The sequence below is a fragment of the Pyrgilauda ruficollis genome, unplaced genomic scaffold (assembly GCF_017590135.1).
Source record: "Pyrgilauda ruficollis isolate IOZ18807 unplaced genomic scaffold, ASM1759013v1 scaffold102, whole genome shotgun sequence".
NCBI classification, from domain to species: Eukaryota; Metazoa; Chordata; class Aves; order Passeriformes; family Passeridae; genus Pyrgilauda; species Pyrgilauda ruficollis.
The window spans coordinates 153,303-297,481 of record NW_024508324.1 but is presented as its reverse complement, the minus strand read 5'-3'; the positions used below and the strand labels follow the sequence as shown (position 1 = coordinate 297,481).

The 144,179-nt window shown below is 37.0% G+C and overlaps 2 protein-coding genes across 2 annotated transcripts; one reads left to right on the top strand and one right to left on the bottom strand.

The window, feature by feature from the left end:
* Positions 1-53,724: 53,724 nt before the first annotated feature.
* Positions 53,725-106,271, top strand: TMPRSS15 (transmembrane serine protease 15). The gene is made up of 27 exons (XM_041469255.1): positions 53,725-53,869; positions 56,499-56,629; positions 56,920-56,987; positions 57,774-57,815; positions 60,035-60,177; positions 61,899-61,943; positions 64,605-64,646; positions 66,572-66,691; positions 73,054-73,162; positions 75,846-75,955; positions 76,836-76,973; positions 78,016-78,165; positions 80,343-80,445; positions 80,899-81,049; positions 82,239-82,380; positions 85,961-86,050; positions 87,267-87,392; positions 87,859-87,990; positions 90,401-90,511; positions 93,435-93,567; positions 97,298-97,393; positions 100,624-100,673; positions 101,116-101,290; positions 102,887-103,068; positions 103,285-103,380; positions 104,284-104,423; positions 106,116-106,271. Exons 1-27 carry the CDS (start codon positions 53,725-53,727, stop codon positions 106,269-106,271), a joined length of 3,126 nt encoding a protein of 1,041 aa, XP_041325189.1.
* Positions 106,272-110,229: 3,958 nt separating this feature from the next.
* Positions 110,230-136,185, bottom strand: CHODL (chondrolectin). Its single transcript, XM_041469241.1, has 7 exons — positions 135,717-136,185; positions 121,019-121,331; positions 120,168-120,325; positions 116,577-116,624; positions 116,124-116,207; positions 114,688-114,790; positions 110,230-110,594 (listed from the first exon to the last, which is right to left on the bottom strand). Exons 1-7 carry the CDS (start codon positions 136,183-136,185, stop codon positions 110,510-110,512), a joined length of 1,260 nt encoding a protein of 419 aa, XP_041325175.1. The 3' UTR covers positions 110,230-110,509.
* Positions 136,186-144,179: the final 7,994 nt, after the last annotated feature.

The following is a 144,179-nucleotide window of genomic DNA, read 5'->3' as shown; positions in this document are numbered from 1 at the left end:
TACCCCTTTTTATAGGTGCAATTTGAACTTAAAACTCTAGAGAGAGCACAAGTAGTAAACCACCATTATAGTCGATTTTGCCATCTGCAGCTTAAAACTGGGGCTGTGGAACCAGCAGAAGAATACACACAGCACTGAGATTCCCTACAAAAATTTGGGGGTTGTTGTAGGGAAGATTTTCAGCAGAAAGTGATAATTCAGACATATTTTCTGAATCCCTGTACAGATACTTTATTTAAATGAATGCATATTCCATTGAATCCATCATTAGTACTTAACTGAAGCTCACTCATCTAAGGACGATATATTAATATTTTTGTGAATTTAATGAACCCATGTATTAATACATTTTTTGCTTAAGCTATGTGAAGAAAGAGGCCTTAGGTTATTCCTCCAGCAAGAATGGCAACCATCACTTTTCTAAGCCTAGAACTTATTCCAGTATGCTTGTTTTCTTCTGATGTTTAATATTGGGGTTTTTTCCATGAACAGGCAGGATCTGCTACCATCAATATAGTTCCTCAAGCTTAATACTTTTTATTACTTCTGTTTTACTGCTAAGTTGCAAGGTTCTATAACTTTCATTATCTTCATAGTTGTTTACATAAATGAGAAGTTATTAAATTTGAGGTTGATTTCTTAAATATGTATTTTGGTAGTCTGGAGTTTTCAGAAAAAAATACGTCTTCTGATTAGCAGCTGAAGGCTGTCCACTTTCACCATATGGTAACTCTTTCTAACCCTTTGCCACAGATTTTCAAGTCTTGAACTCTGCATTCATCATTTTCAAAACTTTTTACTCTCACTCACGGATTTTGCTGTGCTTTTGACTATTAATAGCCACCTCACTAAAATTCTCAGAATTGATGCACTCTTCCACAGCACATGGTGTGGTTGTGGCCCTTTGACTGTATAGATATCCTCTTGAATTGTCTTGTGTCTAGAAGTTCTTTATGTCCTGACTCTGAATGGCTTAAGAAACAGAAAAAAACTTATTTTGGGTCAGTATTTTTCCCAAGTTTGGTTGGTTTTAAGTTATTTTCTCTTCTTCCATGCTTTCCTGAAATAAAGAACTATAACAGAAGAGAACAGTCAGAGGTTGTCACCATTTTCCTTGATATAACCTCGGGCTTTTGAGGAAGAGACTTGTTTTGCTTTTGGGTGTGGTTTTGGGAGCTTTATTTAGTGAAGAATCATTGAAGTTTCAGGGAAAAAAGTATGAGCAGTAGTTGTAATATTGCAGAGGATAAAAATTATCCACCACCTTCAAAGAAATCAGCTTTCCTTTCTCTGGAAGTATGTGGATGACACTATTTTGTTCTATTAATTAACATAATATCATGACTGAGAAATGCTGAACTCTGTGGTTTTTTTAGGTATGACTTGAAACAAAATTAGGTTTCAAAGAGGTTTTAGCTCCACTTGATAGTAGCCTGGAAATTGAAAGATGGGCTCTTGTTTTTTGAGACACAAACAAAAGATTCAAGGCAATTTTGTCGAAGAGGCAGAGAATAATATGAATTTATTGCAGGGTAAACTTTGGACAAGACAAAGTGCAACTTGATTTTGAGCCACTTCTGCAAAGCTTTTGGGGAAAGAGAGGACTTATTAGTACTCCATGAAGTCATATATTTGCATGTGTATCTGTTGCTGTCCATAAAGTTGATTCAGCCATGAATGTCCTTAATTCATATTGAAAAAAGTTTATATAATAATGTATAGGGTAGTCTTAGGCCATTTTAAAACAATATTTGACAATTTTCAGTTTACTCAAATCCCTCTACCATACATATGCAAGAATTAATCTCCATTTTTTGAGAAGATGTCTCACTGTCCTTCCTCTAATGATCATTTAAACCTGAGTAGAGCTTGAAGTCTTTTTTGACTTAAAGTCTAACTTAAGTCACTAGACCAGTCAGCTTAACTACACAGTGTCAAAGGATCTCTTAAAAATGAAAGGAAAAAAGATCTTTCATAAATTTGCTAAGTGCTTGAGGAACTTATTTAAAATACTATTTTGTTAGAATAACACCTTTAGATTTCTTTCTTCTACTCACTATTATTGCTTTCTATAATTGCTTAGTTAAACAAAATAGACACAAAAGTAGAAAATATGCCGTTTTGTTTACAAAAAAAAAAAATTGATCCATTATCCATTGTCTGTGACTTTACCACGATTTATAAGTTCTGACAATGTCTGATTGGGACTGATGGCCATGTCAAAATTTGTTAGAGAACAAGTTGTCTAACAATAAGATAGATTTGTGAACATTAAAAGAAGATGATAACAGGAAATCTTTGCAAAGTTGTATGAATTAAGTGAGGACTGAATTGTGTAGAAATGCCTTTAGATAATGAGATAAAGACCATTCTTTTTAAATTCATTTGAAAGAAATCAAAATGTGAAACCTGGTATAACTCTATTTTTTATCTGGAGAGTGTATGAAAAATTGTCAGAAATCTTTTTTTTTTTTTATAGGGTATTTTCAAAAGACACCACAGATCTTCCCAAACCAGAAGGCAAAAGCTTTGTAAAGTCAGAAAGAAAATAAACAACCAAGGAAAATATAACTCCTTAAATCAGTATTTTTCGTCAGATTTTGGCAGAGCTGGGGGCAATAAATGACAAACAGCAGAAATCGTTGCACAGGATCTAAAATATTGAAGATGATAAATTTTCCAGGCCCAGCAATGTTCTTTCCCTCTTTTCTGTTGCATCCCCAGACCTTCCAGTTTATTCCTAATATCTGTCCTGAGACAAAGCTGTTTCTGTTGATTTACACTGCCTCAGAGCAGTCTGCTTGCCAGTCCTATTGGCTGATGCTGTCCACCACGAGCTGGAGTTGCAATATGAGGATATGTTAAGAGACAGGAAAAGGAAATTGAGAACCTAGATAAAGAAAGGGCTGATTGGTCAGAAACTTTACCCTGAACTCTGATTTTCTCCTCCCACACATGCACAATTTGTACACAGAGAGATTCTCTTATGCATAAATTTCACGACACAGAAGGAGGCTAGTGTAATACTTCACTTTGCTGAATATTTATCTTGAGGGTTTGGATCTGCAAGAGCAAGTGTGAGCGGAAATTGCAGCCATCTCAGCTGGAGATTGGACTTATTGTGTGTGCGAACCTAAGATTCCCCTCTAGTCAAACACGCAGATGCAATGGCATAGCCCCAAGCTGCCTAATGTTCTCTGTGGTGCCTCTCATTTGTCCAACCACCACTGGGCTGGCTCAGCAGGAAGGCTTTGCCTCTGCAAATTCATGGTCAGGGACAGGGGGAATGCAATGATCCTTTATAATAGTTGTTTTTGTGAACTGTCTGGTTTGGCCTGGCAGAGGTCGAGGAGGTACCTGGTTTATCTAAGATGTCTGTTGTGGTGGCAGAGGAGGGTCCTGGGACTGCTGTCACAGGGAAAACTCTCGCAATTTCTCCACTGATACAGGAATGGACTGAACTATCTAGAGATTAAGAAATCAGCTGACTGAGAACAAAATTAAAAATGTACTTTGAATTTATTGGTGCCTAACGAGAGAGGCAATTATCTCACTCTACTTTGTGCTAGTGCGGTCTCACCACAAGTCTTGTGTGCACCACCATTTAAGAAAGATATAAAGATATTAGGGACTGTCCAAAGGAAGGCCACAAGGATGGTGAAGGGTCAGGAGAGAAAACCGTATGAGGAGCTGTCATGGATTGACTCCGGCACAGTGCCAGTGCCCCCATGAGAGGTGTATTCCCCAAAATGGTTACTGTGAGATGTGACCCAGGAACAGAACAAAGCAGGCTCTAACTTGGGAATGGAGGGCTTATCCTTCTCTCCGGGGGGGCTGCCCAAACCATCCCAGGACTCCTCCACCTCTGCATCTTGCAGCGGCTCCGGCTTCCCTTCCTCAGGCCGCAGGCCTTTCCCCCTCCCCCCCCAGACACAGCTGGGCAGGGGAGAGGATCCGATCCGCTCACCTGCCGGACTCCAAAGAGGAAGTCTCTCTGGGAGTGCTCTGCTTTTAACCCCTGTGTGTTCTCAGAGGCGTATCCGAGTCCCCAGTGGCCACACCAGGTGCCAATCTGAAATTTGGCCACTGATTGGTTTGACCATAACTTCCCAAAACCTTACTTCCGGGTCAAACCATGACAGGAGCAGTTGAGAGCACTTGGTCTGTTCAGCCTGGACAAGAAGGTACTGCGGGGAGACATTGCAGTTGCAACTTCCTCATGAAGGGAAGAGAAGGGGCAGGTACCAATCTCTTTAGTCCCTTGACCAGTGGCAGGACCCAAGGCAATGGCCTGAAGCTGTGTCAGGGAAGGTTTAGAATGTATATCAGGAAAAGATTCTTCACCCAGAGGGTGGTTGGGCACTGGAAGAGGCTCCCCAGGGCAGTGGTCACAGCATCAAACCTGACAGAGCTCAAGAAGAGTTTGGCCAACACTCTCAGGCTCATAGTGGGATTCTTGTGGCTGTCCCATGCAAAGCAAGAAATTGGACTTTGATGATCCTTCTGGTCCCTTACAACTCAGGATATTTTATTTTTTTTATAATTCTAATAAAATAGTAGCTGTAATTGAGCTTTTCCCACAGTTGACACAGGGTGTCTGACTCATAATAAGAGGAAAGCCAATGACGTGGGTTTTCTTGTGGTAGAAACTAAGACAGACCCTCTGCAGGGCACAGTCAAGCCCTTCAGGCAATGGCAGCACCTCAGGAAAAGTCTGTGTAAGGAAGTGCAAAACCTGCCTGGCAGTGAAGGGTGGGGGGAGCAGCAGGAACCTGAGCAGGGGTCCCCGGCAGCCCCTGGAAAGACCATGGTGTAGCAGAAGAAATAAGTGAGAAGGAGCAAGACTGGTCACAACCCCATTCCTGCAGTGTAGGGACTGGGTGTAACCCATGGTGATAACAAGGTGAGGAGAGACTTGCTTGGCGTGAAGCTCACCCAGGCAGTTTTCATCTTATCCCCCACCCTGGCCTGCTGAGTTGGGGGAGATAATGGCTGAGTGAGTTTCTGGCAGGCGGCCAAGGTTAACCTGTTACGAGGTAAAACACCATTTTCACATTATCTGGGATGAAACCACTGTTTTTCACGGAGGTGAATATAACCTTCCTAGTCAAGAGTGACATTCAGAGTCTGTAATTTGTTGTTGTTATTATTAATTTATGTAGTAGAAATCTGTGTTGCATTGTTTCATCTGAAAGTTTGCACTGTTATATCAGGTCATAAAAGAAAACAGTGCATCTGTTTCTTGGTTTAAAATTTAAAAAGTAATCTAGAACAAAGGTAATCTCTTCCCAAAACCAAAACACAATAGATATATGTACATAAACATAGGCCTACATAAGATAAAATGAAAAGATCATAAATCACACCAAAATATGGCAGAAATATAAGAAAAATGTACAGATGGAATATGTTCTGTGTTTTTCTTCAAGGAACATCATATGCAAATAATAAGAACAACCTACAGATTCTTGAGACAACCTATGGCCATCAGAAAATAAATTATTTGATTCTCTAATAATATTATTTCATAGATATGTATATTAAATTAAGGGATATAATTCTGTACGCAGTAATTTTCAGTGTGATTGCACAGTAACTTACCTCATGCTCAAAAAATTTTCATGCTGTACAAGAAAATCTGTGATAATCCATGGTGTTACAGGACACTTGCTAGAAATTCCTGTAAGATTCTGAGTAACATGCTGAAAGATTTATTTTCCATAATAATGATCTAGCACATGAGTGTAATCAATTATTAGCTCTATTATTTCTTATTTTTTGTCTGGTGGTGGAAGCATTGCTGCAGGTTTAATGGTGTGAGAATTTTCATATCCTAGAAACAGGACATCTGGGTTTCGGGAGGGATGTTTTTGGTCAGTAATTGCCATTTTATATAACCTAATTAATTAACAACCTTAACTGTAGTCATCCAGAAATAAAATTAAATTACACTCACATCTATCAAAATGGTTCCAAGAGGTTTCTTTGTATCTCATTCCACTGACAAGCTGTCTATTTGTTGATACAGCATCATAACTGGGGCCCTGTATTTAAGGTAATGTTTTCATTTCACACTCTTTTCAGGATTTACGTACCTTTATAGCTGTACCCAGATGCCCAAAGGTTTTGCTCAGATTCAGTTTTCTCTATCTTGACACAGCATTTTATGGTATTGCATTTTGAAGTTGTTGTTTAACAGGTTAAAGTATTTTGTACTTTTGAATAGTTATGTTTTGAAGGATCATGTTTTTATGATGAAAATTTAATCCATTTATGTTTTCATTTTACTTCTACTACCTTCACATGATTGCTAGGATCATGTATATGGGAAGCAGTTTTGACTTCTAAGAGTTTAAGAAGCCGAGATTTTAATGTGTTAAAAATACAGATAAAGGCAGAAGTCTAAGATTCCTCAAGTATGAATAAGGCTTTAAAGTCTCTGAAAGATTCAGATAAAAATATTGGTAAGAATAAAATAAATCTGCTTTTGTAGTACAGCCACACTGAGAGGCTTAAGGTGATACATATATTTCTGGATGGATAACTGAGGGCTGTGTCTCAGAATTAGTGGCTGTTGGTTTTCTTTGAGGATGTCACAGCTGATCATAGCTTCAGCCACATCTCCCTTCTGTAAGGAAGAGCCTAAAAGAGTGAAGATGGAATAGTTGCACTTGGTTTTCTTACAGAAATTTAAAATATTTACAGACATTTAAAATGTTGACCAGGATACTCTATGTGTGCAAAGAAAACTGAGTGATACACAAGGTGAGAAGTGAGACAATGGTTTAAACGCATCATTTCTCCCATCTTTTCTTTTTAAATCTGTTACAGGAGAAAGTTTGCAGGGATGTGAGAAGGAGTGTCTGTAAGTGGAAAGAGGTTGTTGACGAGAGGTGCTAAATAGCAACTACAGGGAAGACACAAACAGCTCAGCAGCTTATTTACTCGTGTGCTAACAGTGATATTGCAAACCCATGACCAAAAACCCTTCCTGAATGGCAACACTTCCCCCTTCCCACAGCTGTGTGGTAGGGTCGTACATCTGGAGAGTTCCTGGAATGTGCACTGTGTTTATTGTCCCAGGACATTCTAACACATGTAAACGCCTTAGACAAGGATATAATCTACAGCTATACAAACCAAAGGAAAGCACCAGGAGAAATAAAGAGCAGTATCCACTGTGCCAAATGCCTGCTGAGTCAGGAAATATATTGAGCAGTGATAACCATCCAAGGAAGAAGGCCACCATCTCTTATGCTATAAGAGATGGGAGGAGATGGGAAACCATCAATAAACCCCAAAATCTTTTCCAAACCAACGTTAAGACACATCCTATCCTGATCTTTAATGACCAGTAAAAATAGTAAAGGGATGGATTGAAAGAGATCGTATTTCCATGCTGTGTAATTGATGTTAGAGAGGAGAAAGCTCCCTTTTTCTAGGGTTTTGTTGAGCAGAGAAGACTCTACTGATATTGCTAAATGAGTGGGAATTATGGTTTGTTTCTTGTTGTTTTTTGGGGTTTTTTTTAATTTTTATTTTTATACACCAATTCTTAACTGTAATGGAGTTAGCTTTTAGGTAGGGGTTCTGGAGCACAGAAATTAAGGGAAAAAAAGCCCTCCTCTCTATTGGTTTGCTTATAAATATTTGCCGTATTTCAGGATGATGCAGGGATTTAACTTCCCCCTTCATTCTTTCACCTGATTAACTTCCACAGCTGACAGTGAAAGGCAGATGGGAAGTCTTGTCCGCCACTTCAATACTGTTTAAATTCCAAAATAGAGGCAAGCCATTCCCCCTGCCTGAACTCTGCCCCAGGGCTCTGCTGATTCTTCAGTGAGGGCATTACCAGTCTAAACAGGAGACTAATTAGCCTGGACTGTGTGTTCATTTGGAATATATGCCTTGGTATTGCAGACCCCAGCGTAAATATCTGTCGAGCATCTCAGTACTTACCATCTGTCTCTCAGGGCTGTGCTGGTTGACATTGTTCCCATTCAGGCACATACCCGAAGTTCACAGCCAGGTAAATATGTGTTTAATGTGTGCTGGGAAAGTCACTGTAATGAGGATTCTCAAAGGTACTGCAACAGCTCCGGGTGTGGTAGGAACTTCTGGATGTACAGTCCCTTTGCAGTTTCATTAGCATAATTGGAACTGGAACTTACTTTAGTGCTACTCAGATTTGGATTGACTGTATAATTGGATGATAATAGTAATGCTTAGCACTTTAGCAGTACTTTACATGGTCAGAAAGCTGTGCAAACATTAACTAAATAATCTTCACAGTGCCCCTGTGAGGTAGTAATTAGAGATAGAAAAGGCCCATTACTGCATCATAAAATCCCATTCTCTTGCCACAGTAACATACATTCACCCAGCAGAGGACATAGAAGACACTAAACTACTGTTATGTTCAATCTCTGATCCCCTTGTGACTTTATTTCAGTCTGGGAGTTCCCTGAGACTGTAAAGGGACTTTACAAAGTTTTTAAATAGAGAAGGAACTGCAGTGCTCCTTTTTGATGAAGGTAAAGCAGGTTTTTACTGTCCTTCTCCTTGCCTACTTTTCAATGTCAACAGAGAGAAGTGCATTTGATGCTCCTCAAAAGGAACAGGGAAAAGGATGAAACTGTTTAAAGATGGGTTCACAGTTTCTTGCTTAGAATAGAAAGAGACAGGAAAGACTCCTGCCTCTCCAAAATAAACATTCCTAATACTAGCTATCTGCCAACTGTTCAACACTGATGGTGTAAAAGCGAGACATTTCATCAGTAACTATATAAAATCTCTTTCCATTACCAGTTGCCTTGATAGAAGCACCACTCAATGTTTATAGCCTACATTTCATCAGGTTTCCAAGGTTGCAAAGCTCTTTGAATGTAAAATATCTGCTCAAAATACAACAATCAGTGCAACAATAACATTCACCACTTTCAATCTTTGTCTTTTTAATGTTATTTTGACCAATTGTTTCCCTTGACAGTTCCTATACTTTGACAATAATAGTGACAAAACAATTATATCCTCTGAATAAGCCCTAAAACTATACCTATGAAATAACTTTCAGAGTGTTCAAGGCCATTTTATTTCATTTGCATGAATATTCCTGCATGTATATCCATGGAAAGTGCAAGTCTAGGGATCACACGTGCTCTAGTTCTGATTCTTGTGGCATTAGCAATGTCTGTACAGGGAGGTGAGCCGCAGAAAATAGAAGGGGCTGTTAGTCTGGGGCAGACCAGTTCCCTGACCAGAGTTTTTTCCTTTACACCTGAGCAGAAGATACATTTCATACAAGCTTGGCAGTTTTTCGTAATAGAATCCTAATTTCACAGAAATTTCTTTATTTGTTTTTAAGATGAAGAGGTTTGGATGATTTAAATTCATCTGTGTCCATATCCATAAGGACTTTTTTTCTTTGTTTTTGCTTTTTACTCCTATAAAAAGGTGGTTTTAAGTCTAAATAAGATATGTTGTACACAGTATATAAATTTATCCTTGAGCTTTCTACATTAAGAGTTTTAGGTTTTGACCAATATTATCAACTCTAAAACTCTAGGCAGCCAGCAGTAGAACTTGGATTGGATAACTAAGGCTCTTGGTTCATAATTTTCCAGAAAGACCGATTGGAAGGTGAGACAAGTAGAAGCCAGAAAATTTCAGGCACTTACCTGAGATATTGTTGTGCTGGTAAACATAAAAGCCTTGAGTACTTAGTTATTTTGGCTTGTAATTTTCAAGTAATATACATTATAGAACCAACAGAAATCATTATCTTCCAGTGGAATAGAACTCTTGTAAAAAAAAAGGTTTGATTTTTTTTAATTATCAGACTATTGCTGTGGTTTTGTCATCAGTCTGAAATGTTACTTCCAATCTACTTTGCTGTAACAATGGAAACGTGAACTATTAAGAATCACAGGGAAAAAGACCTACTTGAGTCATACTTACTGCAATATTAGCTTTTATTTTAGCATGAAGTTCTTTTTTCTCAAACACGTTTGAGACCAAGAGTTTATTTCTATCCATCAAATTTTATTGAGCTAATAATAACTGCAACTATCCATTTTCAATGTTAACAGCTGTCTTAGTGTCCTGATTATTGCTGAGTAGCTTTGAATAGGATCCAGTCATATCCATGGCATAATGGTGGTTATTTTTCATTTTAACATTAATTAGTAATTTTAGAGAGCATATATTATTTAAAAAAGGGGGGAAATATAAGTTACTTGGTTGGTGAACTGAGTGCCTGCTTCTGAACATTTCCTTGTTTGTATAACATTGTAAAGATACTGAAAAAAGATCTATTTGCTTCAAAGAACATCAATGGCAACAAAATATGGGGTTTATTTCTTTTAATAGATCTGTCTTTCATTTAGCTACAGATAAACCTAACTTTAGGTTGTTTTAGCTTGAAAAGACCATTTATATACTATTTTTGTATTTTTACCCTGATTTTAGGCAGCACATTTTTAAAGTACTAAACAAAATGTCTCAAAGCCTTGACTAAAGTTAGAACACCACCGTGAAAAGTACAAGTCAAATACAGCAAGACAAGTGGCATGATTTGAAGAGCCTAAGATTTTAGTATTTTTAATTTTGAATGCTTAAAATGCACTAGCAAAATAAAAGGATCATGGAGAAATTAAAAAACATTTTAAATTAATTTAAAGATCTTTTATTATCTGGTCTTGTTTATTTTAGAAGGCACATTTTGGAACTTTTTTTACACCTCAGTAAAAACTTATAAAATAACAAAACAAATTGGAGTCATGAGAACTGTCCTGCTTTAGGGCAGATTTGGGAGGAAACTTTTAAATGGGTCCCACTAGAAAGCAGATTCAAGTGGCCCCTCCACCAACTGGTTTGGGAAAATATTTCCTTGGAGAAAAGTGGAAAAAAACTGTATTTAACAAGCCAAGTGTTCACAAGCATAAGAAACTAATAATATTAAACAATAAAACCTCTCGCTGTTCTGAAGAGATGGCAAATTCAGAAAGAAAGTTCTTTTCATGGGGTGTAGCTCAGCTCATTCAGGCTCTTATCAATCCCTCCAGCGCTGGAAATGCCAAGTCCTGGGCCCCAATGGGCCAAGAAGAAGAAAAACCACAGTCCAGGGAACTTTTCTGCTTCAGCTAGTTAAAAACTAACTAAAAGCAAAGGAGAGCTCCTTCCCCCTGTCTGTGCTGTAGTCTGTGAGAAGGAAAGTTGAAGCTCTTATGTTTTGAATACAGCTGCCTCAGACATTGCAACACTTCTCCTTCTCCCCACCTTCACTCTCAGATCTAGTTTTAAAGGTGCAAAACTTATTTCTGAGCTAAACAGATGAGTGGGGATACAATTAGCATCATAAAGTCACCCGAGGAAAGAACTTTGGATCAGATTCATGGAAATGGTGTGTGAGAACTGGCAATTAAATGAAATAACAAAATGAGGTGATGCCTTAATTCCCCAAGTACTTCACTGATAAACCCTTGAGTAAAAGTCAGGCCACCAAGCTGTCACTCTGGTGCCACATGCACCAGACTGCCTTGGCCAAAAGTAACATTTCGGGGTAGACCTTTGCCAGTTTAGATGCCTCCTTTCTTCAGTGTATCAGAGGCACTTGAGGCTAGAAATCTCCTTCTTAAACTGTTCTAGTAGAGATTAAAGGCAAAGAGAAGTTGGGATGTAATGGACCATGACAGTATTTTTGTATTGGAGTAAGAAATTGCATTTGTTTTACTGTGAGTTTTGAGATAGCTAACTTGATAATAATAATAACATGCAGGACAAACCTGGCGCTGCACGTCAAGGGCAAAGTCTTTCTGTGGGACTGAATTTATACATCAGTGATGCAAGAAATTAAAAACTTGAATAATTTTTTAGAGACAAGAATAAAATAAACATTGTTGGAATTGGACCTTGATACATACAGGCTACTATGTTTTATAAAAGCACAAAATGGTGATGCCTTGGTCATTCCTTTTGTTCTGAACTTAAATTGTTCTCTAAACTAGACTGGTCTAATTCAAAGCATTTTTAAAAATAATTATTTACATTTTTTTATATTTTCAGTACATATAATATGTTTGTCATACCTGATTAATGAATTTAACTGATGTTAAATTCTGTGCCACCTGTTATCAAATTATATTTAATGTGCGGTACATCGTGTAATCTGCGACAAGAGAAAGACTAAGGACCTTGGTTTCTGTTTTTTGAAAAATTCAAATACTGAAAAAATTTTCCACTTATTTCTTCTTTTATTGACTTTCATACTTCAGAGCATTATATTCTGCTATTTTTTCTAAATTGTTGGCTGAATGAGAATGGATGCAAATTTGAATGGGTCTGTTCAGGTGTCTTAGGCAAGCGTCACAACTGCAAGACATAACACAAAGGATGTTTAGTTTTAAAGGATCCATGGAATCCACTCTATTGGCAGAACTTTTTCTAGCTATATAAAAAAGATGAAATCTGAGCATACCACATCTGATAGACTGACTACTGTAAGAGTTTTTATTTTCACCTGTACTTGAGGACATACATTGGCTGGCAAAACTTCTGAATCCCCTTTGTCACAGTAGTAAAAGTGTTGATCTCAGAGGGCTGTATAGTAACTGAACGTCCTACAAAGGATAAAGCTGGTCCTATGTGTAAACCTTGACTGGGAAATCATGATAGCTATGCATGACACCAGAAATCTAACAATTATACTGCTTCTTTATGCCCTGAACATAAGCCTTTGACCCAGATCTACTGTCTTAAACTTTCCTCCTTGCTGTACCTCAGTTGTGTTGCAGCGCTGACGAAAATCAAATCAAGTTTGGGCCCATTAGTGAAAAGGGCTTCAGTTCTCTGACAGCAGAAGCATCTTTAAAGAAAAAATGGTCTTGATAAGGCTTGAGAAAGTGCAGTTTATTTTTGGAGGATTCAATTCTCTCCTGTAGGAGTTAATTAATGAGGATCTGTCTTCAGTCTTGTTAAAATTTCTCTTTGGGTTGTGATCTGGACTTGAGAAATAAATGAGGGAAAACAAGGAATGACTGAAGACACAGTGACTTTCCAACATCTTTCTTGTAGCTAAGGAAAAGGTTTTATTGGTTCATCTGGATAACTGCCCTGTCTGCTGTTTGATTATTTTTTTTTTTTTTGGGTTATCCATAGGATGTCTTTTCTTCCAAAGAACAGCTCTGGAAGTGATGCCCTCTAATGAGATTTCTCTGCTTGCACAGAGCACAGGATCAAACCTGGTGTGGTGTAGCCTATGCTGTGGTTTAAAAGATGAAAAAAAAAGCGCCCAATAAGTGCATAAAAATAAGAAATAAAAAAAATGTTTACTACCTTAAATTTTTATATCAGTTAAATTGGAATGACAAGGGTGATGATTGTTTCTTACTGTAACCTCTGATTTAGAAATCTTTAATCCTTCTAAGATAAGTTCATACTAAAAAATGCTGGTTTTAATTGAAAATTTCTATTCCCTCAGTCTCCTAGGTTATGCCAAAGGCATGAGAGCTGATAATGCTCCTGCATGGCAAATACACAATAGCTGCATCTATGATTCTGTCACAGCATGTAGGATGTGGTCCTGCAGATAAAGTAGTTCAGTATAATGTTTTCTTCACTGTATCTCAAAAGTTACACTTGAAATCACATCTGATAAATTATTATGCTTTAGAAAGTAAACAGTAAAAAAGGCATGTAGAATAGAAAGTGACCTGAACTGAAATTGCATTGCAAAGATGTCAGAATGCTGTAGCAGCTCAGTGATAAGTTATTTCCTGCCAGTATTTATACATTCATCTTTTTTACTTCTTAATAGAACTTCTAAAAGCTTCTTACTCTCTGACCTCCTACTGTCAGTAGTAACCAGCAACAGTATTTCATTTTGTCATTATTTTTTTTATTAGAGCAATAATTGTACAAACATATGTAGATTAAAAGAAGGATTGAACATACTAAACAGCTTTTCTGAATTCTATTTTGGACACTGCTTAAGATAAATTCCCAGAAAGCTCCACAAGGGTTTCAGCCTTTCCTGTGGTTTGCCAAATATATTTTCTGTTCACTCCTGACAACTAAATGCTTCAGCAAAATTCACACTTGGTTCTGTGGAGGTGGAGAAATTATTTTCCATGAGTTTATGCAAAGGTTATTGGAACTAGCAGCAAAGTCGCTGCTGATATCACACATGCACAGATGTTTTAAGGAAAAAAATACCTTGAAGCAAGCACATAATTTCAGCAATTGATGTGGTGGGAAACACTGAATGCAAGATAATATTTTAAAGTATGGTTTTATAAAACCTTGCATTGACACATACTAAATCTGTGGTGGTGTGATTGTAAACAAGATTATTGCCCACACAATAATACACAAACATGCCTTTATGTATTTCCCAGCAGTCATCTGTTGCTTGCTAGATTATCATCTTTTTTTTTTAAACCTTAATGATCCCCCAGCCATTATCCTCTCTGAATATCCTAAATTATATGCAAAAAATGAGCTCTGGGAATTATAGCCTGTCCCCCAGGCCCCTGTTGGTGTATTTGTGCAACTCTGACCCTAACTCGTGGATTTCAGGGGTGAGTCTTTGGCACAGAATCCTGACTTTTCCCTTTTCAAGCTGAAAAGCACTTGCAAACAGTGGCCATCTGGCTTTGGCATAACAGATTGAGACGTTCCCTGCTCAACTAAAAGACAGTTGCCAGGTCTGACTCAGCTGTGCCACGTAATAAAAGGTCTCAGGGGTGAGCAAAAACTATATTAGAAAATTTCAAAGCTGAGATTTGGCTTCTGTTGACTTAAATCCCTACCACAGGATTGTTTGGTTATGCTTGAGCTGTTGTAATGTAAGCTTAAACATTTATCATATAAACCAAAAACTATATCATTAATGGTTCTAAAACTTCTCTGAGGTCTTTGAGTCTTTGTCATATGCACATCATGGATTTAATGGGAAGGTCGATATGGAAAAATTGGTTCTTGACATTTTTTGGACAGAAGACTAATAATGATTTTGTTTTCCACAAATGCTGCAATCAGCTGGCACAACAAATGGTGTACTTTTGAATTCAACCTACTTTTTTAGTCTTCAGTTTGAGGGATAGGATGACAAAAATTTTTCCAAGTGTTAAGAAAAATGTACTTTTACTAATTTAATTCAAATTAAATTTAAGAAAGGTTGCAGATGGAACTTCCCCTGACAATCTCTTCCTTATGTTCTCTATAAGAATACCCTGATAACATAGGCAGTGATATTATGCTTCCTTTTGGCTCCTCTTTTTGCAGTGGAATGAAAAAGCATCCTGTGCTTTAAATGTGTGATAGATGCCTGGAAATACAAAACAGCTTGAGATTCAAAAGCTTTCCTTATTGGTTTTTTTCTTTTCCATCTAAATTCCCACCTTTCAAGTCAACAAAGAGAATTAACCTAATACTGACTATTCTGTGTATTCTTATTGTGGTCTTGATAGACCTAATTTACCACTGACAGCACTAAAAGGATTCTCCATTTAGCTTGTTCTCCCACTCTTCTGATAACTCATTAGCAAGCCCTGGCTTTGCTTAATGCTTGCAACACAAAGAGTGGACTGGTTTGCATAAATCATTTCTACCTTCAAGGGACAAAATATTTTGGCATGCTCTGAGTTTATATTTCCTTGATGTTCTGTTCAATGTATTTAGAGACCAATTTTGCAGTTTTCCCACAGGCAGATCCTGTGTCTAGTTTGGTGTAGCAAACACTGAATTTATGTGAAAGGAAGACCATACCACTAATCAAAGTGTTTAAATATAGTTTGTCATGAGATAGAATTGCACCCATGGGATTCAACAGTGACTGGAGCAGCCTGCTCACTGATTAATGTAATAAACAGTAATGATGGCAACATCTCCAAATGGGACATCTTGCATTTCCTTCTGAATATTATCAGCTACTTAGAAAATGCCTATATTCCCTACTTCTATGTACAGATTTTTCTAATTTATAAAGTTAAATAAATTTTGGACATGTTGATATTGCTACCCATTATGACAGAGCATGCATATAAAGCACAATTAAAATTCTGGGGAATTCTTGAAAAATATAATTAATCAAAAGAAAAAGATATTTCAAAATGTCTCACCATCCTTGAGCAGACAAGTTAGCTCAAGTTGAATCTGTGGACATATTTTGGTGCATCATAAGTTCTTTACATTAAGTACTTTTTTAATGAGACAAAATTTGGCACTTTTTTCATTAATTTATTTTTTTAGTAAAATTTCACTAAGAGAACTTGAAAAATAAGTGAATTTCTCTCCTTTCTTCTCTAATTTTCCATACTCTGTCTCATGTTTTTATTTTGTTATCCCCTTTTATGAATGTGATGTCTCCTTTCCTCCTTTTCCTTCTTATCTTTTTTTTTTTTCAGCATTGCTAGTCATTCTTCTGGTGTATTTGGAGTAAGTTCTGCCTTTCAATGGTCCTTTATGCTTAACTTGTCCTCTTTCTGACAACATTTTTTTTTTTATTTTCAGTTTAGATATCTCTGACACGTGACTATGCTGGTCTGTTTTATGCCTCAAGTAGTTGCTCATGCACCTAGGCAAAATATTTACACAAAATTTATATGCTAGTATCTCTTATGCCATTTTAGTATGCTTAGACATTAATTCAGTGCAAGGCAATATAAATTTCAAACCTATTTATAATTTATAGGTGTCACAGGCTTCCAATTTGTCTATATCAACCAAATTACTTTCCGACAGAAAAATGCACATGGAAGAACTTTTTGTTCTTCCTATATCTTCCTCTTCTGGCTATATGGGATTTCCAGCTATATGATAGTTGCTGTGCAGTTTGTCTTGACATCCCTCTGAGGTTTTTAGTTGTGTCTGCGATGTGTAGGTGCTGACACAGTACTGAACTGTGGACCATGGCTAGAAAACAATGGATTTATTATAAATGATCTCCACAGAGTGTGCCTGCATTTTTCTGTCTGAAACTTAAGGAAAGCATAACAGCATCTGTCAGTTGAGTAGATTCTTTTCTGTCCTGTTGATGTAGGTTTTATTTAATTCTGAATTCATGTGCCTCAACTCATCTCCAGTCTATGATTCTATGATATTCCTGGTGAGGATCATGTGATGTAGGGAGGCTGTGAGATCATAGAATGGTTTGAGTTGGAAGGGACCTTGAAGATCTTCAAGTACCAAACCCCTGTCATGGGCAGTGACACCTTTCACTAGACCAGGTTGCTCAGAGCTCCATCCAGCCTCGCCTTGAACACTTCCAGGAATGGGGCTTCCACAATTTCTCCAGACAACCTGTGCCAGGGCTTCACCAATCCCACAGGAAAAAAAATTCCTTCCTGTCATGTGATCTAACCCTGTTCTCTGTAAATTTGTACTCAATCCTTGTTCTCTCTACTACAGTTTCTGATGTAAAGTCTCTCTCTGGCTTCCTTGTAGGCATCCATGGGAGACAAGGCAACTATGTTGCCTAGCATAGTTTGGATCAGTGAAAAGTCTCATTGAGATATTTGCCATCATTTCATTTAAATGGTGTCAGCACTTCATAAAAACTCAAGAACTGAGGAAACAAGTTTGAAAGAGAAGAACCCTGAGCCATGTGTTATAAAAGCTTGCATATCAATACCTCCTGTAATCAAATATACTGAGGTTCATGCAGCACTACAATGACAGCACTACTGCTGTAAATGAAAGTAGTAAAGCAGTCATAAGATCTCATGGGGAAAAGAAATGAAAATGGACTATGCTTTCAGCAGGAAAAGCCTTAGTCAGGAACAGAGTCTAGAGAAATGCCACAGGCATTATATATAACAAGTAAGTTATATGTCCTCCAAGAAATATGACTGTTTGTACACCAGGGCTGGTAAATTTCTCCACTTTCAACCTTGCAGTCTGACTCAAATGCTGCAGATCTGGGGAGCTGTGCAGCCTTTGTCTTGCTGCTTCAAATGCTAGTTTTGTTCTTAGGTATTTTATCTCAAGGTTGAAGGGGTGGAAGTACATTAGCAGCTAGTGCTCTGAAAGGTGAGTGGAGTTATTTCTATGAAAATAAATAAAGGAAAAAAATCTAAGTGACTCCAAGGCCAATAAAAATAAAGAATGAGCTATGCTGCCCCATCACATGCTTTTTTTTTTTTTAGCTAAATATCAAGTTTATGCTTTACTGTTTCTAGTTGGTTTTGCTTCCTCCCAGTCCATCAAGAAATCTGCTCACAAAAGGAAAGACATTTTTCTTTCTTCCCCACACGTATAGTATAAGCCTTGAAGGGAGCATAAAGAAAGTTCCAAATCATTTCTTAACAATACCTTGTACAACATTGAAAACAGTAACAGGTCAATTTCCCTCAAGACTAATGTGAAGCCTTTGCCTGTCTCCTACCCCAAAAATTACCAGCTTGTTAGAAAGGGAACTCAAGATTTAGGGCTCAAATGCCTCTTGTTTCATTCTCCTGGGCATCAGCCTGCACAAGGAAAGCTGTATTGATCAGTACAGAGATCTATCCCTCTTTTTGAATAGACAACAACTTGAACTCAAGCAGATGAATTCCTTTCAGCCATCAAAATGAAACTTTTTTAATTGAAAATTGAAACTCAGCTTTGTATGGTGAGGCACTGGAACAGGTTTCCTGGAGAAGTTGTGGATGCCACATCCCTGGAAATATTTCAGGCCAGACTGGATGGGGCTCTGAGCAGCCTGGTCCCTGCCCATGGCAGCAAGGTTGTAATGAGAGAATTTTTAAGGTCACTCCCAGCGCAGTCCAGCCCATTTTGTGATTCTAGGAAACCTCCTCTAGCTGATCTACCCACTGCAGAGCAGCTACTCCATGAAGTTGTAGGGAAGGGCTGTTCCAGTTATATGAGGAAGAGGCTTCTGCAGTTGGAGAAATTGTTAGATGGTGGAGAGGATCTTTTCTGTCTCCCAAGCCTTATGAGATGTTTTAGAAATGCAGAAGAGACTCAAATGAGCATGTTTAAACTTTTCCTCAGCTTTAGTTCGCACACACCTATTTTACACCATGCAGAGAATCACAGGGATTCTTAAAATGCATGATCCAAAGTTCTTACAGGTAAATGGATACAAAAGAATGGCATCTGTTTACCTTACAGGCTAGAACAGCTTTGGATCAAAGAATTTCCACTGAGAAAGTTTGAAAAACTTTTATAGAGCAGCTACTCCATGAAGTTGTAGGGAAGGGCTGCTCCAGTTATATGAGGAACACCAAATCTCTCAGCCTTGAGATTGTCTTATTTTCTGTTATATATAAATCAGACTACACTGTAGCAAAATTTTAAATTATTTTAAAAAAATTATTTCTCTCAAATTACTCAAAAAATTAGTTCTCTGAAATGCAATAAAAGCTGTGTTGTCCCTCTCTCACTGTTTCCCATATGCCAAACAAAAGGCAATGTACTTTTTTCAGACATTTCCCTTAATCAGCAAAAAGCTTGGAATGAAAGCTCTCTCTGATTATTAGCCTTAAATCTTAATCTCCTTAACTTGTCAGGTCCTTGCCATTACTTTTGAATGTTTAAATATAGATTAATAAAGAGAAGACATGTCTAGCCACTGCAATCATGTAGCTATTAGAAGAGCAAATATCTTAAGAGCTCAAGCTGAAGTGAACCCCAAGAGAGACAAGGTTTAAATTCAAAAGAATGCAGTTTTCAATTTAGGTGAAAACAAGGTGGATTATGAATTGTTTGTCACTACCACCACAGTGTTTATTTTGCTGAAGATTTGTAGTGGTAATTAAATGTTGACTTCCAAGTAGTGCTAAGTATCCATAGAAATAAATGGAGCCTGTCTTTATAGACATAGAGATGAAATGCAGGTATTTGTGGAGTGAGGATTTGTGTTTATTTATTAATTTAGCTTGTAGTACTGTGGGAATATCTGTCTTCATTTAAAATATTTGTTTATTTGCAAGTCCTGTATTTACATTTTTGTTTCCCTATTGAGAATAAATCAAACTTTCTGGTTTTTAAAAGAACTCACAAAACTTCAATGGATCTTTTGCATTGCACAGTGTCTTCATTAAATACTTTGGGCAGACTTTACTCCTGAAATAGTTTTAGGCAGAAATTGCCAAGGTATTTGTAAATTTTAGGCTGAGGTCTGCAAAATTATCTGTCACTCTGAAGTCCACAAGCTTTCAGTACATTATTCTGTCAGGAATAATGTCTCTTGTAACTGAAGAATAGCAACTTTTTTTCCTCTGTTGTCCAATGTTTTTCTGCCCTCCAGTCCTCTTCCCCATGCTTTGACCATTGTAGTAATAGGCACAGTCCTTGGACAGCTGAGTGCTCAGTACAGTGGTATAAGACAGGAATTTTCCTTTGACTGGATTATCGACACTTAAGTTGATTTTTCATTAAAATGTTGTTCCAGTCTTAACTGGATAAAGTTGGGTTTGCTCAGAAAGCAGGGCAAATTTCCTCTTTCTCCTAAAACTAAAACAAATAGAATTACAACAACAAAAGCCAAAAACCCTGGAAGAAGTGATAACTTATGTTCAGACCTGAATTCTATGCCTATTTTGTGTCACTGTTAGTGCCTCCAATTGTGTGTGGAGTACGCCTAAGAGAAAATCCATTCTCTTCCTCAAATTAGAAAAGGAAGAAAAAATGAGCAGCTGGTTTATTTTTTCTGGCTCTCATCTGAATGTAAAGCTTCCTGGGCTTGTTTGAGACCATTTAGATATGATTGTTGTCCTGCTTTCTTTATTTTTCTCATAATGAATATATATCTAGGAGTGTTTCCAGATTTCAGGATAATCTCCTGGTTTGGTAACTGATTTCTTTCTATCTTGTTTTAAAGCTACATTGTCAGTGTCTTTCAAAGCATTTCCAGATTACTTTTCTCCTTGCAGTACTGTTGAGATTTAAAGTAACAAAGAGCAAGAGACAAAAATATGATGCTTTTTTTCTTTTTTTTCTTCTTTTTTTTTTTTTTTTTAAAGAGGTTCCCTTTTTTCTCCTATGCCTTGAATGTATAAAAAAGCATAAGAGTTTGAACTAAGCTAAGTCCAAGAGGTAGATAAAGGAGAGCCTGACAAACTGCAGTTTGTTTGGAAACCAGTGCCAATATTGCCTTTCTTATATGTTTGGATAATGCAAACAATAGAATGACCTATTTTTATGGCCTGATGGTTAAATCTTTTCCTATGGCCATAAATGACTTTGAACTACTAAGTCATTATTTGCAGTTATTTTCCGTGTTTAAATGCTTCAGATGAGACTCTTTTTCAGTTTCACCCTGTATTATAGAACAGTGGCTGTTGCTGGACATTCAAAGTTGTGGCTGAAATGTCATTGCTTTTAGTGTCCACACTCAGTTATTTTCATTTGTTGATCAAGAACTGAGGCTAGTCAATCAATTAAGCTAAATTTAAAAAACAATTTTAATGGCTTCTGAGAGTGTTATTCTACATGGCCAAACACATTGTGCTGCATTCTGTGTAATGGGTGTTCCTAGAAAGTCAGGAGACCAAAGCATGGACAGAAGCTTCTCCCTGTGGTTCTAAAGCAGTGCAGTAGTGGAGCTCCTGGGTACAAATGAATGACCCTTTTGAGACAGGGTTTGGTTATTGACAAGTTTTTACACAATAAAAAAAGGGCAAGATTTTGCGAGTGATAGTGAAGGTTCCACAATGATAAAATTACTTTTGCTGGTTAGAAAAAGATATCTAAAGGTATTAGAATAAAATAGATATTATAGTCAGTTCATAATCAATCAGATATCAATGAACTAATGGCAATATAATTAGTTTGGATGCTCTGGATGTGCATTTTTCTTTTTTGTTTGTCATTGCTTATGCAACTGCATGACATTTGCTGCCATGAGGGACTTCAGGTCTCCAGAAATTTAAGAGCAGACAGAGTAGTAGACCTTCCATATATTAAAGTGGGAGCTTTAATTTATATTTCTCTTCCACCCTCAACCTGTAATGCAGTTGTGGGAATATCTCCCTCGTCTCTGTGTGTGTGTGTGTGTGCGTGTGTGACAATGACCCATGAAATGACACTCACAATGAGAGCATGGAACATGTGAAGAGATTACTAGAATGATATGAACAGTGAAGATAGAATTGTTATGAGCTGTTCATGGATGAACTTAAAATTTCACATATTTCAAGTACAAACATTTCTTCAAACTGCAGTCTTGATAAAAATCACAAATGCAAGGCTAAGTAGAGTTACTCTCCTGATGAGAGTAAACAGCATTACCCTTCCATAGCTAGTGATTTAAACCTGTCCTAGTTCTAGCAGAACAAAAAACAGATAGTAAAGGATGGCATGTCAGTTTTTCTCCATGTGGAAGGCTAAGATCACATAAAAATGGAAAAAACCACATAGTGGATGAGGGAAGTGTTTCATTGTTTTGGAGTTATAGATCAAAATATTAGGCTCCTGAAACCTGGACTGTGCTGCTTAGGAAAGAAAAACTATCATAACCAAGTAGGGAAAAAACCTTGAAGATATACTTCTGCCTTAATTTCTGCGTAACAAAGAAGAATTTTCTAGATTCACTCCCCTTCTTAGAAAAAGGATTGCAAATGGCTGTAAAATCACTGAACAATGCAGTGGGAAAAGTTTACTTCCAGTCTGCCTTCATTCCTGGGTGCCTAGCCCATGTTCTCCATAGGCTGACTGTCATCAGGAAACTTTGATCTGGTTTTCTGCCTTTTTCCAAGATACCTGATGCTCTACTAATAGCAATTTTTTTCCCTGAAGATGATAGCTGCTCACAGCTGCTATCCCTATCCTTTGTGGATGCTTGGCAGCCCCTCCTCTGTCATGCCAAGAACAAACACCTGGTCGTATAACTGAGAGGCTACTGGGCCCTTTGGAAGGGTGACAACTAAGCAGCAGCTGTTATCACTAAAAGAGTTCATCCATTTCTCTCCTCATCATCTCCTGAAATATTTAAAGGGAAAAAAAAAAAGTTGACCAGGAGCAGGCTGAAGAAATTGTTGCCCAGAACAGGGGCACTTCAGATCCTAAAGACTTTGTACTCCATATGATTAGAAAGACTGGGTGCAACTGCTCTCTTTTGTTCTAGTTCTTACAGGGTTCCTGTTCCTACAATGCTGGAAAACATTTGCTGCAGTTTAAACTTTCCCAAAATGTATCACGTTTTTAACTCCCATCCCAATCACTCACTCATTTGTAAACATGCCTATCCTGTCAGGATTGTTATGCGGGAAAATGGACAAGGATGCTGTGTTAAGTTATAGCTTATGGCAGCTCAGGCCTCATCTTGCAACTTCAGGAAAATTTAATTACACTTCTGGGTTCACTGAACTGATTTTCTCTACTTGCTAATATCAACTAGTTGACTTTATTTTATCAAACATAGAAAAAGAAAAGAACACCCCAAAGTAGGCAGATAACTACCTTACACTCTGTAGCTGGAACTATTTCACAGTTCACTTCTCCAATGAGATTATGAGGCAACTGCTACATCAGCTGGTTGTTTTCTTTCTATCATGGAGCATTCACCTCCTCCATAGTTGATCTTCTCAAGGTGCTGCCAGGTGCCGAGCCCTTATCTAAGCAGCAACTTATCATGTTTGAGCTGTTTCTCCTCTGAGAAACACCTATTTCTAACTTCCTGCACTTCTATCATGTTTGGTTAGCTATTCCCTACTCCAACAGTTGTTCCCTGCTGCCCCTTCCCTAATTGTTGCTTACTCAGTGACCTGTTCCTTCTACTGCAGCTTTATTAACAATTTCTCTTAATTCATCTCCATCAACACAAACACTGCTTGGGCTGATGCAGCCTATACAACATCACTTTTCCAACTTCCACTGCTTTCCTGGAAACTCTGAAGTAAAATATCCCACTTTTCTTTTTTTCCACAGCACTTAATTTGTATCCATATCACTACAGAGTTGGTGTTTAAGATGTGCATTTATCTTAGAATTTGTGAACTAGACTGTGTTTTCCTATATCCTTACAGCTCCAGATTTTCTCTGGTTAGCTGTGGACTTCCTTTTCAATAACTACCAAAGACAAAAAAATAGGACATGTTAAAAGATGTCACATTACATCTGGTGCTTTCATTTATCTTCCTTTCTCTCTATCACAAATCCAGAGAGCTGTCTATGGTCTCTGAAAATCTCCTGTGATTTTCTTTTAGGATCCAACTATCAGGCATATTTGAGAATACAGAATTCCTGCTCTGCAAGTGTAGGACTATAGTAGTGTATGGAATAGGATGAACCCTATTCTCTAATCACAAGATTAATTTTAGGTATGGAATTCTACCTTTGTCTTAGAATTATTCATGCCAGTCAAAATTCAGAAGACATCTGACACAAAAGTAGATTTCCATCCAATAGCAGCTAGAAAAGCAACATCAGAATAAAGTACCAAGCCACCAAATTCAGGCCACACTCTCTGACTTTGTCACTAATATCAATTTAATTGATAGTGGGAAAACCTACATTAAGAATAGAAGTAGAAATTGCTGCTCAAAATATAGAAAAGTGAGCGAGGAGAGAAATCTACTTCAAATGGATGAAACAGTGGAAGAGGAAAAATCTTGATTTTAGGAAGATTTAGCATGATAATTCACCGTTTCATCTGACTTGTATAGCAAGCTGTGGACAGCCAGCTATGTCAGTCAGTTTAAGGTGTTAGCAGCATTTAACCACCGCTTTCCTTTAGTCCTAAAGTAGCATCAGGAAAAATTGCCCCAGCCATGTGGTTATCACATGGGAAAAGGGCTGGTTTGCCATCCTATTGATAGTCAGATTAGCTTGATCTGATTAGAAGTGGTGACATTGTTCACTGAGGAGACACATCTATTTTTGAAAGTCATTAGACTTCTCCAAATTTTTGTGGCCTTTGCTGGTCTGGGAAAATTGTCTTTGACTTCCTAGAATAAAAGAACTTAGTTCTCTTACAATTCCATAAGGGTCTCAGTATCTCCATTTACTGCTGTGATGTAGCACAGACCTATTTAGTTCTCCCTCTCAAACAGTCTCAAACCTTTAATGGATTAAGATATTTACAGTTTATCACACAGAAATAAATTCCCTCTCTCTCTTCAAACTCAGATCTTACTGCTAGTTATCACACACCTGGCTGTTTTCAAATGCCACCTTCCTTGCGCTGTTAGCTGCACACACTATTTCATTCCTTTTTTTCTCAGTAAGAGATAATCTCCAGTTTCTGTGAATCTATTTTCTTTGTAAGGGCTCTGGACTGCACATGTGGTGAAGAACATATCTGTTAAATCACCTTTGAAGTGAGAGCAGGGCTTTTCTGAGCAGAGGTTGGCAAATATGAGCTCCATATTCACAGTAAAGATCAGTGATGTTCTCTACCTCAAGCAGTCCTCTTTTCTGAGAAATCTCCTTATCATGCACATGCATTACATAAAGGCATTGACTGGATTTACCTTTTTCTTGGTGTCAGTTGTCTGTAACAGCCATGGGCTATGGGCAATAACCCTGACAATGGCAGCTGCTTCTGTCTGTGTTAAGGAAGCATAAAAGCCCTGGACTGTCCCCACTTCAGTCCTGACAAAGGGAGCACCTCAGAGCATGAGCTCAATGTGGAAGAAGACCTTTTAGATTAAAAAATATATATTGTGTGGACTGCTGTTTTTGTGCTGTGGAAAAAAACAGTGATAAGAGAGATTCATTACCCCTGAGGGTCCAGGTGTTTAACAGTGGACAGAAAAATAAAAAGCTTCACAATATTTTATACCATCTTTCTAGCTGCTTTATTATGCTGAAGCAGCTGAGTCTCACTCAGAACACTGGCAAGCAGTGTATTGAAATGCACTGTACTGAAATGAATACAGTACTTGTAGAGCAGATACTGTTGAACAGAACATTCACAAATGGATGCAGCTACCATTTTTCCAGGGGTGACTTGTAGCTTCTGCAGAGTCACAACCAGATTCTCTGAAGATCCACCCCAGCACAAACTATTTAAGCTTGCATTAATGACTGCTATGCTCAGAATGAGAGTCTTACGTTTTAGAAGATATTTGCTGTCATTTGTTTAAAGGACAAGTATTGAATCTTGTGGTGTGAAATGAGCAATGGTAGGCTGAGGCACTGAAGTGAATAAGGGTTTGGTAAACATTTCTTGCGAGGAAATATTTTTTGTGACGCATCCATGGAGGGTGCCTTGAATGCTTTAGTAAAAATCTGTTGGAAGCAGGCAATAATATGGAAGGAAACATGCTGAAAATTTCTCAGAGGTATTGAGAGAAACTGTCTTACATGATGTCATTAATGGCTTGTGAAATGCAGTTGGTGTTTAAGTAAAGCAATTCTGGCTGAGCTATACATATTTAAATTGGTTGCTAAGTTAGCTGTGAAGAAAAAATATCTCCTTAAAGATGTTTTCCATTCTTTACAAAAATCTTGCCTTTTGAGATCTTTATTTCAGCTCACTTGACTTAATTGAATTTCTAAGACTAATAAATATGTTTTGTTGAAGATGTGAGTCTTAACGCCCATTTGAAGCTAAGGTATATTTCAAGTATGAATGTGCAGTATAGCACAAGTATTGTAACTTAACCACATCTTCTAATTTGGAGGAAATACTGTTATACCTACAATGAATTGGTCATCCTTATAAACTGATACTTATCTAAAGCAAATAATCACTGCTATGTACATTTAGCTAGTACTAACCATGAATCTGAACATGGATTTGTCTGAGGTAATATCTAGGATGCACACCACATTGAGCTTGATGTCTTCTAGAGAGAGCTTTGTAATTTTTGCAGCAAAGAAGTTTAATGTACTCATGGTGTTCTCAAAAAAATGTAATTCTTGATCAACTCTTACCAGCGTGACCTTGAATTCTTAATTATTAATTTGTTTTCCAGTATTCCTTGCAGAGATGACACTTAATTTCTCTGCATTCCCTCTTCACAAGATATTTCTCACTAAAGAAAGAACAATTTTATTTGGCTACTTACTATCTTGATTTACAGATTGCTTATATAGATCACAGACTGTCTCTGTTTAGGGCATTAAAATTTATTGCTTAGGTGCAGAAAATAGCTACAAGTGTGTGACTGTTTACTGTCCTGTAAATGATCCCATTTGTCACAGCAGTTAGATTGATCCAGGGGGATGTAACCCCTGGATGCCACATGTTTTCCATAGGAAAACCTGTCAACAGAACACAGCTACCTGCTTTTGCCTGCCCCAACTGGGTGTAGCAACAGTAGTAATAACAGCAGGTGCTTAGTATGATGTTGTTTGTGACAGAAAAAATGGAAAAGGAAGAGGAGTTGTGGGTAGATGCAAAAAAGAAAAAAACAAGTTCAAATGGGTTTCTTTTAAACCTAGCTGTGTTTAGCAAGAAGTTTATAAGCACAGGAGGCCTGACAAATATATTTGCATGAAATATATTGAGTTGTATTTTGCTTGGTGGCCAGTGTTTCCTGCACTCCTTACTCTGAGAGTCCCCCTGAGCAGTAAAGGCAGGGATGAAGTCATTGCTACCTGTCTTCTGATCAAAATCAAACAGCTCTGCTCAATGGTTTTCTCCCTATAACCTTTATAATTATTCTTTGCACAAATTCATTGCTTATTTTCATTTGTGGAAATGTCTCTTCACTTTGCTTGGCTTAAAGTGCTAGTTTTCAGCAGTGAGGGGTTAGGGACCTTGGTGACCCCCAAAGAATAGAGAATTTTATTCTACACTGGACAAAAGAGCAAATATAGGGCCACTCACGTGTATTCTTTCTTGTATTCCTTGTGTCTCCCTTCTTCATCATAAAAGATGCACCATTGAAAATTAACCCCAAAGCTTTCTTTCATCTTCATCCTTCCTACATGAGAGACTGGGAGAATTATCTCAAGATGCCCAGGGAGAGAAAGCAAAAGACATGGTCAAACTATGACCCTCTAAAAGAACAATTCACTTGATATTTTCTCCTGGACCTGGAGCTGGCTCCAGGACTCTTTCTTTAATCATGTAATACATAAACTATTCTGGGATTGTGATTATGTCTTGCTGCTGCTTACCCAGCAGATTTATTTCTCATTCATTTGATGAAATACTGTATTTGTTGAACTTACCTGTGACAGTTTGACTGGGTGCTAAGGCTATAAAAACTGCTTAGCTGCACTTAATAGATAGCATTTGCAGTCATTTTACAAGTACCTTGGCTATTTTAGTCTTGCCTTCTGAATATTGTGGATATGGAACAAACAAATCTGAATTTCCTTTAAAATTTCATCAAAGGCATAGTTCTTAAGTCTAGTTTTTTGACAGTCCAGGAGTGCCATCCACAGGATGAAATTCATATTTTATGTCACAATGTCTTTGATACTTTAGTTGGAAAAAAATAGTTTAAAAAAAGAAAAAGAAGAAAAATCAGCAATTGACTTTTGATAACACTTAAATATTTACACTGTAACCAAATAGGAAACCCTTTCTTTCTTTTTGCTGGAATTGAATGACAACAAAAAATATGATTTAGATCTTTAGGTGGTTGATAATTGACTTCTAGCAGTATATAAAAAAATAATGATACAAATATAACTTTGTTATGGTTTGGAGATTTTTAAGACTGTTCTGTGATATTGACATAGAACATATTTCTTCTGTATTCACTGAAATCTGTAGGGAAAATACTCCTTTGCCCAAAGAGAGTTCATTGGATAATAAAACCAGGAAGTTGTGCAGGTCTGGATTTTCTAGCTAAGGTGATAACATATAAAGCCAATTTCCCAAACTAAGATTATATTCTCAGAGATAAATTGTTAAATAGAAAACATTTTTTTGTGTATATTCTGTTACACTGCCTTGAGAAACTACAGTGAGAATAAAGAAATTATGTTGATTTTGTAATACATAGGAGGAAAAATTTCCCCTCTCAAGTAGAGGGGAATCTGCAACTAGAGAGAAGTATGTTTATTAAAAGGTAACTGTACAGAAACCATAAAAATGCAAATGATAACTCACATCTTTCAAAATACCTGTGAGTTATTATTTCCTTGAATACTGTCATAATGTGAGTCCACATACAGAAATGACTTAAAACTACAGTAGTTTCAACATGAGAAACCATTGAAACGCATCTTCATGATATCTTTGGCCAGTGTTAGGAGCCACTGTGACAAAATCGGGTTTTGGTGGGGAATCATAAGTTATGTTTAGTGGTCCTCTGCTGTCACTGGTATTGGTACCATAGTTCTGGAATTTCTGGCCTGTAATTTCTGTGACCCTTCTGCCATTAGTTGCAACGAAACAAAAGATGGACAGCTGCTCAAGGTCTCCTTATGGTCAGGAAAATTTTCTTTGTCTTTTCCTTTTCCTATTCTCTATCTCCCAGTACTGTTTTCTATGCCTGTTATGATTTGCCAACCCACTCCACACATTTTCTGTCCTCCCCTCTGTGCCATTTGTCTGTTTTACTGCCTTTCCTCTCTCTACTGAACACAAGGCTGTGCTGCTCTGAAGTGTGTATGAAAAAATTATGAATGACCTCAAGTTAAAACCCACTGAATCTGTTAAATTCTTTGACCTTGAATGTACTTTATCTTAGTACAATGGCTAACAGAGTAAGTGTAATTATCTAACCACTGTCAAAATTTTTCCCATATTCTGTGCTTTTTTGTGTAGCTAGGTCAAGCACATTTTCTTTCCAGCCCACAAAATGCATTCCAAAAGGCTCCAAAGCAAAAGTGCTTATGATCCAGCTATCATTTTGCTTTAAGAAGAGATTGGGTTTCATTTGATATTTCTGGGAAAGTTATGCCAGGGAAGCTAAAGACCAATAAGCAGTTCAGATGCCCAGTATAGCTTGCAAAATTAACCTTCCATGATTAACTAACCTTCTGTGCTTTCAACTGAAAGTAAAACTGAATGGGTTGGGATTACTTAAGTGCAACTCCACATACACATAGAAATACATTTATTAGGACTGTTACGAAGTATACAGTCCTGACAGTCAGATTTCCAGCTGAAACTGCAGGAATGGTGTTTTCATATTGATTTATTAGGCAGGAATGGAGAAGAAATCCTTATTGGACTCATAATCTTATTATACAGAGCAATATTTCAGAATATCCTCCCTGACCCAGAAATTTTTTTTTTTTTTTTTTTTTTGTCAGACTGCTTGTTATCATTACACAGGTCAGTGCTTAAGTGATGCATCACTTAATGGTGCTTCTCTCTCTTTATTTCTCATGGAGAATAAGTTCTGATATCATGGGGGTTCTTTGTTTATGTTATTAGTCTCTATAAAGTTCACACCTGAGAATGGAAAATAATCCTGAAGTGTGGAGAAAAAGATATCGCATCACTTTCAAGTATTTTTTTTCTGGGTTTCAGATAATTTTCAGCTTTTTATTTTTCCTTCAAAGAATCTCTATAGTGTTTGCTCACTAGACTAGTTACTCCTCATGTCTAATTGCTTCTATATGCATCCTCTGCAACCTTTTTCTTCCATACCCCAATTTGCAAGAAACTCAGTTTGTTTAGAAGTATCAAGATCTTTGTCATGCCATCATATATAAAGCAAACCAAAATGTACCATTTTCTCTACATTTTCTTGTGTTTGTAATCATTGACAGTATCATACTTGGCCTGAAGATTTTTATAGCTGTGGAGCTCTTTCTGTGTTGCCACAGCATTCCTACAATGGGATTTTTGCCAATCATTAAAGATGCAAAAAACTCCAGTGATTTAGGTCACAGTTAGCATAGATAAAACAACCATTCCCAGAAATAGGTACCTCTTCCAGGATCGTAGTCAGAGGTTAGAAAAGGAAAAAAAATAACAATTCATAGATGCAAGACTTAAATCGAAAGTGCTGTGAGATACCCAGAGGAGCTGTGGCTGCTCCACCCCTGGCATTGTTCAAGGCCAGAACACTGATCTAGTGGAAGGGGGGTTGGAACTGGATGATCTATAAGGTCCTTTCCAGCCCAGGTCACTCTATGAAAGTTGTGCAGGGGCTAAGAGAGCAACGTAGCTTCTGCCGTGACACCAGTACCCTCTAAAATGGTTTGCTATCATTTTAATGTACAGAACATAAACACTGAGAATTCTGCCACCCCGGGTTTCTAAGCAAGTCACATTTATTGCCTGATCAAATAATGATGTGATGAGAGGTTGTGCTCCTTTCTGAAATCCCATTAGTCACCTGTGCACTGGGCTAGAGCTCCAACATTCTTTTTTAATTTGGCTGCTTTAGAAATTCCTGTCTAAGATACCCATAAATAATACACACCTCAGGCCTGGCCTAAAAATATCAAATTCACTCTGAGCTGCTGATCTTGACTAGAAACAGACTGTAAATGGTGGAGGAGGTATGATTTGTTCAGGCTTCTTTTTCAGGACATTATGGAACAGAAGTGCTGATCACTTTTGGAAGGTCTCATTTGAGTGTTAACCTTCAAAACTGACCTTCCCAAGCCTGGCAGGGGAGATGAGCCTCTTGAATTTTTTGAAAGGCAGGGACTACTGGGGGAAGTAAGTTCTAAGGCTGCAAGGGATTGCCACTTTTGTTCACGGGCTTTAAAGCTGAGTAAATGAGCAGGAAAAGTAAGAAAAAAAAAAACAAACCTGCTAGGCCAAGGACAGATTTATTTACTCTACAGGCAGTACAGAGCACAGTGCATTATAAGTATGTTTAACAGGTTGCTTGGGAACCATCTCAGACTTTTATAACATGATATGACAACCTTTGCTCAAATTTGTGCAATACCAGCCTGGATGCAGCTGTTCCAAAGGCTCCTTATCTTGGTTTTCCACCTGGTCTCTGAATGCAGCAAACATTAACAATTTCACTAATCCCATGGCTAGCAATGATAACTAATAATTAAGTTAATATGAACATTCATAGTGTTATTATTTGTCCTAATCACAGTACCATTTGTGCACCAGAAGAATGTGAGATCCTCTTTCAGTAAATATCCTTGTCACAGTCCATTTGAATATCCCTAATTTAGGGAACAATGGTCTCTGTAAATTAAGCTTTATTTTATGAACTCATTGGCCAAAATAAAACCAAACAAGACAAATATTGCCTCAATTCCCTTTGTACAGACTCACATGTCTGTGACCAAAATGGTCCCTAGACAATGGTAAGAGAACTCATTCTTAATCTTTCTCCCCTGCATCACTCTGGGAAGCATAAAAGCCTCGGCAGTCCAGCTGCTGCTGGAACTGTTTCAATATTTTTTCAAAGAGTCACGCAATCCTTATGGTTGAAATAGACCTCTGAGATCACGGAGTTCAACCTTTGACTGCTCAGCACCTTGCCAACCAGACCACAGCACCAAGTGCCTTGTTCAGTCATTTCTTGAGCACTTTCAAGGAATTGTGACTCCACTCTCCTGGGCAACCCATTCCCATGTTTTACAACCCTTTCAGTGAAGAAATTCCTCTTTATGTCCAGCCTGAATCTCCTCTGGCACAGCCTAAGGCTAAGCTTGAGGTAAACCAATGTATTTATACTTTCCATCTTGGAAGTCTGGTCTGTACCACATCCATTACTTGCTGGATTCTGAAGAGACTTCCCGACAATTGCTGTGCAAGAGGACAGGAGGTGATATCTTCAGGAAGGGGCAAGCTTATGGTGATAATGGCTCAGAGTGGCCTCTACTCCTTCCCATGCATTGCATCCCAACAGCACTTTGTCTGTCTTTGAACAGAGCATCCATCAGGTCTTGGCATGGATAGTGTGTCAGGCCAAAACTGGAGCAGCAGCTGTGCCAACAGCTGGAGTTAAGCAGGCATGAACTCAAAACTCTCAGAATAGCCAAATTAATTGTTGGATATTATAAGGTTATCTTTATTCAAAGAAGAATTCAGAAGGACATTTTGTTTTTCTCTAAATCACATCAGAGGGCCTGCATGGTATGCAATAGCCTCAAATGCTTTGGAAGTGTCTGAAGGACTGCAACATAATCACCAGCCTCTTCAAAGTCAAAGACATTCAAATACACTATTCTGTAACTGAGGTATCATGACTGGCTCAGGAAATTCTGACCCAGGAAAACTGGAATGGTAGCTGGTGGATGACTGCTCAGAACTTCTGTGAGAGGAGCTGTAGGCGTCTGCTGCCACAGGAAATGTCAATATGCATTTTCTTCATGGACTGATTATTTATCTTTATAAGAAAGGTCCATCTTTCATATTCCTTATTTGGAAGACTCTCTCAGAATGTAATATTTATTACAGATAGCTTGTATCTGTTTGCATTTATATGGATGAAAAACTGTTATTTCTTCTTGCAACTGACACAGGCTGGTAAAAGTAAACATTCTTTGCATAGCTAATGGTATCCCAGTAAGTAATCTTCCTATCTGTGAAGGATTCCTTCATGGATTATTTGGATTCCTTCATGGCATGACTCTGATGGGAGAAAAAAGGAAGAGAAAAGGGAGAGAATGTTTTCCCAAGTTAAATAAGCAAAATGAAAATAAATATTCCTTTTTTTTTTCCAATCTAACCTAGTTTATTTTTCTAGATTCATTGATGACTCTATGTGCTAAATTTTCTCTCCCAGTGACTTGCTTCAGAGTATAATATAATATAGTTTTCTACATGTAAGTCTTCTGGATCCACTTAGTCAGGAGTAGGCTGATTGTGGAAGCTGTTCCTGCTGCTTCACAACAGTTAGAGTGTGGTTAAAGGATAGGATTTATTTTTTTTTTTTTTTGTCATTCCACTTTTAGCTATTAACCTTAGCAAAAATCAGCTTTCTAATATAAATTCAGGTACCTCTGGTGTTCCCTTAATTTTTCTTCTGGTTTCTAGAAAATATCAGAGTGAGCGGGTATTCTAATCATTACCCCAGGAACTAAAATAAGCATCATTTATACATGGAACAAACTGCTTACACCCTGAGGCCAAGAAAAATTCTTAGGACAGCCTCAGGAAACCTGCTTAGAACTATCAGTAATATGTTTTTCTCCTGGGTATTATTTGCACTGCTCTGTCCATGGAGCATCCTCAGGCTGAGGGCGGCTGAGCTGGGTTCCCCCTTCCCAGCCTATCTGAGCTCCAGCTCTGGAAGTGCCACCAGAGAAGGGGATGCAACCCCAGGCAGCCCCTGGAGAGCGGCTCCCACCCTTTCTCTGGGAGCAGAGGAAAGGCAGCAGGTGAGGCAAAAGAAATCCACCATCAGCATCCTTCTCCTGAAAAGTCTTTGGTGTGCTGATGCCACTCTAGATCTCTCTGCCTCAAGAAAATTGCCACAACTGACTGTAGCAGTCATAGAGAAGATGAGTATAACACATTAGAGGCACAGATAACTTGTAAGTCTTCCTGTACAGCTCTTAAGTTCTTATAGTCAGTAAGTTTTTGGGGTTTTTTATTTGCTAGTTTGAACTATGTGTTAGTGTTTTGTAACTCTAATAACTACTTCTTCATTTGCATTTTTGTTAAGATTTTTATTAGGCTAACAGGAAATTCTTGGCTCCATGTTTAATGTGTATTCCCCTCCACCTTGTTTTTGATGGTGTTCAGTGCTGTTCATACAGCAGGTCTGTACAAGGCAATAAGCAGAAATTATTTGCACATCTATTTTTAAGTCACAGCAAACCCTGAGGCAAAATCAAGGCCTAGCACAACATTCACAACAGGTGATGAAGTTGGCAAGATAAGAACACATGAAACTGTAGAAGAGTTTACATGTGGAACCTCCAGCTAAAACAGCAGATTCCACCAGCCTTCATTGCAAGAAAAATTAAACCCTAACTTAAATGAAGAGTTAGAAAAAGGTGCAAGTAGATACATTAGCTACAGAGAGGCTCTTTATAAGCTGACAGCTATTTTTCCTCTTATTTTTCTTCAAATGCCCTTGTTGACTATGTCAACAACGTCTGAGATATCAGTGTCATTTTTCAGGTAATTTGTGGCTATTTAGCTCTCTATGCTTCTTGTTCAAAGGTTAAGAGAAGTGAGCTAAGTTTCTCTACTTACTGATTATTTGATTATTTGCAGTCCATCAGTTTAAACCCTTTAGCAGTAAGAAAATGAAATAGAATAATTCTTTTTGAACTTTCTATCTTTCTCCTCATAGTTTCTGATTATGGTCCAGCATTATGAAAACATCCAAATGGGGTTTTGTTGTGGAGCTAAAAATCAGTGAATTTGAAGACACATTGATCTCACTAGAAGAGAGCTGTGGATGTGGAGAGGGGGCTGGAAGGTGACAATATAAAACTTCTGGGACATGCACCCAGTTGAATTTTGAGCCTTGTTATTACCACACAAAACTTGTCCTAATTTAATATCAGATCAGATCTGCCTCTTCAGTTGTGAGAAGTGCGAATGGTGCCACTACAGAGTTGACAAATCTAAAGGGACTCTTTCAGTTATCCAACATGGAAGTCACAGACTCCATATCCAAATCCTTTAAAAAATGGTGATGTAAGCCAGAGTGGAAAACAAGAAACAGGGAGATGTAATCAGAATAAAGTTGGATTCACTGATCTTTATCTAAGAAAATGTCCCTTGGAAATGATTTTTCAAGCAACAATCTAATTTGGCAATTAAACTATACAAACCAACTAAAAAGGACTATAATTTCACAAGCAGGTCATCCTCATTCTTGTGATTAATATCTTTTTTGAAACCTATGTGACTGGATGAGAGTTTCAGGACCATAATTCTTTCCCCGAGACAGCTATCATTCTCTTCTGCCTATAAATAATGATCCACACATAAATCTCCTTTGACATATTCAATCTTATTTCCCATCTACAGCTGTTGTTGAGCTTGGATGGATTTCATTAAAAATCCTGTAGAAAAGACTACACTAAATTGTGCATAAAATCACCACCATGCTGGAGATGTATCACCTTGGAAATTCTGTGGGATGTTTCTGGGTTCTGTAAACATGACGAAAAAATTTTGGAAGCTTTATTTTTCTGTGCTGAAATCCTGAGTGATTATAATCCATTGTGTCCTCTTCACACATTTGATTAAATAGCAATATTTACATAGGTACTGGTAAAGCAGAACCTAGGGAATGCTTGTCTCATCTTAATGAGTGCAGTATAGAGGGTAAGAAAAAATGCTAATAAAAAAGCATCTCTATTTTTCTGAATAAAAAACAGCAACAGCTTTTAATACATTTTTATCTTTCTTAAACTCAAAGTTTTCAACAAAAATAGTTTAAATTAGTTTTTGGTGGTGTGCTACCTTGTTTTCAAGGATTTGAATAAAAGAGTAGTCTAGGAGATACATAAACGTGTGTGTTACTGAAGGATCCATGCCTAAAGAGTTTGTGTAGCCATCTGGAACACATTGCTCTTCCTGATTTTTAGGAAGAGGCAATCCTTTTATCAAGAAGCAGAATTGTTCTAGCATAGTCTGTGTGATCGTCACTTTCCAAGTGAATGAAAGAATGAAACTGTTTTGATAATTACTCAGAGAGCAAAATGTAATGCTTGAAGAATAAGTAAAGCAATTTCTGGTAACTGCAGTTTTTACCAGAAACAAAGTTTGTTTGTAGTTATTTTCATGACCATAGTAACAAATCAGGAAAAATGTCTCTCTGGAGCAGGAAATCAAGGCTGGCATTTTCAGAAATAGAGTTTATTGTTAAATTCTTTCCTTTTTTATGTGATTCACACTGAGATCTATTATTTCTATCAAAGATGCATAGTCTGTGTGTTGTCAAATCAGGCTGAAACTAAATTGTGGAAGTATCAACACAAAGATTTCAGGCATACATGGTTTCAGTAGTTAGTTAATTCCATCCAGAACATAACTTTGGGAACATTTCTGTGTGTTTTCCCTACCTGAAGACGTCAGAGCAACACTAAGAGCAGCAGTACGACTGCACTTTGTAGAGATGCACCCTGAAACCCAGGCTTCTTGTCCTTTTTTCTCTTCCAAATAAAGGAAGAAAAATGTGGGATTTGGAAAGAGCAGCACTGCCCTCCGGTGGGCAGATTAATCCTTCACAGAGGGAAGCCTTGCTTTTCCTTCGGATCTTGGAATGTTTAAAAAGCAGTGCCTAGAAAACATAGGGATCGAAACTTTCAAGGTAAGGTTCGAATATAAATAATGAAAACCCTTTTATTTTTGGAGGGTTTGGGGGAGGGTGTGTGTTGTGTTTTGGTTTTTGTTGTTTTGGATTTTGCCTTTTTTTTTTTTTTCAGAAATCTGTAAAATACTTCTATGTAAGATTAGAAATCACTGCAAAATAGAAGGGGAGTGTTGCAAAAGACATGTGTCTTTTGTAACCTGAAAACACCACACTGTGTCAGTAAAGGTGAGTTTACTTCCTTCACATCTGATTTACTGTCTCACATTTTCAACCCCGAATGACCATTTGCCGTAAATCTGATTAGAATAAAATATTCCGCTTTTATTTATTGAATAGAGCACAATAAAGACTAACTCAAATCAATAGCAAAAATCTTTTTGTTATTGGATAAAGCACAATAAAGACTAACTCAAATCAATAGCAAAATGTTTTTATTTGAAGTTAATCAGAAACAGCAAAGGAATAAAATGTCTATGTTTTAAATTTGCATATATACAACTATGTTTACATAGAAATAATGTTGTTAAGCAGTTGTTTCTGCTGAAATATAATTCTTACGAAACCCTTTCACAGGCTTCCTTCCAGGTACCAAACCACTGATAGGAGCTGTCTGAGAATAGGATTTCAAAAGCTTTGCATTCACCTTGCAAAGCTTCATTATGATAAATTTGTATATAAAACAGAATCAGAAGTCTGCTTAAGTCAGAACATCTGACTAAGTCAATCTAAAACCTTTGTTATCATAGAATTATGGAATGCTTTGAGTTGGAAAGGACCTTAAAGATCATCTCCTTGCAACCTCCCTGCCATGGGCAGGGACATCTTCCACTAGACCAGGTTGCTCCAAGCCCTATCCAACCTGGCCTTGGACACTTCCAGGGATGGGCATCCCCAGTTTCTCTGGGCAACCTGATCCTCACTACACTCACAGGAAAATTTTTTTAACTTTTTTTTTTTTTTTTTTGGTAGTATCTATTCTAAATCTCCTCTCTTCCTCTCCTGGGGAAAAAAAAAAAAAAATTAATGAGATTGTTCTGAGTGAACTGTTTTTAAAATGTCTATGTACTAATTTCTATGTTTTTCTAACATCTATGTGTCATTTGGGATGCTTACAATGACTTGGAGTAATTTTTTTCCATTTCTTTCCAGACATTTGGCCTGGGAATTCAACCTGCACTGGTAGATTTGACGGTTTCAGCCGTCTCTTGCTCTTTTTGCTTTTTTTTTCTAAATATATTGCATGATGAAAGTCCTTCTGAATTCCTTTAACATTAGTAGTTTAAGATTAATTTAGGGAGATGTTTGGGGTCTTTTAAGTACCTTAAGAAAAATTTCCTCAGACCCAGTTAGCTGAAAGCATGTGTTTAATACTAAGTACTTTCTAACCAGGACTTTTTCACCCATTCTTCAAGATAAGTACAACATCCACTTCTCTAGCCATATGGACACGGCTGAAATTTCTTATAAAGAAACAACGTTTGCTGCTTTGCTGGTTATATTGGCACATCTTCCAGTAAAAAAAATTATTTTTCATGCTCCAACTAATTTTCTACCCTTGGATAATCTCTCTTTCTCAACAGACATTCCTCAGAGGGAGAACTTTTTACTTCACTGTGAGGCTGACTTGACTTACCATCTCTGTGTTAGCTTTAAACATGTGTTTCCATACTTTACTGAATCGATGTTAAAATTATGAATCAGGTTTAATTTTCTCTTGTTGATTTTCCAACTGCTGCAGCAATATGTTTCCCTCAACAATTAATTTGTTTAGTATTCATGAACATGGAAATTATTCTAAAACCATTCTCAAGATCATCCCCATCTCACCTAAACCCTTATTAAAATGTGGGACTAAACTCCACTGGTTTTCAAGTAGAGTTTTTAATTGAAATAATGTAGGGACTTTTAATGTGGCTTAGCTTCTTTTTATATGCTGAGAAGAGTTTAAAACTAAGCTGAGTCTTTTATAAATGCAATAACTCAATGAGATATACATTATGGTTTGTTAGAAAATTACTTTTAAACATTGTTTCTTGATTAAATTTATGTTTAAAAAGCTGTTTTTGAATATAGATTTAAAATACTACTGAAATCTGAGATATTTGCATTGAATTTCAGTTTTATTTAACCACTATAAATATGAAGTGCAGTAAGATTAAAATGCAGGTCTGATGTTTTTAATATTTTAATAAATATAATCACCATTCTGTGATGTCCTGGGGCTTCCTCTGCAACCAGTGATGGCTGCAGTGGTGATGTCAGTGAGAATCTCCCAGTTTGAATGGCTTTGGATCAGGCCTGTTAACATCACCTTCCAACTATGATCAGCTGGATTTATAAGAGTTAGTTGACATAATTCCTAGAAAAATGGTGGGCTGTTTCTGGAGAAACATGCACTACATCCCTAAGCTTAGCTGATACTTCCAGTTGTTAGAAGAGGTAATTTAATGATCTGTATCTGTACATTTTGGGTGATGAAAGGGACATATCTCCTTTCTATCTAAATTCCAATATATAGAAAAAAGACCTAATGAAGCTGAACTCACAGCTCCAGGAAAGAACATTTTACTTCTATTATTCTCCAAAATTGCAAGAGGACTAATACAGCCTGGGGAGGATTGTAAAATGAATTATCCTTAGCTGCACTTTTCCTTATGGCCTGATTCCAAAGCAAAGCACTTTCCTTTCAGTCCCTATGAATATCTTTTGCTGTCATTCTTTGCTTTATTTTACTTCAGGGACACGGTCAGCTTTTATCTGCCATTAAAGATCCACTTCTGACAGCAGGTAATGACATTTGAAACCTTTTCCTTACACTATCACTTTAGACTCTTTGTGCCATGAAATTGGTCTTTTTTGTCTTTCTCCTTCTTAGTTTGCAGATAATGAGTTGATGCATCAGCCTCCTTGATGTTTCCCATTGGGCACTAGGAAATGACCAGGCAAAAAGCCAAGTCTGGATGAGATCAACATAGAGACTAAAAAAAAAAAAAAAAAAAAAACAAAAACCACCAAATGCAAGAGGTTTTTTTCCTCAACTTTTGATTTAGCTAGAATTTTCTATAGACTCCAAAACAGGAAAGACTGACATTTTCCAAAACTCCCTTTTTAAGAATTGAAAGCTTTTAAGAACTGAAAACTTCAGTTCTTAGCTTGAAAGCATTCTTTAAAATTATAGAAAAAAAAAATCTGTTATTAGTCCAGCCACTTTGCCTACCTTGATGTCTAAGGTCAAAGAAGCAGCAAGTGACTCAGGGTGTTTGCAGGGCTGCCAGACTCTGGTTTCATATGTAGCTCACTGAATTGAACCTGAATATAAGTCCTGAATTTGTCTCCCTTATCCATGCTGCATAACCTATGTATCACTTCATCAGCACCACAATCCCTAGGATCACCTGCCTGGATTTGCTTTGATGTTGTTAGGCAGCATGAGGAAGCCACATACCATTTTCTGTGAGCAGCTCAGTGGTATGGAGTGAAGGGTTAATTCTCTCTGACCCCTCTTCAGTCATGTCTGGCTTAGCTGAGCCAGCTCAAGGAGCACAATTTTAATCTGATATAGCCCAGTGGCAAAAAACCTCTCTCCTTTAGAGAACCCAGAATGTGCTTAGAAAGCATAAAAGGTTGTGTGACTCAGAGAAATCTTTTAGGGGTAGAGGTAATATGGGCATTGCCTAAATGTGCACTTAATCAATAGAAGGATGTCATACAGCTGGAAACAAGGTATTTCCCACTCACATTGACATAGTCTGATATTCTATTACACATTATCATACAGTCAGAATGGCTGGGGTTGGAAGGGCCCTTACAGATCATCTAGTCTCCACTACAGTGGAGAGAGACACCTTCCACTAATTCAGAAACCTTCAGAAGTTCTTGAAAAGGTTCTTTTCACGTATCAGGAGTCTAAAATCTGTGTACATTAACCACTCCTTATGAAGGAGTACTTTTAGAAAGATATATCTTAAGGTGTCTCAAAATAGACTGCTGTCCAGCATGTCTCAAAATTATCACTACTGGTATGTTATTCAGTGAGCCCAGTGGATATGCTACAGTCAAATGTTTGCTTCAAATTTGTAATATTGACTTCAATGCACAGTGGAACGTGACTGTGAAATTTAAACAGACTGTAAAAGAAAGAAGGGATGGTCAGTGTAAATCCTGTAGCATAAAGCAGAAATCCCAGCGGTTCATGCAGTAATATAAAACCTGGTCAATGAGAACTAAAAAACTTGTTTTCTAACATGGAAAAAGAAAACAGTTTTATTTGTCTGAGTTAAAATAGGAATACTGTGCAGAGAATAAGATTCAACAATAAACACAGTGGCTGCCTCCTGATATTGAATATATTGTTTCCAAAAGGGTGGCTTTTGGAAACAAAGATCAAGCAAGGAGTGTGATTTTTAACAATATTGGTCTGACTGTGAGTTTTGTTCATGCAGGGATTTATATCTTCTTGCAACTTTTCAGAAATGAGCAGTTAGTTAAGTTTCCTTCCTAGGAGGTTAAAATTCCCCATTACCTAAATAGTGGTAAGTATTGGAAAAATCACCTCCACCTTTCTTTTTTTTCTCTCTTTACCTTGTCATTTAGGGTCACCAGCTGTTACCAACGTAAAAGCTTCATATCATTGAGGTAGATGTAGTGGTTATCATATCTACTTAAGTAATATTTATTTACTCACTAAATTGCATCATTAGATTAAGTTATGTTCTTGTTATCTATTGTACTGGGTCCATCTGGGGTTGAGTTAATTTTCTTCATAGCAGCCTGTATAATCTCGTGTTTTGTAATCATGTCTGAAACTCTCTCATATTTTGGCTAGCAGTGCCCAGGATTTCTCTGTTTCCCATTCTGACTCACATAGTGAGCAGGGTGGGACAAAGTCAGGTCAGAGGGATATTCCATGCCATATAACATCAGGCTTAGCAATGAAAAACACTACAACACTGGCTTGTTGAACCTTTGGAATTCCTTGCTATGGTTTGGAAGTGACAGTGTGAACACAAGACCAATGGCACCTCTGTAGGAGTCACTGGCTGTGTGTTTGTCCCTATCCAGCTGTACTGCAGAAACAGCTTTCATGTCAACAAAGCCACGCTCAGGAAGGGAAATTTGGAGCACCCTTTCCCAGATCCCTGCAACTAGTCTCCGGTATTGCAGGCAAATGCAGTGTTCTGACACCTTTAGTAGACAGGTTTCTATGCAAAATTTTAGAGTTGAACATGTTTTTCATTCTTCAGAAAGTCAGGATAAAATCATAGAATGTTAAAGGGTTGGAAGGGACCTTAGAGAACATCTTGTTCCAAACCTCTTCCATGGGCAGGGACACCTTCCACCAGATCAGGTTGCTCAGAGCCCCATCCAACCTGGCCTTGAACACTCCCAGGGATGGGGCATCCACAGCTTCTCTGGGAAACCTGTGCCAGGGCCTCACCAACCTCTCAAGGAAGTATTTCTTCCTAATATCTAACCTAAATTTCTCCTCCTTTAGTTTGTACCCATTATCCTAATGCTACAGGTCCTGATGAAATGTCCTTCTTCAACTTCTCAGTATATACTCACAGTTTCTTTCACCAGCTTAAATAGTGCTTAACAGATATTTCTTCACTGTAACATGCAAAATTTCGCATTACTGTAGAGAAGAGAAAACAATGAGTTTCTTTAAGAAAGATGAATTTTATAAATTAACACCTGAATTATTCATAGTTGACAGAATTTTTGGTTTTCCACATTATGTCAAAGTTTATTCTATACATTGTGGTGTTTTCAAAATACATTACCTTCTCTCTCTCTTTTTTTTTTTTTTCTTTAATTTTTCCTTTTCTGATATTTCTGGTATTTTTTACCTGGATTGTATTTTTCTCTAGATTTCTGGCACATCCTTCCAACATGTCCCCTCTTTAACTTTCATCTTACCAAATCTAAATCTCACTTTGGACAGAGTGTCTCCTAATTCTATGTATTTTTTTTTCTCTGACAATTGAGGATTTTAGTTATTAGAAATTACATGAAAATTCAGCTTTTATCCTTCATTTAACAAATGGTTTGTGTCCATGTCTATGATTTCTGAATGACCAAGTATATTTTGTTGACTGTCCCAAGGGTGGTGTAAAATACTGTCAACAACCTCATCTGTTTCAAAAGTGTCATGTTTTTCATGTATTTATAAGAGATGGTTCAAATATATTTTAAACAGAACTATCTCTAAATATTTTAATTTATTTCACATAATTCCTAGCCAATAGAGAATATAAGAAATTATAAAACAGGAAGAAATTATATTTATAATTCCACTATCCTTTTACTTCTCAAGTGTTTAGAATTTGTATAAACATTAATATTATCATTTGTACAGTTGTACTATTACACCATTTAATAAGCATTTTACTAGCCTGCTTCCCCTTGAAAAGTTACCCTTTTTCTTTGTATTTTACTGTTCATGTGTTCCCATGTTCATGTTCTCCATACAGAGAAAATAATTTTTTATGGGAGATTTTGCTGTTTTTAGCCTCCGCATACTTTTTTTTTTTTAATGAAAAATATGTGTGGTGACTTTGTCATTTATGACTTCTTTTTTCTCTTGGATAAACTTGATCTCAAAGATAAAATCTGAAAGATAACAAAATCAAGTATTACTGGGTGAGAGAAGGAAAATGCTGGATCTTAGTGTCCTCAAATGAAACTCTAAACTCATGGAAGAAAATCAGACATGTGCTACAGTGCAGGAAAAGATTTTACTTAAGAAATAAGAAAAAAACAAATTAAAATAAAGCAGATTAAATTGTCATGTCTGTTCTTTTAGAAGCAGTCATCTATCATGATTATTCTTTCTTACTTCTGGAAAAGAAATAGAAACTTAATATTTGTTATAAAATATATCAGCATTAGAATTCAGATTCTGAATGTTATATCTGTGTTGTTCTGTCAACTTAAATCTCTAAAAACTTACTGGACTTAAGAGTCTTTATTCTTCCAGAGCAGAGACTTTCAGGCGATTTTATAGCAGACTGTGCTAAAAGTTTTTGTCTCCAAGAAAATAAGTCTAATAACCATAACTATATATGGATTTTTTTCAGTTGGTAGTAACGGGAAAATCCTGCAATACAGTTGTACATTAGCAACGATTCCTAAAATTATATTTTCAACGCAATATAATCCTACCATTTTAAATTCAAGTTTAGTCTTTTGTGAATGAAACAGTTTAATTTTCCATTTATAATTTGAAGAGTTGACAGAAGTATGAGAGAGGAAACTGCAGCCTTTTAGCAACAGAATTTCCAATTTAGTTCCACTTCTATAATCTTTCATCAATTCTACATGTAAATGAAAAAAATACCAGATCTCAAATCTATCTGCTGGGCTTGTACTTACCAAGACATATTTTTAAAGGTAAATTGATTCAAAATGTTTCTGCAAAGTTGGGAGAAAATCAAGTGGTTTATGGGCAATGTAATGTTTGCAGGGCTTTGACTATTCTATTGAAATAATTGGTGTATGTGTTAGCTGTAAATGCTAAAACTCTTGTGTAACTGTATAGTGGTAGATTAATACAAGTTAAATGCAGATATATTTATAAGCCTTAAAATGCTTTTTGTAGAATTGCACTGAATCATCCTGTTCCCATTGCCTGTCCCTTCCTTCCTACAAGGAAAAAAACATATGAAAGCTGAAATATTGGTCACTTCTATAAGGGTTTTTAAGCCCTGATTTTTGACATCATTGCATTTTATCTGTTTCAAATAATTTTTATGCTTTTGCCACGTTTAAGACTGACTTAAAAGAGCAAGATTTTTCTCTTTTTGTTTTTGTTCATTTGTTCCTTTTCCTCCAAACCATATGAAATCTGTCAGAGTTGATTTACACTGGGATGTAAAACCTTGCAGGCAGACTAGTCCTGTGTCTCAGCTGTCCAGTTCTCATTGGCTTTTCAGTGGCAATTCCAGTTTTTAAATTAAGAAAAAACTGAGGCTGAAGGCTTGTAATAGAAAAAAGCTATAAAATTTCAAATTTTGTTAGTATTTTCTGCTGTGTTTGATATCAGGTTTTTTTTCCCAATTTATATAGGCATTAAAAAAAAAGTTGTTGATAGATTCAGCAACAGAATGTTATAAAACATTTTTGCATTCAGTATCTTGGGAGCATTTAAAGAGTTTTGAAAAAACCAGTGTTCTCTTTGTAGTACCTACAATGGATAATGAAGAACGATTTGAGCACAATGACCAAAATTTGAACTCCTGTTCAAATAGATGAGCCCAGTTATTTGAATCTTTGAGAAAGTAATTACATGCTTAGTTGCTTTCAAAATCCAACAGCATTTTCCTCCTGTGCTACCTGTCAGCTACTGCTAAAATAATTATTGTGTTAAAAATAAAATTAAGAAACCAATTGCACTTAATTTTGTTTATTTATCATCTTGTCAAATGTCCAATGTGAAAAGTCATCTTGGTGCAAGAAGCTAAATGGATTATCGTAGAGGTCTGACCTGAATATCTCTTCACATGTGTCTAAAAGAATATAAATTACTGTTAGTTCAGTAGTTATTTAGAGGGTCATGTACAGAGGATAAGAAAAAAAAAATGACAAAATCATTTAGTGCTCTAACTTGAGATCTGTGTTACCTGGTTTGGGGAATCTTTTAAAATTAAGTACAAGAGTTTCCTTGTCATACCTTTCCTCCAAAGCCCACATGTAATTATTGTCTTGCTGGGATGTTAGGTATAAAGTGGGATTTTTCAAAGGAACTGCACTGGTATAAATCTTTTTCAAGTCAGGCTCAGCTTCTACTGAAAGCTGCATTACAAACTTCAAAAGGAAAGGAGCAAGGCTGAGGCCGAATGTTTTTGGAAGGATGTATAGATAATTTTTAACATCAAAAAAACGTCATGCTGCCAGTATGCTTTGGAATATGTGTATTTGGAGAGTAAGCTTATTCGTACACTTGACACACTGAGCACTAGGTAAATGCTTATCAGTTCTGTTTCACAGCCTCTCTGGCCTCATCTTTCACCTCATTTTGTGTGCTATTTGGGAATGAACTGCAAGGATTTCAGATTCACTTCTTCCTATCTTGTCCCTTTATTTGGGTAATCTGTTTCTGACCCACATACCTGATTTTCTTTTACTCTGCCTGACATGGGCAACAAAAAAGTAACCACATGAGGTGGCAACAAAAGGTATAATAATTGAGAAATTTAGGGTTTGTTTCTTATGGTCTGCCCTTCTGAATCTCAGCAGTTAAGAATGTTACATCCGCAACACAGATACACAGGAGAACAAATGCTTCATAAAACCAGATTGGATTTCGCATAAGGATTTACAAAATAATTCCAAAGGGTTATGGACAAGCTGTCTTTGTATTATTGATTATATAAGTTAGCAATAGAGATAATTATTGCTCCTTAAGCATTTCTTAGTTCTCCTCTTATGGAGATACCAATGGTTAGGGTTTTTCAGAGTCTTAAGAAGAGATCAGATTAAATATTTGTTGGTCTAAGAGAGATATATTTAGCAAGAGGACCTGGGAATTTTAAAGTACTTAAATTGCAAAGAAACAGATGCTCTTCATATTTTTAATAGTTAAAATTTAACAGCCTTTTAAGTACTTGCAGCAAGCCAATCTGTAGAGGAGGGCATAGCAATGCTTATCAAGATCTACAGTCATGAGTGTTCCTTGGACAGTTGAAATAACATTCATGAAATACAGATCTTACTGTTTTCATTATTATTTGAACATGAATTTTCCCAATTTTTTCATATTTTTGAGACAAAAATCTCTGCATATTCATCAAGAATAACAGTTTTCTAAGTATCGTGGACAAACTTTGGAAAGACTGCTGCAAACTACATAAATGATGAAGATGCATTTTAATGACAGCTAACTTTTCCCCAGAATTTTCCCCAGGTTTTGCCAAGGTTATAGATATCCTGAAGTGGTTTACACAGGACAGAAAGAGGCTAAACTACCCCATATCTAAGTCCTTGTTTCAGACCTTTCCCTCTTCTGTGTTTTGTGGCCCTTTAACCTGCAAACAGAGATGAAGACTTTCTTTCAAACTTCTTTGGAATAAAATATATAATGACAAAGCCCTGGGATGTGTAGTATAGAAAACTTAGTTTGCATTTATTCTATCATTCTGAACAAAAGGCAAGGATGAAAGAGGAGAACCATTCCCCTGCAACTTTAATTTTCTTTTCAATGCTTCCATATTAGCCTACAAGGCACAAATCTTTATACACAGCAATGTCCCTGTGATTTGTTTTATTCATAGAAACTATTACATTGTGGCAAATTTACTGCTGTTTTCAGTGACTGCTCCACACTGGCATCAATTTACATCAGTCAATCAGAGAATTCAGAGAAGCAATAATGCTGCTATTTCCTCTTGACCTTTGTCTTTTACCTGCCTATTTTGCCATGCAGTGTTATCAGCTGAGTTGGCTCTGATTCTTTCCCTGGTGCGCCATATCTGTTCCTAGCTCATCCCATTTACTTGTCACAGAGAACTTTACATTGACATGCTCTTTCCATTGCTCAGATTGTTCATGCCGTCTTCTGCTTTCTTCTTGATTGCTACTGTCTTCACTTTGTTCCCATGATCCACACCTTTTTTCCTCTAATAATAAGGCGGAATGTAAGGAAATATGTGCATGTAGTTGTTTAAACTCAGCTAATTAATTCAATGTGGTCTATCAGTTTATTGTTTGAATGCAAGGCGTAATGTTTTTCTCATTTTATCTAATTTTAATTTACTAAAAATTAGGCATTTATTATAAAATATTTATTTACTATATTTAATCAATCTAGAAGGATTTGATTGCCTCCAGAAGCAAATTCTAACCCCCACCATTGGGTCTCTAAAGTTAGGTGAAATTCTTCCTTAATTCTCAGTGCCTGTTGCTGGCTCTGTGATCACTTCTGCTGAAGTCAACTGGATTCATCACAGATTTCCTTTCTGGATACCTTTAATTAGCCCCACTTTTTATTATAATATATTCAGAAACATATTTCTCTGAGTCCGACTTAAAATAAGATTCTGTGTTGGAAACTGCTGGGAGAAGGAAGTGACTGTTGAGCTGCAGCTAACCAGCCAGACAAGACATGCACTGACCCAGAAAAGAACATCAAGGGCTGTCCTGTGAGGTCTTCCTGGATGTACTTAACCAAGGAGTTTTTTGTTTGCTTTAAAAAGTCCTTCCTCCAAATTGAGGGAAATGTGACATATTCCAGTTTTGCTTTCTGGGCAATTTTTTTTTTCCAAGACAGTCTGAAGAACTATTGCTAATGACAGCAGTGCCTTTTTAATTACTTTTCTGATACAGATTTGTTAACATGAAGACAGATTGCTCGCTAGCAATTTATTTGGATCTTTTAATTGAATAGTTCAACTTAATCCATATTTCTGAACACTTTTCAAGGGATGTATAAAATCTGCAAGGTATTTATATTTTTTTTTTCCCTTTTTGTTATGGTCTAACTAGAAGTCAGAATTTAAACCATGAATGTATAAAACAACATAGATATTTGCTTGTGTGATAGGAATCTAAAACTCCTCAGAACCTTTTGTCAGTTTCTATATGGTCTTCCACACAAAGTAGATGCATTTGTTACTTAATCCACTACTATATTATCCATTACTGTATTTATTTGCGCATTACACATCCCCTCTGTTTAGTGATTACCCCAAGGAATCTTGTTAGGTGTGCATATGAAAGTTCTTGGGCAGTGTCTCAGAGCAAACACTCACATGACTCCATGAGAAGATCTTCCCACTGCAGTAAATCTTCAAATGATGAGGTCACCAGACATCAACTCAGAGATCTCAATAATTGCTAGTTCAATATACACTTATACCCAGGATTTGGGAATGTTTAGGGACTGAAGGCAGATATCAGGTCCAATTCCTTTCTCTACCTTCCCACCTTTGACATACCACAGCCAAATGGAGCCCTACATAACCTAGACCTAGGGGCACTTACACCTGTTCCTTGGCCTTTCAGTTTGGTTTCAGAGGGCTTGGCATGGTCAATTGGTTGGATTTTTAATTATCATAAACTGTATGACTTCAGGAGGGAAATGGAGACACTGTTCCTTCATATCTTTCTCTTAATTAAAATATAGGTATTCCCAAATTTCTTCTACTCTTTTGTGTTCTATAGCATAGTTTTCTCACCACCTTTAATCCAATTTAAATAAAATAATATTGTTCATTTCTGACATCTTTAATACTGCATGCACTTCTAAAATTTTGTGGTCTTCTCTAAGAACCTCAGTACAAGAAGTAGATTCCAGAAAACAGAAGATATAGCCCTCCAAGCTGGGTTATTCTGGAAACCCAGGGTGAAAAGAGGGTGAATACAAGTACTATGTACTCCTCTGCCAACTTATGTCTTGCTGGGTCAAATATGAGATCTTTGAAGAGAGAATAGCACATTGGGGATGTATATTATGTGACTTTTAGTCAGGCAACATTTAATAATGAATTACACAAAAAATGAAATATTTCTAATTAAAATGTCTGATAGCTGGTTTAGTAAATGAGGTCCATGTATTTCCTTTCATATGAAGTTTCACAGTTGGATGATCACCACCACGGATATTTTTCATCCTCTTTTTTTATAAAATACAATGTTTCTGCAATCCAGCTCTGGAGTCCCCAGCACAGGAGGAACAGGGACCTGTTGGAGCACACCTAAAGAAGGGCCACCAAGTGATCAGAGGGATGGAGCACCTCTCCTGTGAGGAAAGGCTGAGATAATTGGGTTTGTCAGCCTGGAAAAGAGAAGGCTTTGAGGTGACCTAATTGTGGCCTTCCTGTACCTGAAGGGAGACCTTCAGATGAAAAGATGGAGAGAGACTATTTACTTGCACCTGGAGTGACAGGACAAGGGGGAATGGCTTCGCACTGAAATATGGTAGGTTTAGATTGGATATTAGGAAGGAATTCTTTACTTTGGGGGTGGTGAGGCACAGGCATGGGTTGGATGGGGCTCTGAGCAACCTCATCTAGCGGAAGGTGTCCCGGTCCATGGCAGGAAGGTTGGAATAAGATGATCTTTAAGTTCCCTTTCAACCCAGGCCAGTCTATGATTCTATGATTACTGAGAAGTTGTTCTTCCATGTGATCTCCATTCTAAACCTATCCTTTTGATGCAGTGGGGAAAATAGCTCATGGTCTGTTTCCATACCTTCGCAGCAATCTTTTGCTTTGGTTATCTATCTCCCTCTCTGGAAGTCTGCACAGGGAAAGGGACAAACACTTGAGACATCTGAAAAGAGCTGCCAAAAGAAAGCAGATTTCCATTTTGTTTTGGTAGGTCAAGGCAAGTCTGTGGGGGTGACAAAATGTTTTCCCACAGAGAGCTGGTTATTAATGTAATGTCAGGCTTTAAGTATGTTTGTGAGAGTCTGGGTATTAGAGGAATTATCTGAGCACAACATCCCCTCTCCTCCTGTGTCAGCAGTCTTTTCATCCTGTACTGGAGACTGATCAAGAAAGGAAATGAAAGCAGCCCAATAAGGCTAGAAAACCTGTGGAGCTGCAGATATGGATGCAGTATAAATGACCTAAATTGTGAATCTGTTAGATTTCTACCCTGTCAATGGCCTATTTCTTTAAAAATTACCTAACCTGATGTTTCCTTTGTATGGCTATAGTAATAACTATTAAAACCTCAATTATCAAAATTAAATAAGTTGTCATCTTTCTTTGGGTTTTACCACACTAATAGAGTATTTGCCTTTATATAATTTAAAGTATTTTTAAATCATGTTGTATTATTTTATCATAAAGCTCATAAGTAGTGTCATAAAACTAGAATTTCGAAAATAACATGCAACTGATTTTATTAGTTTCAACTGAATAATTTAATTTCTTTTTAATTTTGCATTATTTCCTTGGGTGATTAATTTTTTGCTGCAAGGTGTCCATGACCTGTGAGTATCCACAACTTGCAGTAGATGGTAGTAAACTGTTAGTAACAGTGTCTAATACTCACTCTTTTCCTGAGTGGATCATACCATTCCACCAGTTTAGTCATGTAGCAAACCAAGCAAATCCAATTTTCAAGAGTCTTATCAATACACAAAAGAAAGTAAAGTGAGAAGCAAATTTTAGGATTATCCCAAAAATTAAATGCAACTAAGACTGCAGAAGAAGGATGAACAAGAAAAGTAATTATATGAGGAATAAAAGTAGAAGCAAATTAAGTCAATGTCTAGAGGGCAGTTTGCAGTCACAGGATGTGCTCGTCATTAAAAGGCATAGAAACGGCCTGGAATAAACTTCATAATGTTCAACCAAGGTCAACAAGTCCAAAGTTCAGCATCTGGGGTGAAATAACCCAATGTCCCAGTACTGATTGAGCCTGACAAGCTGATAGGGATGTCTAATTGCTGCCTTCAGATATCTAAGGGATGATTGCAGAGAAGGCAAATGGACTCTTCTCAGAATTGCAAAGGGAAAGCCCAAGAGGCAACAAACACAAATTGCAGCAGCTGATATTCCAATAAGACACAGAAGGGAGTAGAAAATCATTGTGCAGGGAGTCAATGAACTTTCTACTCTTCTGGGCTAATCTCTTCACCATTAGAACATTAATTCAGAATTTAAAATGCAACAGCATCTTTGGGTAATAGTGTTAGTCTTTTATTAATGATATATAATGTCAATGATACAAAAAGTGAAATTATGCAAAATGTGACAAACTAATCCTAAGTCCATCAACACAAAACTCCTCATATTTGTGACAAAAAAAAAATTTGTTATGAATAAGACAGGACTAGACTAATATTGTTTCAGGCAGCATGGAAAATTGCAGTGATTTAACCTTGTCTGGCTGCCAGATGCCCACCCAGAAGATTCCTCAGTGCCCTCCTCAGCACAGCAGGGCAAAAGTGATTTACAGCCATCCTCAAGTGGTGCAGGGAGATGAGGACTGAGGGCTTGTGGTCAGTCCATAACAGCTCTCTGTGACTCCCTCCTCTTCACATTCTTCCCCTACACCCTGCAATGGCACAATTCTGCTAGGTGTGAGATTAACCTAATAGGTGTAGCTGAGAAAGCGAATTATTTAGAGACATCATCAATTTATGTGATATAATCAGTGCTCAGAAAGATGTTGAAAGTTAAACCCCTTGAAATTAAGGATATTAAAATTATTGCTGAGAAAGCACAAAAAGTTACGACACTACTATGCCAGAGTTCAGCAGTGCTCAGCATTACAAACATGATCTGGTCATAAGTATGCATCTATATCTGCACACATTTGTATTCATGTATGTGTGTGTCTGTGATATACAATATATACAAAAGCAATTCCTACTCTGTCTAGCATGATGACCCACAGATCTAATCCATTTGCAAGTTATAGTCTCTGTTTTCTCTTGCTCTGTAAGGGCAGTATGGCTAAGCTGCAATGAATTCTGTTTTAAAAACTTTGGGTTTAAGTAAATAATTATTTCTTTTTAGTAATGTGAAATATTACTATATTGCTTTTATTGTGGTATGGTATGACACTGAACTGAGGTTCCTGCTGTCAGGTCAAGATTTTGATTGGGATTTAGTGCTTTATATCCTTTCAAATGGCAATTCTTTCAAATACCATAGTTCTCAAAGAGTGGACAGAGAACTGCTGTGTCATCCAAGAGTCTAATTTCAAGACTTTCTCATTTCTTCCCAATTTATATTACCTCCATTTCTGCCAACGAACAGTTAGGTAGAGCTTCTCTCTTCCAAAGATTGACTCAGAAGTTTTCCTTTCCTTTGACAGTCAGAAATATGTCTGGTGTGCTCAGATTCTCCACAAGGAAGAGTGTCATACCACAAATCTGGGTTTAGCACTCTGGGTGAGTCAGAAACAGTAACTCCCAGGGCTCAAAACTTTGAATCAGTATGGCTGCTTTACTTTTCTGAAGCTCAAAAGTTTTGACATATTAAATTTATAACCAAATGGTTCCACTGGTTGCTACACTGCTTCTCTAATTTACTCTTGCTCCACTATAGCTGCAGCTCTCACCATCCACAGAGCTTTAACTTTATCAAGGACTTGCATCCCATGACACATTTATGCCTGGCAAGAAAATATAAAACAAGCATGCATTTCATAATGTCTTCTCTGATTAGTTCTCCAGTTCTGTGGTCAAAGAACCATGTCTTACACAGATTAAATTTGTGCTGCTGAATTACTGTTCAGTGCTGAACATGTTGCTGAGCTATGGCACATTACTAAACAATTCATTTCCCAGCACTTCCTTTATAAATGAAATTACATCTAAAGGAACTTTTTAAGCAGAATGAGGAAAGATACGGCTTTCACTGTTGTCCTTATAATTACCCTTGTGAGGAATTATAAAAAAGAAAACTGTATAAGCAATACATTTGGCAGCAATATTTTATATTGTCACTTAAAAATACCAAATTACAAGAAAAAGTGCAAATCCAGTGACCAACCTTACATTTCTGTGGGTTTGCTTGTTCTTCATCTGAGACAAGAATCTTCAGTGCTTCCCCTCTGAGTGGATTTCTTTTCTTCTTATTTGCATATCCTGTGTATGATTATTACTGCTCAGGAATGCTATAAAAACCTATGTCAGTGAAGTTTTATGATGTAATTCATTTACAAGCATCTCCTATAAATATCTGTTTGTGTGGATTATTACTTTCCTTCTCAGGCTGTGTCTTTTGTCAGTCCTTAATTCACACAGATTTTTGAGATAGAAATGAAGGCAAAAAAATTATCTGATGAGAAATATGTTTCTCTTAGTAGCTATGAGATTTTCTTTACTTCTCTGCTTGCAATTTTTGTATGTGTTAGTGTTGGTCTGATTGTACTTTCTTGGTTATCAATCCAGGAGCTGGAACGAGGTAAGTAGCCAACCTTTAGCTACAGACCTTTAGGAATTCCTTAGACTTTGAAGACAGTGCTCTTACAATTGTAGTTGGTTGTTTTTTTGGGTTTTTTTCATGCTATGTTTTTAATGCTGGGGGCAGGGGAAGTGGTGTTTTAGGGTTTATGTGTTTTCCTCTCCTGAAAAATGATGTGAACAAAATAGGGGGGAAAGCCAAGCACTGGAATCATGCTCTGAAGGCATGTAAAATAATTTTCATGGTTTAGTCTTGGGGAAAGATCTCTAAGATGCAATCCAAGCTATCAAGCTTGGGTTATTCCACCATATTCATGAACTAGTGAAGGTAATATGGAAAACTGTGAAATTTTGCCTTTTTCCCCATGTATGAATTTTGAATCAGAATAAAAATAATCCACTGAAAGACTAATAATCTCCTAGAGTTTGTGGGGCCCATCCCTTGGAATCTATTAATTTCTTTACTTAAGAAATATTTTTAAGTCATTTATTGGTGTGAGAGAGCTCCTGCATCAGTCAGCTGCCTGCCCCATGTAAAGCTCAGGTAAAGTCACTCTTAGTCTTTATTCAGTGCTCAGAATGTGCTGGAAGAAGTTACTGATACTCAAAGCAACCTAAATTGAAATAACAATATTTCATGATTTTGGAACTAAATGGAACTAAAATTTTTATTAAGAAATCATGTGGATATAAGTTATGTGGGAGGGCCACATCTGGAGGACTGCATCCAGTTCAGGGCTCCAAAACATGTAAGGGATATGGAGCTACTAGAGAGAGTCTCACAGTTTATTTTTGTTGCTGAGGAAATATTCTGCTACATTTATGACTTTGCTGCTTTCATTAACCAAAAACCCATACTATTTCATTCTGACAGCTAAATTTTCATGAAGACTAAACTTTCTGTAAGACTTTTGTTAAAAAAAATAAAAACAACCAACCAAAACCATTATGTCAGAATTCCATGTTTGTTCCTTCAGTTGCCATTGTTTTTGTTTCCTGATCTTAAAAACTGCACCACCTACCAACTTTCTTACATTCTTACCAGAATGTTATCACACTCCAGTAAAATAAAAGGGTGTATTATTGAATCTAGAGGCAGGCTTTTACTTAATGCCTTTGGTTTTAGAAGAAAAAATAGGAAAAAAAAAAAGTGTAAATATATGATTATAAAATATTTTTAATTATAGTTGATATATAATTTAAAAAAGCTTTTGCTATTTAGAAGTATTTTTAACAGATTTACAATTATTTTAAGGACAAGTCTCAAAGAAGCTCAAAGCAGTCTGCTATCACTAGTTGATATTAAATTGGTGTCATTATGCTATGCCTTCCATAATAAACTGTTCATTGTAGTATTTATTGCTTATCTGCTGTTATGATTCAGTTGTTAAATTTATTAGAAATGCCTCTGCCCAAATTAACATGCTAATGAGACCGTATGCCAAAGTCAATAGTATGGGTTTTATCTAACAGTAAACAAGAGAGAGATTAAAAGGAAGAAATAGGAAAGAGGGGATTGGAAGGGGAGAGTAAGGTGGAGATAGATTAAGTAGAAAATATCAACTCTCCATGGATCCCGATGGCATCCTGTTGATCTTCTTGGTGGTGAGGGTTTCTTGAAAAACACAGAATCCAGTGGGTTAATATACGTTTGGGCCAGGTGGGAATGCCCAGGTTCCTATTAGGAGGTGTCTCCAGGGAAGAGAGAGCTTTGGTGGTTGCAGCTTCTTTATGAAGTTTTGCCATAATGAGCAAAACTCCTTCATAACAATGTTTAAGCCATGAGTGATAATATTTCAGTCTCTGACATCTGCTTTTGTCTTAAAACTTGTTTTGATGTTAATGCCTTCAAACACAACCTAAAATACCACTGGTACTGCAACTAGTAAGCAAAAGGCATTTCCTATCAATCAGCTTTAATTCAGATATTTTCTGAGAATTTCCAGTGCGTTACTCAATGAAGAAATCTTTTTTTAATGTATAATGAATTCCTTTATGTATACCTCATGTCCTGTAGCATATTAAAGTCAAGATTAAATTTGCAACAAGGACCAATTGTCTAATTTTTTTATAAATTCTCCCAGAATTTCATGTATGTTTTGACGAGAAAGGTCAGGTCAAAAATAGTTTAACAATTCTGACACTGGATGTTTCCAGGGCTGTCATTGAAACCAGTTTACACATATAAAAAAGGGCACAGCACAAATACACAAAGTCTGAGGCAATAATTCGTAATATTTTTTTAACCAGAACATACAAAATACTAATAATTCACTAATTGCCTTCCTGTTCATCTCTGTCCCTTGTGTTAGACATAACTGGGCATATCATTGTATCCTTTATGCACTCAGTGTTGCAGGAAAACAACATCTAAAACAAAATTGAAAGTAATGAGAACTAAGGACAAATATAATTAATAAAAATATTATTAGCATTACAACTATTGTAAACATTAAAAAGTATATTTTTTCTTTAAACTGAGCACTAGGCAGAACATCTCTGATTGCAAAGCAGTAAAAAAACCCTAGAAATTATTGTATTGATGATCCGTGTGAAATAAAATCTAATGTAATATTTTTCATTTACTTCTATATAATTAAAACACCTTTTTTTTTTTTTTCATTTTCTAGCTGAAGCAGATGTGAATACTCATGGTTATATGGGAATATTAAAAATAGTCTCTGGCACATCTTTCACTTCCACCTTACAAAACAGTTCCTCAGTTGATTTCAAAGTCCTTGCCTTTGATGTTGAAAAATTGGTAAGAACCTATCAGCTTGTGGTTTATTCAAGAGTATTTGTAGGTACATTAATTCCTTAACATTAACTGCTGTTGATGATTTTTTCTTTCCAAAAAAGAGCTATTTCAGGTCCTAAGCCTGGTCAGAACCCAATATACTCCTTATCTGAGAAAATCAGTGACTCATCAAAGAAATACCTTGCTTCTGTAGTCTAGAAAAAGTTATTTAGTATTGAAACCATGATTATAGTGTGAGAATGGGTGTATTTTTAATTATTGAAATTGATTCAAGATTTCTCTTTTTCATATAGATACAGAATATCTTTCAAGAAAGTGATCTGAAATACAAGTTTGAGAGATGTGAAATCTCCCAGTTCAAGTAGGTACAGCTTAATTTAACTTTGAAAATAAATGTCAAAAGTCCTTACTTAGGTATTTCTCTCAGAAGTATTTACCTTGATTATCAAGATGTCCTTGGGAACCTCCTATATTATGCCTTTCACATCTTACATCTTCCAATGTGCTCAGTTTGTCACCAGTGTGTTTCCTTGGGCAAACTTCCTTCTCAAATTGATGTGTGTCCCTGCCTTGACTAAACCAGTAAGGCTGAGCCCTAGCACCCACCCAGAAATATTCCATATTTCAACGAACTGCTGAATTATTTTTTTGCCAATGTGCTGTTTGCAGGGTTGCTGATCCTTGCCATCTAGAACAAATTTCAGGTTAGAGATCTCCTGACATAAGTCTGGAGGCTCAGGCACTCATATGTCCCTATGGATACAGATCCACTTAATTCACATTCCTTAGGGTGTTAACAAGTAAGGCTGTCATTTGACACCAGGAAAAGCTGCAGCCTCTGTGTCCTAAAGATTCTGTGAATCTGCTTCATTTAGTAAAGCTCATTTTCAATATGCTGGGGTGTTAGTTGTCCTACTGAAGGCCAGCTGACTAAAATGCCCAATGTATGCAGCCAGGTCTGTGGTGTTAATTCCATCTGCACTATTCTAAATAAGGTCCTGATTCAGCAAAACACGTGTAACACTGTCTGTCATTATTAAACAATTCCAGGACATGTCCCCATCCTGTCCAAAACATTCTAAACTCAGTGGGAGATATGTGATGTTGGTTCTGGTTTTTCTTTTTATTGTTGCTTCTTTTTCTACAGGAAATCTGAAGATGACCATGGCAGATTGACATCAGAAACCGGGTAATTGTGTATAAAAAAGTTTACTTAAAATATAGGCAAGAGACAATGATACTACTAATTTAGACAATTCTTCTGTGGACTGTAAATCAATTAAAAAAAAAACCCAAAACAAACATTTTTAGAATTTAGATAAGGTCCTCTAAAGAGGATGAAGCTTCAAGACATATATTTTCTCTTAAAACTTCCTTTAGGATTAGATTTTTAAAAAGCGATATTCCCTGGGACTGTCAATTTAGAAAGAAAAATGGAAGAGAAAGAAAGGTAAGAAACTATCTAGAAAGGAAAAGATATAGGTTTGTGCTGAGTTTGCTCATGTAAAACTGCTTAAACTGAGGTCAGATCTCATGTCACTGCCAGTAACTCAAGTTTTAAATCAACAGAAGTCTAATGACACACTGTGATAGGCAAGAACAAAACAGAGGATGAAAGATTGACTCTAGCAGAACTGAAGAACCCTGAGAAATGAATGGTGTAACTGGTGTCTCATAGGTGAACCCAGAAAATTAAAGTACACATTACATGAAAACAGATCAATAGTTTTGTGCTACCACATGTTCTCGTGATATCAGTGTAAGTACAAAAAGTTGATAAATATGTGGAGGAGATTAGTTTATTTGAATGGCTGTCCTTGAAAAAAAAACCAAACAAGATATTGGGGTATTATCTGACCATGAATATCAGTAAGTAATGGGAAGCAGGTTTACATTGGAGCAATCTTTTGATTGAAATAGTGAGGACATATCCCTATTAGCTAGAAAGCAGAGTATGATGACTTTATGAAGGATTATATAACATTAAGGGAATGGACTACACAGCACTAGGAGTAGGCCCCTCCCAAAGTGTTGTCCTTGTAAAAGTAGATCCAATCAGGAAATTTGGGTTCTGCACAAAGAAAGGGACCATTCTCATCAAAATTTGGGCATCAAAGATGGAAACATCTCTGAGCAGTTTGGTCAAGACTGCCTTTGTAAGTTCTGGGTTTTTAGTTTTCTCGTCTGGTCAATTTAGATGCCTTTTAGGAGACCAATTATGCCAAAGAACAGCTAACTTCTTTCTGTCAGCCGAAATGGGAACCCAGATATCTGAACTGTAAATAACTGTGTCGGCAAAACTCATCCCACCACTGTATCTTAACACAATAATCATAGAAATTGCAGAAAAACTGCTGGTTTTGAATGTGGGATCTTGTTTTTATACAACAGTAAGGATCTGTCTTCACTTCTGCATCCAATAACTTTGTCTCAGACATTATTTTCTTTTCATTTAAAAAGTGTTTACCCCTTCAGGCAATCTGCTTGGCATTTCACCCTTGAAACGCTGCTGCTGAGTCACAAGGACAGCAATAAAACCTTTTGTTTGCTCAGCATGGCCTATAGGTTATCAGAAATATACAAGAAGGAGAGCTTTTCGACATACTGCAAACTACAAACTATGCTCAGCAAAACGACAGGATTAATCACTCCTTACAAAGAGCACTACTGAGTCAGTTGCAAGTGGGTAGTTTAAGGATAAAAAAGTTTACGCCTAAATTTAAGTAAAGGAGAAAAAGTTTATCTTTGGCAAGTGTCATACTTCAACATTACCTTACTCTAGCTGCAAACATAAAACTTCATAATAGTCTCTAGAAAGGATGGAGAGAACAAACAGAAAGCACTCTGGATAAAATTCATAGAAGTTAAATGTAGTATAACCACAATTTCTAAATATCTCTGTTTTCAACCATCATTGTTTCCTTGTGAGAATCCAGACAATCACACAGCAGATCTGCAAAAATGCAGAATCCACAGACTTGCATAATAAAAGTGCTCACTTTGTATTATATTTTGCCATATTACACAATTTTCATTATACTTCCAGGTTCACCTTCAATATTTTAGGGCTAAAACTAATACAGCTGTTGAACAACAGTAAAGCTATTTCTTTAGTTTTCCTCAAGTTCAGCTCCATTGCAGCAATTGAAATGAATGTTGTCTTGGTTTTTTTTCTGATAGTGTGAGTAAGAGTAAATAAAGAAAAAACAAAGTTTCTCCAAGATTCATACTGACCTGATGATTAAGAAATGTTTCTTTATATCATCTTTGTCAGCCAATATTTAAAAAATAATCTGCCTTTGCCAATAGAACCAGAGTTAGAATGAAATATTGTCTAGATGATGTAGTATAGCAGATTTTTTCATCAGCTCAAATAACCTAATTGATTTCTCTGTTTTGTATTGCTAGTGTGGTTGTCATCCTCACCCTTTATTTTACCCAGATGGTAACAGCTGAGAAAATAAAAAATGAGCTGGTTTTGGGTGTCATTGCAAATAACCCTAATCCTACCAAGGCTTTGAAAATTGATGTGAACAGCATACAAATCACAGGTAATACTAAAAAGTTTTTTGGTTTGAGAGTTTTTTGTTTGTTTGGGGTTTTTGTTTGTTTGTTTGTTTGTTGGTATTTGGTTTTAATTCAAAAAGCCCCTCAGAAATACAGGTAGCAGGAATGAAATCTTTGGCTCCCAGACAGCAATCGGATTGTTACTTTTTCTCTAGGGTGCCCTCCTCCCTCATTACATAACTTTCAGTAGCAGCTTAAAGAAGAATTTACAACCTTTTCTACTAGAAAGTATGAGCCAGTATTCCCTAAGGAGGGAGTAAAGGGCAAAGTAGCAGTTTCCCAGTGAAAACCAGTCAATTTCACCTTTTATGAAGCATAATATTTGTAATTTTTAGCCCTCTAATAAAAGCAATTACACCCCAACCATGTTGTTTCATAAGTAAATACAGTTACAATTTTTTTCTGCTAAAGAATAAGAAAAGGGCTCAGAGATGCAGTGAGTAAAGACTTGTTTACTGAAAAATATGTCCTGTAGAAAAAACAAACTGCTTCAGGAGCAGTGCATCCAGGGAACAGGCTCGATATTCCTGTAGAGCCTAGGTAAATGTAAGTGGGGGGGAAAGGAACAGGGCTTTGAGGACTAGGTTGCTTTAAATTCTGCAAATATACAGATATTTTATGTAAGTACTAGAAAATATATCAAAGTCTAAATGGAAGCACTTCAAGATCAGTGGGAATTTTTTTTTTTACTTGAAAAAAAGCTTCAAAACAGCTCTTCATTGAGGATGAGGTTAAAAAACAATCTGAAGCAGAAGTTGATTAGCTGACATTTGAAGACCTGCTGGAGTTATTATTAAGTAAAATCTGAGGAGTGGCAATCTGCTGTGCCATGTCTCTTACTCCGTACCAAAAGCTGCATTTTTTGCTAAATACTTCAAGTATTCAAAGGCTAAATTCAGAATCTGGACATATTTAGTTCTCTTTGCTGCTTGTTTAATACAAATTACTGCACAACACTATGGAAATTGATTGCTCGTTTTACTTCAGAAATGCCACCAAAAAAATAATTAAGAGCCTCTTAAAAGGTTCATCCATTGATGAACTTTGAGGTAGTCAAGCTTTTTCTGCTGTGGATCATTGAAATGCCTCTTTTCACATGAGAAATCACCTGCCTATTCTACCAGGAGTGCTTCAATAAAATAATTGTAAGTAATTAAGAACTTCAATATGTGGCACTTTTGAATATATCAATATGTTCTGCTAGAGACATTCCTATTTCAGAGAGGGAGAGAGGTGTCACACAGGTGTGACTTGCTTGAAGTGAGTTTTCACAGTGATTAAAAGTAACTTTCTTTCTTGTAAACTGTCCCAGGTTAATTTTAACTCATTCATCTCTTCTAAATACTGTTCTCTAAGACACAGGTGCTCTGCAAATCTCTATAGAATAAAAAGCCTCGAGAGAGATTTCCCAGGTGAAGACATTCTGTGTGCAGTGCAATCAATAGGGATTGAGGATTGAAAAAAACTGCAGTTGGCTTTGAAACCTTGAAACCTCAACTCATTTTTGGGATCTTTCTTCCTTGGGAAGATCATGGAGTTTGAGAAAAGATTGGGAACGAGGCAAAAGGAGAGAAGCAGGACACTGACAGGACACTGATTTAATGAGAAATAGTAACAGCTGATTTCTTTTTAATCTTTATTTCTGTCATTTGAAACTAGACACTGTGCTATAAAAGAAGTTTGTAATGAACTTGCTTTCTTCCAGTAGCTGCTGCAAATCCTACTACAGCGATACCTTTAACCTCATCAGGTCAGTATCTTTCTCAAAGCAGGCACTAATTTTTGTTACCAGTACAAGATGAATGGAAAACAAGAATTGCTGTTCAGCTCACATAACTTAGTAAAGCTGCCCTGGCTGCAGCTGGGGATTGACTGCCAGGGTCCATTCAATGATAATTAACTGCTTTCACCATTTCTGACTATTTGAGAAAGCAGTGAGTGATCTGTAGTCTGTACAAAATCTGTAGGAGCTTAATTAGAGTACCAACCAAAAAGCTGAGTCTCCATTAACCAGCTGAGCTGCAAGCTGAAGATTTTGTGGATTTAGGGAGGTAGATCAGGCTGGGGAGTCCTGCTCTTATGCTGTGGTTATTGATTTACTAAGCAATGTTGACAGACAGATTTTCCTTCCACTATCCCTGGAAGTTTTTTTATGATGATAAGACATGAAGCAGACAAACTTAGTCTCACAAACCTGCCAAAATCAGCCAGAGAGATAAACATTACAATAAGTGCTTTATAGCACTAGGGGCATGTAGTCACATACAAACTGCATGCAAATTGTCACATACAAACTCTCCAGGGCAGGGTACCAGGCCAGCTAAACAACTGCCCCTATAAAAATAGGAGACAAGTAATTATTGATATTCTAATTACAGCCATAGTAATGAAAGAGTTACCATGAGTCTGGTTACAGGCCTACCAACGTGTATAGTCCAAAGTGTGCAAGTACTGTAGTCTATTCCCAAAGATACCATTTAAACTGCTAGCATTCAGTTTTTTCTCCTATCTGCCCCTTCCTCTGGTATGCTATCTTAATGCTCCCCTGGTCTTAAGTTCAATGTTGTTAATCACCCTCAAGCAAAATTTGGAGACTGGGCGAGGTTCCTAAGGAAAGGGGAAGGGAGTTGGGAATTGTCTGCACCCAAGGTTGGAATGGCAACAGTATTCCTGGTGTGAATTTCTGCTCCCTTGGCCTTGGGTCTGCTTGACGTAATTTTTGTGGTTTTGTTCATATTGTCTACTTCCTTGTTCTTTATGTTTCAGTCCAAATGTCACAATATACCGCATTTTACCATACTGGGTACATTTACACCTGCTGGATGCAGGGTTATGGCTCTGCTGACCCTAAAAACATCCTTTTCCATCTCAACTCGATACTTTAGTGAGATTTTCTAGTAATTGTGCTTATATCACTGCTGTTTCTGTCACTTTCCTGTGTTTTCCTTTTAGGGACTTTGCTGTCAACTTGTGCATGCACTTTTGTGAACATCTGTAGCAACCAAAATTTTTCAACAGTCTTCAAGATGTAGCTCCTTGATAACTGTCTTCTTAGAATTGTTTGCTCCTGCATGCATCTATGATTTAGGTCTTGGAATGTTTAATTCCTTCTAAATTGGTTATCCTGTAGTAAATATATAGACAGATATGTCGGTATAAATATATATATATATGTGTGTGTGTGTGTATGTGTATATCTCTTTGAAAACCTGTCATGGTATCAATTAAGCTTTTTTTTCTCTGCAGTAGCTGTGAGAACAATCCATCTATTCACTGCTCTTCTCTCTGCCAAAGAAACTATGTCCCTAAATTTGCTGACACAGAATGCACTGTGACCAGAATGGTCCAGTTTATCTTAATAGTATTTGCTAAATAAGCATGTTTTGATCAAAAATTGGTGGGAAATCCTCCTGCAAGTTTGTGCACTAGGTCTGGGAGAGCAGGAATATCTAACAAAAGTAAGTTGGTGATGGCCAATGGTCATCAACTTCTACCCACAAAACTGATGGGTGACAAGCTATAGAGAAGTCCTTACTGCATCTCCCACTTCATTCCTTCAGGCCCCTCATCCTAGAAACTGAGGTACAGGATCCAGTACCTGCAGTGACATGAGGATTGTTTTCAGTCAAAGACATCATCATCCTACTCACATATTTGAGTCTTAATTTAGAAAGTCAAAGTAGTAAACAGGGATGCTGAAGCAAATTCAGAGAGGAAAAAAAAAGACTGTTTGGGAGCTGGAAATTCCAGGTGCATCCTCAAGGAAATGGAACTTCTGTTGGAGCAATCACAAATGCACATTCCATTTTTCCAGAATGTTTTGCAGTTTACAAACACTAATACAAATCTGCTCATTTACCTAGGAATTTGTTCAGGTGTAAATATGTACACTCACCGGTATGTATATATATATGCACCTGTATGTAAATAGACAAATAATAGATAGGTTTGAGGCTCCTAATTTATTTGTAGAGCAATTTTATTTGTCAGAAAATGTACATTTTCCTTTTAGTACTAATGTTGAAGTTGTTATAACTTTTCTTTTTTCAACAGATCCCACAAGTTTCATTACAAGTTCCTTGACACCGACTTCAGGTCAGAACTTTTACAGGGGAAGACAAGAAAGAATTGCTCCTGTTTTAGTGGGGGGAAGATGGAAGGAGGAAAGAAATCTTTTGAAGTTATTGAAACACTTGGGTTTCACATAATTTTTTCTTATGTTTATTGTGACACTTGAGCTTCAGGACCAAGCCACTCAAGCTGGCACTACCATATCATTACCTGGAGTGCGGGGAGCAAAAAATGCAGATATAAAAGCAGATTAACTGCTGCTTAATTGTGCCCAAGCAACCACAGAGGTGCTCCCAGAGAGGAAGAAGTAAAGTTCTAACCCTGGGTTTTGTTTGTCCAGGTTCAGGACAGCTCACCACAAGCAAGTCCTCAACAACAGTGGGTGAGTAACTCTGTGTGTGAAGGAGCAGGGAGGTTACACAGAGAAATCTGAGATTACAAAATTGCACTGCTCATGTACAGCCTCTCCTCACAGCATTCAATCCTTGTATTCCATTCCTGAAAATTCAGGACATGCAGGTCTACCTTAGACCAAGGAGACCTTTTCAAAGAGAAGGGACTTCTAAGACTGTACATGCTACGAAAATGCTGCATGTGTTATGCGTGTTGATGCACACATTGACACTAGCTGGTTTTGTTTGTTTGTTTTTTTTTTTCAATTCATGTTATTTCTTTACTTTTATGGAGAAAATAAAACAAAATAAGCAACTTAATAGCAAAGTATAACTTTCACTGGACAGAAAGCTGAAGATGTTTGAGTATTTGAAAACATTCTCCAGCCTTCTTACATGTTGCAATATAAATGATTTCTACAAGCAATCTAATGTGTTCAAGTCTTATATGTTTACTGCCCTTATTTAGTTGAATATAACACTTACAGCACAATTTAGGGTAATTTGCCATTTAAAGAGAAGTCAGAATGTTTCAGCAGGAAAAGTTGATTTCTTTCAATCCAGGAGGTGGCAGTGCTGTTTAGTTTTCTGACTTGAATGAGCTGAGAATTGATCATGTTGTATGCAAACAATGACTTCTTTCCTGATGGGCTTGAGCAAAATCTCTTCCTGGGTTACTGGCTGGAATTTTTGCTCTGGATCTAGAATGCATAGTTTTGTCTCTGCTCATTTGTGGAAATTCATTCACTGGCCTTGTGTCACCTCCAAGGCTTTACTGGAATATTTTGGTTCATATGAATTTCCAGTTGGATGCAAAATGGTAAATCTTGTGGCTTTGTAACATTTGCATTGCCAACACTGAGGGTGTTTTGTAAAGCACTTTGAAGTGCTACAATACATCGATACCAATGTCAGTCTGAGACACAGTACAATATCACACTTAATCTGATTACAGAACTAGCAGCTCTATGAAACAAAATATGAAAATATGAAATTTTACAGATTACTATTTTTCCTTCTTGCATCATAAATGTTGACCTTTTTCTGTAAGCATTTATTGAAGTAGAGACAAGGAACTGTGTGAATAGTTCTATAGAATTAATGCAATTTTAAGAATTTTCAAATTAGTAGTTCTCCAAAGCTTAGTTTAGCCACATGTTTCTGTTCAATTTAATAGGACCTACTTCAATTCTAAAGATATCTAAGACCAAAACCCTCTAAAGACTAAGAGTTTGTTTTCAGTAGATGAACATTTATGCTCTAGGAAAAGGCTATTAGTAAGATCTACAATTACAAGGATCTGCCCATGTATACTTCTAACAGAAATTTGCTCTTAATTTAAATATTTAATTTGTAAATCTTAAAAGAACATGGTTTCTGATTATTCTGGTGTTTAAGAATCTAGTCTTAAAGACTCTTTTTTTAGGATATGCTAGTTAAAAAATCAGATTCCTTAGCATGATGAGGTGCAACAGTGTGATGTGTTAAAGTTGAAAAAATCAATTAAATTCTATTTACCTAAACCCAGAGATTATTCACTGTTATTTAAACCAAAGTACAGTTTTCTCACATTACTTGAACAGAAGAAATTGGAAAATGTCATTTATTATATTGCATAAAGTAGTTTATTTGTGTAAAGGAAAAAAAAAAAGAATTCATAGATATTTTCTTCCAGCCTTACTTCAAGCTTAGTTTCGAAAGATATTTCACTTCTGAGAACTCTCTCCATTCTGTGCCAAATTTATCTTTTTAGTATGTGATATTTCATTCCAGGCTTCTAAAAATGCAGTTTTGTAAAACACAATGGAGTGGTTGATTTGATTTGTGGTAAAGCAACCAGAGGAAAGTCAATTTTCCTTTGTGGTGAGACTGCATTATTGTTGTGCTGTTATTGCTCTCATCTTTATTATTCCAGCTGAGTGTTTGCTACCTGCTGAACTCTGTGCTGATGGTGCAACCTGCATTAGTGAAGATTTCTTTTGTGATGGAGTCTTGAACTGCCCAGATGGTTCAGATGAATCTGAAAAAAGATGTGGTAAGAATGTAAACTCCTGTAAATGTCTTTTTACACATGATTAACACTGTCAGTATTTTGTAAATAGTTTATGGGCAATAAACTGCACAAAGAAGTCCAAATCAATCCTATTAAACATAATAATGAGTGATTTTTAAAATAATTACCTTGCAAGAGGAAACAATGTTCTGTAAAATTCTCACTAATGAAGAATATGCTTAATAAATAATGAAATATTAGAGTCTTTCTGTTTTAATATAAAGCAGTAAATTTGTTGCTTACTATAGAAATATTACTAACATAAGTCCTATGTAAATTACAAAATAATATACAAATTTAATATGAAGATTTGCATCAGTGATATCAAACAGTGTTCAGACCAGATGACCCATACAGGTCCCATTCAGCCTCAGCCCATCAGTGAGTCTACAAAATTGCAGACCTGAAACCCTACTGGAGTTTAACAAAAAGAGTTCTTATCCTGCAGTGCCAGTCAGTTTGTTTGCCTTTGTCTTATCTTTGAGTACTGTGTCCATTTTTGGGTCCCTCACTACAAGTCCCATTGAGGGACTGGAGAGGAAGGGCAATAAAATTGCAGAATAATCCATGTGAGGAGCTGGGAGGCCTCAGCCTGGAGAAAAGGCAGCTCAGGGATCAACTTCTCACTCTGTACAACTCCCTGACAGCAGAGTGGAGCCAGGCGCAGGTCAGGCTCTTCTCCCAGGTGACCAGTGACAGGACAAGAGGAAATGGCCAGGGGACATTCAGGTTAGACATCAGGAAGAATTTCTTCACAGAAATGGTTGTCCAGCATTGGAATGGGCTGCCCAGGGAGGTGGTGGAGTCACCATCCTTGGAGGTGTTCGAGAAATGACTGGACATGGTCTGGCAGACAAGGTGGTGCTCCAGCAAAGGCTGACTTCAATGACCTTGGAGGTCTTTTCTAACCTAAGTGATTCTACTCTATGATTCCATCTGACTTCCTCGTTTCCCCAAGAAACTATTTGTACCAAGGAGTTTGACTGCAGTGCTCCTCACCAAAGTGCTCTGCAGTTTTGCTGGGGAGGCGTGCGGGTTAATGCTCCCTGCATTGCTCTCCACAGCCTCAGCTCTCAGTTAAAAGTCTGTCAAGTTGTCTCTCAAAGAGAACATTGCAAATGTTTTAGGAGAAATGGGAGCAACTAACTCCCTCAGTGTTTTGTTAGCTTGTTTCTTTGTTGGGAGTTTTTTCGTTTTGTTTTGTTGGGGGTTTTTTTGTTGGTTTTTTTTTTTTTTTTTTTTTTAATACATAGAATTTAGTGCTAGAAATCTGGAAAGCTTATTTCCATTCTGCTGTGAGAAGAGGAAAACAGTGAGGGCAGTCTGCTTCGAGCTTTCAGAAACATGTGAAATGCTGGGCTCTAAAAACAAACAAGCAAGTAAAAGGCCAATTATGTTTTTAAAGAATCTGAAAGCTTGATCCTGAAGGTTTGTGACAGCCAGAACCTCTCTGTCATAAATGCAATTTTCTTCAGAAAAAAAGAAAAGAGAATTGCAGATTCTCTGCCCATTGCCTGCGTTTTTTTCTGTCTGCAGTCAGGTCAGGAGGGAGACTTGACTGAACATTTTGGGGGAAATATCCATCAGAATACTTCAGTACTATATCCACTGAAGCACATAAAAATGTGTACTTATCATAACAGCTGCATCTAGCTAGATCATAATAACTATTGGCTCTGAGTTGACCCTTCTACAGGTGAGGAAACCAGAAGGTCCTAAGGTTCAGCTAGACCCTAGTTCCATGGAAAGCATTAGGTAACCTAACCCCAAGAAGTTATTCAGTCAATCATTTCTACCATCAAACTTTTTTTTTAGACAGATCTTATACTGGGGGTATTTGTTGGTTTTTTGGGGTTTTTTTTTTTTTGGTTGTTTTTTTATTTTAGGTATTGCTAAATAAGAAAAATATAGACCTTATATTCATAAAGTGATCTCATAAAATGAATGCTTTTTACTTACCATCATAGAGTCACAGAATGGCCTGGGTTGGAAGGGACCTTAAAGATCATCTCATTTCAACCCTCTGCCAGGTACAGAGATACCTTCCACTATCCCAGGTTGCTCAGAGCCCCATCCAACCTGGCCTTGAACACTTCCAGGGATGGGACATCCATACAGTTTATGAGCAACCTGTTCCAGAAGGTTTTCCTAATATATGATCTAAATCTATTCTGTCAGTTTGATGCCATTTCCCTTGTTCTGTCACTCCAGGCCCTTGTAAATAGACTCTCTCCATTTCTCTTGTAGGATTCCTTCAGAGAAAGGACACAATTATATAACCCCAAAACCTTCTTTTCTCCTGACTGAATAATTCCAATTCTCTCAGCCTTTCCTCATAGCAGAAGAGCTCCATCCCTCTGATCAACTTGGTGGACTCCTCTGAACTCACTCTAGCAGGTCAATGCCACAACTAGGTCTGAATTTAGAAGTTTCCACCCACATTTTATTGAAGACATTACATTCATACATATTATGTGTGACAAAATTAAATTTGTATTATATATTGGTAGATACAGACAAAAATAAGCTCAAATACTTGAAGGCAAAGCTGTGTAGACATGACTCAGCTGTACCTTGGAGGCCACACAGGGGTTTAAGTTATAAATTGTGCTTGAGTAGAGTTTTTCAGCTGAGGCATAAACTCTTATGCACATGGCTTTTGGATGTGATTTGCACATCTCCCTAAATCTCTACCAAATATAATTTGTGAATGTTTTCCCCTTTGTAAATGAGGAAGTCACTCCTCATTTCAACACAACTGAGCTGAAAATTTCAGGAATGTGCATACTTAATAAAAGTAGTAAATAAAATAAATACGTACAAATAATAAAAGTAAAAATAAAAGTATAAAATAAATATTAATAAGAGTAAAAATAGTCAGTGTCAGAAGGGAAGACAGCTGTAGTTACAGTCCAAATAACTGGATGATTTGCCCCTGTTTATCTTCACTGATGCCTAGTACTCCCAAACAATTTGGTCAGTTACCACTAGTGCAGCAGTTTTTGCTCATAACCTTATAGAAGTACAGCTTAAAGTCTTTCCTATCCAAAACCTCAGAGCTTCTCTAATTTTATGTATTTAAGTACCTTAGCAGATTTTATAAAATCAGTGGAATGAGGGATAAGAAGCTGAATGCCGCTTTGGGATAGCTGCCAATTTTTCCACATTTTTGATGTTTCACATTTGTCCCATTCCTAGATGGGAAACATGTCACATGAAATCTAAAATTGCTCAGATTTTCAGAAGTTCTTCAGAGTTTCACAATGAGATTTATGACCAATTCATAATTCATTCTACAAGTGCTCCTGCATATGAAAGAGTTGTTGTCCTCTAAAAAACTTGGTTTGTTTTTCATCTTGATTGTCATTATCTCCAGTATTTCTGATTTCATAATGTCAATGGTTTAAAACAGAGAATTAAGAAGTGAATTTTGGTAATCTCTTTCCTGCATTATAGAAAATTCCGTAAAATCTCAGATTCTCACAAGAGATTCAGACAACCGAACACCCTTTTTTTTTTTTGTTTGTTTTATTGATTAAAATTACCTTGAAAGGTTTCTTTCTGGCTCTGCAATGCAGTGCAGTAACAAAAAGCTTCACAAAAGTACAGCTAGCAATTTCAGTGAAAGGGTCTCTAGAGAAATGTGAAGTCTGACCAGCAGCCACTAATAATGACTGGCATTGCTGTAAAGCAGCCATGTAGCATGTAGGGGTACAGAAAGGGAGACTGGAGGCTGATCCCAGGAGGGGTTTCTGCAGACTCTTTGCAGTTATTATACATCTAGACCATCATTTTGTGATTACTCACCTCATAGCATCACTACAGCACTGAGAGAGATTAATCAGAAAGTCATGGAGTGGTCTTTGGCAGAGAAAGATCCTGTCAAGTGAAATATGTGGGCTTGATTTGACCAGTTTGGGGAGCTTCTCCCTCAAATCCAAGGCTAACAGGATGAAGCCCTCATAATGTCCCATGCATGGAACATAAGTAAATAGAAGTGGACAACAAGATACATGTTGGGGAAGGAGTAGAAGTGGCTCCTTCAAAGGATATCTCCTGTCTCCTTAGGAGAGCAACTGCAGCTTTTCTTTGGGCTCCAGGATGAGGCAAAACTGCAATGACTTCCATGCCCATCCATCTTTGACCACAGCTGCTTTCTTCCTGCAAGGAGGAAGCACTGGGAGGTTCTCTAGGAAAAAAGGACCAGTCCCTGCTCATTCCTGACACATTCCTTAGCCATACACCTAAGGACCTGTTTGAATTTACTCACTGTCTCTTAAGAGATAAGGAACAAATAAAAGATAACAATAAGAAGATAAGAACAATCATAATAATAGGGGGCTGGAGCATCTTTCTTATGAGGAAAGGTTGAGAGAGCTGGGCATTCTGCCTTGAGAAGAGATGACTGAGAGGGGACCTGATCCGTGTCTGTCAGTGTCTGCAGGGAGGGGTCAGAGCAGGGACCAGGCTCTGCTCACTGGTGCCCAGCAATGGGACAAGAGGCAATGGGCAGGAATTGATGCACAGGAAGTTTCACTTGAACATGAGGAAGAAATTCTTCACTGTGCAGTGACCAAACACTGGAACACATCATCCAGAGAGGGTGTGGAGTCTCCAACACTGGAGATATTCCAGAACCAGCTGGACACAATCCTGTCCCATGTGCTGTGGGTTGATCCTGCTTGAGCAGGGAGGTTGGACCCATTGTGGTCCCTTCCCACCTGACCCATTCTGTGATTCTAAGAGAAATGAATGAGCAAACACTTGTCATTGATTTTATTAGAGAAGTATGCTTACCTTTTTTATTATTGTCCATACTATAAAATTCCTTTTAGATCAGATTATGTCTATACTTCTTAACACCACCACTGGTTAACAAGCTGGGCACTTTCCTTCTTCTCACACTGATTTTCTCCTTCCCATTGGTAAGGACAGGAAATATGTGAATTAAAGCGGAGGAAAAAAGTACTTTTATACCAATAGCCAGCTCCAATGCTAATATAGAATAATAACTATCATTCATGGACCTTTTCTCTCTATGTATTTAAAATCTTATGTGTTGTGTTTTCCTCTCAAAGATTGCAAAAGGGAATATGTTTCTATTCGGCTCATGCATTAGGCATGTTGGCAGAGTTCATTCTGCACAGTCTTTATTTATGGCTATGTGAAACAAAACTTGACTTTTATTTTGTGTTTGCTACAGTGATAGGCAGAAAGAATTTTACACTTATAAAATGAACACATAAGGAGGCTCAATTTATTCTTTTATATATAATTTCCCAGAGAAGGACTATGATCAATAAAATTCCCATTTAATTTTCAATATGATTGGTTATTCGTAATTTGGACCATCATTATAGGTATGGTTTCATTTCTGAAATTAATTAAAAGCTCTGTATAATTTCTGATCATCTGCCTCAAATTGATGAACTTGTCCTTACCTCTCCAAATATTCATGTGTGATACTGATTTTATCCTTATGTGAAAGCCCTATGATACTTTTTGAGGAACTGAAGAGAAAACATTATTAGACAAATTCCTAATATAATGTTAAGAGATGAAGCAAAACCTTCAGCTGCTCCTCAGCGTCTGCTAAAATAAAAATCTCTACATGAATTATCATTTCCAGTCTTGCTGAGGCTTAAAAATATTTTTTCCTCTTTTTAAAATGAAAAATTTTTATAGAATGGAATATCAACATCAAGGGAAAAAAACTATTGAAAGGCCTTTGAAAAAATAGATGATGATAAATGACATTTACCTCAGCTGAATGAATTCAATAGCTGGCAGGGAACTTGGGAGATCCACTTATCTCTTCAAGTACTCAGTAATATATAAGGCAAGGAACCAGGAAGCTCATAAAAGTAGAGATAACAATAGTCAACCATATCCCCTTTTGCTTTTATTCACGTGATATCAAATTGTCTCTGGTAGTACAAACACAGTTTACTCATTTAAAGTAGTTGTAGATAAGAACTGGTAAAGCAAGATCCTGTTTCCTTATAAAAGTATAGAGTAAAATGAAAGTATTGGATTAGCTAAATCCAGTTGCTGTTTTTGAATTATTTGGATTGGTTAGACTAGTTTGGATTAGTTGGATTGTGTCTAATTTAAAAATGAATTTTCTGTACTGGTTTTCTTCTCTTGTAGTACTTTGAGATCAGTGATAAGAATTAGAAATGGGAATAAGTTGATAGTGTATTTTAATTTGTCTTCCTGTTGTTGCTTACAAAGCAGTTCCAAGGTAATCCATGTAAATCAATATTCAGGGTCACCCACATTTTGGCTCCAATTCTGTTTTTCAAATGTCATTCTGACAAATGTTCTTCATTATATCTTTGCAGCTGCAGTTTGTGATGGAAAATTCATGTTGACTGGTTCCTCTGGGTTTTTTCACTCTATGAATTATCCAGAGCCATATAATGAAAACATTTTTTGCCAATGGATAATAGTGTAAGCCATTTTCCAATAAAATTGTACCTAATACTTTTTTGATTATGAGGTGATCTTGTTTCCTGCACAATAGTCTTATGCCATTTGCTTTTATTCCCAAATACCCCAGCATAGAAAATATGTAATACCTTTTTCTTCTTCGTGTTTATGTAACTTTTCTTTAAAAACCTTCATGCATAAGATCCATAACTATATCAATAATTTTTCCACTTACAAAAGTTCTTAGGTACAATTTTGAGAAATCTTGTGTGTCATATACATCCAGAGGAACATAAGTGTAAGTTCAAAATAAATCACATAAAATAATTGCAAGATTTTTTTCCCCAAAGGATTACATTAAATAGTAGTCTTCAGGTAATGGCTTTATATGATGTAATTCTTATTTAACAGAGTTTTCAAGAATTCCCTTGTCACTTAGGTGTAAAGGTTTCATATGTGAATTAAGAGTACCTGTGTACCTATGTAATTTAGAAATATATTTTAGAATTGCATAATTTATTGCATAGTTAATTGCATTTTCCATAATGGCACAACATTCCTGTTAAACCTTAGGCACAATAAGTGGTTTGGGGGTTTTTTTAATCAAGGATATATACCTACAGACAGGGACAACTGTGTGATTTTGACTCCCCTAGGCCAGGGAGAAAAAAGATAGCGACACTATATGACAAATCTCGTCCAAAAGTACATATCTAAAAAAAATTAGATGATCACAAGTTAGACAGTCCTAAAAATCCGTCCTATGACTGTCAATTCAGAAGTTACTGCTTTAAAAGGCAGTAATTCTTATAATGGTTTCATAATAATGAATGTTCTTTGATTCTGAGAAGTATTAATTTGGCAGAAGATTTCAAAGGAGATTAAGAAATTGCTTTTAAAATTGCAAAAGGTTTGAGCTTCTCATTCCAAAGCCTCCTTTGAAACTGCTAGGCTTTGATTTTGTTCAGAACTTTCATCTTCACCTTGAAATCCTGGTTTTCCTTCTGTTTAGTACATTTTTTTCCTTGTCATCCTTAGTGGTACTGTTCACTAGTAATTACTGACAACACCTGGCTTTAAAATACAGGTGTGCCCCAGGAAAAGAACAAGATTTTTTCCCTTCAGAATATGTCTGCCTTGTTCCTCATTTCCTGGCATTGCAGAATTTGAGCCTAGTAAATAAACATGGCCCCAGTCCCCTCCTCCCTTCTACACTGTTGATGTTGCTCCAAGTGCTGCTATAGCTGCAAGAAGCATTCTGTTAGGTAGATATCTATACCAGGTATGCAGCCAGTAAAAATATCATTTTGGAAAGAACCATGAGCAATTGCAAATAATACGGTAGAGGTTCTGCAGATATGTGTAATTACAGATTGAAAAATGACAAAAGACAACCATCTGAATTTATTTTCCACTTAACTGCTTTAAGAAATCAGGAAATACTGAGAGTTAAGCCCCAAGAAATTCAAAGTAGTGCTCAAATTTTGTCTTTCTTTCAAACAGAGTTGTTTCCATGAGGGAACTTTTAGGTTTTCCAGTAACCTAAGTTTTTTATTATCCCTATAAAAATGTGTTAAGAGGCAACCTATAATACATCCGAGATTGTATTTTCTTGTGTGTGCCTTTGTATAGAAATATTTCCCCATTACCTTTAGGAAGAGCTTTTGCATTTTCATGCCCTTTAACTCCAAATGAAGATCCAATCTCCTCTCCTTAAAGAGCAATATGCTTAATATTTCCCTGAAACTTTAGCTTCCTGAACCTTCCAACTATATGTTTTTTCTAACCAAAACTATTTCTTCCATCTGGAGAAATATAAAATTACAACAACAACAAAAAATTTGAAAAGGCAAAATATCTAAGTATTTATTTCACACTTCTCTAGTTATCATTACTGATAAGCACCAGCAGATTGCTGTTAAAAGCTTATTTTCATTGAGTCTCTGAATTCTGGAAAAAAAACCACATAGTGGTAGCTAAGCTGGTAGTGTTTTAGAATTTGGACTACCATATGTGTCTAGTGGAAAGGAAATGGGAGAAGAAATTAAATATATATTATTCATAGAGCATAACTATAGAAAAATAAGGCCAAGAATTTTTACACTTTACGTCAAGTGACTTCTGTCATTAACTTTTCGTGTGATGATTTGGATTTGCAACAATTTCCCAAAGAGTGGGTTTGAGATCATCAAATCTGCATGCAAATCCTGTTTTTGTCATAAGAGGCAGTGTTTTGGACTTTCAGGAGAGAGATTTTGATATCTTGCTGTTCATATTGATATCTGGATACTGTTCCTCTGGGTTTGGGAAGTCTACCTGAGCAGTGAGATATCTAAGAGTAACATGTACGAAAAAAGTGTTTGCAATTCAATGAGATGCAGAGGACAACAAAACCCAGCCAAAACCATCCAAAAAACCCCTTACAGGACTGATAATCACATTCTAGAGTTCAGAACATTCAGTTTCTAAAATACACTTAACTCCAGTGCATAAAGGTGTGCACACACTGTACAAAATGTTCAATTCCTTTGGTAATTTTACAACTAAAAGTTAGACAAAAAGATCATCTTGATTAATAATCTTGATTGAAATAATTTCATGTTGCTTCTGAACTTATCATTCAAGCACTCAATGACTTCAATTACTTTACTGAAGTAAAATAATAGATTTTCAGTTTTGAGTTTATGTTTTTTTGTTGCCTTAGAGTGCCTCAAGGGTTGTCCATTAAACTGAACTTCTCTTCTTTTGAAACACAACCATATGCAGACGAGCTGAGTATTTTTGAAGGATTAGGACAAAACAAAGTTTTAAGAGGTAAGTTTATTTTTCAGCTAATAATATTCAAATCTAAGTGGTTAAATAAGCATTTTAAGGTATCAAAAGCTGCATGTGTATGTTTAAAAGGAAGACTGGATCTGCATAAAGTTACCCTGTTGGACAATTAGTCTCAATATACCCGTCTGCCTTTTAATTTGACCAGATAAAACCCTTATACATTATGAAATTTCTACTTGTTTATTGACAACTCATTTGAATGATCTTGATAACTTCATCAGCCTCATGGTCTTGTGGGGTCCATGTTTCTTTGGAAATATATTGTCAGAAGTTCCTATAACATCACACACAGTAACATAAAAGGAAAGAATCTAAACTGAACAGGTAAGAGAATTGCTACAAAATTTCCTGAAAATACAAGTATTTTTAAATACATTGTTTTCCTCAGATCTTGAAATACTGATGATAACTTAACTCTGTCTCTATATTCTACTCTGAAAACTGGGATTGTACCCATTTTTTACAAGACTCAGTCTATACAGCTGAATTCCATCAGAGATGGAAAACATCTTCTGAAGATAGACTATAGGAAGATAACTATATCAGAAAGATATATTATTCTTTATCCTTATTTTTATAGGAAATAGGTAGAGAATGAGAATTCAAAATGGTAAAAGACTAGCTGATATCCATATTGGTGGATATGAGAGATGGAATGTGCAGAATATTTATATGTCAACCAAACAGCTAAATACTCCAAGAGTTTGAAGCTATTGTAGCAGGATTGCAGTACAACAGGAAAATCATTCCTTAAGACTCAATAAACTAATCCAGTGTGGTTTTGTGACAACACTGGAAATTTTAATGTGCCTGTGATTATTCTCTCTCTGATTGTATCGTTTCTTTTATTTGTTTTCAGCTTCTCTGTCAGGGACCAAACTTGAAACTATTTACATTTTTTCTCATGAGGCTACAGCACAGTTTATGTCTGATTATTCAGAGAATTATAATGGCTTTAATGCAACATACACTGCATTTAATGCGAGTGAACTAAACAGTAAGTGTTCTCTCTGTGTGTGTGTGTGTGTGTGTGTGTGTGTGTTTGGTTTTTTTGTTTCTTTTTTATCCCAAAATTTTAATGAATCTACACTTTCAGTTCGAGTAAATGGCAGTGGAAAAGGAAGCATCATTTTCTGGCCTTAGCCCAACAATTAGATCCACTCTGAATAAATTCATACTGTTTTAAATATCAAACAAATTATTTCTGTAAGGCCATTCACAGGTGTACAGGCCTGTATCTAGCAGTAGGGCGATGTCTTACAAAACTTATCTGTGTAAATAAAACTGTGTCTGCACCTCCATCAGATTCCTCTCAGCCAGTTTGTTCACTAAACTGACCACAATGTCTTTAGAAATAAAATAAAATGTTTTATTTTATTATTTAGAAGTAGCATTCAGGAAAATACCTGCTTCAGTAAATAGGCCTTAAGAAAAGTCTGGATGAGGTAAATCTACAGTGACAACAAAATGCAGCAATATGACTCATGCTTTGGTAATTGGATAAGTGAAGGCTTCTTTAGCTGCTAAATTTGGAGCAGGAGGTGAGCAGGGAATGTGGCTGGGATGGGATATGCTGCAGGAAGCACCCACAGGATCAGAAAGTCTGAAATATCATGAGAACAAAAGTGATGAGGATGCTGCAGCAAAGCCATGTGAGCAAAGGAGCAAATGAGAATAAGGAAAGGGGCATCCCAGGGCCATGGAGCACAGCACTCTGCTCTAATGGTGAGCCCTTTCTGCTGGAGCAATCCAGGCCTTGGCAAAGAAAAGAGGAAATGAAGGATCAGAAATGAAGGCTGGTGAATGAATGCAAGAGTATGTTGGGCTACCCTTCAAAAATAGTGTTTTATTAACAAGTACAAACAACACACTTATTTGAGTAATTTTGTTGCATTGCATAAAGAGAAAATTAAGTCAGTGTGGGCTGGTTTACAAACATATTTAAAAATTGACATTATTCATCACTCCTTCCCATGTAATTCTAAGAAAAAACTTACCATCTCTGTCATCTTTTATTTACTAGAAGTTCTTATTCACAGATTATGAGAAAATCAATTGCACTTTTGAAGATGGCTTTTGTTTCTGGATACAAGATTTAGATGATGATTCAGACTGGGACAGAGTTCACGGTCCTACCTTTCCCTTGATGACTGGTCCTGATTTTGATCATACATTTGGCAACTTGTCAGGTAAGATCAAAAAAGTGGCTTTAAGATTAAAGGAAAAACTTGATTTAGCTTATATCACTGCATTATGGATTCGTCATAGTGGTATTACTAGGATGTTGTAGTATTCTACCATAAAAATGTCAGGGCTACCAGATAAAATGTTTTATCCTTCTGATTGCCCTCTTGTGGAAACATACCAAAACCAAAAGGAAAAAAAACAGAATATGTAAAATTATTTAAGTGTGAGGTACTAAAAAATTCAATGCTTTTATTACACCAAAATGCCTTATCTGAGAAAGGAATTTCTATAGGGCAAAAATGTTATAGGTCAAAAACCTGTATGTTTAACTTTAGGGAAAAAAAGTATAATTAGCATTATTAGGCAAATCACTTCTGTTTCACCCCTCTCTACTGCTGACATCCTCAGGTTTGTCACAAAAAAATTTTGATTTAAATAAAGTTGACCTGCAGTTTGCAGGAAGCATCTGTGTCCCTAGTTACTGCACAGCAAACACACCAACTGTGCCAAACACACAAACACTCCAGTAACTGTTACAGTTGAATAACATAATTGGAAAAGTGGTCATATCAAAAGTGGTATTTATTTAAAGAGACAATGCTGATAGGAATTGGATTTTGAATGCATCATGAATCCTTATACCAGCATTAGACTCCATAAGTTTTTTTCTGCTTCAACAATAAAGCCAAACAATCACTCTCTCAGCTGATTTGTCAGTCCAGCTAAAACCAGATAAAATACAAATTGGATCCTGCAATGGTTATATGTATTCTATGCAAGACTTACATAAAATTTATTCAGTGACAAATAAGTGGAAAAATTGCAAATTATTCTGAAAGAAGTTACTCCTGGGAAAAGATAAATAGTATTCTGCACTTTATCAGATAGAAATTATTCACCCCTCTCTGAGTTAATGCACATTTTTCTAAACATCTTCAGAACACTGTTTTGTCTTCCCACTTGGCTTCTAGAATGCAAATCAGATGAAGGAATGTAAAATTTGTTTAACAAAACACTTGACAATGATCTCTCTCTCAAAAATATTAATCAATTTTAGGTGCTCTCTGTTTTCCTGTGCCAAGTCTAAGCTGACATATGTAATGCTCCTATGTGTAACATTATTATTGTATTGCATATTTAAATTTCTGTGACCATTATTTCAACTAAATTGCATCATAAATATCAAGCTATTACATTCAGTGAAACTTTTTTTTATTTTTTCTGGTCCTGAAAAGTAAAGGCCTTAATACACATTCGAAAATTGATTCTGAATGCTCAGAGAATTGATGAAACAGACAGAGAACTGTCCCCTTGACTATATGAAGAAGTTTTTTCTTTAAGTTGGACACCGTGTCTATTGTACTGCAGGCTCTCTAAGTCAAGAGAGGAAATGAAAAGCCTGATTCATATTTCAGATTAATTTTCAGGAATTTTAGCCTCCCACATGAAAAAAACTAAATAATCTGGAAGTATAAGTAACAGAATACAGTGTATATAATTTAATTCATATAATTATAAATATATTAATTTGAAAATTCTATTAATACGACATATAGTTGCATATATACGTATTAGTTAGTTAGAAGAAAATACGAGTTTACACCCATTATGCTTCTCTGGCCTAGCCTCATATGGCAACAAGAAGTCCAAATTCCCAGCTGCAACAAATTATCTCAGAAAAAAGCTACAAACCCAATTTCACAAATAAAAGGGAGTTTGTTTGTTTATAATGCCTCACCTTGCTATAAAATATTCACACAGTCATTCACTCTCTTAACATATAATCCATATTTCCCATTGTCATTTGTGGATACAAATTATGAAAATGTTGGGAAAATCACAAGCAATATCAAATAGGAAGACATTTTTATAAAGGCAGGAGAATTGCTGCCTTCACTGAATATAAGGCAGGATTCCCACTGACTTGGAAAGAACTAGTTTCCCATTGCATACCTGGTTCTGAGTGTCCAAGAAGCTTAAAAGCTCAATTTAATATGTCATTGACTGATGAACATATCTTGGGATAAACACTCACATTTACTGTGTCGGAAATCTTCCAAATCATGCAACACTATCTGTGCTTGATGTTATTTTAAATATAAAAACTCTAATTCAATAAGTAAAAAAGTAAAAAAGAAATTTATTCTGTCCTGGCTAAAGTGTGACCATTATCTTGCAGGATTTTATATTTCAACACCCATTGGACTTGGACTCATAGAAGAGCGAGTCCGGATTCTGAGTTTGCCTTTGGTCCCTTCAGAAGCGTATTGCCTAAGCTTTTGGTATTGTTACATAATTCCTAAACCTGTATTTTGTTTAAGAATATACCCAAAGAGCTTTCTTTCATATAAAATATGAATCCCACTCAGTGTGCCAGCAACACCAGCCTGGTTCTGTTTGGATTTCCACAATCAGTCTCAGCTCCAGGCCTGAAGTTTAACTCCTTCATAGCTTTGACTTTTGCAGTTAGCTATAATGTATTTTCTTTTTCACCCTGCATCCAATATTCATTTCTATACAAAAATGATATTAAGAATCCCTGAAATGTTTTTTGTTATGAAGCTTAACTAGGCCTCTACTCTTCCAGGTGTAATTTAAACATACAATTAATATTATTTTCATGCTTGCTTCAAATTAATCCTAATTTCATAAAACATTATAAAATAAAAAGAGCTGCATTTTTTTCATGGAATCTGACTTTGTTCTAATAATACCAAAATGCTTTTCCCCTCTAGGTATTTCATGTATGGGGATAATGTTTACCGTTTAAGAGTTAGCATAAGTGATGAGCGTGGTCAGGAAAAGATAATTTTTGAGAAAGAAGGAAACTATGGAAACAACTGGAATTATGGACAAGTAACTTTAAATGAAACATCTGATTTTAAGGTTTGTTAAGCTGCTTTTTTTTTCTTTTTTCATTTATTTTAGCTAAACTGATATCAGAGACTTCTGTGAAATGACCCCAAAATTCCACTGTTCCAAAGATAATACTTAGTATCATTTAAAGATGTCTGCTATCAAATAAATATTAGCATGCAGAAAATTGGAATCCCCATTTGAATTCTCACAGACCCTTTTCCCTACTCTGGAATTTAAAGTATTAATATTTCAGAAAACATGATCATTGTCAAGAAACAATGAATGCTATCATGAGAGCTTTCCACAAAACAAGTGTTCAAAGCCTATCAAAATCTGCTGTGGGATATAAAATCTTGATAGTCAGAGTGATGTGAAGCATTTAGCCATAAGAAGATTTAAATTTAAATTGCTTCAGATTGTGGATCAGTGTTTTTACTAATTACTTACAGATTAATCCACTGAAAGTGTGTTGCGGATGGAAGTGGTTTTGATACTACATGATTAACAACTGACTTGACTTATCTGTAAACAAAAGGAGAAGGTTTATTCCAGACAATTCTTTCAGCATCTCTCTTTTGGAAACAATTTCTTTTTATAGGTATTTGGGATTATTTGCCCTGCTACAGTAGTTTTGAATGATTTCTGGCAAGCACTGCTAGAAAGATGCATTTAACATCTGAGGAAATAAATGCATCTGTGACCAGGCTGCATCAGATTTCCAGGAAATATGTAACCACATATGATGTCTAGAAGATTGCTAAACCTAACTGTAGTTCACCAGCACTAACTCCTTGTTTGCAGGACTACTTTAAATATGGGGATATTAAAGAGCCGTTAAGAACAAATGAGATTAATTTTAGCTTTTTGTGCCATTAGTGCAAGAGAAGCTTGGGCTGATGAGCAATGCAGAATTATATTTTTATTACATTTTAAATATGTGTATATATAAAATGCAAAGGTATTAAATATTTTTGAATCAAGTTCATCATTTAAATGAAGAAGCTACTACATTCCTTAGAATGATCCACTCAGTTTGCATAGTGCTGTTCTGTTTTGTGAGAAATTCTGTCTCATCCCCAATGCCTTCCCCTGAGTGTAGCACTAGTGTAGATTACAGTGAAAATAAGAGCATTAAAGAAAAGACAGAATCGTACAGCATAGGAAGATGAAAATGGCTCATTAAATTATAAAATTCTGATTTTTTTCCTGAATTCAGGTTATTTTTGATGCCTTTAAAAGGCGTGGTCCCAGTGATATTGCCTTGGATGACACTGGCCTGACGAAGGGAAAGTGTAATGAAGACAATTATGTAGAGCCAACTGTGAGGCCAACTGCTGCTACCACCCCATTAGTTCCCAGTAAGTAAACACCAAATCACTATTGATTTCCTATTGCTGTATTTGTGTTTGAGTGGGTCAGAATTTTCAACCTCAGTTTTATAAAAAACTTGAGCATTATAATGTTATCTTCAGGATAACACACTAAGATCAAGATCCATGCCTCTCCAGACAGGTTGTACAGCTTGATCCAGACCCTTCCAGCTGCAGAGTATTTTAGACAAAAGCACAGAGGTTTAAGCTTCCTCAAAACATTCCAGTTTCACAGAGCTAAACAGGAACATCTCACAGCAAAAAAACTCAGAGAAAATACCTGTAACTATCCTTATAAATCTGGATAGCTTATATGAAAGAGAGAAGAAACATGGTATATGATGTTAAACAAGTCCAAGCACTTTCAAAGCAAAAAACAAGTATAAATAGAGCTTGTAGAAAAAATCATTAAAATATCGGTTGGGGCTTGCTTTGTAATTTATTCTGCAAGTGGATGAAATTTTGGAAAAAAATATTTCTACAAAAGGCCTATTCAGATATAGCTTCAAATCATTAAAGCAAACATTGAACATGTTCCAGGACTGCATTATATTATATTTGCTGTGCCTTTCAAAGCACAGCTGGTTTCTCTCTTGACAACATAAAAAAACTTTAAAAATAGTCTAAATGGTCTAAAATTAAAATAATAGTAAGACTGTTCACATTGTATCCATGTTGAAACACTGTATAGTGTTGTTATTCTCTCAAATCTGTCACCTCCAAATCTACTGCATCAGGACAGGTAAGCAAAAACCTTCTAAATGGAAGAGTAAAATGCAGTTTTAGAGCTCCATCATGAGACACAGGGAGGTAAAGTTCAACAAGGTGTGTCTGTCAGCAAAATGAAATTTTAATAACAGCTGTAATTTCAGTCATAGTTTCTCAAAATGAGTTTTAGAATTCAATAGCAGTTTTTATTAAAGTAATCTTGTGGAGAGATGCTGATGTCTGCCCCCTCCAGCTAACCTTCAGGTGCTATGGGTAAACACACCTCACAAATTAGCACCAGTCTAATGATTAGTGGGAGAACAACCCTGTGGTAAACAGTAGCTGAGTGCTTCTGAGAAACACCAAAGGAATACCAAACTATAGATCTCTACCCAGTGCATGGTCATAATCTTTTAGCATTCGAAAAAGGGACATGGTAATATGGCTTATAACTCCTTATGAAAGAGATTAAAGAGATCCATGATAAAAAATGACAGTCTAAGCAGTTGCTGGGGAAAAAATAACTTGCTTTCATAATTTTAATGGCACATGCTGCTACATGCTATCTGTAACCTGATGGAAAAAAAAAAAAAGTGAATGTTATCAATCATCTTCAAAGAAGTACGAAATTACTTTGATGAATGTGTACAAGCTTACTAACACTAATGATTTCACTACAAATGTCATATCCATAAACAAGACATAAAAGAATTTGAGCTGAGTCAATTTCTTTTACTAGAATTTGAGCTTCAGTACAAGTCACTGGCACCATTCACAGTGCCACAAAAGCTCCTTGAAATGTAAAAAAGGGCATTTCTAATGGTGGCATGGAAAAGCCAGATTTGCTTTTGTCTTTTGTACAAGTCTGTCACCTTTCACTTTCATCTAAAACAAAGATTGCTTTCATCTTCCTGTTAATTTGTAATCTATCTTTTAACACAAACAATGGTGTGGAAAAGACAGTGTACACTCCACACTTATGTCAATATAAACTGAAGTTTTGGCAAAAGCACAGAGATACAGGTCATATATCATTTCTAAAATGTTGAGAAAATCATCTGTTGTACTCAGCCAAGATTGTTGGTAGTGATTACTGCTTGGTTCTCTAATAAGTAACAGCTGTATGAATAACTCCATATGAATTTATGTTCAAAGATCACTGGAAACTTTTAAAACATTATTTCAGGACATGAGTAAATTCAATTTCTTCTCTCATTTTTCCATGCTAGACAAAGATCACTACTAATGTGCCTTACGTGTAGTCAAGACCAGATCAGATTTCACATGCCATAATATTCCATTTAAAAAACCCAGTGTAATCTTTATCTGTTGTCCATGGTATTTATAGAAAATAATCTTCCTTGTGAGCCATATGGCTGAAACATAATATAATTATTAGTCAGGATGAGATTGTTAACAGTTCCTTTTCCTTTCTGAGCTTTCAACTTTTCTTGCCAGGAGTGATTCAGTGAAATAGAAAGTTCTAGAAAATGGCTGTTATGAGGAAGTTCAAGTTTTTCTTGGTTTAGGGGGTTTTGGGTTGTTTTTTTTTAGCTTTCTCCCAGTGGGATTCAGTGGTCAGACTTGACTTGTAGATTATGCAGTCCCCAACCAAAGGGCTCAGAGTGTGAAATCAGACATCATGGCATGCAAATTTGAGCCTTAAGGGGTGGGGAGGAGAGAATTAAAGTTTAGCCAAAATCTGAGTTTAAAAAAAAAGAAAAAATAAATGAAAACACAACAATTTTACCTCAAGGAATAAAACATTTAAAAAAGAACCAAAAAAACCAAACAAAAAAAAAATAAAGCCAACAAAAACCAAAGAAGGTAAAGCTGTTTTGCCTTAACTACAATTTCCTGAAGCAAGTGGAGGAGCACTATTCATTTTTGAATGAAGTAATTGTGAAAAACAAAATTGGGAAAACAGCAAAGTTCATCCTCACGGTTCATTTAATCATTCTGATGGCTAAAATGAAAAGAAATAATATTTCTCAATACCAAGTAAAGTGTTTGAACATTTAGCTGACATATTTGGGATGTAAAACCACCATCAAAATTATAATTGAAACAGAATATTGACTATATAAAGTACAGTTAGCTGTGTCCATGTTGTGAATGCATGTTTATGTGTGTACATAGATCTACTATGTTTGCTTTTACATAAATTTTATTAATTTTTACCTGTAAATACATACACATCTTTATGACAAAGGTCTTTCCTACTAGAACAGTTGTTTTAAGGAAGAAGCAAATGGCTGGTTTAACCACTGACAAGGTTTAGCTGTAAAAGGTTTTGGGGTCCTGAAGAAAAGAAAGGAACAGTTTGTGGCTTTTTGCTGAAAGTTTACTTGCTAGATGACAAAAGGAGCTTTAGATTTGAGTATCTGTGCTGATGCTGCAAGAATAATTTCTCCACCAAAAGAGTGGTCAGTCATGGGAAGGGCTACCCTGGGAGGTGGTGGAGTCACTGTCCCTGGAGGTGTACGGGAAGGAGCTAAACGGGGCACTCAGGGCATGGTCTGGTTGACGAGGTCCTGTTGATCAAAGGCTCGACTCAATGGTCTCAGAGGTCTTTTCCAGCTTTAATGATTCTGTGATTCTGAGACGGATCAGATAACAAGAACGGCATACAAGCAAAGTGCATGAATTGGTTGTATTTGGAGGCCTCTCATATTCTCTAGCTTTATTACTGTAAATGAGACATATGACTGTATCACATTCTTCTCTTAATATTTCTGTTATGGTTACAGTGTGCAGACCAATAATCATGAATATTACTTTTAGAAATTATCGTTGTTACCACAGATTAAAAGATTAAGACAGCAGGTTAATTATGTTTTTGAAATGTTGTCTTTTTCAGCTGACTGTGGAGGGCCAGTTGAACTCTGGGAGCCAAACAATACATTCAGCTCTGCAAATTTTCCAAACAATTACCCTAACTTAGCTTTTTGTAAGTAATTCTTTTCCAAATCTTCAAGAGAAGTTTAACCATAGAAAAGTAGAGATACTAAATCTGCTTTTCCAACTCTGACACTGTCAAACAAAAAAAAAAAAAAAAAAAAAAAGATCCAAGGTATATACAGTAGGATCTTTTAGCTGTATTCTATGTGGTACTGAGCAGAAGCTAAAGAAACACATGCCAGGAGATTAAAAAGGGATGAAGACAAGCATAATCCAATGGAACAGGTACAGACAGGCCAATTCCATCCTGGCTATTATGTCAAATGTCTTTATGTCAATGCAGCAGCATACAAGGTGATGAAAGTCCCCATTTTACCATAACCTGGTGTATTATATGTGCATGCATTTTGTAAAGAATCCTCTATTTATTGTTTCTTAACATACTAGTGAGAAGACATTGCTATTCCACTGATGTTACTTGATTTAGATTAAATGAGAGCTGGCAAAAGTGAATGCTTCAAGGTAGTTCACTATGTCTTGTTGATGGATAAAGCAAGGAAGAGAGCATTGTCATTGCTTCTTAATGAAATTTTAATTATTTATTCCTTCAATCCTGGAGAATTGTGCTGCTATGGTAATCATAAGAGTTGCCATTTTGTGTTTCTGTTCTGCTTGAGATATGGCTCACTTTTCCAGGATTCATTCCACAAGTACCCAAATGAGATTCCTGCTAGTGAGAAAACTCTTTTCACTCCATGAGAATATATTTTTTTTTACTTTCTTTACAATATTTCTATAGTATCCACACTTAACTATGAGAAAGTATAAGGCTAAACAGAAACAAAGACCTATTTTAACTTCAAAGACAGGCTTCTGTGACTGATTATAAAAATTATCTTACTATCAAATGAGACTTAAGTGACAGGACCATTTGTCACATTGCCACTGTCAGAAAATAATGAGATTTACTACCTTGGGGAAACTCAAAGCTGACATGAATGATTAAAAACACACGTGTATATGTTGCAGAAGCCTAAAATTAGTTTTCAAAAGTGTTTTAAGAATAAGAAACTATAGAATTTTTGATCTTGACAGCTTTTAAATACAAGATTTAAACTTCCTAATTTCTTGGGTGATTATTAACAATTTAGGAGATTCCCCGCCCTCCCCCCCGCCCCCAAAGCCCTTCAAGAGGAAAATGGCAGAGTGAATGTAACTACTGAAAAGGTGATTTGTATATGTGTGTGTGTGTTACTATTTTCCAGGTATGTGGTACTTGAATGCTGAAAATGGAAAAAACATCCAACTTCATTTTCAGTTTTTTGATCTGGAAAATATTAATGATGTGGTTGAAATCAGAGATGGCAGAGGACCAGATTCGTTACTTTTGGGCAAGTAGCAGCAGTGGGTACTAAAATGAATGTAATCAGACAGCTGGAGAAAACTGTTGGATATAATATCATGGAAATTAAATTCCTTTCATTTCATTTGCATTTTTTGGGCCTCATTTCAGAGGAAATTCAGAGGAAAAATTGAGAAAGCATACTTCATGTGACATCAGGTTTCCAAAACATTTGCACACACTCAGCTCTCTTTGCAATCCATGTGAAATTAACTTCTCAGTGAATCAGACTGTTTATGTGTGTGGACAAACAGATGGAAAATCTCTCAGCTGAACCTTATAGTTTTATGCTGATTAGTCAAATCTGGTGTTGGGGTCTGACCACGGCAGTCTGAGTTAGGTTTGGGAGAGCAGCTACATCCCTGTGGTGGCAGTATGTGCTTTTGAACCCAGAACATTCTGAAATACATATGAACAAAATAAGTTGAATGTACTCATGTTTTCCTGGTGAATAGCTGTCTACACAGGGAAAGGCCCACTGCCAGACATCTTCTCTACAACAAACCAGATGACAGTCATCCTCCAGACTGACAAGTCTTCAACTGGGAAGGGATTTCTTGCAAACTTTACTACTGGCTACCATCTAAGTAAGCATCTGAACCTTTGTATTTAAGAGGTTAAACCAGTGGCCAAATGTATTTCAGAAAATGTGGGGTGGGGAGTACAAAGTGACTCTTAGCACTTTCACAGTATCAAAAATGCAAATGTTAAAGAGAAAAAGGCTGGTCACTTATCTGTACTTTATATTTCCTGGCAGGAAAAGTGATGGGTTTGTTTCTTAGTGTAATTGGAGCAATGTCTAGATCATGTGCAACTCTGTGATAATACGTGGAAAATTGACTCAGTATTTTGACCAAAATATTTTCAGATGTTAAGAGGGCAAATAGTAACTATTCCCTATAAAAATCCCAGTAAAAAGCACCACTTTTAAAATAATTTCAGGGTGTCATTAAAGTATGTTTAAATGCATTTGTAAAATATTTACTATTGATAACATGTACTAGAAGAGAAAATATACCACTGCATGTGGTAACTCTGATCAATATTTGTACTATGGTCCTTCTTGCATCTCCAAAAATTTGGTCTTCAGTGTGTGAATAACCTGAGAAGAACTAGTCTCTTAAATATTTGGACAGCAGTGTTTCTGGTTCCAGCCAGATCCCTTCTGAAAGACTCTTGATTTTTCTTGGGGACTGCAATTAGACTTGTCACTCATAATTCAGCAATCAACTCACCAAAAAATGCAAACTTAAGCATAATGCAAATTACAAGGAACAGTAATAAACTTAGCAGGACAAATAATTATACAAACTCTAGGCCAAATCTTGACTGAATTAATTAGAGGCTTTGTATTACTTCTGTGGAAGTCTGACAGGACAAAAACAGAGAAAGAAAAAGCAGTATATATTGAGAGATGTGTGAAGTACTGTACACTCACATGAACAGAAGATCAACAAGGATCTACGCTGTTTTTCTTACTTTAACTCAGAAATGCCAAGTTTCTCCCAGCTTGTTTAGTCAGGGGCAGATTTTTCATGGATTCACAGTAGTAACAATAATATTACTTTTCTTAATATTTTTTAAAATCTTCACCTTTGGTCTACATTTGTAAAATTAATTCTGTTTAATCCCATTGTGCAAGATTGAGATGTTAGTTTAAATGTCCATATGACAATTTTACTGCTTCTTGTTCTGCCTTCTCAATCACATTTGTTCAGTCCAACAACTCTCTGCCTTTTTCTTTATTAGCTGGTTCAGCAACTTTGCTGGGCCAGCCTTGCCCATACTTTGTAAAATGAAAATTAAGCTTAAAAAGGAAGAATTCTCTGAGTTACCATTGCCAGTTCTGGTTAAATATATTTTAAACATTCCATTTGCAAAAGAATTATGCTTATTCATCATCTTTGCAGCCAAAGGAGAGAGACTAATATCATTAGCATGCAGGCTTAAGGACAAAAGGATTGTCAGTAAATAAATTAACTTTAAAAGAAAATCAGATTTTTCTTTGTGTTTTATTTTTTCTATGAAATATTGATTTTTGGAAAAGTAAGAATTATTTGAACAGAAATATTTTTTGGCTGGATGCAATATAATAAAAACACTTTCAATTAAGAACTAAGTTCTCTGTAATATCTGTCATTAGTTATGGACATTGAATGTGTGAAGGTCTGGTTCAAGCTTTTTATAAACCATATTCTTCTGCTTCCATTTGGTACAAACCATGTTGATTGATGAATGAATAATTTTATAAGAATATTAAAAATTCAGAAGTAAAGCAATTCTATTTCTTTACATGAGACTTCTAGATAATTAAATATTTCTGTCAGTATGTCCAGGAAGGCAAAATAAACAATTTTTTGAATTTAAGTTTATGCCTGTATATTTCCTCTAATACAAATGAAGCCACTAAAAGTACACTTCAGCTGCAGAAAGAATTATAACTTTACATTTACTCTCTCCCTCATTTGTTTTTATTGTATAACTGATTCTGAAGTAGCTTAATCCTACTTTTCTGAACACTTTCCTCATTCATCCAGTTTTCTTTTGTTTCTTCCACCTTTCCTAACAAACACATTTCAGAAGGAGACTCAGCTCTCATTGCCTCTTTGCTCATATGCTTGACTTGACAGAGTTTAAGGTCTCTAAAATTTGTGAAAGTGCTGAACATTTGATATTTGAAATCATTAGTCACTTTTGACAGGATTTGACTTTTCACTCCCATGTTTATCACTTGCAATGGAAGACTACTAACTGAGCAACACTAGCTAGAGCAGAAAGTACAAGGCAAAGTACCACAGATTTTATTCTTAATTATCTTCTATTTACCTGAAAATTATATTTATTTTGAAAGAGAAATGGATGGAAATGGAAAGAAAAAGAAATCAAAGGCTCTTCATACTATCTACACAGTTTTCTTCAGGGGAACTGTAAAATCTCCTGTGAACATCAACCTTTCTCACAACCACAGATTAATTTTCCTCTCTTGTTTCCCTTTAGGGGCTTGCAAAGTTGATGAGCATCAGTGCGGTAGTGGGAAATGCATCCCATTGCACAACCTATGTGACCACGTACCTCAGTGTGAAGATGGCTCTGATGAAGCAAAATGCAGTAAGGTTTTCTTCATACACAGAAATCATAGAATCATTTAGGTTGGGAAAGATTATTAAGATCATCAATTCAAACCATAAATCCATCACTGCCAAGTTCAATGATAAAGCACGTCCCTCAGTGCTACATCTCCATGTCTTTTAAATCCAGGGATGGTGATTCCACCGCTTTTCAAGCTGACATGCTTAGCAACCCTTTTGGTGAAGACATTTTTCCTAGTATTGAACCCAAGCCATGCATATTTGGCAGGAATTGCCTAGGAAAACAGCCACAGAAGCTCAGCTAATGTAGACCACCGCAGATGCACACAGGCTGTGCCAGTTTGCATAGCAGTACCTCACTGAGTTTGTCAGGGCCAGGAAAACAGTCACTATTCTGAGATAGTGTATGAAATCTGGTGAAGAACTCTGGAAAAGGTAGGAAGCTTCTCTGTGCTGAAAACTGCAGTTGTTTATAATGGCCTCAAAAGTAAATGAATGATCAACATATGCTTTTCTTCTGTATTCATTTTGTATTTCCAAATTATACCAGGTTTTGCTTAATTAATTAGAATTTCACAGCAGTAAAAATTCTGCAGTGCAGAGCAGAGAATAAACAAGTTCTTGGTGGAAATTCCCAAATAGTTTTGTGAGTGTGAAACCAAACTATTACACATGGCACCCTCCAGCCCACCTGGACTCCATGGGGTGAATGGATGGCACAGCTTCAGAAGCAGCATCCATTGTTCACTGCTATTCCTTACTTCTCTGGTAAAGTGGTTCTTTCCAAAATGCATGTGTACAGTATCTAAATTCATTTTACATAGCAGGGAAATAAGATTCTCTAAACCAGTAATTTAAGTATAGGACTAATGACAAAGTCATGTTTGGCCTAGCACAGCATTTAAACTGTTCTTTCTGACAATCTACTTTGGAGAACTAATGGAGGATTTAAAAGTGGTCTTAAGCTTAGCACAATTCCTTTATTTTAAAGAGCTCTACTAGGGATTAGATATGTTTTTAGTGTGTTCTGACAGTCCACAGATTTAAACATTTTTTTACATGCATATATACAAAAATATACATGGCATATGTAAATGCATGCAGATAGATGACAGATAGATAGACAGACAGGATAGATAGATAGATAGATAGATAGATAGATAGATAGATAGATAGATAGATAGATAGATAGATAGATAGATGGATGTCTGAAGACACAAATTCACTCCTCAAATTAGTGCCATTGGCAATTTTGTGGCAAACACATTCTTCCTTTAAAAAACATAGAATAAAATTCACTTCAGTTTCTTCTTAAGCAAAGAAAACTTGAATTTATTTTTCCAGTCATTGCTGAAGAAGATCTGAACAAGAAAACCATCACCTACATTAACATGATGGACATTTTCTCAAAGATTTATTTTGCCACTGATTGTCTATTACTTCATAACAAATTACCTCACATGAAAAGCCTGGGAGATTTGTTTCCAAAAACCCATTTAATCCAAACTTTGGCTAAATTGATCTATGTCTTGAAACAAAATGAAAATTCAATTAGAAACTCTCACATTGAGTCTTTCCAGTGCCCAAAAGCCTTGCTCATTTTCCTGAAACCAATTTCAATGACTTATCAGAAGTGGCAACTTGAACTAGACAAACTGTCTTTTCAAATCTTCCAACTTCTGAAACTTCCAGGGACCGCAAAGAAATGCCAAAATTCTAAAATATATGATATCTGAATTAAGTAGTTGTTGGATCCTCAATGACTTCATTATTCCTTACCAATAATGTATTTGAAGAACATGGATCTGATGAGGAGAAAGGAAAAGGACTTATAGTTCAAGTTCTCTCAAGAAGAGAGGTGTCAAAACTAACTTGGAGAAATCTTGCAGTGCATACAATTCCAAGATATTTAAGAAGCTCAAAATTTCATTTAATTTAATTTCATTTCATTTCATTTCATTTCATTTCATTTCATTTATCAGTATAAATCACCTCTTCAATTCACAGACTCCTTCAATTCACAGAGGCATTTCTAAAAATTTAAATGTTTTATTTACTATGGTGGGTACTCTATTTGAAAGCATTTTGGCAGAAAAAAAGTTTTTTGCACAAGAAAGATTTTTTTAAAAAAGATATTTTGGAAAACAATAAATGTCAGTGCACTGCATGCTTTTCTCTACTTCACCATGGCAATACATGCAATCTGCCTAAAATGCAGCTGTAGCTGCTAAGACATATATGAGACTCTGTTGACATTATTATATATACATTTGAGATTATATAATAAAATTCTTATTTTATATATGTGTGTATGCAAGAGATTCTGTTGGCCATACAGTCCAACTTCCTTAGTCACTATGCCAATAGCATAAGACTTTTTACCAATAAGTTAAAGAGTTTCTGATTTCTTATTCTGAATATTTTGTTTTGGGAAAATTTTTATAGAAGGACTGGTTTTTCAGCAAGCATGAATGTTTTAACTAAAACTGCAGTGAAAACAGTAGCAATTGGAACTGTAAATCTATTTTTTCTTTGCCAACACTCATTTTAACTTTATTTCCAGTCAGTATTACTGAGCATCATGGAACTAAGGCTTCACTCATTATTTGGAAATTATATAATGCTGACTAAGAAAAAAATGCATTGTTTAGAGTTAATGGAAAATGTACTGTTTATTGTCTATTTCTGAGACATTTGCAAAACACAAGGTATGAATATCTCCTGTGGCAGAAATATATGAAATAACAATAGCATTTCCTTCCTGTGGGAACACAACATCCTGGAAATGCTGGGTTTATTACCTCTGTAACACATTTTAACTTTTTTTGTGTTCTTCATTGGCAAAAATAAATCTCTTTATATTACATTTCTGTTTGCTTGGGATGGGGGAGGAAAGTGGTTTGACACCTATCTAAAATGCTTCTGCCCCTTTTGTTCTCCAGTGAGATTACTCAATGGCTCTCTGAGCACCGAAGGGCTGGTGCAGGCCAGGGTTGGGAAGATGTGGCATCTGGCATGTGCAGATGATTGGAGTGGAGATATTTCAGACAGGGTTTGCCAGCTGCTGGGGTTGGGGTGAGTGATAAATATTCATTGTCCTTTGTAACTTGTTTGCAGATTTGTTGAATGTATATTGGCATTTTCCTCCTCATTTTACTGGTGTACTCTCCAAAAAAATGGCAAAATGTATCTGTCTCTGTCAAGTGGAGTGCTTGGTGTGCCAACAAATTTGAGAATGTGGCAAACGCTGTCTTGATGACATTCAGTACAGGATTGATGACTCTGAACATGGCAGGTTGGGCATGAGGATACATATTGGAGAACATTGGGAAAGGGTTGTGGATGCATCACCCTTTTATCACTTTATGTCATCATTTACATCCTCACTTTCATAAGGATGGCTCAAGAGTAAAGCTGGAGCCAACAGCAGCCTTGGCTGCTCTGCTTTTGTAGTGCTGCTGTTCATTCCAGGTAGAGATAACCACTTGGATATTCTGCTGCTGGGCTCCCAGTACTTTTCATACCCATCATTAGATCTGAGCTCTTGGGAGAGGAAATGGAATTTCTCTTGAGATAGACTTAGAGCAGGGATGGAGTAGAGAAGTATATAGCAGAAAAATAGATTTGGCTTTAGTCCCTGTTCAGAAGAATTTTCAGGGGAAACGTGGAGATTGTTGAGTGCAGGGTGTTGCATTTTTCAATCTGTGGTAAAATTTATGGCCTAAATTTTGGCCTTACTTACATCATGCGCTACTCCACTTCCATCCACTAAATTATAATTAGCTTTCCTGCAGTGCTGAGGTTTCTAGGGAATGTCACTCACCCAACTAATAATCAAACTAAATTCTGAGCTTGCAATTCATTATTTTGGTCTGTGACCAAAGAAAGATGCTTACAAATTCCCTTCTGATAAATTCATTGCAGCAATCACAGAGTTAGAATGACTTAGAAAAATATCCAAGTATTATTTCAGAAATGCTTCTAATTGGATGAATGTCTGCTGGTTTGTTGGGTTTTTTACTTTTTTCCTTTGGGTGAGTAGTGGGTTTACATAAAAAATTAGGTAGCTACATGCAGAAATCCTGACTGTAATTTATGCACATATGCATGTAAGTACATACAAACTGTGTGTAATTGTGCTTCTGGTCAAATATCTTGTTCCTTAAAGTGGCCAGTGCCCTTCTTCCCCTGATTCTTTCTGCCCCTGCCCTGCATTCTTTCCCTTCTGGACAGAAGTAATTTTGTGGTTTACTGATTTAATTGACATATTGATAAGCTTCAACAAGCTTTGCCTTCCATGGCATTTTAACTTTTAAATATCAGTTAATGCTTTTCTTCCCCATAACATTCTGCAACAATATCTTTCAGGTTGTCTCTATAAACTACTCAGGTGCACTTACTAAAAGAGTTCCTATCAAGCTTCCTAGTAATTTTTTATAATTCCATTTCCCATTGTCTAGAATAAAAATATTTTTAAACTTAACTTGTATCACATTTTTGTAACCTGGTGCTACTGCAGTTACATCATAGGACAAAATTCTTATATGGGTGTGAATATATTTATGTATGTATTAGAATATATATATGTGTGTGTGTGTGTGTGTGTGTGTGTGTGTGTGTAACTTCTGTGAGCATCACACTATTCTGCTTTCCTTGAATCCCCCTGTAGCAGCATATTTCTTAATAAGCATCAACATATTTGTTACTAAATGGATGTTTGCAATAGTAGGTCCTGAGTAAGCTGTGGCTCATGCTCCTACACTGAATTACAACCTAGAATCATGTTTTATTAGAAAGACGGGCTAAAGTTCATCTAGGACAATTTAGTTTCACTATTAATTGCTTATACCTTTGCTAGTCTCACTTTCTGCTTAATTTATGAAAAGGACTGAGCTGATAGGAGTCCTGTATCATATCCTGATTATTTATGTACCTGGGCTACAAAGTGCAATGTTCCTCACAGGTTCTAGTAAATCTCAGTGTGAATTCTTTTGCTTCCATTTCTTAAATATGTGATTGTTGCCTTTATGATTTGTACCAAACAAGAAGCCACTCTGGGGACATTCTTCTCGTGCATCTACAAAATACACCTTAGGCAAATAATTTACAAATCTTCCTAATGAGTCTGGGCTGCAGGATGAACAAACTGATGCTCTGGAGAAACCTGAAAATAATCCTTTGCTCAGCTTGCACTAGTAGCTGTGTGCATCTGACAGCTAAAATCTGACTGCTAAAATCTGTTGTCAGCATCTTACTTCCCGGAACCAAGGAAATCACACACTGAGCTTTTCACCATTGCATTGGGCAGATGCAAAACAATCCTGTTTCCCTGGGACCAGAGCCAGCTGGGTCTTTGCTAAATTGTACCTAGGTATGGGGGTAGACCTGTCAATTTTATCACACCTGAAAGTCCAACAAGTGTGAGAGTTTTTAGGCTTTGCTCTGCAACCCTTCATTCTATTTTCTTCATGAACTTCAGAAGGAAATTAGTCTCCTGGGGAGACTTTGCTGGTATCAGCAAAGTTCTTCATCATAGAATTTGACTCTGCCTACCTGGCCTGGCACTTTACTGCTCCCTCAGACTGTCTAAAAGCACTTCCAGGCTGAGAAATGCATCAGTAGTGACTTTTCCAGCAGGTGGATCATACAACTTTCCTGGTGGCACAGAAGGGTTGTCAAACACCTCTTTACTTCATACACAGGAGATTTGCAGGCAGATTTGCAGGCAGATTCCAGACTTCATCCTTCCCAGGAGAGGGAGATTTACTGCATTTGAAGAATAGGCACAGTGCAGGTGCTCCCTGTGTACTAAACAAATGGTTCTCTTCTTGTTCCTGATGTGTAAGGTTAAAGGGCCAGATGGGAGTTTGTCATCCCCCCAAAAATTGTTCAGTCTATTCACAGCTATCTTTTTTCCCCATGCTTCCTCAAGGGAAAGCAAATATGTTTCATAGATATGTATTCCAAACTGGTCAGATGAAGTATCACAAAGAGCATGATGCAGAACATACTACAAAGTAAATCTGGATATGGGTTCTAAATGTCAAAACAATTTGTCTCACAAATAGTACACAGAATTCTTAGTTCAAAAAGCCATTGCTAAAAAAAAAAAAAAAAAGTTAATCCAAGAACAGACTAATTGATTCCTTTAAATTGACTACATGACCTTTAAAGGTGCCATCCAACCCAAACTGTTCTGTGATTCTGTGACTTTATGAATACACCCCACTCTTGATCAATAGCAAACATGACACTATTGACTTATTCCACAGCCACTCTGATTTCAACAGATCTATGAGGTGAAAATTAACTTTTTTTTTTTTTACTCCATTAGATTCTTCTTTATACAAAACATAATTTCATTTCTTTCCTAGACAATATAGTATAACTGCACCCCTCAAAAAAGCGAGACTGTGATACCCCAAGGTTCAGCTATTACTGCCCTGTTTGGCATACTGAGTTTTAGCTCCATACATTTAACTGGTATTTCAAACCCTTCATTGTGGCACAGAAAAACAAAACTAAATATTTACTGCTGTCAAATGAATTAACTAATATCCCTTTCAATATTAATGTAGCATTAGAAATCTTAGAATAAGATGTAAGACTGGAAGTAAGTGATTCACATTTTAATCCAAATGAGTTTCAAGCCTCAAAAATCCCCTGCTAAAGGGTCATTATTTGAGGAGAAGAAAAAAAATTAAAAGCTGGTGTTTAGTCTATCAGCATAATCATTTCCCAAATATTGCTCCAATGGTGGATTAGGGTATATATCTAAAAATATGCATGTATCTTTTTGTCCTAGAGCTGCAAATATGTCATCACCTGTATTATTCACTGGAGATGGCCCATTTGTCACCATCACCAAAGGAGGTGACCACAGCCTAATTTTTACAAAAAGGTGGGTACAGTGAGGTTTCTTCCTCATACAAACAATGTCTTTAAGTGTTGTGATGATTATTTATGCACTAATATATAGCTCAAATCCTAATTGACATCTCTATGCACTTACTGTGGAAATTATATACTCTTTTATGAAAATATTTCTTATCTAGAAATCTATAAATTATGAGTACATAATATAGTAGAATTAAGACTACCTATATATAATACAGAAGAATTAGGATGGAGTGACATTCACCCATAGTTATAGAGTAGTTGTCACAGTAAGGTCTATCTGTAATCAGCAGAGAAAAATAAGCACTCCAAAATGTGATCCATCAAGGCGTCTCTTGAAATATGATGAGTCACACACTATAGTCCTTTAACTTTATTGATATAGACTTTGGACACACTGAGGATTGCTAATTTAAGCCATCTACAGACAGTAATCTATATTTAAACAAACTATTCCCACTCAAAAAATTACTTCTGGATTTGTCTCCACCTTTACAAGTGAATCATTAGATGACATGATCCTCAGAATACATTTGATTCTATTCTAACCTTTCTCAGTCCAAATAACTGCTGAAGAGGTTCTGAAGGGTACTAGAAACTGGTAATTTCTTGTAGATTAAGTGAAAATGTGATATTAGCCCAGGATTACATCCTCAGGAAATGGTGCGATTTACAACACAACTCCCAAGCAGAAAGGCTTGCCATCATCAGTTTAAAGAATTGTAATGACTTCAGTTATTGTTTTCTGTTTAAAAGAGGCTTTACTGTATAATTTTTTCTGGATTTCTACCAAAACACTGAGCCAGAAAATTACTGTCTAATTGCTAAAATGCTGAAACCATGTTGAGGACAGCAAGAGTCCATGCTCTTTCAGTTTCCCTTAATAAAATACCACATAGTAACAAAGCAAGAGACATGTCTTAATTTTCTATGGTCTATTATTTTGTCTACACGAAAAAAATAATTAAAAGTTATATTTTATGTTCTAATTATACTCTGTTAACCCCAAACATTTAACATTCTCATGAGTGGTGAAAGTATCTTAAACTAATGGAATATCATTGGAGGCTATTTTTCTTTTTTTCTTGAGTGAATATCTAAACCAACATTGCCACAAGACATCTTGAAGAGCAGTAATGATTTAAAGATGTCTTCTGTTAATACCTACTAAACTCTAACAGTGATTAAAGCAGGAGGAAATGGAATAAGTTCATTTATCTTAGTCGCATTTCTGTTGCAGAAATAGTGTCTTCTCCCATGTTTCATCCGGAGAGCTGATAGGAATCATTTTGCAGGGTGACACTACTGCAGATTCACACATGGTTTTTCTACATATAATGAATGCTAGAAAGATCACACAGATCTGATAATTTAAGCAACTGAATTCATTAACTGGTAATCCAATTATAAAATGCATTTCTCACATTGTCTTTGTTTTTTTATTCAAGTGCATCCACCATTGAAACAAAGGAAGGCACATATAATAGGGCTTGAAATCTGCAGTGAAAGAGACAGCAAAAGAATTCTCTGGTGCCCTTAGGTAATGTGATTTTTGGCAGGATAGCTTTGTAAGAGCCCCAGATCCTGCCTTTTTGATATATGTGAGCAGATTCCACAGGGACTAATTGTTTTTGCCAGTTCTAAGTGAAGATCATACTCACAGATATCCTAACTACTCCAGATTTCTGCCTGGCGTGCTGCTTGACAGCTTGACACTCAGAGAGGCACAGAGGCACTTGCCTCTGGTGCCTTTTGGCCACTCCTGCGCAGACCAAGAGGCAGATGAGAACTGTTGGGCTGAAGTGCAGGCAAGGAAGTGCTTCTCCTGCTGGGAGCTAGCTCCACAAAGAAAAAGCAGAGGCAAATGAAGTAATTTCACCAACCAGTAGGTACTTGTGATGGGACAGGCAACTCCCTTTACACTGAAAATGTAAATTTATAGGGACAATCTGATACTTTGGTTGTTAGTTTAGGTAGTTTATGCATCTACCTATGAGAAAGCATAAGATCAGATAAAAGACCTAATATACAGCACCACTGACCCCCCCTTTGAAAGCCTATGGAGGCATCATGGAAAAGAGTATTTAGTTGCTATGAAGTTTATGCAGAAGATTATTTTGGTTTCTTGCATTTTTGGTTTCTTAATATTTGTCTGGTTACAGATTTGGATACATGTCACAGAAAATGGTTTCCACTTTTTAAATTACAGCTTTAAAATTAGGTACCTACCCTGAAGTGGAAAATGGCAATGTGGGACTATTCAGGGCCAGAGGAATATCTCATTTGCACCCCACTAGAGTGAAGGTTTAACTGGGGAGGTGGTGGGTGGTTGCGGTTCCCACTTTATTTCGTGTCCCTCTGTGCCATTGGGAAATTACTGGGTCACATCTGACTCACAGCAGATATCAAATTTTAGAGCAAACACAGTGAGGTATATATCACTCCCTATCATGTTTAAAGTATCCTTCACCTACTCTATTTAAAAATGGAATGTGGAAATGCTCACTTGAAACAAACCATTGGCAGAGCTTGGTTTTCTATCTTCCCCTCATTTTTATTTCTGTGTGTATCAGATTTGAATTGCTAGCATGCACACTGTCCCAAGTGTTTCAGATTCATTACAGACTATGAACATAATATTAAAACCTCTGGGTATCAGAAATGTTTGAGCAGTTTTGATCTATGGTCTTGTGCTCTTCAGACTCTGGCTTTATACATTTGCTAAATAATTTCTAACCTAGCATATGCAACTATGTATTTTACAGTAGCATTATTTTCTTAGTAAAATGACAAGGGATATAAAACTAACCTCTTAAATTCTTTGGCTACACTGATCTCTAGTGGTAAGGTATGGAAAACATCTCAAAAGATAGGAAAAAATACCACAGGCAGCTATAACTTCTTTATTGCAAATCTGTCTCAGGCAGATGACTCATTTCCCTAAAACACAAGAGGAGTCTACTTTTATTTCCATAATATAAATCAATTAAGTGCCCACTGAAGAGGAATATGTACATTTAAAGTTGTATAACACATAATGTTTTATACTTTTAATTAAAACATAATTTAAACATGTAGCATTAGTTATTGTACTTAACAGGCTGATACTGCTAAATGAAAGTACTTTCATATATAGGATTGTATAAATTTCTCTCTGTGTGTATGCATAAATATTTGATAGTCAGAGTTATCTTGTGTGCAGATACTTGTGATTAAATTGCACTTTTATTCTAGAGAACACTGTTGGGACAACCTGGTGGTTCATCTGCAATGTAACATTCAATGTAAGTACACAGAATCCAGGAATATTTCACAAAGAGATCAAATTGTTCAGACCATAAAGCCAAATGTTTATAGTTTGAATGGAAAGGTTAGGGAATAGACTATAAATCCTATACTCATAAATGATATAAACAAAGGAAAATTTAGTCTTCACTTCATTTCAGTGTTAAGTGTACACTAAAGATGGATCTGTAGTGAAAACATTTATAAAATAACTGTATAAAAATTCCAGAAGGTCTGAGGAAAGAAAACATCTAAATCCAACTTAGAACGTTGCTCTTGATTTCAGCTATAAAAACCCAAACTTTTTTCCACAGTATTTTTGAATAGCAGTTCAGATTCTACAAAACCTTGTTTTTTTCCAAGAAAATGGGCTAGTCTAATAAAATATGCTACATCCCTTTAATTTTTTATTTGATTTGATTTGATTTTGCTTTATCTTAGCTTGTGGAAAACACCTGGTAACTCAGAATAACGAAACAAGAATTGTAGGTGGAAATGATGCCAGAAGAGAGGCTTGGCCTTGGATAGTTTCACTCCGTTTTAATTTGCGACCTGTTTGTGGAGCTTCCCTTGTCAGTGACGAGTGGCTGGTGACAGCAGCGCACTGTGTCTATGGGTAAAGTTCTTTTATGTGCAAGTTCACTAAGGAGGCATCAGATTAAGAGCAAATTGTGACACAGATATGAAAAATTCACAACTAACTCCTGATTTAATTACCACGTTTTGCATCACTTATAGGCTCACCTGAAAACTCCCTTACTTCCTGGTAAATCTTCAGTCCTTACTTTAGTGCAGACAGTTGTGGAAACCAAGCAGCATTTCCTGAACAATAAGGAATTGCATTTTAAATGCATGGTATTAATACTGAGCATTGGTACTTAATCCATAATAATTGTGGCCCTCCATAAATTGAATCCCTCTACCAGTAGTATAAAAGGTGACATCATATCCCATAAATTAAACCCAGTGTTCCTCCTACGTATTAATCTGAATTGATCAAGATTTACTGTGCATCACTGAAAAAACTCTTGATTTATGTGCATTGATTAGGCAATATTGGATATCCTCTCTATGGTGTTATTTGTACCATTCAAGGAAGTGATACATATTGAAATATTTTCTATTATTTGCTTTCATAATATCTACAATAAAAACAGATGTTGTAAAAGACGTATAGAAACTGGAATGGAAAAAAAAAAAAAAAAAAAAACCACCACAAAAACCCCACCAAAATTAGAGTAGAGCTTTCACTACAAATATCTAAATGGTAAGGCAGTGAAGACTGTGCCAAAATCCTAATGCTGCCTTATGGCATGACAGGCACTACATTCCACACAAAGACACTAAAATGAAAAGGATTAAGCCCTCTTAGTTTCCACACAATAAATCCACTATTGTCTTGGTACTTCCTTTTCACTTGAATTACCTTTCTATTTTCAACTCAATCTAATTTTATCATCTTGCCTTTGCTGGAATTTTCCTAAATTGAAGCTTGCAGTTTCACACCTTCTGAACATTTATCTTGGACACTTCTAGTTTAGAACAAAAGAACCTCTTGATGTCAAACCAAAAGATGAGCCGAAACCAATTCAGTCCAACAATCAGGCTGAAAATGTACTTTTTCAACCATAAAGTGATGGATTAAAATCCTGAAAATATTTAAGTTCTCTGATGAACACAGCCTCCAACCAGCATGTGTAGATTAAGCATATTATGCCATATTTTGTCTTAGCATATCTTGTCTGAATGAGATTAAAAACTAAGAGACTTATTTTCTGAGTCTATGAGCTGCAGCATTTCCAACAACATCTCAGACCTCTTATTCATTCAACATTCCATTACAATTTTCTAACTGGGACCAATATTAATTGCCTGCTGGGCATTCAGCAGTATTCTTCATAGTGTTTAAAAAGCCACGCTAATTTAGTTAATGTATTTTCCTCCTCTGCACCGCCAATTGATTAATTCATTATAAATAATGCATTATAAGCTCACCATAAAAAATCAGCATCGCATATCTGCAGTGTGGATGTTTAAGACAGTGATACTCTCACGGAATTCTAAGCACATCTACCCTTTTCTATTTATTTGACAAAACATGCAAATGCTAGGGATTACCACAAGGCTAAATATCAGCATTTTATCTGATACATGTTTTTCAAGACTTCCATTAATGATTCCTAATTGTGAATAATCTCCTTGCAACTTCTAGGAGACAACTAAAGCCATTCCGCTGGCAAGCAGCTCTTGGCTTGTACAGTCAGTCAGAGCTGGAACAGCCTCCAACAGTGGTTCGAAACATCGACAGAATAGTTATAAATCCTCATTACAGTAAGCAAACAAAAGACAGTGATATTGCTCTGATGCACCTTCAACACAAAGTGCAGTACACAGGTGAGTTTTTGTTTTCCCAAGAGATCCATTTATTCCCGTTTATTCCATTATGCAGAACAGTGCTAAGGATACGAGGGCGGTGGGGAGTCCGCTCAGTACTTCCTGGATATCTTGGCAAAAAGTGGGTTTGGATTAATGAATGTTTTCTGGTATGACTTCATAAAAACCTGAATACAGGGAAGAGGATGAAATTGATTGCTTGTTTCTCATTCACAGATTACATACAACCTATCTGCCTACCAGAAAAAAATCAACAGTTTTTACCAGGAATTAACTGCTCGATTGCTGGCTGGGGTGATATTAGGAATGAAGGTGGGTCATCTGCTCAGAAAATTCTGACAGAGATGTAGCTGTGAGGGGAAGTTTGTTCCTATTCCACAGGAGTTGCTAAGGTCAAATAGTTTAGAGAGCTACTCTTCCATATGAAAATTTAGGAACTATCCCATTCCACTATTCCTTCTCTGAAGCAAAATTATAGTTATAACGTATCTCTTAGAAGAAAACATGCATATCTAAGTTCATTAGGCTATGAAGAAAGCTTTTTACATCCACTAAGAAGTTATGATGACTCCTTTTCTGAACATGAAATATGTACATCTCAGTTCCAGATATTGGGTGGGGGAAGAGGAAGATTAGTCTTTCTGACAATGTGCAAATGATTTTCCCCAGAAGTCAAGAAAACTGACTGCAGTGTGAATGTATGTTCTGTTTGTATGTCAGATGCTCCAGATTTGGAGTCTCTGAAATAATAAACATGCCATTTCACTTCCACAGTTGAATACATTGACTTCTACATTAAATAGTATTTAAAATTTTGGGTAGGAATTAATAAAAGAATTTTTTTTAAAAATCTTAAATAACCAAAGTTACACAATGAATAGTGAGGAAACACTAGACAACCATGTTCCTAAGCCTTTAGTCATCCCTTAGGTGTCCCCACAGTGAGTTCATAGTCATTGATTTTAGTAATCTTGATTCAATTATAACCAAATTCAGTCCCATTACAAAAATGAAAGACAGAATTCAGTTAACGAGCCCTGTTTAATCAGAGACTGTGTTACAGGGGGATAAGCCTGAATAGTACAGCAGTAAGGCAGGGATTCCTGCTGCTCAGGAGCGTGCTGAGCATGCTGGAACAGGAACAAAACCATCAGTGTTCCCAGTGGGATGCACGTATTTAATGCTGCAGGTAACTGTACTTTGTATTTTCATCAGGTCCCTCTTCAAATATATTGCAAGAAGCAGAGGTCCCCCTCCTTTCCAATGAAAAATGCCAGCAATGGATGCCAAAATATAATATTACTGAGAATATGCTCTGTGCAGGATATGACATGGGAGGAATAGATTCCTGCCAGGTAAGTAGAAGCAACTCATTTCCACTGCTGGCATAAACTTCATCTAGTTACTGAATAAAACAATCCCTGATCCTCCACTCATGAAAACCAGAACAATCCCTGTCCATTAATGTTATTTCTACTCATGGTACTTTGCCCGTTTAATAATTTATCAGGATACAAGTTTAAATATTTTTTGTGTGTTATCTTGGCATAAACAATCATGGAGGGAGATAAATATGAGGACTGGAAATTTTTTGCACTAGGCTTTGAACAATTCCTGCTGAGCAATTCCATGAAGGAGTGAGGCACATGCTTAGAGAAATGCAGAGAACAGAGAAATAAATACCAAACAGACTGAAGTCTCAGAAATCCTTCATTATGGGAAAGACAAAGAGCAAAGCTGCTTTTCTCCAGAATCTGTAGACTCTGGAGACCTTTCCTAAGCAGACACCACAGTATTTCAGAGAGGCTGCCTTTCTGCAATGATCTATGTTCGTGTGGGTTTAGTTTTTATCCATTCCAGCTCTCTTTATAACTCACTGCTTCTCTTTGAGAATGTACTCAGAGGTGGCTGCCACATGATTTTTCTTCCAGCAATAATAGAGTCTGTGGCACGGAGACTGGCTGGCTTCCCTCAAGCCTGATAAAGAGCATTCTCACATAATTCCTATTGCCTTGCCCTACCAACCTAAGCCTTTACCATGTGCCCTGACTTTGCCCAGTTTAGTCTTGAACAAGGACTCTATTCAAGCCTAATGTCCGTTCCCCTCGTGGTTTTCCTCTTTCCCTTTTTCTTTCTGAACCTTATACTGAACAAAAACAAAACAGTAACACAAAAAAAAGAAACCCAGAACAAAACAAGAAACAATTCTATGTAGAACCGCAGGCTGATAGAGAGTACAAGTGACCAGCACTATGATCAATGACCAGTCAGCCATGAGCAAACATGAACAACTGATTCCTGATAGCACATCCCCCTTTAGGCTGCTGTCACAGCCTTTAACATTCTGGGATGCCCTAGGGTTACGGGCAGAAGTATTTTAATGGCTGAGCCCTTGCAGAATTCTCTGGTAAAGATCCATTCACAGGGCCTGGAGAAGGCACAATTAATACTGGTTCAACTAACTTGATAGACAATGAAAAACAGTAATTGCTTTCTTTCTCATCAAAACAAGACACCCACGGCTGACTCATCTCCACTCAAGCTAAATCAAATTCAGTCTCTATTACAATGCTTCGTCTGCTAAACTATTGAAAAGGAGGTGAGAGAAAAGGACACCTCTTCTGGAAATCTTGTTATTTTGTTCTCTAAATTTGAAACTGTGGAAACTCTGGGGTGACTGAAAATAGAACTGTGTTTTGGCTGAATATATTCAACTGAAAAAATCCTCCACATTTACCCAGGCTTTGTGAAATATGAAGGGCTGAACATAAAAGGAATAAGATTAAAAAAAATAAATCTCTTGAAGTCCAGTCCTGTATTGGAAGACTGATGACAGCTTAAGCTCACATCATTTAAAATAAAAAGAAAAAAAGAAATTAATCATTTCAAGATTTTTTTTTTCACATGGAAATATTCATCTTGATCTCACTTCCTGGTGTTCAGGACATACAGGGGTAGAGCATCTATGATTAGGAACAAACATCATAAACAGGCTCTGCCTGAGAGTTGACACTGTTCACTTTTAACTTTTGAATTTGTTATTGCAGGGGGATTCAGGTGGCCCTCTGACATTCAAAGATGGGGACAAGTGGTTTTTGGTTGGTGTGGTATCATTTGGTGAAGGGTGTGCACTTCCCCAACGACCAGGAGTGTATGTTCGAGTCACCATGTTTGTGGACTGGATCAAAAGCATAATCTATTAGCTTGATATTTTTTAATTATAGCAATGGAGTTTAGATGTTGAAAGTAAGACACTGCATAATGCTGTAAATTAGGCTGCTATTTCAATCTCACAGAGAAAATAAACAAATACGTAAATCTGGGTGAGGAAAACATTGGTAACTTTTGTTTGTTAATAAGACCATTTCCAAGTGAGCACAATATTTCAAAAGAGATGCTGTGGTTTTGTTAATAAATAGTTTTGTCATTTTACTTTTTGTTTTATATAGGATCTTAGGAAAACAGATTCTTTGAACATTAGTGCATTAACTGCACAGTTGAGAGCTTTACAAAGCACAGGCAGTAAAAAATGTTTGCAAACTGTAAATGCTGTAGTGGAAAAGAATCAAAATTGTTAATATCAAGTGAAATAGTATCTGGTTTATGTTTTTACATTGTGTTTTTCAATGTGCAATTTCATATTAATGCAGAGTCAACTCTTCCCAGCAATCTCTCTGCATATCAAAATGAAGGTGTATGTCCTCTCTTTAAACTGGGCTCATGGGAGTTCCTCTGCCTTGCCTATTACAAGAGGCTCTGGAGTGAGGTTTATGGATTGTGCAGAAAGGCTGACCACGGATCATGCTGCTTTCTAATGAATAAACTGAATGTCAGCCAAATGTTCTCTCTTGTGTAATGTGTTTGGAATTAATAGAGTTAAAAAAGGATTGAATAAAGCTTTTTAGTTTTCTTTCTAGGCAAGTGTTTGGCAATTATTCAGACAATTACAGAGATGTGCTTTTCCACACCCAATCACAGACTCACAACACTGCAACTTCTTCTCATAAAAAGTGATGTTTCTAAAAACATTTGACAATAATGAGTACCAGTTCTCCCTCAAGAATAATAATGCTTCCATATTACATGCTTTTTCTGTACTGGTGATTTTTAATACATGTTTTGTGCTTTGTAAAAAAAACAGCAGGGTATCCCATTACAGCATTCTAAAGGGGAAAGTATATGAAAACTAAAATAAGGGGTTTATATTCTTGAGCTCTTTTGTAAATAGGTTTCTATTAAAATATAATTACTTGCTTGTTCAAATGCCTTAAATTCTATGGTATTAGTGTAATATGATGCACTTCTTTATTTCTGTTTTCAGACCTGTGTAGGACTTTAATATATTTATCATTTCACAGTACCTACAAAATGCATTCTCACTTACTGCATAAGTAAGTGATATGTGTGATCTACACATATACACACAGGTGTTGTAAGCTCCTGGATTTGGTTCTTGCAACTCTAAATGAAGGTATGAAATGCTTGCAAACAGAGGTTGGCAGTCACTGATTAAAAAAAAAAAAAAAAAAAAAAAAAAAAAAAAAAAAAAAACCAAAAAAAAAACACACCAAGTCCCAAACTGCTTTCAGGTCTTTGTAATTAGAGAACTAGGTGACCAAAATCCACAGCTTTATCAAGATATCTGTGATCACAAAGAACACAGATAAACACAATTAATGCAGAGAGAAGGTAAGAAGGTGTTTTAGACACAGTCTCTCATATGAAAGACAGAGTTTTTTAACATTAAAATATTAGAGTTGCAAATTTTATCTTTCATAGTGAACCATTGTTTCTCCTATTATTCTAAAAAGTAGAGCATTTTCCTACCAGTATAAATTGATTGGGATAAAACAATTACATTAAAGTGCTTAAGTAAAATATGACCTGATTTTTGCATTATTTACCATACATCACTATTGTACATTGTGTTACAGTCTGTAAATAAAATATAAAAGCCAAACGAAAGAGATCCAGCCACTAGAAAATGTGCTTCAGTAAGATACAGTAAGATACTTTTATTCTTGTGCATTTTCTTGCTTTCTAAAATGCAAAGCATAGATGTATTTTGAGATGTACATTGAAAAACCACCTCATCAGACTGAAAAAGTTCTATTATGAACCCTGGCATAAAAAGATACATCATATAAACTATTTTAATTTTAAAAGCCATTTTATTTCAACTAATTATGGCTAGATAAAACTAACATAACCTTAGTCAATCACATTCTAGCCTTTCGTCAACATCCACGACTTCAGTCACCTGCAAATTAACCTGTGGAGAAACCAGTCAATACTATGTCAAAACACCTGGGCAGAACAGATTATTTGTAATTGAATCTGCTCCAAGATGCTTTGAAACAGAGGATGGATATGGTGATAAATATAGAAATATTTTGTCCCAATAGCCAATATTTCTTATTTCTACATAAAATCTGAGCACACTACAACAGAAGCACTGGATGCCACTTCTCCATCTACCTTCACACAGAGTTTGGGACAGGTCTGTGCTGATGTCTGCCTAGACATCACTTTCAATCTGTAAAAAAACCACTCCTGAAGGTATTTTCATTCTCCTAACTGCTACTTCAAAATCACTTCTGCTGCCATTAACCACGATATTGATAGTGACAACTTCAATTGTGCTTTGGAAGTAGGAAGAAATAGTTAATCCTTAAATTAAGGGGAGTTAATCCTTCAAGACCATAAAAATGAACCAAGTTATTTTTACCACAACTCTTCTCAAGAAAGAGGTCTCTCTTCCCATCAGCTGAATTAATCAACATTTATGTCAGTAGTAAAACTGGTCTTGGTAATCATGTAGGATCATAGTATTTTCTCACTGCAAAGGAAACTGAAGTAGGGGACTGAAAAAAGAAAGAAGTTCCTACTGACTGGAAGAACTATATAATATTCTAAGTAGGAATAACAATACTTAACCTGAACTACAGGAGGAGTTTTCTTTGAAAAAGAAGCAAAACCACTGCATAACAGCTTTAAGATACTTCCAAAAGTGTTTCAACAACTAATTGCACAATTAGTATTAATGGCAACTTCTGAATATTTTTTCTGTACTCACAAAAACTGAGACGTATTTGTGTCTGAAGTGATGTGGTGAACATCAGCCAGCACAGTGCAGGCAGCCCTTCAGTTCTGCTTTGGTCAATCTCTCCCCAGCCAGTGGTAGTTATCAATTTGTGTTAAAGCCAGCAAGGTTAAACTCAGGCTCTTGACCACTTGCTGTAACAGCAGTAAAATCCCTTAACTTTTGCTCTGACACCAGACTGTCACCAGCAAATCAACCAGAGTGCTACTGCCACCACCCCAGACTGCTCCTAATGACTTCTACAACCGTTCTTAAGGCACAGAAAGCTCTTAAGCTACCAAAGAGAATGGGCATTAATGATGTTAATCATAACTCTAAAAGACAGCTTTAAATGAATCACAGTTACCTCTAAATCTATCCATCAATTAATATAATTAATGTGTTTCTAGATAATAGTCTGAGTAATGTTGGAATCAATCTATGAGTGCCACTTCCAAGAAAAAGCTTTTGTCTTCTCTATGTTCCAACATTATATTATTCCTAACAAACTATTAGCTATATTTAAATGACCTTTAATGTCTTTTTTATGTAGACTTACTGAAACAGTAATTTTAATCTTAAACTCTTGCCCACTGTGATTTTTTTTCCATCAGAAAAATATTTTACTGAAATAACAACTAATAGCTGCCTTTAAAGGGCACACCATTAACAAGGTATCACTTTCCAAGTTATTTAGGTTGACACTGGACCAATATGAAAAAAAGTTATAGTCATTCCCTGGCAAAATGTTGATGAATCCTTGAATTTTGCCACTTCAGGTTGGTGTCACAATATGGTGGCTGTTTCTGTCAGCAACCATGTCATTATTTAATAAAATAATATTTGTTCCCGAGGTTCAAAAACTGCATTAAGTGTGCAAATAAATACTAAACCAATATTTTGTATCAAACTTTTATGCAAAGATAAATAATTGTTACACTGTAAAATTGTCAGTTCCATTTACTGTACATGGACTATACAATACAATGCATGAGAGACTAAAAGAAACAGAGGAGGTTTGTTTAACTACAAACAGTCTTAAAACTGACATACACTGTGGATATTTCCCCATAAAAACTTCAAATGCTCTGTTCATTTCATTGCTCACAACTAGCTAACTTACATCCCTTAGCAAAATAAACACATACCCTTTATTTAGCATGGCATATTTTGTTACTGAATTAATAAACAAACATCATATAAAAATGATCTGAACATTTGCCTCAAGGGGGAGCTTACAGTTCATTCTTGTAGATCCTTTGCATTTTCAAGCCATTCCAAGCTAATGTTCTTTGACGACATTATAATACAGCCTCACTGCAAAATGTTATTTTTGCCTCGTTTTCAGTCAGTAAATCATTATACTTCCATGCTACTGTCCTTCCTAGGTGTCTTTGAAATCCATAGTGTGGACTGGTTTGGACTGGTTTTTGTTCTTCCTTTACTGAAAGATAAAAATACAAAATATTTTCAGTGCATGTGTGCCTTTGCAGTCCTGAAGCAGCTCTGTGATCAGACCTGAGCATTCCATCCCCAATGGATCTCAAGGCCACATTTGGTGCTCTCACAGTGTGGGTTCCCCATCCACAGTGGCACTGTTACCAAAAATACCAGACCACTCTGCTTAGCAGCGCTGCTCCCAGGAACTGTACTGAATTGGCCTGGATGGTTTTTATTTATTTCTTTCCAGTTCCCAACCAACCACACCTCTCGTACAGAGCAGTCTTTTCAGAGAAGGACTCAGTTTGACAAGGGCTGGTGGGAACTGAGCAATTCGCTTTTCTGGGGGGAAGCAGAGCACACACACCCCCCTAAATCCATGCCCAAGGTGCAGCCCACCCACCCCAGTGGGTACCACACCCCTGCCCACCCTGGGTACACCAAGGGGTTCGCTGCGCACCCTGCGCCAGCAAGCCACTTCCCTTCAGGGCTGGACCTGACATCTCATGAATTGATGGCACATGAATCAGACTCCTGGCAATGAATGACTGGTAGAAAGCTTCCTTAGGGCTAGTTTTCAGTCAAAACTGTCACGAGTATGTTTTGTGTTTGGTGTTTTTTCAATTAACCAAAAAAAAAATATAAATCTGGTTCGAAAAAATATTTGCTCTATAATAATGCTATTGTTTTTGCTCTCATTTTTCCAGGGAGCCCTGAGGCACACTGAAATTTTATGGCAGTCTTTCCACATGGCTACAACTTCCACAATACACCATCTCCCCTCACTTAGATTGGCAGATGACAGTGCACTCCAGACTACTGAAATAGGAGCCACTTCAGAGGCCATTGAAGCTGCATTTCAGTGAAAATACTTCAATCTCTGGGTAGAATATTTCACACAGATCGTTTGGGGTTTTTTTCCTGATTAAGTAAAAACCAGAGAAGGAAAAGTAGCCCTACATAACTCTGTAAGCTGGAAACCTAAGAGTCCCAACAGTCCTATACATTCAGTTTTACTCATTTCCTGGTGTGCAAATGCAAGCGAGTCTGAGTTGATTTAAAACGTACTTCGAGGGTGCTGAATGCTACAGTAGCTTTCAGTCCCTCCAGACTTACCTCTGAAGTCCTACAAAGTAATGCATTATGTACCTGAGCCCATTGGAGTAATTGGAAAGACTCCCTTTGGCTTCAGTGGACTTTAGATCAGGCCACAATGCTATAAACAAAGCAATTGCAATGAATCAAGTAGTTCCAGCGCTTCCTTCATAAAGAAACGAAGTCACTACTTCCTTCCGGATTATTCCAGCAAAAGCAGGCATAAATTAATGATGAAAGGCTTTGAGTGGAGAGTCCTTGCCACACAGCAGGAGCAATTTCTAAATACCTTGGATAAGACCTTGAGCTGTATCAAATGAGCTTATCTTCAGCAAACCTATGCTGATTTTCACAGCTGGTTCAGGAAACAGATTTTAGTGACAAAGGTAAGATGCAATAAATAGCTTGAGCATAGTGGTGTTTTGACCATCAAATGCAATCATAGAAACTGAGAAATATACCAGGTTGGAATTTAAACTTTCTGCAAGGCATTCAGATGATAATGGAGATGGGTCTTTGAAGCAGTTTCTCCTTGCTTCCCTGGAAGAAATGAAAGGGAGAGCATCTAAGCATGAATGAGCTGATCATTTCTGCTAGCTACAGGGACGAGGTGCTGCTTTGCCTTATTACTACCCTTCAAGAGCCCAATGACAGGCAAAATTAGTCATGACCTTTCAAGCTAGGCATGTCCTGGTTGGCCATGGGTTGTGGCTTTCAGAGGAAAGGTCACCATGTTGTGGAAGCCTAAAAAAGAATGAGAAGTCAGGTTCATGTGGAAAGTTGGGGATCCCTCCTTCCCCAGCAGGACAGAATCCCTTTCCTAAAGTTCTACAGTGTCCAGATGATAAATTCAAGTGATCGCTTCTTCTTTTGATTTGGTTTTTGCCCAAGAGCTGCATATTTGTGTTGAACTAAAATGGTTTGCAAGGCAGGTCATAAGTGGAAATTGAAAATAGATAGGAAAATATTTTTAAAAAACAAAGTTTTGTTTCAAAATATAAAATACCTCATTTTTGGTTATAGTTTTTTTGATCTAAATGATTTTTAAAAATGGTTTCATTTCTTCAATTAAAGGTTTTTATGTAACTCAAAATGGACATTCTGGGAACAAAAATTTAAAAAAAAAACCAACCAAAACAAAAAAGAGAACCCTGTTTTGCATTGAAACCATTTTGTCCTTGATTTTTTAATCATTTCATCTATCAAACTAATCAGGTAACAGAAAAAAGGGAAATCTTCCAAGGTGAATTTCCAATATCTGTGTCATGCAATTTTGAAGTCTTGGAAGTTCAGATGAATTACTTCTGGATGAACTGCTATAGCATCAAAGGCCTGATCAAAGCCCACTGAAGTCAACACTACTTTTTCAATTGATTTCAGTGGGCCATGAATCTCTCGCTGCTTTCCCAGGAGTATTCAAGGGATGAAACTTTTCTCAGAAGAAAAGTCACTGCCAGAAAAGCCACTAACATGTACCATACTTACCAAGAAATCCAGGGACACTATAATAAAGTTTCCAAAATTCAACTGCTATGCAATTGTTAGTGTTATACACATTATTATTTTACTACTCTTTTCTGCTTTGAGCTTCCAACCTTCTGCAGCCCCAGTGGTGAGGTTTATATATAACATTTCATAGTTTTGTATTTGCCTGTCATAAGATAGGTTAGAAAGTGTACATTTTCTTTTTCTTTATAGATAGGTTGGAAAGTGTACATTTTCTTTTTCTTTATAGAAAATGCATAAAATAAAAACACAATCAAGTTTGTTATGCAGACCTTATCATGTCTGTTCTTTATGGCTACTTGTTTCAATGAGGCATGGAACCAAGGAGCTGCAAATATCACTGTACATTCACTCACACAGACAGAAACAGTCTTCACATTTGGAGCGTTTTCTCACCTGAAATAAGTTACTGCAGCTATTGGCAGGAAATACTAAGTGAATACCGTAAGGACAAAATAAAGAGCTAAATATAAGGAGGAATTTTCTTTTTAATTTGTTAAAACAGTGAGATCATATTCCTTTTAATTATTCCTGGTCTTCAAGAGGGAAAGCAGCTTACAAATCTGCTTATTACTCTCGATATTTTATGTAAACAGCATTTATCTATTAAACATATTTCAGTTTAAACTCTTCTGGATTACATTAAGTTGAAAACACTTCCTGAACTAAAGGATAAATGATATGTGAGTGTTTCAGAAACATTAGGTCAGAAACAGAAATATAAATTATATGCTGTCATGTCTTTATGTATCTATATCATATTTTGAGAAAAATGAAAAGTCCAAAGAATTTTAAAGCACGAAGCAAATTATACTGTATTTCAAAGGCTGAAATGTTTCTTTTTTGCATAATAGTACCCCTTCTTGATACCACAGCTATGAATACACATCTATTCATTTTATGCGTCCTCTTTAGCACATACATGATGCACAAAGGATATCACACTAATGTGTGGCCCAAAGCAAGCTTTTGCTTTTAATTTTCAATTTCTGTGCCCCAGGGGTCCATCTGTTGTTTGTATGGTATGTGCAGTGGAACAGGATTAAGCAGCTGCTGGCCCTTAGGTTTGTCCTTGGAACAAATTTTTACTTTAGGTTAGAAAGTGAGTCCTTGGGCTCACCCTGTATGTGTGAGGGACCCTTCTACTAATTCCCACAGCCCAGGTAAATTTACAGGTGGTAATCACAATAAAAGAGGTGAAGTAAAAGTGCTGACAACAGCCCTGACTAACAAGTGGTCTGCAAAGAGACTTTCTTCAGAAACAGGTGGAGTCCCAGCAGTATTCTTTGAGACCTAGAATTATTTCAGCATGTTGTGGAAAAGCCTGAAGGTGAATGTTCAGCTGTGACAGCTGTAAACTACTTGCATTTTAATAGATGAAAAGGCACTTATTTGCATATTTGGGGATAGATGTAAGCAGTCTTTCAGTAGGAATAGCTTGCCAATGGAAATATGAATTCTGCATCATAAAACCACTATGGATTAGTATATTTTACCTTTTATGAAGCATCTGGAAACAGCAAGTCCCAAAAGCCACCAGTATCAACAGCAGCAGTGGTATAGTGGGTATTACAACATAAATTAAATTCGGAATTATACCTATAAGACAAAAGTTCTCATTAATGTCTCCCATGTTGAAATGCTTTTAACCATGTCAGTAAAAATCTGGAGTAAAATAACAGGAATACATTAACTTACACAAAAGAACACATATATTCCTTCTACAGGAAGAGCTCCAAAGAGAACTCAGCAGTATCAAGAATAAAGCAGCACTTGAGTTATATGCAAAACATATCTTAAGGTCTTCAATTCTGATATTTTCTGATTTTGTAATTCAAAATTCAAGTGCTTTAATGGAGTACATTTCACAGCCTAATTTTTTCACAGTCCATTTTAACTGTAGACTCTGTCATCTTTGTATGTGGATTCCCTGCCCATGCAGGACCACAGGAGGAATGAGCCTGGCTCTCATCTTCCCTTTCCCCTTAAAAGACACAAAAAGCCTCTCACTGACTAACGAGGAGAGCTAAAGATGCTGCTCTGCAGGTCCCTGCACAAAAGGAGTGGGAAATGGTACAAGCTGAGACTCTGTCTACAATAGAGGATGGGGTCTGCAACTTCCAGAAGGGTACTGTTTCCCAGTAACTATATGCCCATGTTTTGTACTAGTACACATTTAATGTACCAGTTGTGGAGATGTTCTTACCTATTGTCCTATTTTGAAAATATTTTCCCTAGCAAGAATAAATGTGAATATTAATGTTGTGTTTGAGTTTTAGAGTCTTCGCACAGTTCGTATTAAAAGGAATTATTGATTACAAACCACAGTTCCTCAATATAGTAATTCCTCTGGAGTTACAAATAATGGAAACACCAGTTAGGAAGCTGGCTCCAATACAGACCACCAGTGGGCAAACAAAGCACCCCCTTTCCATAATCCCATGGTGCAATCCTGTAAAATCCAGGGCTGCTCCTGAGACATGTTCAGTTCCTTGAACTAAAGCCAGGCTACAACTCTTCCTGAGCCTCGGGACTCTGTTCAGAAGATGAATTGCTGAATGAAGCAGCCAGGGGCATTGCAGAACCTGGGCAGTAGGTATCCACTTCCCAAATATCAACTGTCATCTCTACTGGGAATCTCAGCAAGGCACTGAACTCCTCTTAGCATGCGGTTTCCCAAAAACACAGGGTACTTGGGGGAGCTATGGACACATTATTTATTCTAAGTTTGGTGAGACAAGGCAATAATTTGTTTCTACAGCAACTAAGAGGACTAAGACTCTTGAAATTTTATTCAAATAAATGTATTTTCAGGGCACTTCCCAGGGAAACAGACTGTTTCTTCCTATTGACAAAAATGGAAAGTGAAATTTTTATCTAATTCCACTGTTAATATTTTTAGCAGAACATTACATTCATGTGAACACATTACCTGTTTCAGTAGCAATAATATGATACTGATCTTCTGGTTTGCTTGTGTCATAAGGATTTCCTGCTGGCACTGTTGGAAAAATATCTGAAAAGGAGATCAGACATTTTAGGAAAAGAGTAAAAAATATGGCCATTACATTGTTATATAAATTAATAGTAATTGCATTTTAATTTATATTGGTAAAATGCATATATTTATGATTCATTAAATATATATGTAAACAGGATTTTATTACAAAATTGGAATTGTATCTGGAAGAAGAATTACAAGCAGTGTTATTCAGAACAACAGCCATATATTTGTAGCTGTTGCTCTCTGAAGAATTCATTTTCCCTATGTTCCAGTTCTTAACTGTGCCTGTTAAACTTGAGTGGTTTTGGAGGCTCTTGAATAGTATCCTCATAATTATGTATTTACCAGCGTAACGGAATTTAATGTGTCAAAATTTCTTACCGTATTCTGGCTCTGTTCTGTCTCCTAATTCTTTTTCTAAGACATTATCTGTTAAATCAATATTTGAAATTGATTGTTGAAGAATGAAAAATGTGTGCAATAAAACAGATGTTTCCATTTTTTTCATGCAGTATCACAGAAATATTCCCCCAAACAATAATTGCTTAGTTCTTCAGCATTTCATCTTCTTAACCAAAGACACTTTGCAGACTAGTGTCAAATTACCCCTAGTTCATACTTTTTGCTCCTTAGAAGAATACTATAATTTAATCTAATTTCAATTCTGAATAAAGTGCCACACATATCCAAAGCTTCATTTGTGCAGGCAGTTCTAAAACAATATATGAAGTTCTCTCTACCATAACGTTATACTAACTTAACAGTGCTATGAGACTACAGTTCTGAGTGTCTTGAGACAAATACAAACCACTAGGAGAAATCAAAACAGCAATAAAGCCTACTAGATAAAGGCAATTATTTCACCTACTCTGGTAAAAAATAGCTACATTTGGCCTTATATAAAGAAAGACACCAAGATACCCCAAAGAGCTGAGCTGCTGTCTCTTGACAGCAGAAGAGTTTTTAATTTGATTGCATAATCAAACCTACAGGAGCTGGACAGGAACTAAATGTGGTCACAATTACCAACCTATAATTAAATTTAAGATTGCTGAATGATCAATATGATCCAAAGCCAGACTGAACAACAGTAAACGCTGTCAAGGGAGGGCTTGGAAAAATAAAAGTGTCTACCAGAAATGTAGTTGCTGCTTGAGCAAGGCTGTCTAATGAGCACTGTCCTGGACCTGCTGATGATGCAATTAGATGCAACTTTATCAAAGTCACCTACAACCTGTTTTGGCCTGTGGCTGGTATCATGCACCCTATATTGAACACAGACAGGAGAGTTGTGAAAAACAACATACTCGGATAACAAATTGAAATTCAATATGCATGTGGCACTTCGGCACTCCTGGTGAAATGGATGTATTTTGCACTGCTAAGAGATGACACTGAAGCCTTTACAGTGATTTGAGGGGGAAAAAAGGTCGTTTGTAAGTCTCACTTGGTTTGAGATAATAAATGTAGTTTTCCTACAAACATTGTGTTACTTTCTTCAGGCAGTGAAAGAAATGTCATATATCTATTTATATACATTTTTGCATCTACTCCTTTCCTCCATGTGACAGGAAAATACATTTCTACAGAATAGTCTGTTTTGCTAAAGAGCACAATTCCAACAGTTTGAAAAATAAATAGCTACAATTCAGTACTGTATTTAGCTGCATAACAATGCCGATACTAATAATAATCTACCTATACATTGTCTGCCCTATATGGCTCATTATAAAATAATAACCCACTTCTACCTAGAGAAAGAAATATAAATGTATTTTCATTGTTACTGTTATCACCTTGTTTTCTGAAAATCCAAAACACCCAACATTTTCTCAGATGGTAAAAGCAATAGAAAAAGCAATTCTTTATCACATCTCAACAAGAATGATTAGTTCACTAGTATAGAATAATTATCTAATTTAAATTTGTTTCCTTTTAAAGCTACAAAATACACTTAAAACCAAATTTTTTAATAAAGATTTCAATTTCTGACATAAAAATGTGGGGCTTTTAACCACGTTTTTATTTAGCTACCCTATTTCAAAATAATTTGAACAGTTCTAAAAGTGATAAAATTGTCACATTTCCTTGAAAGGCTATAATGATTACTAATCATCATAAAGTAGTGATAACCACTAACAATTTCAAAAGCAGGAGCAGATATTGGGGGTGACAGCATGCCAAAACATATTGGTATATCAACTCTTCCAAATATTTCATATTTGCTGGCAATATTAATTAGCATTAATATCCTCATTAAGTGACCAAAAAGTGAAAAATATATGTATCCACCAAAACCAGAGGAACAAAATAGTCTGGATCGCTACAGACAGACAGATCTCTACAAACAGAGCAATTATTTTTTTATCATCAGCATAGAGAAAGAAGGTAGGAAACTGCAGAATTATATAGTTCAAACAGCTGCTAAGAGTAAGATTTCATAGAATCATAGAATGGTTTAGGTTGGAAGGAATCTTAAATTATAGCCTTTTTCTAACCCACTGTTCCCACCATGGGCAGGAACACCTTGCAGTAGACCAGACTGCTCAGAGTCCCATCCAACCTGGCCTTGAACATTCCCAGGGAGGGGGCATCTACAAATTCACTGGGCAACCTGCGCCAGTTGGTATTTACTCCCGTAAATAATCTCTCTCCATCTTTCCTGTGATCTCCCTTCAGGCACTGGAAGGCCACAATTAGGTCACCCCAAAGCCTTCTCTTTCCCAGGCTGAACAACCCCAACTCTTCTCAGCCTTTCCTCACAGCAGAGCTGCTCCATCCCTCTGATCACCTTGGTGCCTCCCCTTGCCTGGCTCCAGCAGCTCCCTGTCCTTGCTGTGCCGGAAGCCCAGAGCTGGATACAGCCCTGCAGGTGGGGTCTCAGCAGAGCAGGGCAGAAGGGCAGAATCCCCTCCCTGCCCTGCTGCCCACGGGGCTTTGGATGAGCCCAGCACACGGGGGGTTTGGGCTCCCAATGGCCAGGGCATGTCCAGCCCCTCACCCACCAGCACCCCCAGGTCCTGCCCAGGGCTGCTCTGGATCTGTCCATCCCCAGCCTGGGCTGGTACTGGGAGATGCCCTGACCCAGATGCAGCACCTTGGACTTGGTCTGTTAAACCTAAGAGATTCCCATGGGCCACTTCTTGAGTTTTTATTAATTAATAAATGAAATAAATCCATAATTTCATATTTATTCTGACTTTTAGCTTAGTTTTGAAAAACAGACACCCCAAAAATTATTAAAAACACTGCCATGATCCTGCTGGAAAACACGTTTTCATTTACTTTAAGTACTACCAAGAATAGAAAATTGTATAGGCTCAAGCTGCAAAGTTTACTTTTTACGTCCTTTCTGGTTTTGCACCCTGTTCACTTTTCCTCTATTGACATATACAGAACTTATGTCATGTCTGAAAGTACAGCCAAATTGCCTAAGATCTGTTTTTTCTGTCACCATCTCAACTAGCATGCATCTGCTTTTCATATCTCTCTAAGTCTACATGCATGAATGCAGAAATGTTTCCTGCCTTTCTGGACTTCATTCTTCAAGCCATAACTTTTTTAAACAACCACCACATGTAAGTTTGTATAAAATGGCAGGGCTGCAACTGCGAGGACAGTGCAATATTTTTTACAGGAGGACCAAGATGTCTTGGTCACCCTACCTAGAAAGTAGAAAATGTACACTTAAAACGCTTTGTGAGGTAAGGGAATTAATTAAATCAAAAAAAAACCCCTGGGAATGCATGATAGTGAAGCTAACGTTGAAATCATTCTTATTAGATATAAACAGGTTTATTTAAATGTATTAAAATGGATTTTAATAGTTGTTATTGACATATAACATCCCCTGTTAATGACAGCTCAGGCACACACCAAAGGAACCAGTACCACAGGCCAGAAGATATTTGAAGATTCCCTCACAAACAAGACAATGTCCCAGAAGTAAAATATAACTTCAGGTTTACCTACCTGGGGCATATTTGCAGATAAAATTGTGCTTCATGTTGCATCTGTCATCATTCCATTGATAAAGGTATGGCCCTCCCAGGCCAGGGTTTGCAGTTGGCTGGTGATACATCACCACACAGGCTTCGCTTCCACAGGAAGGCTCATCTGTGTACCAATTTCTAGTTTTTGAAGATAAGGTTCATCAGGATGACAAAGAAAAGAGTTTGTATCAAGGAAGAAATATAAACCCAAACAATCACATCCTCTTCAAAGACATCCTGCATTTCCCACAACCCTTCTGTGAAAGGGCCAAGCTGCACATCTCTGAATCCTAAAACAATTCTGATCAAAGCACCCCTGCAGAAACAACACCCTACTGCTCTGCTTTTCTCCCTGTTAGACTCTTATCTGTCCCCTTGTCTTGAGTTCTTAGAGTAGCTGCTACGCTGGCCTTTGGCTTCATCATGAAGTTAAAGGTTTTTCAAAAAGGGTAGAAACAGAACAACTTATGCTAAGTATCTCACAATAATTTATTTGGTGGCTGGCACTCTGATTTGAGGTAGCCAGAGCCTTGCAGAATTTACCCATCTGCTCTCAGACCACAACCAAAAGACTCTGTGTGTGGCAGACCAACCTCCAGACGCCATGCAGAGGCAACCTCAGTGTGTGGGAGCACAGAAATTTGTAGGCTGAAGCCACACAATGCCATCCTGTCACAGCTTCAAATTCAAAATCCCGATTGCCAGCCACCCTTCATCTGGAGAAGCCAAGGGGGAGGTGCCACAAACTTCCTGCCCTCAAGCAAAGGTTTGGCATTTCAGGCTCACTTCCTTTCCTTGGAACCTTCTCAATGAGCAGTTTCACACACTTACCTGAATGGTGACATACTTCCATCAGCCCACTGGTAGAGGTCGGGGCAAGCACTCGACGTGGCCAGTCCATCGCCACTTCTCCACAGCCCAATCCAGAAATCACCATCAGAAATTCCAGAGCCCGATCTGGTGAGGTTTTGCAGCATGTTTTCTATTAGCTGCTGCTCAGCTTCACTTTCCAAGCTCAGTAAAGCCCCACCATCGATTTCACAAGCCTGGCGGGCCTCCTGGAAGCCCACGCGTCTAGACAAGTCCTGGAAATAAGCTAGTTTGTAACAGGAATGCTTGAAGGCACCATAGCACACCTTCTGGCCTGAAAAACAAAACATGAGGCTGTTCAGAGTACAGTGATGAATATCAAAGCTGCAAGAAAAGAATACAGCACATCATGCATATGCTGATAAAGGACGGGAGATTTTTGCCTGGGAGGATTCATGGCGATAACCTAGCACCACTGAAATCCTTTGCCCTAATTTAAATTTCAAACAGCACACAGTTCATGGGAATCTATGCCATCTTGCCATGGCCTGTGAAACTCTTCAAAACACTGAAGATTCCCAATAGGTTCTAGAAAAATATTCTTTACTTTATAATGACTGCACCATCAGGCCTGTCTGTTATAGCCAGGATCTTTGGAGCATACTTCCTTGACTATTGAATACTAATGGACCAACTTCACTTTTACTGTGTAATCAGAGCTATTCAATTTTTTTTTTAAGTTTCAACTACACATGTTTAGTGGCAAGAAGCAGCTGAAATTTTTATTCGATCCCTTAAGTTAACCTTTAGAGGCTGTATATGAGAGCAACTCATAGCCCCTCTTCACTACAATGTGCCTAAGCACAACCTGTAAAGGTCTGTGGGAGGAGAGAGTGTGCTCCTTACAGTTCTTTGTCAGAGAAGAATACATGTCTGTTTCCTAAAAAGGAAAAATAATTATCATTTTCAACTACTAAGACTCTCTAGAGTTTATTCAAGATATACAAGATGAGGAATTAACACACTCACTTATCAGCCACAACTGAACTCCAGTATGTTTATTTAGAGACAGAATAAGGATTCTAAATAGAACCATCTCTTAAAAAAAATAAAATCAACTTTTTCCAGTATAGAAATTTATCACTGGAGAAGAAAAGTAGGAAAATTTATTTTGTTAAGTAAGAATGACTGAAGGAGACCAAAGTAACAAAAAACTACCAGGCTTTATCTAGACTGTTTAGAAATCAAAAAAGTCATTATTTTACTGGAAAATTTCACAATCATACAACATGCTGAGCTAGAAGGGACCATTGAGGACCATGGAGTCCAACTCCCATCTCTGTGAAAAACAGCCCAAGAGTCACACCATGTGCCTGAGAGCGTTGTCCAAAAGCTTCCTGAGCTCTGTCAGGTTTGGTGCTGTGACTGTTTCCCTGGGAGCCTGTTCCAGTGCCCAGCCACTCCCTGGGTGAAGAACCTTTTCCTGATATCCAACCTAAACCTTCCTGACACAGCTTCAGGTCATTCCCTTGAGTCCTGTCACTGATCACCAGAGGGAAGAGATCAGTGTCTGCCCCTCCCCACGGTGAGGATGTTGAAAACCAAAATGAAGTCTCCCCTCAGTCTCCTCCAGGCGGAACAGACCAAGTGACCTGAGTGGGTCCTCACACAGCTTCCCCTCAAAGCCCTTCACCACCTTCACAACCTTCCTTTGGGCACTCTTTAAGGGCTTTATATTCTTCTTATATTGAGGCACCCAAAACTGCTCACAGCACTTGAGGAAAAGCCACACAAGCACAAAGTACAGTAGTTTATTGCATTATATCAGATTTGCATTTGAAAATCTTGTATTTAGTCTCACTTTTAGGCAAACCCAGATACATGACTCATGTAAACAACATTTGAACATGATTTATCCTGTTTCACCTTAAAGAAATTGCAATTTGTCACTGGGAAACAGCAACATCCTCACATAACTTCAGCTATATTTATGTTTTCCCAGGCAATGTTTTCCTGTGCACAAAGAGTAAATATCAAAGTAACCAAAAAACCTTAAAAGCTACATAAAGTTCATTCTTTTTGCATTAAAATTGCTTCATTTTTGTATTTAATAAGTAGGATACTTCCAATAGCAGACAGCACAAGGGCTGAGTCAAAGATATCTCTGTATTTGCACAGAGCATAGTTTCAAGTATTTGCAGAGAATAAGCAGGTTGTACCAAAGATGCATTAATACAGGGATGGAAAAACAGGATCAGCTCTTGACTTTTCACTAAATCTGAAAGTAAATAATTTTTTTGGGATCATTTCTGTTGTAGAAAGCTAAATTATAGGGGCAGTAGAGATATACTATGCTTAACTTTCTAGGGTTTCCTACAAATCTTGTCATCTTTCTAGAAAAAGAAAAAACAACAAACTCTAAAACCTTCACTTTATAATACCCTATTAAAGTTCATCTGGAGGACTATAAGGAAGAAAAGCATCTTTTTAATCTCATTCTTACCTTGGCAGACAGACGTCTGAAAATTTAGTTGTTTATCAGTAATTAATCTACCAAAATAACATAGGAAAAAGAACAGTCTAAAAAAAAGATGGGCCTGTGCCACAGATATGGAAAAAACCAGGCTCCGAGATCAGGCAGAAAGTGCCAATTTTGACTTTCTCTGGTAATGTCCTGACAACACAACGTATGCCCCAATTTCTTTCCTGACATTTCTTTTTACTCACATAGGTTAGGAGCCTTGCTCCCAGTAAATGTAGCAAGGGCCATAGTCCTAGCTGGGCAGTGGTACTGAAGAAGCAAGGGACAGACCCTTTAACAGAGATGCATTTGAAATAATGGGCTTCCCCCTAGACTTCTTGGACAAAAATAACTATCAAAGTAACAAAGTGATAAGTCTAAATGTTGCAAATTGGGAAGTGCAACAATGAAAGCCGCATGTGAAATCCCAGCTCATTCCCTCTCTCTACAATGCTGAAATTCCAGTTTTGCTAACATCAATCGATTTTCCCCAGGAGCTATGTCTCCCTAACAGCACAGAGTGCACAGGGAAGGAGGAGCTGACCAACATTTTGGCCCTCACTGCTGGGTGAGTGACAATGGCTTATTGCCAGAGTACACATGTGTACATAACAGCACAAACATCCAAAGCCTAGTACTGAATTATGCAGGACACTAATCACTTCCAAGGAAAAGCGACCACACCTTTCCCTGTAGCTGAAGATTGGATTCAAAGCATTAATTCAAGATGCACATGCAATTTAGGAAGAGTGCTTTGTCCATTGTCTTGTTCTTTTTCTTTTCCCAGACAATCTTTGAAATAAACTCTTCCATGATTCCTTTCATTCTGTGCACATACTTCTCCTTGATATCAAGTGATAAGTTATGAGCAAATTCAGGTGTCAAAATATCCTGGTCACAGTTTCAGTCATGCAGGAATGTTCAACCAACTGTGATGAGCAGGCTGATAACAATGGTTCATAATTCCTGTGCTGTTCCTCCCTCTCATGGGAAAATAACTAACTTTGCCTTTATAACACACATTCCACTCCCCATCCCTGCATGTTTCTTAGGTGGCTGAAGTGCTCCCCTCACACTCTCTTCTCATGCACAAACTCTGCTTTTCTGTGACTCTCCCAAAAAATCTGAGTCAAATCTTGCAAAGAAATTGATCTTTGCTGGCTGCCTAACTGAGCTTTCTCAGGATGCTCATCTGCCAGTCAGCTGCTGCATGGAGACTCAAGCAAAATCATAGAACCCTTTAGGCTGGCAAAGACCTTGGAGATCATTGAGTCATGGCAAGAGCCGTTTCTGACCTGCTCCAAGGCTTGTATCCATAAACTGCGCTATGTTCTTGTCCAACACAGGGACTGCATCAATGCTCAGCTCCATCACCCACACCAAGGAAACCAGGTGGGACTGTATGGAGCAGTACAGAGGATGACAAGTATTTGTGATGCACAAAGGCAAAGAGCTACTGCAGCACCTAATATGTGCCCAGCTTGCTACTATTGTGCACTCAACGCAGGGAGCCCTCTCACAGGCATCAGAATACAGATGGCTGTATCCAACTTCTATCCAAAGGTTTGCAAGTTAAAAACTTGAAATTTTGTGGAAGATATTTTCTTTCTTCCCTTAAACTGACCAGAATAATTTTTAAAGACACCATTTTTGTTGCAGGTGTTTGGGCAGGGTTAAGTAACCCTAAAATCAAGTTTTACAAAGTAAAAGAACTGAAAAAAATGAAAATTTGAATGAAATCCAACTCCTAAATTACTGGTCTTTCATTTTTTGCACTCTCTCTACCTGTGGCAAGAGAAATAATTTCCTCCTCACAGGCTGATCATTTCTGCAAGAATATACCTCGAGAAACCAACAGAGAAAACAGCAAGAAACAAAGAAATAATTGGCATTAAGACCCATAGACCCAAAGAGTGTGAATGAAGTGTGTGAGGCAGAGCACTAAGCTTTCTGGAAGAAGCTGTGAATTTCTCTTGTTCTAGTTAATTTAATCCCTGTGTTTAGGCAGTGACCTACTCTGAATCTTTTCTTTCTTCTTTTGAAGCGGACTTTGAACCAGTTCCACTACGGCAGACAAATGTGTTAATGGAAATCTGCAGTTGTGCCTTAATAGCTGGCAAATCAGTTGACATTTTAGTGCTCTTCTCGGAACACACTGAGATGTCAGGTTTTAAAGCTTCATTTTTTTCTCTCACTACTAATTTCTGAACTACAAAGCAGAAATAATTTACCACTGAAAAATGAAAGAATGGACCACATTGTACAGGAGAAAGATAAGTATGGAAATATCAACTATGTGCTACTTTACCTCATTCTAACATCTTTCAGCAGACTCCACAGTTAGTTCTAAAGCAACATTTTGTTATTTCAGCTGTATAAATTGAGTTCCAATTTTTCTGTGACAATTGAATAGAAACTAGATTTGTAAGCAAGACTGTTGGAATGAATCATGCTAAGATACTACACAACATGAATAATCTTTTATTGGTCTCATCATCCCATTAGCTGATGAAAGCAAGTGAACAGGATTTGCTCCAGGAAGTGCTAGCTACCATTTCCATCCATATGGGTCAGTTTTCATCTTTGGGTGTTTCACAGAGGCTCCAAAGTAGAATGTTTAGACATCAGCCTCAGAAAAAATATCTTTTTAAACTAAATTACTCATTAAAATATTTCTGCAGATAATTGTACAGGGGGAGGGAAAAAAAAAAATCTCCTCCAAGAAAAAAAAAACAAAAAAACAAAAAAAACCAAAAAAAAAAAAAAATTTCAAGCTATTATTTCAAACAGCTATATCTCCATTATGTTTTAATAACCATGCTTCATTAAACAAATAATATGTTCCTTGATTACTGTCATGACAGAAGTCACAGCAAAGTGCCATTTACAAGCAAAATTGCTGATAAGATACCCAGGTTAAAGACTTCTCTCCCTAAGAGGATCAGGCTTATTACTAAACTCAACCCCCATAGGCCCATGAGGGGCACAAAGGTCATTTTGAGAGACACACCTTGCTTAGCTGGAGTCTTTGAAGACATCAGGTAGAAGATAAGCTCCCTGCTGATAAATCCCATTCCTCCTTCTCTTGAACCTTACAAACTAACCCCTCTTGAACCTTACAAACTAACCTGCAATCCAGGGTTTGATACCATTAGCATCCACCTACATTAGGTCAGCCACTGCATGTGCACAGCATATGTGAAGAGAGACAAAAATGAATTCACAAAGCCTGGTGTAGTGAACTCCATTATGTTTTTGTGTTTTGACATTTTTTTTTCTCCGCAAGGCAATGGTTTCAGCAGAAAAATCAGAAGAGCACTTGGCAAAAAGCAGTGTGAAATATTTAACATTAACCAGAGCAGCACGAACCTGGTGGAGACCTCTGAAAACAAAGTGACAAATAAAAACACAAGGACTTAAGTAAAAGAGATATTGAAAAAGCAAAACAGAAATCTATGGTAATTAACCAATATATTTTCTGCCTGTGTTATGAAGACTAGTCTTGGTCTTGAGCTTGCATGAGCGCAGTGACCTCAGAGCACAATTTTTCACCTCTCCCCATGTCACAGGGCACTCCACAACAAGTCCCAGTGATGCACTCCAGAATGTGGCCAGTAAGAGACTAAGTGGAAATAAATTTTCCTAATCACATTTTGTTTCAAAGCTGATGCAACTTGTCAGATGGTCTTTGTATCATCCAGTCAGATTTTGCCTGAGTTCAGCTGCTGGTCACATTTTGCTGTATTACATTACTGCTGTTGATGTTTTACTGTATCATATTTGCATCCATCCACCAAATATCATTTTTTTTTTATGATTCATATTACTTTAAAAAAAAAAACTGTGATAACTGTGATAACATTTCATAATTACATTCTGTCTGCATTTATGATAAAAGCAAGTTGCTATCTTCTCTCCCAAAGTTTGTAACACTCAAGACACATCATTCTCCAGCTGAATCAGTGCTCAAACCACTGATGTTTCTCAGCTCACAGTCCTGAGCAGTTTAAGGAATTCCACATGCTCATAAATTTGACATTCAAATAAAACCTGCTGTACAGATCCCATGCCAGCCTTTATCTGTACTGAAATCTTCATAGCAATCTCTTCCATACCTTAGCAGGCACCTTTTCCTCCCATCCTCCTAAAAACCAAACCTTCTGAGGGAAAAGAAAGTTACTGATTTATTCTGGATTAAGGATTATGCCTAAAATATCATCATACAGTTTTTTCTTGAGTGATTTCCCAGGGTGAAAAATTTTCAAAGATTCCAGGTCACTTTTAGTGGCTTATGTAAAAACCCCTGAGGGCCACATTTGCCTATCCAGCAGCTGTGCTTCAGGCAGACATGCACAGCAGACAGTTTGTATGCATCATATCAGAGCATGCACACCATGTCTAAGGCGGCTAAATGGAGGCTGCCCCCAAACTCTCGTGCAAAGCTCATCTATTAGCCATTAAAATACTTCTTGTAATGGATATCCTTCTTGCTAAATTCTTGGGCAAGTAAAAGTTATGGATGCATTTATAGACAGCAAGTCTAAAATGATAAATAGGATTTTTTTTCTATTCTCTCTCAAACACAGGCCAGATAACCTAACTTCAGCCATTAACCATCCCATATCTTGTGAATTAGCAAAGATGATGCAAGAGGTCCTCAGACACCAGGCAAACAGTTGTCTCTAGGATTAATGCAACTTTTGCAAAGAGAAAAAAAGGGATGATTTGGTTTTAAGTAAAATCAAATTACTATATTATACAATTTATACAGAGATTTAGTACAGTTATGCACAATATGAAGCTAAATGAGATGCATTTGTCCTATCCAGTCCCTGTCTTTATTTTTTCTTTTGCCATGGAAAGTGATTTTTAGTACATTTGTTGCTGAAAATGGGGTTCCACCTGTATGTTAGCCTTTACTAGTTCATTTATTGTGCTTCTAAGCATTTTTGGGGACAGGGAGTGGGCTTATTTCTGAATGACAACTGTCCTCAATAGACCCATAATATCTACACCTTCAAAAAAAAAAAAAAAAAATCAAGCAATCAAAAAGGAGACAGTACAAAGGAGCACCTGGCAGTGCATATTTATATCTTAAATGTTACTCATTCCTAACACCTGGATTTTGCCATCAGCTGAAGTGTAATTAAAATTGGATCTGAGAGCTTCCCTGCACAATGCAGCAAGATTGCTGGTCACAAAAATGGGTAGTTAAGAGTACACATATGACCCCTTATGACAAGTATTGATCTAAGCAGGTTATTTTTGGGGAGGTTTGTCAAAGCCTCTCTGTGCTCTTTTTCTTAGGTCTTGAGAGAATGCAGGAGGATTCCTTGTCCTGCACACATTGAATAAATTGGTGGGAGAATTTGTCTTTTCCACCGCAGATTAAAAGTTTGTCTGGATTTTCAAAATCCCTGATGTGGTGCTTCAGGCTTGTTCTTGATGTACAGGGAGCTGGAATACCAGCCAGCATGAACGCTGCCAACTTCACAGAGCACTTCAATCATTCACTCATTTCCCGAAGAAAATAACACACATTTACTTCTTATACTTAGTTTCTCGGCCCTGGTGCACAAAGGAGGGAACTCAGGCCATTGACAACAGAGCTGTAAAGTAGCTTGATGCCTAAACCTCATTAGAAGCCAATCAACACTTCACCCTCCATAATTACCATTGCAGGAAAACATACTATTACATGAATCAATACAGGGTGTCTTCAACTGGAAAATTAATATCCATTTTTATTAAAAAGTTTTAGTCACTGACTCAAGTCATAACTCAGTCAAAAAAAAAAAAACAAATCTAAAGTATTTCCCAAAAACTATTTCTTTTTTTCCCCCAGGTAAAATCATTAAAGCCCTGACAGCTTTCCTTTCTTCTAAGTGAAACATACCTTCATTTTGGCATCAGCTCTGGTTTCAGCTATCTAACACATCATAAATTTCAAGCATGAGATCCATTTAGCTTTTCCTGTAATAACTATTTTCCTTTCTTCTGATCATGTGAACTTTACAGGTGTATATCACAGGGCTTGCCATGGCAGTCAGCCACTTCCTTCTCTAAGGGGCCAGCTCACAGCTGCACTGTCCTGGGGGTTCACAAAAAGTGGCAACATAGCTGCTAAAACAACCCCCTAAATCTGCCAATTGCCTTCCCTTTTTTAAGGAAAAACTTGGACAGAATCAGGCCAATTATAACACTCAAGTGTCAATGGCATCTATTTGAACCTCTTCAAAACAGGAGGAAAGAGAGTGTGTTGGAAAGAGCTACATATCTGTAAGTCTGCTCTGGGAGGTGGATTATTTTACCCAGAACTTTAAAACCTCAGAACAAAAAAACCCAACCAAACAAAACACCCCCTTAATAGCTGATGCTCTTAGCAGTGGGTTTGCTTTGTTGTATTTTTTTTATTCTTATAAACACAATAACACATGGGCTAATTCTTATAAACAGAGTGACACAATAAACTTCTATTTATCATAACCTGAAGACAGACCAAGTACTACACAATTTCAGCGGTTTATTAAAAAATCATAAACACTGACAAGACTGGTCCAGAGAAACTGTGGATGTCCCATCCCTGGAAGTGTTCAAGGTCAGGCTGCATGAGGTCCTGAACAAGCCGGTCTACTGGAAGGTGTCCCTGCCCATAGCAGAGGGTTGGAAGGAGATGATCTTTAGGTCCCTTCCAACCCAAACAGTTCTGTGATTCAAATTAAGTCCATTCATCAATAGTTTTCTGTGTAGCCATGAAGCCCAGAAGAGAATTCACAGAAGCTTTGAAAAAAAAGACATATTATGGCAGCTAAGAATTTCTTGTTAACTTGCTGTGGAATAGACATAATAGACAAAAATTGCAGTCTGAATGTTTTAAGTATGTGTGCCAGCTTAGGGGAGCAGGAATAGTTTTATTCTCCTATCCCAAACCAGCAGACATTTTCACAAATACCCACTTTTACACTCAACAGGTTTTATCCTAGGCATAAATGTAAGCACTTTTGACAGTTTCTGCTGATGGCTTATTTCTTACTTTTGCCTCTAGAAGGAAATAGTTCATAACTCTTCGGTCATGGAATCACAGAGTATTATTTAGTTGGAGGAGACCCCCAAGGATCATCAAGTCCAGCTCCTGGCCCTGAACAGGACCATCCCCAAGAATCATACCATTTGCCCAATTCTCCTTGAGCTGTCAGGCTTAGTGCTGTGACCACCTCCCTGGGGAGTCTGTTCCTGTGCCCAACCACCCTCTGGGTGAAGAACATTTTCCTGACAGTCAATACAAATCTCCCCAGTCAGCAGAACCCCCCTATGTCAATTAAATGAATAAAAAATGAGAAGAGAGAAAATATACTCCTAAATTATTTTTCATAGCAAGCATTATCCATTCTCAATAATTTTCAGTGAAATTTGAATGCCTTTTTTCCAGGTAGGTGTAGTTCCATGAATTTGTTACCAAAGTATTTGCAATAGATGCAGGTAATATATATGGGTGCAAATTATATTGATTTCTTTGGTTTAAGAGCTTCCTAGGATGTAACACCCTTTATGCATTTCAGTACAGGAGTGTAGAGTGCTTTCTTTTTGTGGTAGTTCCACAATTAAAAGAGAAAGCAACAAGCAAAGCCTTGCTCATTCACCTGCTCCTAAGAAAGTGGGAAAAGCCAGTCCACATGGAATCCCAAAATTGGTGACAGTTCACTTAAGGAAAAAATTGAGGGGAAGTTTGAGAGGAGGAGAAGTCTGTTAGAATATTTTAAAGGATAATTTACACTAAAAGAAAATTCAGAGGTAAAGCATCACTGGTTAATTCACGTTACATGTAGTCCTTGAGATACAGTGTGGGATTCATCTCACCAAGTAAGTTCTTCCCAATAATGTGTCCATACCTAAACTGATTCACTGACCTCACTGTGCAGACAACTGAACAAAACAAACACAGATAGCAGCATCTCTTAGCACAGATCTGCAGTATATTCAAAATCCAAATTTAAATGAAATTAAGCCCACTCTTAAAATACCAAGTTTTTTCCTTCCCTTCTTATAAAGTGAGCCTGGACTCATTAGCTGGATACAGCAGGTAGATTCAGATTTACTTAGAGGCATGCCAGCTTTTTGGTTAGGATTCATTATTTCTTAAGATTGGTCAGAACCGAAGGTCCCACTGTTTGTCAGAAGTGGCAGGAGGGACTGCTTCAGCGAGACTCAACTTCCAACTAGTGAGTGAGAGGTAAGAGTATGGGATTAGAGTGTAGCAATTACAATCAAAGGATTGTTTCATCTTACCTATTGTACATTGGCATCTACTGTCTTTTCTGATCCATCAGAGATTTGCAAAGAGAAAGCCATTATGGGAATTAGCTTCAGAAAAATAATGCTGTACAGAACCCTTTATGAACCAAAGCATGTTCCCCTGCAAACATCTTATAATCAAGAAGTTTTATCTACATAGGATCAGACCTGACCTACAGAGTTAAAATCAAGGTAGAGAACACAAGTTCAACCAGGTAAGAGCCCAGCTTTCTCCCTCTGGGAGCAAGAAAAGCCATATGAAAGCAAGCAGATTGTCCATACCATTCCACAAGGTTTTTACCACAGCACCCTCCATGGCAGGCACTTCCTCTTGGGCTCTTTAGCCAAGTGGAATACTGGGACTTGACATGGCTTTGAGCTTAGCAATGCCTTTCTATTTTTGAAAAAAATGCTGTGAGCAAAAAACTGTATTCCTGGGAAAGCAGCATGCTGGTCTGAGGCACAGCACTAGGATTTTCCACATCCTTTTCCTTATCCCTGAACAGAACTGCAGCCTGGCCAACCCGCACAACTCTCTCTCATGGCAAAGGTAACCTATAAAAAGGGGGGGTGTCACCTCTAATACTGAAATCTGACTCTAGAAACTGATTTAAGTACTTGGATATTTCTACCCTGCTACAGAAGGACTCCTCCACCATCAGACGTCTCATCAAAACAGGGTTCTCATTCCACAGGGTATTGTGGAATTTCTTGGTTTGCAGCAAGGTGTTTAGCAGAAACATGTATTATATCCAAAATCATCACCTCATTTCACTCTAAGAGCCCAGCTCATTGATTTGCCCCCAAGAAGACAGTGCTCAGTATAGCTGGAAAAGGAGAAGAAATAATAAAGGAGTCCATGGGAATTCAATGCCCAGCTTCTCCTGCACTTCTCCACGTCTCAGCTTTAGTGATTACTGAGACCTTCAGCTGAGCAAAAGGCTCTTGTACTATCTGGGCATACCTACCCAAGAAAAGCTTTTGCAGTATGAAACTAAATGCTGGATATTTCCAACAAAATATGTTTAACATACACCTGTTGCACATGTAGGTTTTTTATCAGGTTATATCTTTTCAAATTCTGAGCTGCATATGTATCTTGAAATTTACAGTTCGCACACACAAAAAAAAAAAAAAAACACACAACTTTACAGCAGAAGGTTTCATCTAGAGAAAATGCTTGCACTTTGACAGACAAAACTCAGGTGTAATAAGCAGGCCAACCAAATTAAATTAAATTATGCATCTTTTGAGAAAGGGTTTGTTATCTCTAGTCAATTCAGTATCCATGAAGACATTGCTTTAATTCTCTTACTCTGCAGTACTTTATGCAGAACTCAAATCTGATCACAAGCCATATGAATGAACATATCCACTTCCTTAAAGGCATCTGAAGCAACAGTCTGTAGTTTAGGGTCAACTCTGGTGCTTTCCTGACTCATCAAGTGTTTTTGCTCATTTAGTGTTTTATACATCCAAGTACTTTTGCACCAAAATAGATACATACTGCTTTAAAATACTACATCACTATTTAATCTGCTATTGATGCACAGCAATAGCAAAGAGCAAAACTTTAAAAGCCGTAGAAATACAACTAGATAAACAGCAGTCATTAAGCTATAATATCTATGATTAATACATAGGCTGTTAAATGATTAGTAATAAGATTAGCTTGCATCTCTCCTGCCCAATAGATACTTAAAGTAATTGCATCTTTGCAAACTGCATTATCATCACTTCATGTTCTTTATGATGTCATGGGACAGCAAGGCAGACTCAGCATTTTCTCCTGAGACTGCTTTGGGTTTTTTTCCTATAGGAATCAATTCTCTGGCAACAGATAGTTGGATATGGAAGCTGTGAGCACTGCTCACAAAACATCTGTCTAGATATATTAAAAATCAAAAAGCATTTTGCATCACTGTTTAAAACTGTCCAAATTAAAGATGGCAAAGAAATAACACCAAAATGCAAATTGTTTGATGCCAACAATAGTTTTAATTATATCCTAGGAAAACTAACATACTTGGAAAAAGCAACAGAAACCCTTTACTTAAAAAAATGGCCTTTTGAAAAGGCAGGCCTTTTCTTCTCTGTCCTCTTGACACGGTGATCAAAATTGTAGCAAACTTGCAGTTATTGCTAGGTCTGCTGCAAACTTACTGCAGTCAATGGGACTCTTCACAAGGTCCAACCAGCACTCAAGCAGTCTCACAAACAGCTTAGGTGAGTCATAGGAACTATATATTTATTTGGAATGAGAGCAGTGGAATTTCCTACTATGCCAGATTATTAATCATGACTGAAGCATAAGCAATTTTTTTAGGAATAGGTTGGTTTAAGATATAGACTTATGATTTCAAACATACACTTGCTTAAGTCCAAACTGCTAGTTCTTATACAAGACAGGTAAGCTAGATGGGAGTCAGATGACAGCACATACTGCCCAATTATTCAATGGTACTACTTCTTGCCTAAAATAATGTCAGCTACTGCTAGTACTACACCTATCCATGTGCATGTGCCAGAATATGGGTGTGGTCCTTGAGAGAAAGAAAGGGGGGGAAAAAAGTTCTTCCAGTACATAAGATACCTTCAGTAAGCATAAATAAATAAATGTGGTTGCTATTGTCTAGGAAACCTTTATCTAAGGAATACAATTTCAACCAATAAACTAACAGTACATAAATGGTTCTTTCTGTAAGTGGCTTCAAACCCTCTCCTGTATTCTACCAGACAAGTAATATCAGCATAATACAGTGACACGAGGCTCATCAAATGGTTTGATTTGCTTCAGGGAAATATGGGGCAGAGGCTGTGTCCTCTCAAAAATCCTCAAAGCCTAATGTGCATCTAGGAACAGTCTGACAAGGCAGTATACACATATCGCACATGGCTTTAAAAGCTGGACCTCAGTTTCCTATGTCTCAGTTAAACACAGAAGCTGTAGCTGGAAGATTAAGAGAATGGGTTTCCTCAGCCACACATAGATTCCTGCACTGAGACTGCTAATGCCAAACACATAACATAGATAATTAATCTTCACTGTTCCTTAAAAAAAACCAGTGTTACATAGCAGTCATATAAATTGTAATGCTTAGAGCTTTGATGTATCATATGAGCCAGTATAATTCACAGTATGTATTTCAGGTTACTGTTCAGGCAAACAAGCTTTTTCAGTCTTGGAAGTACTGCTACTTAGCTATTATTTCCTGAAGATACTGTTTTACCAAAACCCAAAGAGCCCATCTCAGCTGCAGCATTAGAACATGCTTCAAACAGAGCATGATCAAAATGATCCAGTGACTGTCCTCCCTCAACAACTAAGTTATCTGAATTCAGCAATCAAATGCTTGCAACAAAAAAAATAACCTACAAAAAAAGTTTTGTTGATATGCTACTGCTACAGCCTCTGAAACAACAGCATAAAAATAATACACATTGTTCTGGAGACAGTTTGTAAGAACCACGTTCTTACCCACATATACACACACAACTTGCTAACAAGCAGAGTGGAGTGTGCAAATTTTTGTTTCCAAGCAAATGCACGGATCTATAGGCACATGCAACATATCCCCAGAAGGCACATGCAATATATCCCCAGGAGCCTGTCAGCTTTAGTCTGGAGGGTCTGAAACAAAGTAAACTTAAAAGGGAAAATTTAATTTTCATTAAATTTAGCAGTTTCTGAGCATATGCACCTGTAAACTGCAAACACACAGTGGGAGTCTACAGCTCTGAAACCAAACCTAAGCTCCAAGGTTAGATACAGCCTTCTAAAGTATTGTCTTCCTTTTGGCTTTGAGAGTTGGTGTGGCACCCACACACAACAAAACTCTTTCATACCGCACGCTCTTAAAAGTTTGCCCTCTCCTCCTAACAACATCTCAGACAAAGAAGAAATACCGCTGTCCAGCTGCCAACAAAACCCAGCGCACAGACCATCCTCGGGAAGACGCTCGATCTTTTTAAAGCGATTCGAAGGCGACGGAGAGCGCCGGCAATGAACCAGCTCCGGGAAGACGGGGCAGGACAGGCTCGGCAGGACAGGGCTCGGCAGGACAGGGCTCGGGGCTGCCGCCGGAGCCCGCAGCCCCCCGGGGTGCTCAGCCCCCGCGTTCCCCGCAGCATCCCCGCTCCGCCGCGGGGCACGCGCGCCCGGGAGGCGCTCCCAGCGCTCGCCGTCGATGCTCGGGTGGTCTGCAGAGCGGGCTCGGTCCCGGGCCCGCCCCGCGCCGCTCCCGGAGCGCTGCGCTCCCGCCCGGCCCCGCACCGCGCACTCACCGCTGAGGACGCGCCCGGCGAGCGCCCCGGGCCCGCACAGCACCGCGGCCGCCAGCACAGCCGCCAGCCCCAGCCCTCCTCCGGCCCCCATGGCGCTGCCCCGCTGCCGGCTGGCTCCGAGAAGCGCTCAGGGCAGGGCGATGCCGGCCGGTCAGCGAGGGACACAAGCCCAGCTCCGCGACTGCCCTCCACCAGCTCCCCACTGCCCGCGCCCTGCCTTTATCTGCTTCCCCCGGGGAGGAACCGCCCCCGCACCGCCCCCAGCCCCAGCGCCAGCGCCTACCCCTGCCCCAGCCCCTGCCCCAACCCCGGTCCCAGCCCCAGGCCCAGTCCCAGCCCCTGACCCTGTCCCAGCCCCTCCTGCCCCAGGCCCCTTCTCCGTAGAAGTACCGGCACAGGTACCTGGTGTGCGGTCGCTTCCCGCTCCTGGTCGGAGGCTGCGGGACGGCGGGTCCTTCCCAGGCTCGCTGCCGTGTCATTTAGGGTTAGTCACTGTCGCAGTGGCTTGGGAGTGTGATCCAAACCCAGGTCTGCATTTTATATCTGTTAAGGGCTTTGTAGACCTTCCTGGTCCTTGTTTTCTCTAAGAAGAATATAAATGTCCTGTTGCCAGCTTGAAAATGTGGGAATATATGTATACAGGTGTGTATACCTGGGAAGCACGCACACACACTGGACTATAAGTATATATACTGGAAAGTCCCCTTTTCTCATTGCCCCAGAAGGTACTGTAGTTAAATCCACATTGCTGTCACTCCAAAAGTGCGCTGGTAATTCTCTGGATCTCTTCCAAGGACCACTTTCAAGACTTGTTTGTTCTTCAGAGTCACACTGAGGTCTTACCTACAAATACAGTTCAGAGATTTCTGTGATTACTTGTGTACTTTGTCTACTTTGCTTTTAAATGTGATAGATCACGGCAGATGTGTTTAAGGGACATCTTGTATGCGAATTACTAGTTGGTTTTCCAGTTAATTTCATCTTTCTCAGAACTCAAAGATCATATATAGCATATTGTTAAGTAATTTTCCCTTTGATGTTTATAGCCAGGTTTAGAAGTCAATACATCTCAGATTATTGTAGATTTTAAAACATTTGATGGATTCCTAGCTGCCTAGATCTCCTACCTGGGATCAGTTTTTTACTAAAAAAAGCCCCAAACCCTTGAGGTTCATCAGTAGCATTGGAAATTTTTTTCAAGCACTGTTGTGTTTTGCTACCAATTTTTTTGATTTCATAGCAGACTTATTGTTTGTTTGACTGATACAGATTTTTTTCCAAGTGAATTTATTTTTCCAGGAAATAACTAATTTTTATCTGCATCTACAGGTAAGTTGAGCAGTGATCATAGTGCACAATACATTCTGAAATGGAGAAGTTACCTTGAATCTCCAAGGCATCTGAGATTCAACTTTTCCTTCATGTAAAGCTGATAGAGAAAGAGAAGAGCACAATCCAGACCTAGGATGAATACAATGAGAATTTTAAAGCATTTTTGGTAATCCATATGTTTTTAACCTTCTCCTAAGTTGCCAGTATAAGGGAGTTCAAGTTTCTTCACATAATCTTAGATCTCAAGTGATGTCCAGCCAAAGGAGGTGGGAGAATTTAGAAAGATGTTACTAGTTTTCTGGAATGTATAGTCTCCTACTGTCTCAGAAATGATAAATGGATAATAAGGGACAATGCCCTCTAAATTGATGGGAATCATACTTTTAATACGACCCATAGAAACTGAAAAAGTCTTCTATATTTTTCTTACGCCTTTGAAAGTTTTCTTAGCTTGCCAGCCCCTAAAGTCATTTTGAAATGCAGCAATTGTATATTTGCACAGCTAAAGAAAGGCTCCAGGCATCCACACCACCTCTTTTCCAATGAAATTAGCAGGATGCAAGGGAAACGTAACATATTCTGTCTTTAGTAAATTGTGCATCACCTTTCTGACATGCTTTGTGCTGGTTTATTAGCCAAAATTGTATACACAGTGTTCTGAAGTGGCTGGGCAACCTAAAATTTTAGCAAATACAGTAATTGCATTCTAATTCTGAAGGCTAACAATATGTATTTCAAGATTTTGGTACCCAGAATATGAATAACATCCAGTCCATCAAAATTTTATAATTATTTTTGCTAAATCCTAGCAACTTGTATGTGCATGAAATTACTGTTTGAAGGAGGACTGTGTTTTCTCTGGCATCATTAATTTGCCATGTTGCAAAGTTTTATTTCCTCATCTGTAGAATAAGAAATTGGAAAAAGAGCAGTTTAGCTGAACATAAAGCTTTCAAAATGTTGCTATCTTCAAATCAGGGCTAGGTACTTTTCTAAAGTAACCTTTCTTCTGAGTGAAATTATTTAATAAATCAAAGAAGAAAATAAGTAAAATTGAGCACTGTTGTTCCAAAAAGTAGGTAAATAATTTTTTAATAAATATGATCATTAAATGTTTCTCATTGCTTTCTGAGCACTTGACGGACTAGATTTGGGCAATTTTAAAAGATGACTACTATCCAGTATACTAATTAATTTTCAAATAAACCTAGAAAGGTGAAAAAAGTACATTGAGTTGGAATAGTTGCTCTTAGCATTAAGTCAAGAGTTCCTCTACTTTGTGATTCCCCAAAGTGGTAGTGCTCTATACTCTGCTTTCATGAAATGCTGTTTAAAATCTGAGTTACAGCTGTTTTCTGAGTTCATTTCTCAGCAATGAATATTTTCTTTTTAGTTTTCTCACTCATATGTAGAATCCTTCCGACATTTGCGCATGAGCTTAGTCTTTGGAGTTGCCCTGGTACACACCTGAAAGTGGGAGGAGAAAGCAGTGGCTTGCACATGGGTAATTTATTTGATAACTTTGCTAGAACTCCATCAATTTGATATCTCATTGGCTTACAAAAAGGGTTTAAGCTACTTAAGCTTCTTCTGCCAAGTTTCTTGGGGCTATAATGGCATTATATTTTTAATGGGTTATTTATTCTGTAGTTATGGAAAAGAATTCATTACTGATGTTAAAAACATTTGAGAAAATATAAGATGTACTAGATGAGGGAAGGGGACGGCAAAAATTTTAAGTTCCCTTCACCCCTTTTAGCATTAACCCAGGTAGCATTCACCTATAAAATTAATGCAGGTCAAAAGAAAGAAAAAAAAGTAAAGCAACAGGAGAGGAGAATGGAACTGTACCATTATTTGTTATTCAAGTGTCTTAAAAATTTATGTCCACCCTGCACAATATGGTGTGGCTTAGATATTCCCAAACTACGTGTGAGTTAGTGGTTTGCATAGCTGGGGCCAGTGGTACCCCACTTGCCCTGGCAGTGTTCCCACCTGTGCAGCTCCCAAGCCAGCTAATTCAGCACTGCCTCGGGTGTTTCTGCAGAGTGCTGCATTGCACAGCACAAAATGCCACTGTGGCTGTAAGTGTAATGCAGCAGGACTGACAGCTACAACAAGTTCTGCCAAGGAGGACCAAAGTAATTGAATTTCCTTCTATTATAATCCATTTAGATGTAACATATAGCAAAAGTAGCTGAAAAAAAAAAAAAAAAAAAAAGAAAAAGAACAAAACGGTTTAGATAAACAGGATTTCCTAAAGGCCACAGGATTTTTTTCATGTATCAGCACAAAAATTTTACGTTCACAAATTTTTTTTTAATAAACTGTGATATCTTGCATCTACTAAAATGATATCCGCATTTTAGTATAATATATAAGATAATAAATCAGCCTTCTGAAAAAAATTGAGTCAAACCTCGTGTCTCCACACGTGGGGTATTCACCTCAACATTAGGGATGCCAGGAACTCTGGAGACTTAGCTTTCATGCTTCTGTCCAAAACTGAGCTTTGGCAACTGATACCATCTGAACATGCTACTGCTCTTAAATTGTTCTGCTTTCCTCCTTTCCATCACTGAATCCCCGTAATTTCTTGAAGTGCACTTGGGGAAGGGGGACGTTAATCCACATAAAATACTCTGCATCAGCTAGTTGAATGGATAATATGCATGAAATAATAATAAAAAAAAATCATCCTTTCTCTCAAGCCTAATCAGTCGATTTTACTTCATCTTTAATGAGAAGACTGAATAATCTTGTGAGACTACATTGTTGAATTAAAGCTTACATTCTTTCAAAAGTTGAAGATTTTGTTGAAGGAAAGACAATTGATGGAATCTGCATCACAAAAAAAAATCTAGAAATTAAAGACATAAAAATTCCTATACAAAAAGTTGGATTAATAAAATCCTGGTAAAGAATATATGGCTTTATAGAAGAGGAGAAGATTCTGTTCCTTAAGAACATCTGGCAAAGCTTATTTTAATTGCAAGAGGGTATACTACCCAGGATACTACCTCAAAACAAACATCTGAGGGACTTTATCTTAAGTAAACCTAAGTAAAAACAAACACAGGCACTTCAAGAGTGCTGGCTGCACTTGGTACAACAAAAGCTCCATGTAATAAGCTTGTGCAATACATTCTCTTTTGACTTTAAATATGTGGCATACCTTAAGGATATGTGCTCATTAAAATGATTCTTGTCAAACATTATATTGCACAAACTGACCCATGGGTTTATGAGATTCCAAACTTGGAATCCCTTCAGCTCTCCAGAGCTGAACATCAAATGACAGGTAGTATCTATGAGGAGATGGGATGGAAATTGCTTCATGTCCTCTTGGAGGAAATTGGCTGCAGAAAACTGATTACAGTGCTTGTTATTTCTTTTGGAGTCACCAGGCCATTCTTCTGTACGTGGTGTAAACCCTTGCCCTCAGTTTTGCAAGTGAGCTGTAGAACTCAGCTGTTAGGGAATGGATGTACTGAAACTGCTGACTTGGTATTGTCAGCAAAACTTACACCATATGGACAGCTTCACAGGTGAGAAAATTAAGGATTACCCTTAACATTTTTAGATTATGTTCCCAAGCAAAGGCCAGTGTCTCTGAATGTGTTTGGATTCTCTTTTTATCAAAATACTGCTAACAAGGGCTTTGGTGAGGTAAATATACCACTTAAATAACAATAAAAGCTAATTACTTTTCATAGATCAGCAAAATAAAATTAAATAAGTAATAGCAGTAGAATAGAAGACTAAAGGCTAAAAGTTACTATGGAATCAGCCTTTGGTATCTATTAATTTTGGAAGCATCAGAGTAGTAGAACTGCTCATGAGATTTTTAAACTATACCTATAAGCAGCAACAGAATCCTTTTCATTCATCTTTGAAAGTTCATATTATGGTCTAAATATCTGTTCTTCTGTTGATTAATTAGGATTACTTCAATAGGAGAAAAATCTTGAAAACTATTTTTTTTAACATTTAGTTTCAGGGAGATACAAATATGCCAAGTATCAGAGAATATATATTATACAGACATATATATTTACTCTATATGTGTGTACATATTAGAGTATAATATTCCCCACAACTGAAATAGAGTGATGATATCTCTAAAATAATCCAGTGCTGTAAGTATGAGTTTATCTGTCACAAAGTAATGCAAAAATCTACTAATTCCTATGTTCTGCACAAGCTTCTTTAGCCATAAAACTGAAAAAGACATTGGTCATGTCATTTGGTGCATGTATCCATCTTTTTGCTGGAATTTAAAGAGTTCTAGAGGCATTCCTGATACAATCAGGAATGTTAGATTGCCATATCATCCTAGCTTAACTTTAGCCAAGTGATCAGGTTTTGGTAGTTGTTCCTTTTTTAAGTGTTTGGATTGTTTGGTTGGGTTGACTTGGGTTTTTCTGAGAGGAAATAAAGCTAAACAAGTAATTGAAAGATTAAGAGTGTGCCTGCTGGGGTCAGGGGGTGTCAGGAAAGTGTCTTTGCATCTGTAAATGCACAACTGCTACTTTCTTATTCCTCCCTATAATTATTAAAATATATATATATATATATATCGGGCTACTTTCCTCTTCTTTCTTTGTAGATTCTCCTTCTCCTTTCCCTTCTTCCTGGATTTTTGCATGAGGCCAGTCTCCTGTCTTGCACTCAGACTGAGCAATCCAGCTCCCAACAGAAGCATATTGTTTTATCCTCAATTTTTCTTGCTTTCATGATTAAATATTTGTTATTCTTCAAGTTAGAAATCAATTTTCCACTTATGGAGATAATTCCAGTACCTCATAATCTCTTACTAGATGAATCTTTTCCTTTGGATGCTGCTTTACCTCTCTTTTATCCCTCTTTATTGCCCCAACTTCTACTGCACCGTTTGTTGCATGCAATTCCTCTCTGTAGCGAGCAGGGAGCAAAATTGATTAAATCATTAAATGCAAAACATCTTAGTATTTGTGGCTGTTCCAGCTGCCTAATATGCAAAACCTGAGAGTGTTTTTTCAGTAAGATGGACTACAGAATTGCAGCCAAGTAGATGCATGGGGACTGTGATAGAATTAGTGGTCTTAGTTGGCTATGGGAATGTAGTGGTGCTGAATTCACTCAGCAGGAAATAATTGCTCTTGTCTAGTTCTTAAAAACATCAGAAAAAGGTATGAGATAAATCACATATGCTGTAAGGCACTTTGTTTCTAACAGTCTCCTAAGCATGTTAAGGAAATTAATATAACCACAAAGCATCTTTTTGAGAACTTGCAACAGTTTTGCTGTAGGAACATCTGAGTGGAAATGAATTTTTATTTTAACTTTTGGGATTTTTGGCTCTCCTTAAGTGTTCCTCCTAGTTTTCCATTCACATGAAAATTGTTTTCCATCTTGAAACACAGAGGCTAGGAATGAGAGGTTCTACTGTCTGTTGTAGGAGCTGCTTTTCAGAAATTTTGAGTATCTGAAGTATCTGAACACCTTAAATCTAGTTTTTCTGATCTAGATGTTATAAACAAAATCTGAAAAATCTCAGGGCATCCTATTCTCCTCACATGTGTGTCACAGACCTTGTCCTTCTTGCCTTGAGGCTCATGAGGTGCTTGCTGCTGACTTGAATGACCCAAGACTTTGGAATCCTCTTTACATAAATAATACAAACGCAGTATCTCTTTGGGGCTTTACTGATCCCAAATATCCTACATATGTTCCCAGGCTGCCATGACCTCATGGAGCTATGTCTGGGGTGGTTTTGAGCTACATGATGTCTTCTTCTGGAGATAGCTGGATTCCTCTTTAGTCAATGTGAAGAAGGTCATGGACAAAATTCTATTTAAACATTAATACTAATAGTTTAAAAGCATTGCTGATAAAAACTGGGTAAAAATTGTGGCTCCGCTACTGCTTCCTAGAGTGTCACTACACTGCCATTTTCCAGGGGTATGAAGGAAAAAGAACTAAAACAGTGAAACATGAGCAATGAGGCTAAGGAGAACATCCTCTATTTTAAAAGGCTAGAAAAGCTCCTCAATGACTTTTTAAACTAATTTGCAGACATCAGGAAACACAAGGATGCTCAATTCCCTTTTGCACCTTCTTGACCTCTGAAAAATCTGTGCAGTATAATTTCTGATGATTCAGTACGCCTCTGTTTAATATTTTTGATCTAACCATATAGAGCACAGAAAAATAAACAAAAGGGTCTGCTTTCATCTTTAGGCCTTTACTAAATCAAATATTTTCACAGTTTCAAGGCAAGCTGGCAAAATTTTCTTAGGAAAAGTTCTTAATGTTGGTTAAAATGTATTTGAGTTACAAGTTTGAGAGATTTCCCTTCTTCATTATGAAAAAGAAAATTTATATTATAGGAATAAATCTTCATTGGAAGCATTAACCTATGGAAGCATAATGGTTGAAGTCCTCCACAAAGTAAATCCATAGGAAACTATTATGTGGAAAATATCTCGTAAAATTATTCTTTTCCTCATGATTCTAATTACAATGAATCTGGAAGCTGATTGTCAAATTCTCATTTAAAAAAGAAAAAAAAAAAAAATTTAGTTTTTCTTCATATTTCTTCCTTCTATGCTATTGACTGAAGTTGAACTTTTCACATTGCTACTTTCCCGTTAATACTTTCCACTTTATGACAAACTAAATATTCCACATTAGAGCTTTCTGCAGATAGAGTCAAGGCTTCTGAGAATCCCAAGGGGAACAAGGAGAAGTTTGACAAACTGTATTAAAAAA

Bases quoted from the DNA above. Each gene is read 5' to 3' on its own strand.
- TMPRSS15 (XM_041469255.1), top strand. From the start codon at position 53,725: ATGAAGGCAAAAAAATTATCTGATGAGAAATATGTTTCTCTTAGTAGC. The intron at 66,692-73,053 runs GTAAGAATGTAA...ATATCTTTGCAG, and splicing joins TGAATCTGAAAAAAGATGTG to CTGCAGTTTGTGATGGAAAA. The intron at 93,568-97,297 runs GTGAGTGATAAA...TTTTTGTCCTAG, and splicing joins TGCCAGCTGCTGGGGTTGGG to AGCTGCAAATATGTCATCAC.
- CHODL (XM_041469241.1), bottom strand. From the start codon at position 136,185: ATGGGGGCCGGAGGAGGGCTGGGGCTGGCGGCTGTGCTGGCGGCCGCG. The intron at 116,625-120,167 runs GTAGGTAAACCT...TTGATTTAACAG, and splicing joins TATCTGCAAATATGCCCCAG to ATAATGTCTTAGAAAAAGAA. The intron at 114,791-116,123 runs GTAATGTGTTCA...TTTGTCTTATAG, and splicing joins TATTATTGCTACTGAAACAG to GTATAATTCCGAATTTAATT.